General features: G+C 42.4%; 2 protein-coding genes across 7 annotated transcripts; both read right to left on the reverse strand.

The window, feature by feature from the left end:
* Positions 1–31520: 31520 nt before the first annotated feature.
* On the reverse strand, positions 31521–67102 carry klhl4 (kelch-like family member 4). Of its 6 annotated transcripts, none has more exons than XM_028960807.1 (13): positions 67044–67102; positions 66898–66957; positions 55744–56275; positions 43099–43269; positions 41870–42006; positions 41482–41678; positions 38844–39056; positions 38553–38739; positions 38032–38256; positions 35595–35757; positions 34075–34287; positions 33666–33837; positions 31521–33173 (listed from the first exon to the last, which is right to left on the reverse strand). In XM_028960807.1, the coding sequence occupies exons 3-13, from the start codon at positions 56169–56171 to the stop codon at positions 33114–33116; spliced, it is 2166 nt and encodes a 721-aa protein (XP_028816640.1). In that variant the 5' UTR covers positions 56172–56275; positions 66898–66957; positions 67044–67102; the 3' UTR covers positions 31521–33113. The 6 variants fall into 6 exon arrangements, with proteins under 6 accessions (XP_028816640.1, XP_028816638.1, XP_028816639.1 ...); XM_028960805.1 differs by lacking the exons at positions 66898–66957; positions 67044–67102 and adding exons at positions 56582–56890; positions 62735–62789; XM_028960806.1 differs by lacking the exons at positions 66898–66957; positions 67044–67102 and adding an exon at positions 62735–62811.
* A 5209-nt stretch (positions 67103–72311) lies between these two features.
* On the reverse strand, positions 72312–107784 carry ahnak (AHNAK nucleoprotein). The gene is made up of 5 exons (XM_028960803.1): positions 107592–107784; positions 101123–101169; positions 98506–98663; positions 98232–98431; positions 72312–97102 (listed from the first exon to the last, which is right to left on the reverse strand). The coding sequence occupies exons 3-5, from the start codon at positions 98660–98662 to the stop codon at positions 73739–73741; spliced, it is 23721 nt and encodes a 7906-aa protein (XP_028816636.1). The 5' UTR covers position 98663; positions 101123–101169; positions 107592–107784; the 3' UTR covers positions 72312–73738.
* Positions 107785–114681: the final 6897 nt, after the last annotated feature.

The raw sequence follows: 114681 nt of genomic DNA on the forward strand, positions 1-114681 counted from the left end.
GGTGAGTGGGCGGAGCGAGGACGTTGGCGTCGGCAGCAGCGAGTAAGTGACGTGGGCAGCGAGCGCAGAAGATGCGACCCCCACGATCTTCGGCATGTCGAGCCAAGAACTCTGCGCTCTGCTGGCAAGGCTCCCCGTGGACTGGGACGACACGGACGACGACGAGAGCACGGGAGACGAGAGTTGGGCTCCGCCCATCGCGCCAGTCCGCGATCGTCGCAAGGTCCGTGGGGACCCACGTCACTTCCAGGGGGGTGAGAAGCGGCAACAACGGCGGCGTTCCTCCAGCGAGGAGCTGGGCAGCCTCCAGCCCGAATGGCCAGAGTACTGCCCATGGGAGCTTATCGCGCCATGGGTCCAGGATGTCCGCAGGGTGGACGACCCTTGGAGTCACCGGTGGGAGGACACGGATGACGAAAGCGATGATGACGTGGATTTTCGGTGGGCGGTCGGTGCCGGGATGGCTCCGCCCAGCGTGCGCGTCCGAGATCATCGCGGCGTCCGTGATGACCCATGTGACTTCCGGGGGTACGAGGTTGACACGGACGACGACCAGGATGACGCCGTTTGGGCAGTCGGTGCCGGGATGGCTCCGCCCATCGCGCCCATCCAGGATCGTCACGAGGTCCGTGGAGACCCACGTCCCTCCCAGCAGTGTGAGGAAAGCTGGTGGAAGAGGGCGACGGGAGGTCGCCAGCCAGCAACTGCGCTGCCGGGACTGCCTCGCAGGGAATCCTCCATTCCTGCTCCAGTCGCCGACCCGCCTTCCCTCTGCCCGGACGTTCCCCAGCAAAATGGCAGCGCAGCACCAGCGTCCACACCTGCTGGAGAAGACGTCCACCCCCCTCCACACCACACACCTACCACCATCTCCAGCGACGTGCCCAGCCCCGTGTGGGACCGCCCAATTGTCCCGGGACCCTTCAGTGGGGCAGCAGACACAGACGAGATCACTACCATCCTCACGTGTCTGACTGGATCAGCATGGGGCTGGAGCACAACCCTCTGGCAGCAGGGAGAGACAGACAGGAGTTTTCGGGACTTCCAACAGAGACTGAGGGCGGAGTTTGATCGGCCTGAGCCAGGGATCGAACTCTGCCCCTCCACCACATCCAGTGCCAGTCAGGATCCGGGGCAAGAAGACCCAGCACTGGTGGGCGACGAGAAGGTCGCTCCTCCCGAGATCCTGGCTGTGCCCCCTGAGGAGGTCCCGGAGAGCCCAGAGAGGGAGCCAGACGACCCTCTCTTCTGTCTGTCTCTGTCTGTGTGTGTCTGTGTGGCATATGTGTCCGTATGTCGCCCCCACTTCCCCTCTTTGTGTCCACCAGATGGCGACCCAGCCGCGGAGCCGAACCCCAGGGAGGAGGTTCCTGACCCGAATGTGCTGGTCCAAGGCGAGGTGGACAAGCCCCAAGGTACCCCTAAGTCCAGCCGGGGGGGGTGCTCCCCCAAAGAATTTTTTGGGGGGGTGCAGTTCGGGTTGGGGACTCCTCCTGAGGGGAGGGGAGGTGGGGAAGCGATGGAGCTGGGTCCTCCGGTAGCCAGTGAGGAGGGCGGGGCAGGCATGGGCCTGCGTCTGCCTCCAGAGGGGTGGAGCGCCATAGAGCCCCCGGGTAGGCATGAGGACCCAGCTGGGACAGGCAGGAAGAGGGCCTGCTTGTCCCAACGGACGCAGAAGGGGCTAGCCGGATGGTCTGGCAATGCCCCCCCCCTTGGCACCAGGGCCGTGCAGCGAGAGGGGCTGCATAGTCCCAGAAGGCACCAGCCTGGGGTGCCTGGAACAGTCGCCGGAGGCTCTGGGACAATCTCCCTGCGCGGTGCAGGGGGTGACACAAGACGTGTCAGAGGGGACATGTGGAGACAGGGCCCACACGTACCCAGATGGATCGGCCCTGATTATTGTGTGCAGGTACGGGAGTCCGGGGCCGCCATGCGGGACCACGCCGGGGAGCCAGGCCGAGGGTCCGGGGCCGCCATGCGGGACCACGCCGGGGAGGCAGGCCGGGGGGTCCGGGGCCGCCATGCGGGACCACGCCGGGGAGCCAGGCCGAGGGTCTGGGGCCGCCAAGCGGGACCACGCCGGGGAGCCAGGCCGAGGGTCCGGGGCCGCCACGCCTGACCACGCCGGGGAGCCAGCCCGAGGGTCCGGGGCCGCCACGCCTGACCACGCCGGGGAGCCAGCCCGAGGCACCGGGGCCGCCACGCCTGACCACGCCGGGGAGCCAGCCCGAGGCACGGGGCCGCCACGCCTGACCACGCCGGGGAGCCAGCCCGAGGGACCGGGGCCGCCACGCCTGACCACGCCGGGGAGCCAGCCCGAGGGACCGGGGCCGCCACGCCTGACCACGCCGGGGAGCCAGCCCGAGGGACCGGGGCCGCCACGCCTGACCACGCCGGGGAGCCAGCCCGAGGGACCGGGGCCGCCACGCCTGACCACGCCGGGGAGCCAGCCCGAGGGACCGGGGCCGCCACGCCTGACCACGCCGGGGAGCCAGCCCGAGGGACCGGGGCCGCCACGCCTGACCACGCCGGGGAGCCAGCCCGAGGGACCGGGGCCGCCACGCCTGACCACGCCGGGGAGCCAGCCCGAGGGACCGGGGCCGCCACGCCTGACCACGCCGGGGAGCCAGCCCGAGGGACCGGGGCCGCCATGCCTGACCACGCCGGGGAGCCAGCCCGAAGGACCGGGTCCTCCAAGGGGAGGATACAGCAGGGCAGGAGCCCTGTGGTTGCCGCCGTCCGCCCCGCCGCCTCCACTGATGGTACTGTTGGGGCTCCGAGGACGTAGCCCTTGGAGGGGGGGCTCTGTCAGGATTGCCTGCAGCTGGGCTCCACACCGGAATGCAATCCTGACGCCCCATAAATGCCGGAAGTTTTCGCCCGTTCGGGGTCGCTGGCATTTTCGTGAACTCGCTGCACGAACTTGACCTAGTTTTGTTTTCATGGTGTTTTGAGTTCTGGCAATCGCCACACGCCTACGGGTTTGTTTCAGTTCATTATTTACGTTAAATTGTTTTCGGCCATCGCGCCATTGTTTATTTGTATTTCTTTATTGTTTGTTGTAATAAAAACCCCTTCCCAGAATGTCAGACCTCTGCGCTTCCTTCCCCCGTAAGTCCGTAGTCGTGACACTTCCACTTTAGATTTCTCTGTAACATTGGTACCTTTTTACTTACAATATTCACATGTAACTGCTGTAACGAATTAGCTCAAGAGGAAATATCTATAATTAATTATAACTGGTTATAATTAACAATAAACATTTAGATTAGATTTTGGGATAAACTGTAGCAGAATTAATGTTACAATTACTTGATCTGTCCGTCCACGGAGCAGATAATATAATTATTTATCAATTCTGGGAACGATTATCCCCCCTCTTGCCAGGAAAGGTAGCTTTCCCACTAGCAGTAACTTAGCATGTAGCTTAAAAGGTCAAACGTTCAGTGACTCCAGATGTGAGCAGCACACAGAAACAAACGATTGTGAATTTAAGGAATTTAATAAACACGGCTATAGCTAACATACAACAATTAGACAAACATATACATACAGGGTAAAGGAAAGTGATGAAAAGAGAATGGCAGTATTACACATCAATTAACCACAGCCTAATGAGAATCGTCAGAGAATTCTTATGTTCACCTTAAAAAGGGGTTTAGACGTGCATAGTTACTTGCATTGGTCCTTATTTCATGCAAAGAGTCCTGATGCTGTAGGGTCACGATCCTTGATCCGTAGGTCTGGCGTTAGAGGTTCTCCTTGAAGGTAAATATTGCCAAAGAGTAACAAAGTGTTGAAAGAAAAGGTGTCTCGGAAGGAAGAAGAGAAAATCTGAGCCTTCGTGCCTATGTGACGCTCCTTTTTGAATGTTTTCTGGCACGCCCATCATGTGGCCTGAATAGCCAATCACAAGTGTGACATTTTGGCGGGAGAAGTTCCCTTTGTCTGGGTTTACGACTGACCGGAATGTTTATGGCTGGTCCAGAGAGAGACTGTAGTTTGTTGCAGTTACAATTTCTACCTTATAGAAATTGTATGATGTATTTTGTGATCACATGGTATGCATCACTGTTCCAGTAGTAAAGAGAAGTTCCTTCTGACACCAAGAAAGGGACCTTTAGGAGGTAGGAAAGTAGAGATACACTTATACACTTAATTATAGGTAATTAAAGTTTACCTAGTGCACAATAGAAAGTTGTAACTAGTATAATTCATACAAGGGAACGTACACACAACGCGTGCATATACGGGATCCACTTATAATCACATATTCCTAGCACAAGATACAGACAATATGTTTTAAGTGTGTGCGTGATTGTGTATTGCGAAGGTGGGGCCAGACAGGAGGTCTTTGGAATGCTTTGAAGCTTGGAGCCCCGATGAGCAGTTTGCAGACCCCGTCTGCTTCGCATCGTCTTGGTGACAGTGGGGGCAGACGGGACAATCAGGCTGAGGGTCCAGGTTGTAATTTGTATGTAAATGTCAAAGGTTAAAAGGTTCTTTGAAGATCAACCATCTATGATCCTACGCAGACGCTACATTTGTGACAGTGGGGGAAGACGGGGCGATCAGAGTGAGGGTCCAGGGTTGTAATTGGTATGTAAATGTCAAAGGTTAAAAGGTTCTTTGAAGATCAACCATCTGTGATCCTACGCAGACGCTACACTGCAATAATAATTTACTGGTGTTAATAAATTAGAAACTGTTCATCCTCTTAACCTCTATTGTGCCATGCCTCTTTCTGCCAGGTAACATCAAGTTGGAGTGGTTTGAATACAGTAATTTTGTGTATAGAGGTAGAGTTTTGCTCCACTCTCCTCAGTTTTACAATAATTATGCACACCAAACTTTCCAGTTATTTATTTGCAAAAAAAACTTGGAATCATGATTGATTTTCGTTCCACTTCTCATTGGTTGTATTGGTCTTTCCTATGGAATTCTAAGAAAATAGATGAATGTTTGTGGCTGTAAGGTGAAAAAATGTGGAAATGTTCAAGGGGGCTGAATACTTTTGCTGTATATATCGATTTACAATCAGTAGTTACAGGCACAATGGGGGTTTGCTCTTCTAGTTAAGTGACCCACTACACTATTTTTAGACCTATGTTGTTTTTTTCCCTTCAGAAATGTGTGTTGAATGTTGATGTTATTTGCTGGGTCATCATTTATAATATTGCTGGTTATAATCTTGTTGGTTACTGCTTTATTTACATTCTTTATTTACGCTGAATCTGTGTAATTCCTCCTTTGAATGCCTTTTTATAACTATTATGTAAAGAAAGGAATCTTGCATCTTGTATCTTGTATCTCTAAATAATTCTGAATTGATTTAGAATTTATTTGTCCCCCTTTGGCAGTAAAGACAGCGCATTAAAGTCTTTTGTTTCTCATCACTATTTCCATTTCCAAATTGTTGCTTTCTTTCCTCTAGTTCTCACCCATTACAGTGGTATATTAAACCGGCACTCAAATTAGGCAAAAGTTCACCCACGTATTACCATGCTGTCCCTCTTCTGTCTTCCAAACCTCGCATCAACATCCCAAAGGTTGCATTCATTAGAGTAATTTGATTGGTTACATGATGATCAACTGCGACAGCGCTCGCCTTGCAGGCCCCGACTCACAGCTCAATTACCAACAGCAATAAACAGCGTTAGCTTTTATCCTTTATCTGAAGTAAGTCGCAGCTACCCTCGGCTGAACTAATTACATTCATAATCACAAATTTGGCGCGGGTGGCAACGCGTGTTAATTATCTCAACACATGGTGAAAACAAATGACATTTGTTTGTCTATTGATTCATTTTACAGCTTTATCATGGTCGTGTTATTGGTTATGATCACCTATTGGCTAAAGGCGAGCATCTTCTCTGACTGTTCTTTTGAATATCCACGCAACAAGGTAGGATCACCAGGGAACGCAGGTCCTTCATTGTTCTTTTATGGGTGAACAAATGCAATTTCATGTAATATTTAAATGAAAGCAACACTGTGGGATTTAGATAATTGTTTCTCTGGACATTCTCAGGTCCTTTGTTTCTCCCAGGAGATGGTACCCTTAATTTGCCATGCAGACTGAGAGTTCTTAATATAGCCACAGTCTCATTAATATAACTGTTGTTAACAGAACGATTGCTGCTTAGAGATGACATAGCTGTTTTTAATGACTCCCATGTGGAGTGAGCGTGCCTCTTCATTTGTGTTATTGCATTTATTTCAAGTTCTACTCCAGCGTGGCGGTGACCGAATATGAATTTCAGGCTACTTGTTTAACATTCACTTACAATAATCATGTAATTAACTGATTATTCATTTCCACACTTCCAGAAGTAGCTGCTTATGGAGCAATATTTATGATCACTTTCTGTCGGATCATATAATCCAGGCACCAGAGTCCAATTTCTGCCTTTTCTACTTATAAAGAGCCTTTTTAAGATCTACAGACTACAATTAATCTTCTAATAACGGCCCACTCTCCAATAATACACATTTAAAGACCAGTTCCAGAAAATAAACTCCAGTCTCTGGTAAATGCTGCACAGATATAAACGGTTGTTTCATAGCCATGGCTGCAACAAAATTTATGCAATAGCAATTGCACTCTCTATTACAGTTTGCATGCAATGGTTCGCAACATGGTACCAAAAACAGCACATTTGATTACAGCTTACAGTAATTAACCATGCATAGCAGCAGTTGGGAGAGGTGGCGGCACATCATTTCGGAGATGATCCGAAAATGATTAGGAAGCAGAAAAAGGCATTGTCTGTCCTGTCAGAAGCAGTGTGGCATCATGTGATAATAATGTTGCTTATCATTGCTGCCATCCGGTATGCCAGTTTTTATATCAAACAAAGCAAGTGTGCATCTTGAATTTGAGATGTGGCTCCTACAGCTCAAAGTATGTTTATGGACAAGACAAGCATTTTTTTTTTTTTTTTTTTTGGTGTCCTATTTTCATCTTGAAATTATATTTGGACCTGTTCAATCCAACAATTTAGCCACTAAACTGCCTGCTGGAACACAACTACAGCAGAATAGACTAAAAAGAATGGAAGAATAGAATAAAAGGGCCACACACTGATGGGATGAAGCGGATAAAACGATTGACATGTTATCCCATCAGGACGTGTCTGAGAAACAGACCCTATTGACTGTAAAATGGGATAGATTCACACTGGAGATTAATGCCCTGCTCAATAAAGTCAAGAGAGAGAGAGAGAGAAAAGAAAAGCTGATTATTTATAGGGCTGCAAATGATTTCCCCCATAGGGCACACACTGTAAACATAAATCCTTTAGCAATCGACAGGACAGCTGCAGGGGCCTGATCTTATTATCCATGATGGGTAATAACCTGGCCATTGCAAAGGTGACTCTCACGTCCCGCTTTACATCTTTTTTATGAGCACCTTTGTTTTTCTGTGCGAGGTATAATTCAAATTCCAGTTCCAGACTGGCCTTTTGATGACACCCTAACCATGGAGTATAAACAAATACATGCAATGGGTGTCTAGACTCATCCAAAATCTAAAGCTCACCACTGTTCATAGCAAACATTCTAAAAATATTAGCACAATGCCATCACAAATTTATATCATTCCAACTTGCTTATTGTTATAATTTCACAAAACTTTGGAAGCCATTACCTGTAAAGCGTTAATAGGAAGGTTGCCGGTTCAAATCCCCAACCGCCAAGGTGCCAGTGAGGTGCCACTGAGCAAAGCACCGTCCCCACACACTGCTCCCCGGGCGCCTGTCATGGCTGCCCACTGCTCACCCAGGGTGATGGTTTAAAAGCAGAGGACACATTTTGTCGTGTCACTGTGTACTGAGCTGCAGTGTTTCACATGGACAATAACTTCACTGTCAAAAGAATTTGTATTTCATATTATCATCTACTAAGTTGTTGGCCACTGAGCAAAAACTTAACATAAATAAATAGAGCAGATGCTCTTGCATCTATCGCTGTAGGTTCTTGAAGGTCATGTTGAAAGTTTCTGGTTTAGCTGTTGAGAAACGGCCTGAATGCGACGTTGTGTTGTTCTTCAGCGATCCTCAACATCTGCTGAGGATACATCTGACGAGCTGTCGCCGGGCTGTCAACCAACTCCGGTTTGATTTAAAGCTGATTGATTTGTTTGTGTATCACTTATATACAGTAAGTGATGGGAAAGAGATGCTCAAAGTGTTGTTCGTGAGTCACCCTTGGGGGAATGGCTACCTAGCAGGTAAGGAAGCAGACCCGTAATCGGAAGGTTGCCAGTTCAAATCCCGAGCCACCACTGAGATGCGGCTCGTGGTGCCACTGAGGTGCCACTGAGCAAAGCAACGTCCCCACACACTGTACCGGGGTTGTGGGTCAACGTCTTCGTAAATGTTTTGGTACCGGGAGAACCAGTCAGTCCAGAGGGGCGTGCAGTGGAGGCGTCCATGGTCCAACCGGTTGATCGGGAGCATCGGCATTAAACAGGGTAATCCGCAAGGCAGTGTCAAAAAGGCAAAAGGGGTCGATACACAAAAACGTCAGTCCAGGAAAACAGGCAAGAGGCCGGTGAAAGGCTTAGCGGTGAGGGGAAATCTACAATGACCCCAGCCTCGTCTTCTTCCGGGTCGGCGTTCTGGGCCACTTCACTTTCACACATTTTATATAGAAGAAGACCAAAAACAGACAAATGCAAAGTCAAACTATGCAAAAAGTTGTATCCTTTCATGAACTAAAAGCCGCTGTGAGAAACTTGTGCCATTAAAATGAAGCAGATCAGACAAACCCCTAAGATCCAAGATATCACCTCCCCTCCGAGCCAAAACGTACACATGATGGTGTATTATTCTAATGCCGGGTGCTGATTGAGTTCAGGATACAGAGTTGGAGGTGATGGAGATGGAGATGGAGATGCATGACCTAATTAAAAATTAACACAGACTTCTTATTACAGACGTGTCCGGAGTACAAGAAAGGTAAAGAAGGCTTTTGGACAAAGCCATCTTGAGCCTCCCTCCCGCGCCCATTGCCAGCCTTCAGCCTCTATGCACGTCCAGAGGCTTTTCTCCATTCCGTCCCGTTTGGAGGGAGTTGCCTTGTTGCCGACTGAATCAGGGACGAGAAGGCTGCTTAATTAGCTTCATCTGAGGAATTATTAAACGCTAATATAATCGCGTGATTCATCCCTCCTGCCATCTGGTTGAGGAGAGGCACCACTCTGGTGATGAATGCTTATGTCGCGGACCGATTGGTAGTACGGGCCGCTCAAAGCCTGGTCTGCCATGAACAGCTGAACGGTGGGGAGGCGGGGGCTGGGTGTTGGGTGGGGTAGCAGCTGGGTATTGGTCTGTCACCAGCTGCCTGTCACAGGTACAACCCGACTTCACACCATTGCGGTTCAGCCAAGCTGTGGAAGCCCAGAACATTATGGCAGAACAGCTCTGGTCTGGGGAAAATCAGAGACGGGGTGAATTTATCATTAATTCAGCAACATCCCCCCATTTGCGGGTGATTATGTTGTCTTTAATGCATTGTGCACCAACCGTGGAGCTGAGAAAGCAATTATGAATGTTTCTCTTAACTATGAAATGCATCCTCTCATTGTTGAAGAGAGGGGGGCTATGTAGAGACGGATTTATTAAAACTTGCCAAGCCTACACCCAATGATCTGAGACATTCACACAAAGATGTATGGGGATGTTTTAGTTGGTGATTTGATAGCATCATAGCCAAATCCAAACTGTATGGCTGTTTCAATTCTATTCAAATCCAAAAGGGTTGATAAAGCAAGGGAACGTCTTGTAATCTGCAATCATTACGATTCAGACGCTGGACACAAATAAAGCAGCGACCAGTGATGCTTTGTTGATCCACTTGCTCAGCATGTTGTACAATCATACTCCCATTTAGTTAAACATTATTTACAGTGATTTATGCATTCAGTGAGGCGTGATATACTGTCTTTGTTGTTCTGGCAAAAACGTTTTGGTGCTTTTATGGCTGCTCGGGTGAAAGTGAAAGTACTTGGTGACATGGTGTGTCGTCTGCATTTAACACTTTACCCTTAGTGAGCAGCTATAAAAGGCACTCGCAGAGCAGTGTGTGGCTACGGTAGCTTGAGGTTTGGGATCTGAACCCGCAACCCGTTGGTTACAAGTCGACTTTCTTAGCCGCTACACCCCCTCTGCTCCTCAGACGGAATGACTGCAGAAATCTTTTCCCCGTGGCATACGAGTATCTACGAAGTGGCGAGTATCTCCGAGAAGAGGCGAGCTGAGCCGAAGGCAGATGAACTTGGCCAGTCAGTAAACTTGAGCCAGCAGATCACCCAGCAGGAACCTGAGCCGTCCGAACGGGGGCGGGCTGCAGAGCGAGAACACAGTGGGAGAGCACAGCAGGAGGAAACCTCAGGAGAACACACACACGGTGGTGTGCTTCAAACATTTATCTCTTGAGTTGCTCAGGGAGTCTTTTGCATAATTTGGGGCGAGCTTGATAAGTTACGTAGGAGGTCTTTTGTTATACAACGTTTAAATAAAATTTTCACAGTTAAATAAATCAACTAACCTGAAGTCTGCAGTATTTAATTCCTACTTTCTAACAAGCACACATATCATGCAATGACAAGATGAAAGAGGCACCAAACATTAACCAACTTTGTGTTTGCGTTGGGTGCTATTCGCCTATGAACCAGAAGACCCAGGTTCAAATCCCACTTACTTACAACTACCATTGTTTCCCTGAACAAATCACTTAACCCTGAGTTGCTCCAGGGGGGGGACTGTTCCTGTAACTATTTGCTTTGGATAAATGCTGAGAGAGAGAGAGAGAGAGAGAGAGAGAGAGAGAGAGAGAGAAAAGCCATGAGAAAAATGAGAGGATAGAGCAGACTCGAAAACCAGAAAATCTGGTTTTGATGGAAAGGCAGCTGGGAAAGAAAGTGAAGTCCCTTCCCCACATGTGAACAGATCTTTATACCCCTGGCCTACAGGAAGCTGTCACAGACCAATCAGAACCTGTTGTTTCTGATGTCATGCCCCCGGTGCCTCCCATCTGAGGAAGAGTGGCCGGTCCCGACGGCCGACACCTCACACGTTTGGCTCGGGGAAGGACTGGCAAATGTCGCAATGCCGTCCGACAAAAGACATGTAAAATGGAGGTGTTGAATCTTCATGCACAACAAAGGCACAGGAATGTCATGGCTCCGCGACATCTCTTCTTACAGACGGCCGCTATGCAAACAAAAGCGTAGAAAGGCCATGGTCCGGTGACGTCCCATCTTACAATCTTAAACGATATGATATGGCAGTCTTAGAAGAATGAAGTTCTCAGACAGAAGTGCCTTCTTCTTCACGCCTTAAATATAAACTGCAGCAAAAATATTAATGTTATTAATGTTGCAGTGGAAGTTGCAAGGAGCTGCCCACCATCTTGGCATTCCAGTTTGAAGTACCAATTAAAAATGCATGCATTCTTGAAAATTCATTACTTGAGCTCCTGGCAGTTTGCAGACCATTAAGCTGCTACCTGCATTGGTGGTAGTGCTTTAGGGGGGAACATCTGGAGGTTATGAGACAGAGCATGAAATTAAATATCTACATTTCCTTTCATTGGCATTTGTCCTGAGAATCCTGGAATATTACCACACATCGCATTCTGGGCTCTGCCGGCAACACTGAACTGAAAGTGAAATTTGGCAGGCTGTATATTTTATTAAAGCTTTCGGGGAAATCAAGTCCTCTTTTTGTTATTAGGGTGGTAGTAGCCTAGTGGGTAACACACTCGCCTATGAACCAGAAGACCCGGGTTCGAATCCCACTTACTACCATTGTGTCCCTGAGCAAGACACTTAACCCAAAGTTGCTCCAGGGAGACTGTCTCTGTAACAACTGATTGTAAGTCGCTCTGGATAAGGGCGTCTGATAAATGCTGTAAATGTAAATGTAAATGTTCCAGCGCACGTCATCTTCAACTTCAAAAAATACGCATTTTTCTTGCTCAACCCACCACTCTAGATATCTTAATCCTGTTTAGAGAGGCATTCTCCTCGTGTAACATTTGTTACACACAACATCCATTCTGCAGGCAGCGCACTGTTATACTGTTATACACACGACAGATGCAGACTCCCTCGACAGCCGAGACACAATGCATGTGGTCTCGTCACTAAAGACAGAATAGACCCTTTTTTCCCCTCTTCTTTCATCTTGCCGAGAGCTATCACATCCAAATAGCCTTAAACGAAGGCACAGAGGAAAACCCACGCGCAGGACGGCTTGCTCGACGCTCGCAATGTGAAGCGGGAGTGGCGAATTGGGCTTTATGCATCACACTTTCAGGGCAGTTTCTCAATCCGTTCCTGCCATGTGGCCAATCGCCTCCATTTTTCTAAGGAATCCAAGAAGCGCTCCAGTTTTCAGCCCCTTTACGTAAAGGCTTTGAATTTCTTCGCTCCAAGGTCTTTGTAAATGCATTTCTTTAATTCATGTTTGTTTGAATAATTTAAGTACTCATCTATGTTAAATGTCCCCTTCCACTGGTATCTGCATACCCTGTTAAAGCTAGCCCCGGGCTGGAATGCTTAATCGATATTTTTTTAAACACAAGTCCAAATGAAATGTTTTATGAGCTATTAACTCACCACTTTCCACCACTTTCTCGAACATAATTGCATTGTTAATAGTTAGATCCAACATTATCATGTTAAAAATATATACATAATATTATATAAATATTCCCGCCTCAGCAATCCAGAACTGAACAGGTGTGAAGCAGAGCAGTTCACAAATTGATCATATAATTCCGTTTTGAAGCCATATAAAAGTTACCAGGTGGATCAATATCAAATAACAATTATCAGTACAATGTTTTTAAATGACTAATTTATCTTTGGATTGAACATTTTTGTGTATTAAAATGCTTCAGTCTCATTGTACTGCATTGCTATTGCTTTACTTTGGATGGCCTGCGTGACTTTGGTTGGGTATTATTAAATATAAATGTAAATGTAAAAAAAAAAATAAAAAACCCTCAACTGACCTCATCTGGCCAGTCTCATTGTGAATTACAAAATGTAATTTGGCTTATCTGACCGCATGTTATTTAGATACAATAATCTATGACATAATATGCATCCTATAGTACAATTTCAAGCCAAGATGGTCCCAACGGCGGAAAGGTGATTCAATATTGCCATCTTGTGGAAATCTTAATTACAACAGCAGATGTTACAATCTGACTATGACATCATTGAAAAAAATATATATTTATAATAAGAAATCCTTACTTCTTCTGAGCTTATTCCACAGTGACCAAACAACTGAAATGTTCTCTTGACTTGTTCTTTGTTTTGCACTCACTTGAGCCCTAGGGTTGTGGATGGGCTGAAATATATTTCCATAATTTATTCATGTTCAGAGCTCTGTACGTCTAAAGAGCCCCACTAGCTGATAAAACAAAGACAATTGTAATGACTTGATTTAATTTGACCGGTTTGAGTATTCACTGCAAAACACACGACTCAAGTCTGTTTATATATGTATAAGTTGTTATGTAGAAATAAATATGCATAATGCATTATATGTTCACTTACTTCATTATATTTCATATAATATTGAGTACAATCTGTACTTTTGTAAAAAGAAAAAAAAAAAATGTTTCGTGTTCTGATAATGTTTCAATAAAATACGGGCAAAAGCCGCTGCCCAAATGGCGCAATCCCTTTTGTTAGTTTGGATTACAGTGAGAATGCGTAAACCCTCCCCTCATTCCGTTATCGTCGACCAACAGTGTTGAGAATCTCACTGGAGAGTTGGGTGGCGTGTGTTGTACTCGGGGATGATATGTGCTAATCAGCTCCTTTGAGTACCTCCTTCTGAAGCTGGTGTCTTTGTGTTACATCACTCTCCACATGGCACATTATTAGGCTTGGGGGAAACGTCTGGAAGAAAGCCTTGCCTTCAGATTTGTCATTCCGCAGAGTTGCAGTTGTTACGAGAGCAGATGAATCGCTAGCCGGCCGAGCCAGGGCGAGCTGGGGAAATCATTTATGTGCAGTTTTTTTTTTTTTTTTTTTTGGAGCACGGAGCACGTTCTTAGCATTGACTCGGCTCCCAACCCCATGATGTCGTCCCACTGTGCATAATATTAATGATACAAGTTTGTTTTGTAAGAGGCAGGGTTTTTGGAAATAGGACAAAAGGAAAAAAAAATGTAAAAAAACGTATGAAAAATGTCTCCCCGTCCGCCCGCCTCCCTCTTTCTCTCTGCCACTCTCGCATTCTGCTCGCTTTGTAGCTTTTTACAACGTTGCTCATCTGAAATTCCAGCCAGGTGCGGCGGGGTGTCATGGCGATGCTTTGTTATGCGCTGGTATTTACTGTCTGCACTGCGACAGATTATAATTTTCCCAGCGTCGGTGACACTGGGAACACTTTCAGAAGCCGGCCGTCCTACCGGCTCATCCTGCCGGATACGCATGATGTGGGAGACTCTCCTAAGCCTGTTCCAATCCCACCGTGGAAATATTGGAAGGAACCGACGACACGTTTCTGGAAAAACGCTACATCAAAAATACAACTGAGCCGCTGTGAATCTGAATCTGATGGCAGCTGTGATTCTGTAAGGAAGCATTGCCAGGAAATGGCTCTTTGGCAGCCTGATGTTTCCTTTCAATCTGTCCCTTTGTGCAACATTACCCTCGTTAAGTCACTAAAAGCAATGATTATAAACTCGGTCTGCGACTGCACTTTACATGAATGAGCATTTCGTGGGAAAACAGGCAGTAAACTGGAGGAAAGCTTTCTGCTGTTGTTTTCAAATCAAAAGTCACGAGGTGGCCTGCTCTAAGGTTACGTTGTGACTTACGATACTGGGTGAATCTCATCATTTCTGGAAGTGTTCCACGCTCTCCCCTGCAGGAAAGGTCCAGTGGAAAGTGTTAGGCAGTGGCCTAGTGGGGGAGAAAGCAAGCTTGTGACCGGAAAGTCCACTATCCATCAAGGAACCCTTGAGCAAGGTACTGTCCCCAGCTGCTCTTCATGGTTGGATGAAACGCAGAGGACACAGTGACAAATAAAATCACTTTCACTTCGCTGCCAGATCACATGCATCTAGCAAAATCTGATTATTACAAATACTTTACTTTAAGTAATCAGATCTTGAATGGAAAACACTTAAAGTGGAAGGATCAAGTCAGTTAGAACTTTAATGGTTTAGAGTGTGATGTGATATGCCCAGCAGTTTGTGTTGGAATTTGGTTAAATGAAAGATCCTCCCTCTCCCTGTCAGAATGTCACAACCTCCGCAGAAATGGGAAGAAAAGCAGGTATCAGTTTGCAAATGACCCAGCACATCTTCCACTGGAAATCTTTCCACTGGATGGGTGGGCTTTAATATTGCTTAGTCTATGGAACAAGTTCTGCATCTGTGGGGAAGAGAGTTTAGATGCAAAAAAAAAAAGTCCTTTGGATTAGAATAGAATCGAATCTGCAAGTACCTTCTTTGCTGCTGAAGAGAAGATTGTTGTAAATGTATTCTCCATGGCTTCAGGACAGAGCTCCAATGCATGAGCAGGGAGGCAGGGATGTCCTCGCTCACAAAGAAAAGGTCAAGAGGGAACTGGGACATTTTACAAATTTTCATTAACATCATAGAGTTCACGTATAGTGAGCTTGTAAGATGATCCAGTTATTTGAATTTGTCATTATGGTTTTTGTGGATGACGGATAAACTCCTCCATGTCTCCATCTTGCTGTTTGGTATTGGTTAGCATCTTCATTTCTTTTTCAGTTGTACATATTTTTATTGATGGCAATGCAGACACCCTAATTTGATAAAGAACATTTTTTTAGATTATCAAGAATGGCTTTTAAAAAGCACAGTTTTTGCACACGGGCAGTCGTAGCCTAACGGGCAAGGAAATGGATCTGAAGGTTGCCGGTTCGAATCCCAGGCTACCAAGGTGCCACTGAGCAAAGTACTGTCTCCACACACTGCTCCCTGGGTGCCCACTGCTCACCAAGGCTGATGGGTTAAAAGCAGAGGACACATTTTGTTGTGGTGTCCAATGTGGTGGACACCACATTGGACACCAATTTCATCGTGTGCTGTGCGGCTGTGTTTCACAATGACAATCACTTCACTTTCACTTTCAAAGAATTATATGAAGTATAATATAAGAAATACAAGATTTTTTTAAACCAACATAGGTGTGCCATAGAATCCAAAACTAACTCGCTCACTCAGCCACACCCTTTTTATTAGTAATAGCAAGTCTTCAAATCTATCAGCAAGAGCATGTCTTTCAAAGTCAAGTGTATTGGTCCTGACATGTTCAAAAAAAGACATCTGTGTCAAATAAAATTTAGGAAATCCTGAAGCGCTCACATTTGTCTAAAGTGACAAATTACATTTCTCCTGTGACACCAACCTCTTGAACAATAGGCTTGACACAGTTATTCATCAGCAGACCTGTATGGAATGTTCTGACCGCCAGTTCCTTTTGGCACATTTATGACCCACGTCTTCAGTAGGCCATAGTTCTGGGGAACTTTTCGACTGAGGCCTTGCAGCATCACCTTCTTCACATTAGCCTGAGAAGTTTCCTGCCTGGGCTGATTGTGAATGGGTCTCACACAAATTCAATGGCATCCCTGGAAATGGCAAAGTCATCAAATCTGGCAGAGCAATTCTCCACCAGCTGTGTGATGAATTTCTTAATATCCTCTGTGACATTTCTCACACCCACTGTCGTCAGTGTGTTGAAGTGCAGCAGCCTCCCTGATAACAAATCCATGTGGAATAGCTCAAGTTTGTTCCAAGAGGTATTGAGCTTTTCCCCTATATCCGCCATGGATTTTTCTTTCTTCTGTAGTTGCAGATTTAGTGCATTCAAATGGATAAATGGGCCAAAAAAAACACCACATTGGACATGTATTCTTTCACTTGAATTAAGTGTAGATGGTCAGTAGGTCCTCTCCATTTAAAATCAAATATTCCTAGGCTTTGTCCTACACATACATCCCTGCTTCCTTTGGAAGAGAGCATGAGACAGTGGACTACTGGCCCCGTTCCTTGTGCATGTTTCTGATGCTCTGATTGTGTTGTCCTGTTGTCATGTGGCCCTGTTGTTCAGTACTTAAGTTGAGTGGGGGTAAGGAGGGATTCCATTCCATCTCTTATGCTAGTTTATCAATGAATGCATAAGTCTATTTAGGGCCCTATGATTTCCGGGACATGGAATCCAACTAATAAAGTGGAATCCGCTTTAAACCCATTGCAATGTTTTTTTTTTTTTTTTTTGCAATTCTCATGGTTCCAGTTCATTATGTGGGGCAGTGGTGGCCTAGCAGTTAAGGAGGCAACCTCGAAAAAGCAGAGAACACATTTTGTTATGTACACCAAGTGCTGTGCTGCAGTGTTTCACAATGACAATCACTTCACTTTCTGTCACATGATTCCATCCATGTGACCGGGAACAACACCAAGATGAAGTAACGTGACTCTGATAAATTGGCAAGATGGCCACTGCCAGCTGCTCAGTCATTGATTGGCATTCGTCAGTTTGACTTGACTCCTTCTTCACCTCAAACCCATCATAGTTATCCTACTCGTCTTCTCACCTCTCAACTCTTCCCTCTCATCCTGTTCCTTTCCCAATTCAACCTAGAAAGTGAACGACAACATCCGTGTGGTTTTGCGGCTCATGGCAGCTCTCGTTCGCATATTAAACCAGAGGAAACTTTTGTCCAATCGCACCGGGGTTTCTTGTTTATTCAAATGCGTGCACACGGTACTTTACAAAATGCAATAAACAGTACAGGTTACAGTCGTTCAGTGAAGTACTATCATGAGGTAAACGGAATTACCTGTAATAAGACCAAAGCCTGTAAAAGGTGATTTTTTTGTTAGGTACAGTAGGTAAATGTAGAGCAGATGTTTGCTTGTTGTGTGAGTGCTTGGCTTCTTACTCATGTAAATTGGATGTGTTAAATTGAATGTAAAAAGAAAATACTGTTTGAGCATTTATGTTACATTACTTTGTTTAGCAGAAGCTTTTGAAATGAGTGTCCTCAGGTGAGATGATATTTCAGATAATGATGACAGTCTAGCTAACCCTGGATCAGTTTAGGGTGTCTTCCTCAGAGGCGCAGTGGTGGTAATGGTGATGGGGGTGACTTTATGGTCATCTGGCTTAATAGCCTTAATATTACTTAGCAGCCTTCTAGCATCCTACCATCCTAGCACCCTATTATCTGTGATGTAGTCAGTGTGTTCATACCTTCTGATATTAGTCTGACTTCACAGTAAAACGTACATTAGATTATATGGTGCTTTTCAATACTTATTAAGAAACAATAGTTTTTATTGGGTTGTGAGATTATATTTAAATATATTTAAACTGCATTACTTCTGCAGATAGTTAATACAGTCAGTAGCATTTCATACAGGCAAAATAACAACGATGTAAAAATCACACAATCACACATTTCATTTCTTAATCAAACCAAACATTAGTAGAGACTGCTGAAAATGGAATGGAACATTTATTATGTTGTGTGCTTTTATTTTCTCATTACAAACGCACAATATAACCAATAAACACAAAAGTGGACAGTTGTTTACAGCTCACCATAAAAATGCATGCTTTTCAGTGGTCGCTATAATTTCATTATATAGGTTGTGTTCACAGGAAGCATTTATATATTTCATTCTAATTGAGCATTATTGTTGGTGTTTTAAATAATTGAATTTACTACAGCCATCCCAATTTAACTGTTTAAAGATTTAACCCAGGAGGGCTGAACCAGTTTCTCTTGTGCTTGTAGTTGTAGAACGTCCAGCAAAAAACATTTCTCAGAAGATGTTTTCTTATGGTTGAAACATGTGTTTAGGTGCCAGAGGATGCTCTGCCACAGGCTGATGGATTGGAGCGGCTCTAGACAACAGGGGACCTTTTGTTTTGTCCAGAGCCAATATATGGTGCTGAGCGTAGGTAGCCTGCACACGTATGAAATTGACCAATTAAGCTTGCAGTCTGGAAACAAGCAGTTAATGTTTACCTGTGAATTACTAGCAAGCATCCATACATATTGCACAAGACATGACAAGTTTTTCTCCATTCACAGTCTTCAGTTTCTCAAATTCTCTGTTGCCAGCACTTAAGTCACAGCAACCTAATGACTGAATGGGTATTTGTTGCAGGACGGGTGCCAGTCAAACCCCTCAACTGAAATGAATTGCACAGGAAACTCCTGGGTCAGAGAGATGCTGATTGCACCGTCATGATCTATTGTCTGCATTGTATCAGAGCCATTGGCTCAATGGGTGGAAGTTTTCTTTTATAAAATATATTTTACATTGTCACACTGCTAAACACATACAGCATTGCAACTGCACTTTATGTACACTTATGGTATTATTTCTGTAATCTTTGTATTTTCTGTATGTAACAAACTTAGACTATATCATGCGTTGTTGTTGTTTTATACTGTTATGCTTGAGAGACGTCATTGAGAATCAAATCCCTTGTTCATTCACATACTTGGAGAATAAATGCAATTCTGATTTGGCATGTACCTGTACAATTAGCTTGCTTTCTGCCTTCCTATCTTCCCATTTTCTTCAGCGTTTTTTTTCCTTCTTACTTCCAAGTGGTGCTTTGTTATGTCCCTGCGGGGCGGGTCTATTTTGTCTGTCTTCTGTTTGCCTGCAGGACTGTAACGTGCAGAACACGTCCTTCCGGCATTGGTGGAGTTGTGGCCCCGCCTATAGACGTGGTTGGCTGCGTGATCAGCTCGAGCTAGTGCAGTCCAACACTGGCTTGTCACTGAACAGGTTGTGAGGAACTGTATCTTTCTGGCACCCCTGGCCACCAGGTGGCACTATATCTTTGTTTTGTGTGGTTTGACCTAATTGCCCTCATATATTTTCCTTTAAATGTAAATAAAGGAAACCTCTGCTTTCCAACCTCTCATTGTCTCTTGTCTGCTCTTCAATTTCTGGCCATTGTGCCATCTTTCATTGTGCCAAAATCCCCATAACCGTGCACATGTGGCCTATAAAAGAAGCGTGTTGTAACAATGATTTATAGAGAGGGAAACAGAGATGGCTCCCTTCTCCTCATCTCATTGGTGAGTTACAGGCTGCATCGGGGATCATCGGCAAGCACAGCTTGACTGGCCAGACTCGAGTAGGAACTGGAGGATGACGAGGAATGGAGATTGGAGGAAGAAGAGGAAGTGGAAAGACTGAATTACTGACTGTGGCAATCTGCTGACATCTTCTCCGCTATAACAGTGACTCCACCAGCTGCCCCATTACAGCTCTCCACCCACACATCCCAGGCATCTTCCAGCTTCAGGGCAAACAAGTGGAGATGCGATCCTTGTTCCAAGACTACAAACTGGCACTACAACAGTTTGGCACCCGGTGGGCAGTTGGTCAAATATCGCAGCACGCCGATGCTTGCGCATAGTCTCCAGGTCTGACATTCATTGCAGTGTCACTTCTCAAGTCAGTTATCACAAACGTCCTCCAACACTGGGACATTGTCACCTGGCCCCGCCTTTCACTGTAGAGTTGGTTTCAATGCGGTTGCCAAATATATAATGCTGGTTTTCACTATTTAACTCCATTCTTCCATTTCTCCTTTAGCAGAAACTGCAGGGCCATTCCCGATATGGGACAGAGAAGATACGGAAGAACCCTGGTCCACAAGATGAAAGTTAAAGTGAAGTGATTTTCATTGTGAAACACGGTGCATACAACAAAATGTGTCCTCTGCTTTTATATGGCAGTTCAGGATTTGAACAGGCAACCTTTCGATTTTACCACCATTGCATAGCAGGTGAGGAAACTGGCGGCATATCTTTGTTTTGTCTTGTTTGCCCTTTGTGAAAGAGTCACTATGTTGTGCAAGTACAATAAGTTAGGTTACTAATCTGTGGGGCAGTGCTGGTCTAGCAGTTACAGAAAGTGGATCCATAACTGGAATAGTTCAAATATCGAGGCTTCAAGGAACCACGGAGGTCCCCTTGAGAAAGGTACCGTCCCCACACACTGCTCCCCAGGTGCCTTTCATGGCTGCCCGCTGCTCATGGCCAGGAGTTGACAGGATGTCCTCTAGCATCAGCAATCACAAGCATCAGTAAACACTAAGAATGGTCCATTTTAATTTAAAAGTTAAAAATGAAAATGTTCTTATGATCTCTTAGTACATTGTGCAAGGGTCTGGACTGTTAAAAGGGAGGCTCACATGATTAGTCAGTGTAATTCATGACTTCACCTCTATAGTTTTGACAAAGATATAATTCATTCTCAGATCATTGATTTCTGAGCTCATCTTCTGACACATTTTTCAATGATTTTAGAACTTCACAACACAAGTGCACGTTTTGATGTTTTCTTTTTGATCTCACACATGGCACAACATTTTTTCTTGATCTCTCCCCATTGGGGCCATGAGGTTCACTGAACCTCAGGCCCTCAGACACAGGTAAGTATTATATTTATTCCTTCTTCCCGCAGCTTAGCAGTACAGGACAATCAGGGCTGTATAGTATGTGCATTCATAAGCGCCCACATATTACAGCTGCTATTCCCAATATGCCAGAGAAGATGAAACGACAAATCCAAAAATAACGTGCCAATGTAAAGTCGGGATCTTCATAAACCAAAAAAAAAAAAAAAATGGCTGAAAATGCCGGCATGTATGTGCGATTCAAAACCATCTTTAATGTGATACCAGACCAAACAGAACATCCACCATGGGGCATGCAAACAAGTCACAGTCTTGTCGGTTATGGTTTGCTCAAAAATTTCCAAATGAAACCAACATGTAACAAACCTGCCAGCATAGCATAACACACACTGCAAATTTCCCACACCCCTCAAGATGACAGGAAACCGTATTCGTAATATGGTTACATACATATGCATCCTCGCATGTAAAATCTGGTATAAATTGAACATCAATGAGATCAAAACTGATTCTCTGCCTCAGAACCCTGATGCACATGTTCAGGCTGACAATCTGATAAAACCTACAAATAATAATTTCTCCAATCTGCATGCATAATCCTTTTCCTGGAGGAAGATCTATATATTGAAAAACATGCAGAACACATGCAAGGAAACTACCTTTGATGACCCTCCCTCTTCAAAACCATGTATGATAATAGAAAATGCAATTGTAAATATACACAAAGTGTATACAACAAAGAGTTGCATTCATCACAACCGCATGGTACAGTTTATGTGCTGGATTAATTTTCTTGTAGAATATTAAAAGCCAGTGACCATGACAAACTCTAACTCAGAGTACCCCCAGGATTTTAAGACCTTTTTAAGACCACTTTAAATTAAATTTATGACCAATGTTGCACCCTTCCTGGCATATGAAAGAAATCTAGAAATAAAAAATATTGTAGTGCAGTAAACATTAACCAAACATCCTCAAATTTCATATTCAGGTTGATACCCCGGTCACACACATCTAAAAATATTTTGCATGGCATCACCAGTTGTTCGCAGGAAGTGTGAGCATTTAGTTTTCCATATCATGCTCGGATACGGTTCATCAAAACCATGTGAAATATGGGCAGAATAGTGTCAAGAATTTCTTGTGAAGCCCTGAGAAGGACTATCATAAATTGAACAGTGACTTAATGTAGACATTTCATGAATTGGATCAAGGACGTCGGATCGCCAAAAGTGACTATTGGTACCACATGTGAACAAAGTGGCCTAAGGTGTTTCTAAGAGAACACCTTGATGTACTCAAGGTACACACTGACCTTGACTTTTGACATTTGATAACAATTAACTCCAGGTCCCAAACTGGAGCAAATTCAATTCAATTCAAATTCAATTTCCGTTCTGCAAATATGGAATGTATGAGATGGACATTCAATCCAAATTCATGATGCCTCTGGTCAGAGACAGAAATAAAACTGTGCTTAATTTCACCTCTCCTTTTATCCATTTTTACTCTTATCAAATTTCTTTAACTGGTTTTGAGGGGGAGAAAGGAGCTCTTGAAAAGTATTGTGTCTTGTGAAACCTTGACAAACCTCCAGTGTTTTCACTCACCAGGAGCCAGACAGCATTCTTCTTTTATTCCTTTAAAATGCTCCCAGCTTAAGGTTAAAATCAAACTGACAGCCTATTGCAGCCAATAATGAATATAAATGATGTAGTGGCTAAGTTGAGTTTTATTTTGTGGGGAAATGGGCCGTACCTGTGAGCCTGTTCACTGTGATCAGTGAAAGATTTACAATAAAACTAAAAACACTGCTTTTGGCCATAGCCTACAGCATTATTTTTCATTTACACCCCTATGCCGTGTATGGCATCTTTTGTGTAGTAATCAAAAAATAAGGGCCCTTAGAACCCAGAGGTTAAGTCGAGTCTGCAAACTTCTTCAGAATAATCTTTGACCAGACGATTGGCCTTCTTTTTTTTTGGTGGTGGTGGTGGTGGTGGAATGAACTTCCCCTTGAGGTCAGAACAGCTCAGTCACTGAGCACTTTCACGGCAGCTCAAGACCTTCCTCTTCAGAGAATATTTAGATGAACTTCTTATTGTCTGACTTATGTATAGAAACTACAACAGAGTGAATAAAAAGATTGTATTCATAGTTGGGGGTCCTAGTGAACCATAATTGACCACTTCATCGATGGTAACATGGAAGCACGTTGTAAGTCGCTCTGGATAAGGGCTTAAATGTAAATGTAAATGTTTTTGTGTCCACATTCGTAGTCCAGGGTAATCAGAGCTGTTGTGAGGCATGAAGGTAAGGTTCATATCAAACTCATTTCTAGCACCATTCCCTACTCAGTGGGACCTGTAAGGACAGGGACTGTTTGGATTTTCCAGCTGCGGGCAGGCCTTTTGGCAGTAAGAATGGACTCAACGCCCAGCCCACATGCTGTCATTGCTCGAGGTCAAAATAGCAGCAAACTGTGATTAAACGAACACTAAACAGCAGCCGGCAGATCCGTTGGTACCCATGTCAGAGGATTTGCAAACTTTTGTGAGAGAGAATTTAATGGGCTAGTCTGCAGTGTGCCTCTGGAACTGGTATCTCTGCACTAATGAGGACTAACAAAGGCAAATAGACTTCTGAAATCACAATGGCAATTAGGGAAACGTTGTTTACAAGCCCAGTTCAAGCCCAGATATCCAAAAAGGTTTGTTGGGTCAAGCGGTGGTTCGTAATCCATATATAAATCATTTCAAAGGCAAGATCATTCAGACCTATAGAAGGCCATTCACGAGGAAAGAATGGGATGATGAACTGCAGATTGCTGTTGTCATTTATGATTTGAACTAGAAGTAGCAATACATAGATGGTACAGAGCAGCACAATCTGGATCTCCTCCCTAAAGGTCAGAAGGGTCACAGTTCATAACAATACAGCATTCTGTAAAAATGATGTATAAAGATCAGTGATACTAGTTGACTTTACTGTTTCTTGAAATCTCATGCATTCATTTGAAATCTCATGCATTCATATACTAAGAGTTAAACATTTGCATCTCAAATTTTATGATCCTTAGAAATGATCACAGCCTAGATTAAACACTGTAATGAAAAGTGCAAAATCAAAAGTCATTAGTGCTAATCATGTCCCTATTTCCATCATCTACAATGTGCAGTTTTCTGTCCATGTCTGACCAGGTAGAAAGAGACGATGCAAGTAAACTCTCCATTGTCACTATAGCAACTTCAGTCGAGGGGTATCCTTGGTGATAGAGTGAGTATAGTGGGCAGATGATTGTTACATTATGTTTTGTGTCAGAGGACTGGAAAATGGACCAAATGCATCTTTTAAAACAAGACTTGCTTGAGACTATTTCCCTTTTATGTGCTCGTCTTAAGCAATTTGTCAAACCCAAAACACAAATTCATACAAAAAATAGTCACACACCAGCACAATCATAATCTTCATCTTTTCGATAATTTCATAATACTGACATAGATTTTCTAATTTAGCATATACAATAGTATGATAATAGTGTAATGCACATTATAGCATACGTATCGCATCGCAGCACTTCACAACTTCACCGACCCTCCTCTGATCAGACTCATTTCAAATCACACAGACACGGCTGACCCTATTTATAGATAATGATTCGTGATTTATTAAATCGATTCTAGAGGAAGGTGTGTTTTTCCAGTGACGTGGGTTAATCATATTGATCCACAACGTTTGCTGGATGAGCACACTCATAACCTGTGGTCCATTTTCATTCCGTCTTTCGTTTTTCAGCACAGGATTTTAGGAACGGGAGCTTTGGAACACAGTGAGAGGCTCATTCAAATGACTGCAATTACTCAGAGCGTCAGTTCATCTTATTATCATCCTGCCTCATTGCAACCAGTAATGCGTGACTATTTGTTCATGGCAAAGTGCTTGTATTGATTAACCACTGTTCATTCGATGGCCATGAAAATAAAGCAGCCTGCCCCAGCATAGGTCAAAAATTTGCACTTTTATTCTAACCGAGGATTTTTCTTGCTAATATCTGAACGCGATCATTTCACTCCTGAATTGCACCGCTGTGTGAGTGTTATACTGATATAGTGCCTAACATTAGCGGAGCTCAGACCTTTCCTGGGCCTAATGCTGTAATTATTCAAATAAATATAACCCAGGACGCCGCTGGAGACCATTCCAGACAACTGAGAGCAACATGCATAAATATAGGTCTAAAACTGCTAACACAGAAGGTACATGCTAAGCAGATTGTTTAGAAGTATTGATATGACACAATATTTTTGGTGTGGCCACACACAGAAACGGTTGAATACAATAAAACATCACCGCTTGATATTATATTTATATATATTTTTATGCAGGTAAACCATGGAATGAAAGCTGATCCATCTCTGAGATTGGACCTTTTCAGTCCAATCAGCAGCAGTGTATTACATGAATACACAGTTTCCAAATTGCGGCGCGTCTCCTAGGAAAGCTGAAGCCCATTAAAATGATAAATTGCACTGTGCCATGTTTTATACTGAGGGACATTTTACTACCACAAAGCAGTCTAATTGCATTTATTCTGGTGTAGGGGAGAAAAAATCCTGAGCAAATGTAGATTTTTAGACTCTCAGACCTGACAGCAATTGACTGCATTTTCTGGGAATAGAAAGGAAATGTAAATCTTGGCAAAACAAAAAAAAAATGCAAGTGTCCAAATCATCTGTCGCCTGTAGACAGGCCTTCCATGCATAATTTCGTAGCCGGCTACCGCTTGTGCCGGGTGGGCTGCCTTTCATCTGGCTCCCATCTTGTTGATTGTTATCACGTCTGGCCTAAATTTGCATGGTGGTGCATTGTTGAATTTGTATGATGCAATCAGCTGCCACACAGGCCTTAATTCGATCAGATGCACTTCTCCGTCAGCAGAGCGCTGGCGAGGCTAAGATCAGGTTCAAAAGCCTTTTAGGGCTTTTCTATTTTTAAGAATCTATGCAGTGGCAGGCCTTTGATAAAAGCATAAACCAACTTATTTGTTCGTTTTGCCTTCAAATGGTAATAATCTCTTTAGGGATTTGTTGTCTCCTTCGGGCTATTGTTGTATTGCAAACAAATCATCAGGCTATGCTCCTTTTTTTTTCATTGAGGACTACGGGTTAGATTATGTGGTCACATGTAAGCACTGGCCATAGTTATTATTATTTTTTATTATTGAGACTGCTCCTGCTCACCTGCTCCTGCTTTGACTTTTTGCTCATTTTTGTTTTATGTAAATTAAGTGTTTTGAGGAAACTGAAGAAACATCACATGAAGATCATAACTGCAAGAGGTTTTATTCTCACTCTACAGACCCTGACAACTGTTAAAATTTTTCTCTGTTATACCAATGATACAGAAATGGCAGCTCAGTGTTCATGGTGACAGATGTTGTGATGCTTTTGGTTTGTTATGCTATAATTATTAATGTAGCTCTGGTTTGAGACAATAGTGACAAAAATATATTGTTAATATTCTTGTAGTTGTTATTATTATTGCTTTATGACTTTGATAACTTTGTATTTATTAAATTGTACGCTTACAAATAAGAGATATTATAGTAATACACAATATAAAGAAAAGTCAGAAAAAAGTTCAGGCATCTGCTCATTAAACTGATCGTTCCTCTCTGTATACGTAATTATTCACATGAACATTCTAGTGAGGTACTTTATCAAAGCATTGTTCTGTAATTATTAAACAAAAATGTCAAATGCTTTACTTATTATGTGAGTGTTCATCCTAGTGGTAAACTGTGGTGAATAAACTACAGTTTGCATGCGTCTTGAGGATAGGAGTTTCTTCATATTTCATCACCCTCCCTAAATAATCATGCAGGATTATAGACTCAATTATTTGTCCTTGACCCTTATGATACAGTTTGACATTTACTTTGAACAAGAAAGCTAGAAAGTAGGTCTTTGATTCCTTGTTTTGTGTGTTGCAAACTTCAAGCAGGTTGCAATGCAACAGTGCCCTCTGCAGCATTTAATAAACCTTTTAATGGTCCATTTGAAATTAAAAACCCTTCCATGAATCCAATGGTTACCTTTCATCAAAATGCTCATATCTCAGTATCTCTTACCTTTACAATAAAATAATTTGATTTGCAAAGTAGACTGGTCAAACTGTGCAGTGTTTATATATATATATATATACACACTGCTCAAAAAATAATATAAGTAAATCACATTTAAATCACACTTAATTCAAACTATCCACTTAGGACGCAACACTGATTGACAATCAATTTCACTTGCTGTTGTGCAAATGGAATAGAGAACAAGTGGAAATTATAGGCAATTAGCACGAAATCACCAATAAAGGAGTGGTTCCGCAGGTCCTGTGCGTTCTGGCTGATTATTTGGTCACTTTTGAATGCTGGTGGTGCTTTCACTCTAGTGGAGCATGAGACAGAGTCTACAAAGTGACTCAGGTAGGGCAGCTCTTCCAGGATGGCACATCAATGAGAGCTGTGGCAAGAAGGTCCAGAGCATGTAGGTGCTACCAGGAGACAGGCCAGTACATCAGCAGACGTGGAGGAGGCAGGACCACAACTTCTGCGATTGTGCAATGTAGATCAGGAGAAGCACTGCCAGAACCGTGCAAAATGACCTCCAGCAGGTCTGCTGAAACGGTCAGAAACAGACTCCATGAGAGTGGCATGAGGGCCCAACGTCCACAGGAGGGGGTTGTACTTACAGTCCAACACCATACAGCACAATTGCCATTTGCCAGAGAACACCAAGATTGTCAAATTCACCACTGGCACTCTGTGATCTTCACAGATATAAGCAGGTTCACACTGAGCACATGTGACAGAGGTGACAGTGTCTGGAGATGCCGTGGAGAATATTCTGCTGCCTGCAGCCTCCTCCAGCATGACCGGTTTGGCAGTGGGTCAGTAATGGTGTGGAGTGGCATTTCTTTGGGGGGCCGCACAGCCATCCATGTGCTCACCAGAGGTAACCTGACTACTATTAGATACCGAGATGAGCCTCCTTTTGACTTGTTTTAAAGTTGGATCAGCCTGTAGTGTGTTTTTAAATAGTGTAACTCTAAATCCAGACCTCCATGGATTGATATATTTGATTTCCATCAAAAATTCTTGTGTGTTTTTCCATTGTCAGCACATTCAACTATGTAAAGAACAAAGAATTTGTTTTGGAATATTTCATTCATTCATGTCATATTTTTGTGCCCCCTTTCATTTTTGAGTAGTGTGTACACACACATAAACTACTCATTGTTACATTGTATCAATGAAATATGTATTCATGCAGGTTACTACAATATTAGATCTGGATCTATATCTGGACATACTTTTATAATGTCTTTTGAAATGTACTATTCTTTCTTCACAATGTACTGTATGCACAAATATGCTGAAGCCCTTTTCACTCAGTCAATAAATATAATAGAGGTCAGATTTTCTGTTATCTTATTGCTCTGCTGTTTCAGTGATTGGGGTTGCTGTGAAAGTGCTGCAGTAGATCTTAAGGACCAACAGATGGCGGCAGCTGCAAACGCTCAGTCTGACCTTCACTTCCCGTTTACTGAGAAGTGATGCCGGCCACTGATCTGAGACCAGTTTAGCAGTTTTACTTAAACCGAGAATTTAGTTAGATGACTGTTAGTAGTGCGTGTTGTTTTACTTTGTAAAAAAAGATTCCCAAAATTCTAATACAACAGATTACAATGGAGAGTAAAGATGTAGAGTACACAGAACTATTTTTTCAGAATTCGAGGAATGTCACTGGCGAGACAGTCATCATCCCACACAACACAACATGACATTTTTCTGAAGTCATATTTCACCACAGACCAACTAATTCACCAAGTGAATTTTTTCCTCTATGAAGATTTTAGCGAAGGAGCTGGATGCTTGAGATGGTTTTAAACCACACAGAGAATGTCCATGCAAGTCATGGTCTCCTGCTATTTCTACATTACAGATGGAAATTAAGGAATTTGTGCCTAAAGAAACAGATTTAATTTAATTTAGGGTGTGATGTGCTAAAACAGAAAAAGATTACAATGGTGTAAGCGCTCTGCAGATCTCTACATAAAAAATATGTTCTTTTAAAAAATGAATCAAGCATCTTGTCCCATGGAGCCCTCAACTAGATTTATAAAATGTAGTTTGGATCACATTAGCCAACTCAAAACAAGTCTGCAAAGTTTCAAGTGTCTTATTTGTGTCACATGGTGTCGTGCGTGTGTGGACCAACAACCAAGTGAGGAGAACAAAGTGAGTCTTTCCTACAGTCAAGCATGGTGGTATGGGGCTGCATGAGTGCTGAACATGAATGGTGGTAATTATTGGTCTCATCAGACCACAGGACATGGATCCAGTAATCCATATCCTTAGTACGCCTGTCTTCAGCAAACTGTTTGCAGGTTTTTTGTGCAGAAGACGCTTCCTTGTGGGACAACAACCATGCAGACCAATTTGATGCGGACTGGGGCCTGAGTTCTGACAGTCTGACGCCACTTCAACCTCTGTCGCAATACTGGCAGCGCTTATACGTCTGGCTATGATGCTGAGCAGGTGATCTCAACTTCTTTGGTTGACCGTAGCGAGTCTGTTCTGAGTGGAACCTGTCCTGTTCATCCGTCGTATGGTCTTGGCCACCGTGCTGCAGCTCACTTTCAGGGTGCTGGCAATAATCTTATAGCCCAGCCCATCTTTATGTAGAGCAACTGTTCTTATGTTCAGATCCTCAGACAGTTATTTGAGCATTTTTACAAAATCACATTGTTTACTAAAATATCCACTATTACAAGCTGAACACTGACTACTTTACATTCTATCAGTGTCATGTCTTCTATGTTGTCCCAAGGAAAGATACAGTGCATCCGGAAAGTATTCACAGTGCATAACTTTTTACACATTTTGCTATGTTACAGCCTTAGGCCAAAATTAAAAACATGTACATAATCTCATGTACATAACAATCTACAGCCTTTGCTCATTACTTTGTTGATGCACCTTTGGCAGCAATTACAGCCTCAAATCTATTTGAAAATGATGCTACAAGCTTTGCACACTTATCCTTGGCCAGTTTGACCCATTCCTCTTTGCAGAACCTCTCAAGCTCCATTGGGTTGGATGGGAAGTGTTGGTGCACTGACATTTTAAGATCTCTCCATCTCGTTGGGCCACTCAAGGACATTGACAGAGTTGTCCTGAAGCCACTCCTTTGATGTCTTGTCTGTGCACCTAGGCTCGTTGTCCTGCTGAAAGATGAATTGTCAACCCAGTCTGAGTTCAAGAGCAGGATGTCTCTGTACATTGCTGCAGTCATCTTTATTGTGAAGGTATATAGAGGTGGCGGGAGAGAAAGGCAGGGCAAACAATGTCTTTTGGGGATGGAATAGAGGAATGTTATGTGTATGTACGCACACAAGCAAAAATGCCAGTGGTCTTCTGGAATTTAAAACAAATACATTTATGAATTTAGAAACACCCCCCGAATATTTAGCACTAAGTTACACCCTTGCATGTTACCCTTTCCAAATCAGTTATATTTAAATATACGAAGCAAATTATATACCTCAATATTTACTGTCTGTTTTTGTTCAATTGAGATCGCAATCTAATATTTTGTGCAATATTGCATAGCCCTAGATCAGGCTTATTTGAAATAGGGCTGAAAAACTCAAGCTATCATAACTCAACGAATGAATGAGGATTCAAGGTCAGCGTTGATAAAATAGAGTATCATGTGACAGTGTCACAGTGATTACTGAATTTTCCACCCTGTGTTGGCTGTAAGTATGACTGTGTGGGTCAGATGCACTTTTTAATGATCATGAGTGAGTGTGGATAGTTGAAGAAAACACATGAAAAAAGAGAATGAACTTTTATTTCTATCCACATGCTATACAAAATTATGAAAAAAAAGTATTTTGTAAAGCATCTCCTTTATTACAACCATATTACAACCATTTTTGTATTTTTTGTCTTCTGAACAAAGATGTATTGATGTCAATACTTCCCAGGCATAATGACAATCAGGATCTAAAAAGATTAAAACAATTGTTGAAACCATACTTATAAAAACTCTTAACTGTAAAGAACTGACACAATTTTCTTTGGATTTTATGATTTTTGACATCTTTTTCATTTCAGTTTGAATGCTTTGGGTACAAATGATCTGACACTTATTTTAGAACATTGAATGACTAACTCTCTTTTCCTAAAACATGGCCAAAATATGTTATTAATCTAAATATTTAGAAATTGTACAGTAATCGTCAGCACCAAAATGAAATACAGATGCATGACATCATTGACAAGTAGTGTATTTGATGATACAGCGACTTGCTGTCCATATAAAGGTGATGCTAGTGAACTGTGCATTCATGCTGGATTAGGAAGTTCAGAAAATGAATACAGTTTGCTAATAATTTTTTTTTTTATTTTATTTTACATACTGACAAATTGCCAACTCCCTCGGCGCTCATATGAAAATAGAGCGCCATATGTCCAAGCGTTTAAAAGGTATCCAAATATGCATGCCACAAAAGAAAAACTATTATAGCATAGAGAACAATGGCTCAGGAATGGCATTATGTACATGGTTGCAATTATTGGCAAACTGGTAAAGTGAAATATCAATATGATATATTTCTTTATTTGCTTATTCACTTTTTTGTAAATAGTTTTAGACATCAAGACAAAACCTCTAACACATGCTAATGACTTTGGTGTTTTTCAGAAACCTCAAAGAAAACGTCTTTCCTATTAAAAAAGGTCAGTGCAGTAGCTGGGTGCTAAAAAGAACTGTGTGTGTGTGTGTGTGTGTGTGTGTGTGTGTGTGTGTGTGTGTGTGTGTGTGTGTGTGTGTGTCAGTGAGTGTGTGCAGGACTATCCAAAAATGCTTTGGATAACCCAGCTGTGTATTTTAGTTGCAAGCTCACAATATTTTGATTAATATTCACAGTGGTTCTTAAAAAATTCTAAATGGAAATTCATTGTATATAAAGCATTGTAGACAGTCAGACAGTGTATAGCTGGAGTACAGAAGATGTACTATAAGAAAAATAGACCATAAACAGAACACATTCTTGGACTTTCTGGATGTTGTCTAGTGAATCATAGGGGTGGCCTGGGAAATATTGCAATATACAAATAATGTTAGTTCAAAAAATGCACAAAGGCTGCTACAGAATAAAAACATAGAAAATATGTCTTTTAAAAGGTCTAAAATGTCTTCTAAAAGTTCTTAGACTTAATAATAAAACATACTAAATATTAAAATGATTTTGGATGTTTCAACATTTTAACAACTGCACCATTCGTATATGAATATTGTATTTTAACTTTGTTAAATGCATTTATGAATTTAGGCATTTTAAATGTTTTTCGTATTTGTGTATTGTAATGCCTTATAATTAACTTTGCAACTGTCTGCTTGTATTGTACATTTTTGTTGTCTCAGAATAATAGAAGTTAAACAGGTCACAGTAGTTAAAACCTGTTCAACCCTGGATGACAAAATACTGACAATAGATGAGTGACTGTGATGGAAAGAGATCATGATGTCTTGCTGCTTTGTTCATCACTCTCTTGGTTTCCATACTGCTTGGGTCTTCAAGGAAGCTTTACCACCACAACACAGGCACCAGCCCTTCCAATTTTGAGATGGACCTCCTGTAAAAAAAAGATTGTTGATAAATGTAATAAATTACTTGGAATACCCTTCTACAATTCTTCTTTAATTCCTGAAAACACAAAAGGTCAAAGACACTTTATTCAAACTAAGGATAGGTCTAGTCCGCTAGTGTAATGTTAAAGGTGTCCTCAGGATTTAAAGAGAAACATAATCCAAAATTATGTTTGCACATGTGCAGATTTAAATAATACAGAATGAAGTAGCATCCTGTGTGTTTTGGGAGATAAAAATAGGTAGCGAAAAGGGTAGCTTTGCAGGTAACTACAAGGTAGCAGGTAACTAACAAGTGGTTCTTATTTATGCATATTCTCAAGCCACCTTTGACCTTTCACTTTCAAAGAAACTTGGTGCTTAGTGCCAGTTTGAAAATAGTGCCCTTAGAGTTTTCTGTTGCAAACAATGCAAAATTGTAATATATATTATGTAATATATTTTATAATAAAGAAAATCGTATTAATTATGCAAGTTACCTCAGTCCATTCATTGTTCTGTGCATCATACGATTCCACTGTATTTAAGTAGGACTGTCCATCATAGCCTCCCACAGCATAGAGCCTGTCACCCAGAAGGCAAATCCCCACTGCATCACGTGGAACACTAAGAGATGCCACTGTTGTCCACATATCCGTTTTTGGATCATATCTGCAATTCAACATGTAGAGTATAGCAACAAGTATTGATAAAATCTGTTGGAACAAAAAATACAGACAACACGAAAGGAGCAGGGAAATACTCTCATCCTGTCAGCAGGGGGTGCCTAACCCCATGTAATTACGCTATAATGCTGCCTGTAGACATTTATTTAAACAAAGAGGTAATCAGAAGGTTAGGGGTCAGTTTACACAGACAGTAAAGAGACAGACAGCTAGCTGTTTTTACCTCTCCACACAGTCAGACAGACGAGAGCAGTGGTTTGAGGCTGGAGCGTCATGGCCGCCCACTGCATACAGGAAGCTGTTATACGTGGCCACCCCCACTCCTCCTCTTCTTTTTGACATTGGTGCGCACATGCTCCACTTGTTAGTGTGGGGATCAAAACATTCCATGGAGCGAAGGCACGAGCTTCCATCTCGGCCACCTACAGCAAACAACCTGGGCAAATGATTGAGGGTTGATGCTTTTTTGTGAAGGTATCCTCAAGCATGCAACAAATTATTTCCATTATGACAAATATACACTGCTCAAAAACAATAACGGCAACACAAAAATAAGACATCCTAGATCTAAATGAAGGAAATACTTTGTTCTTTACATAGTCCTGACAACAAAAATCACCCAAAATTCAATCAATGGAAATCAAAATGATCAATCCATGGAGGTCTGAATTTTGAGTCACACCCAAAATTAAACCACAAAAACACACTACAGGCTGATCCAACTTTGATGTAAAGTCCTTAATACAAGTCAAAAATGATTCTCAGTAGTGTGTGTGGCACCTGGGTGCTCCTGGTGAGGTGGTGGATGGTCTCTTGAGGGATCTCCTCGCAGACCTGGACTAAAGCATCTGCCAACTCCTGGACAGTCTGTGGTGCAATATGCTGTTGGTGCACGGAGCGAGACATGATGTCCCCGATGGGCTCAATTGGATTCAGGTCTGGGTAACGGGCGGATAAGTCCATACCATCAATGCCTTTGTCTTGCAGGAACTGCTGACACACTGCAGCCACAAGAGTTCTAGCATAGTCTTTCACTAGGAGGAAACCAGGCCCAACTACACCAGCATACCCACCCTCATGGAGTCTGTTTCTAACTGTTTGAGCAGACGCATGCACATTTGTGGCCTGCTGGAGGTCATTTTGCATTTTACACAAAGGCGGAGGTAACAGTCCTGCTGCTGGGTTGTTGCCCTCTTACGGCCTCCTTCACATATCCTGATGTACTTGCCTGTCTCCTGGTAGCACCTCTATGCTCTGGACGCTACGCTGACCGACACAGCAAACCTTCTTGCCTCAGCTCGCATTGACGTGCCATCCTGGATGAGCTGCACTACCTGAGCTACTTGTGTGGGTTGTAGACTCCGTCTCCTGCTACCACTAGAGTGAAAGCATCACCAGCATTCAAAAGTGACCAAAACATCAGCCAGAAAGCATAGGAACTGAGAAGTGGTCTGTGGTCACCACCTAAAGAACCACGCCTTTATTGGGGAGGTCTTGCTAATTGTCTGTAATTTCCACCTGTTGTCTATTGCATTTACTATGTGGACAGTTTGATTTCACAGAAATTGACTTGGCATTATATTGTGTTGTTTAATTATTCCCTTTATTTTTTTGTGCAGTGTATATTACATTCTTGTGTGTGCTCTCCTGACAGTGACAATTGTTAAATAAAAATTAGTTGTTTCATGATGTCATTATGCATCTTGGGTTGATGTAGGAGTTGGTATTTGGCTAATAACCTACTTTCCATTGAGGGCTGTGACTCCCATCGTGCTTCGCGGAGTTGACATACTGGCCACATAATTCCACTGTCGGGCCTGAGGGTCCCACCGTTCCACTGTGTTGAGATAGCTCCATCCATCATGGCCTCCGACCGCATACATGGGCCCTTCCAGCACTGCAACTCCTACTCAGACACAACAGCACCACATGGATGTTTGATTAGCATTAAACTGGATGCCTGGTGCAACCTGAGAAAACATGTAAGCAAAAATCCAATTTTGGATCTTTCAAATGATAGATCTTGTTCGTTTAAATCAGGTCAGTCAGCTTTCAGTACATTTAAAATCAATAGGTTTAATCCTACATCAAGCACAACCCCCTACAGTGAGCATATTTTAATGTGGCAGTTGTCCTTGTGTCTAATACCAATATTTCAAATGAATCAAGGAGTTAGCCCTCAGCAATTTGGAGTTTCAAGAACTCATTAAATCATTGCACTGCTTGTAGACTTTGGGGTAACGCCTCAGGCTAAGGTTCATTAGTCATTGGCCACTTCTTTTAAAACTCCACTATTTTGCCATCTCATTATATCTTATTCATTTTCAAATATTTGACGTTGAAAAGTTGATATAATTACACAAATTGGACGTAATGCTATACTCAACTTTACACTGGGTAACAAGCAAAGCTATTAGCAGCACTTAATTTGACTAGACTGTATTTCTTAAAACTTAAGTACTAAGTACATGGAAACATAACATGTACAAGAACATGAAGAGGCAATGGTGCCTTGTTTTTATGCCTCATCTGCATGAAAGGATATTGGACCAGTGGAGCAGTGGCAGGTTCAGCAAAGAATCACACAAAATGTAAAAAATAAACTAATAAATATTGTTCAGTATTATGTAGCTTCTGCTTGCTGGAGTTTGTGATGTAGACTCATATTAAATATGAACGTGCGTCTGCAGTGGGGTGTTTGGTAAAGACACTGAAGCATTGTGCTGCAGACATATACCCTGCAATAAATAAATAATCAGGACATATTGAGCAGCTGATGCAACCGTGTCTCTTCTTCTCTCTCATGCTAAACCTGCGGGGAAAATTCAGTACGTGGTTCTGAAATGAAATGTATATATATGGATTTATTTTGCCCACCTTTCCATGAAAACACATGAAAATAACATATGACATTATTGTCCAACAGTTTTGAGCTATGGTAGATTGTGAGGATGGTTAGGTCATACACATAATAACGCTAGTTAATGTGATGGGTTTCTTAATGTGTGACCCTTATGATTCAGTTTTAGAAAGGCTATTAGTTTCACAGTTTTAATTAATAAAAAAGAAAATTATTCTTTTGTGTTATCAGAAGGATTATTTTGAGCTCTTTATTTTCAGATTCTATAAGTTGCGTCCTATCTCTATGTATCGGTTTCTGTTTTCTTCTCTTTTTCATTGTATATTCTCTGATCCTGTCTTAATTTGAACTCTACCAGAAATGCCTCCTCACCTCATTGTTAATATTTTTATTTTCTATCTGCAGCTTCCTGCTCTGCTTCCTACTCCTCCCTTGCTTCTGAGTCCAACTGATGGATCATCTCTGTCAGCTGCCTCTCTTTTACCATGAGACTTTTCCTCTAATTTGGAGCAGAACTCCTGCTTCCCCCAATCTTCTGTTCCAAAACTCAGCCTGGATGTGGGGTTGCAGCTCCTTTTTCCACCAGCTCCAGAATCTGCTCTGCTATGGCGAGCGTACACTGCAGGACTTGTGTGTAGAGTACTGAGTATGTCTGAAATTACCTGATCATGTTAACTAGGTTATCAAAGCCAATTCAAAATGTCTTCTAAATTGAAAGACTGTGATATGGGCTAAATAATAATCTGACTACATAATTTACACTGTCTAGATATTTCTAGTTCTAAATGTTGCATGAATCACACCCTTTAAAAATTCACCCTTAATGCTGAAATGCTGTAACAGTAATGCATTACTGTTAAGTAATCACTGTTGATTACTGCTGTTGAGGGTAGTGGTGTAATGTAAATGTAGTGGATCAGGAAGCAGAGGGTTGCGGGTTCAAATCCTGAACTTAGGTCCCCCTGAGCAAGGTACTGCTCCCACACACTGCTCCCTGGGCGGCTTTCAAGGCTGCCCACTGCTCACAAAATGTGATGTGCAATGTGTGCTGTGCTCACTGTGTATTATATAGTGGCTCCAAAAACTGTTGTTTTTTAATCTCCATAAATTCTGTATTCTGTACAAGCAACATGTGCTTATTAGTTTTTTGTAATCTTTTGTCTTTCCCTGTACATTTTAACTGTTCTTTGTCAATTCACAATCCTTTGAAACGCTTTTCAGCAAGTCTTACTTATTGAACAAGTGCATTCTTCTGTGACAAATCTTCTTTATCGACGTGCCACCCAATCTATCAGTCTATCGAGAAGAACGGCAACATACCCAAACCATGTCTGTGGGTTGACATCGGGGGCATTGCAGACCAGACTTTACTGATTGGGTTGTAGCTCTCGACCGTATTGGAAGTCTTGAGGCCATCCCGCCCCCCGACAACATAGAGCTTGTTATCAATCACCGCAACTCCAAACTGCAGACGCCTCCCATTCATAATGCCGACCTGGATCCATGTGTTTGTGCGAAGGTCATACTTTTCGATTGTAGTAGAACCTGAAAGTGGAGACCGATGGAGAGACGCTTCAGAGTAATATAGCAAATCTTGCTTTCTTCCTATCTTACTTTCTTTTTTAGCCACAGTATTTAAGATACCTCTCCAGCTCGGGGACTGCACCTAATGTACTTGTTACAATGGCAATAAAGATAATCTGAGTCTGATTCTGATTCTAATCTGATTTAAAGAATTCATATTCAAGTGTTGAAATTGCCATACATTATATTAAATCTGCAAAAGTGGCATCTAACCACATATCTTATTTATAGTGTATAAATGATAGGATAGCGCTCACCTTTAGTTGCATCCATTCCTCCTACTGCATAAAGGGCTCCAACTGTGGACTTCCTGGGCTTGGTCCTTGGGCTTTGTAACATCGGCCGCCTCTCTGGCAACAGATGGTATTTCATAGCTTCCATGAGCAGCTTTTGGCATTCCAAATCTTCAGAAAACATCTTGTTATTTTCCAAGTCAGCAAGGAGCTAAACACAACACAACAACAGTGGAGATCACCTTAAATCTAGCTCGTGAAACGGATGCTAATGATCGTGCAGCACAGCGACAGGATCTGTTAGCAACTGCAAACCTGTGGCGGCAGCAGAGGCAGCCGTATGTAGGACAGCAGCACGCCCAGGTCCTGCTGCCTGTGCTGGACGTCATGGCGCACCCACATCATCAGTGCCTGGAAAATGGTCTCCTCATCAGGAACGTTGATGTCATCACTGGCCAGGAGTTTCACTATTTCCATAGTAGGAAGCAGCAGGAACTCCTGGTTCTGGATGACTTCGAGGAAGTTTTCCTGAGGAAATCGGGTTGACATTTTTACTTCCCAAAGACATACAGGACAACATAAGAAGAGTATAAAGTTCTGATGTGCTGAAGCTAGATACATTTAATTATATAACAGAAGCTGAACCTCAAGGTTGTGTGGAGAGAAGTAGGTGAGGCTGTTAAATTGCTTATGAAAACGCTGCGGAGGATTGCGAAGTGCATTGTCACAACTGTGTCATATCACATTAGCATTCAGTCCCCCCTCTGCCGTGACTTCCTTGATCACCTATTCAAGGACAGCTGTGCGGGACCTTTGTTTCCTTCGTTGCAGGGAAAATACGCCAGGATGAATCCAAATGCTGCGTGCAGTCAGTGCCAAGAGGGAATGCCCTTCCGAGGAGCGAGCATCTTGGCACTCTTGTCACTATGGCCAGGTGTGCCAAATAATTGATGTAGTCAGGGCAGGCCTTGCTTATTTATTAAAAATGCACAGTCATTAGCAGCATCTCAGAGACATTCAAAAACAAAATATTCACACCCTGACATCTCAAAGCATAAATTCTTATTGGACAGTGTAGTTTAATAGATAATGTACAATTCTGCTTCTTTTTTTAAAACATTTTTAAATTATGTAGTGCATTTCATAATCTACATACGTAGAGATGCAACAACTACGTTAACTAAGGTTAACTTAGGGTAATGTTTAGGTGGTTCTGTGCTCAGACATTCCATGTCCATGAATGGAAAAGTTACCAGTAATATGGGGCATTTTGTTTTAAGCAATCAAATTCATTCATGACATTTTAAAAAATACATGCAGTAAAATGAATTAAGGCTGAACAAGTGTTAATAATTCCATCTTTAATGAAACTTTTATGGATGAGGATGCTAAGGAATTTATCATGAGGACAGGCTGGGGGAAATTGTGCCTCAAGCCACAGGGCATCGGTCCAGGCTAACGCTATTGTTTATCTTCTTTAATGACTAAGGCAGGATGAACTAAGTCCTTCTGATTAATATGGATTCCCATCTTACTTCCAGTAATCCTCGGTTTGCTGCAGTTTGTTTGCTTGCAATTATCGTCACATGCACCCTGCCATTAAGCTGCATCAGCACTGAATATGTTGAAATGCCCCATTTCATTATACCAAGTATGACAGAGACTAGTGTTGACAGGGTCTATTCCATTCCATGAATGTGTTTTAGCTAAAGTGAAGTGAAGTGATTGTCACATGTGATACACAGCAACACAACACACGGTGCACACAGTGAAATTTGTCCTCAGCATTTAACCCATCACCCTGAGTGAGCAGTGCTTTGCTCAGTGGCACCTCAGTGGCACCTTGGCGGATCGGGATTCGAACCAGCAACTTTCTGATTACGGGGGCCGCTTCCTTAACCGCTAGGCCACCACTGCCCCACAAAAAAAAGCTTCATTGTAGATTAAGAACTGATGTACCGGTCTAAAAAAGGTCTGCATTTTATTTAGTTAACTTAAAATGGCCACTGCAACCATAGTGGCTCCTACTGATAAGTGTATTTCATTTTCAAGTATACAGGTTCTTCTTTATTATTATTTGCAGGTGGGCACAAACTGAAATCTGCTATGTTCACTTATCGGGGCTATGGGAGATTTTAATAATGCAGCATGTTTGTGCAGTGAAAGAATAAATGCAACATTTATCTGTATGCCTTTACTCCTGCTCGAATACCCCCAAACACCAAAATTCTCTTTGATATTCCTATGAGAATCCTGCTTGTCAGTCATGTGAGAACTGAGAGCCACAGCATTATCGGGAGTTCTGCACTGCTGGGGCACAGTGATGGGCTCACGGCCGAACAGGATGTCAGGCTCAGCCAGCGAAAAAGGAGTCGGAAAACAAGCTTATCACCAGAGTTTTTTTTTTCCCGTCTGAACCCAGTGGGTAGTGGACCAGGAAGGCCTGCCATCCCAACATTAGCAAAGTGATTGAACAGGAAGTCACCCAGCGTGTGCTCTCTCTCTGATTAGATTAACCTTTCCGTTCTGGAAAGCACTGTGAAAACAGCCAGCGCAGATGTCCTTTAGGAGATAACAGTCGCCTCCCTGAGATGCTTCCGCGCTCGACTAAGGGGTGTCATCCTGCAAGTGTGTGGTGTGGCTCCTGATCCCCCCTAAAGAATACTAAATATGTCGGCTGTATTTCTCTACATGTTCTTTTGAACAGTTCTCACACTAAAACCAGGGGAACCAGTTTTGTGGATTTACTATCCAGGAAAAATAATGAAATAGTGAATGAATAATAATTAAAGGCAATGATTTTGTTCATTAAATCAATATATTGGCAGAAAACACCAGATGATCTGTAAGTAACAATGATAATCAGACATCCATATCGAAGCAACTCGATGTAATTGAAGGTCAAATTGAAGGTAGTATATCAATGCTGAGCAGTTGTAAGACAGGGTCCTACCATGGTGTAGATATGAGCTACATTCAGCAGATCCACGCAGCCCTGGGCATCTGCGAACGATCGAATTCCGAGGCAGTTGGAGGGGTGGAGCTGCTTCATCAGAAAATTGCAGCACACCTCGACGACTTGTGAGAGCTGGAGGAGGCAAGCAGCTGCCAGCAAACTCTCAATGGTCTCTTCCTTCAGCTCCAGGACCCCTGTTTTGAGCAACAGAACTAATGAGAATGCAAAAAAAATAATAAACACTGCAAAATTCTACATTTAAGCACAGCAAATTTGACTTAATCTTTATTAAAAGGTTATAGGGAAAGCACCAAAATTTCTCCAAATGGCCACATTTGAGTGTTTTTTCCAACAATGAGGGAAAAGTGGGAAAAGAGGCTCTCACCAGTGTATGCAAAATGAACCAGAGATTGTAGCGCCTCTGGATCAACACCTTCCATTTTGATCTCTTCCTGTTTGGCCTCCTTAACGTCGTTGGTGAACATTGCCGCAAAATAGTCTGAAACTGCACTTAGGACAAGTCTAAAGAAAAAAAAATGAGAAAAAGAAGAAATCATGTCTTCCCCTAAACTGTAAGAAATAATATTTTCATAAAAGATGTATAAAAGCATACATATGCAGTGTTCAGTAAGGTATACAGAAATATAGGCATATTTTTTTCCTTAATCGTTAATGAGAATTACTGTCCCAAGAACAACGCAAGGCCGCAATGGATCTGTTTCCCCAGAGATCATAGTCTGTTCAATCTACTGCGGATTCAGGCTAAAACAATGATGTTCACAAGTAAATAACGTGGGCCCTCATTCATTCATTCACGTCCTTCTCCAAAGCGCCTTACAATGAGTAGTCACAGGGACAGTCCCCCTGGAGACACACAGGATTAAGTGTCTTACTAAGGGACACAATGGTAGTCATAGGCGAGTCACAGGCGAGTATCTAAGCTACTAGGCCATCACCACTGCCAATATGATAAATCCAGACATACAGTACCAGTAAAAAGTTTGTATACACTAATTCTGTGGCTGTTTTGAAGACTAAGATGGAGCCATTGTGAAGAATTCAATGCAAGAAACATATTCAGTTTTTTGTATCAGTAGAAACTGAAGTATTCTTGATGAATTTGTTTTTTTCCTATATGGATGCTTTTTTTTTTTACATTCATGGCTTTGTTCACTATTGTCGTCATCAAAAGCCATTTCATGAGATGCTCATTAACATGAGTGAATGAAAAGAAAGTATTCAGCACAAAATCTCAGGACATTTGAAAACCATCCCTGTTGTCTAACTTAAGGTGATGGAGAGAAGACAAGAGTGTGAACACTCTTGTGTGAACAGAGTGTGAACAGAGGCTCCCTTCAAATGTTCAACTTATTTCATGGTTGGTGTATCATGTAAGATCATGTAAGGTAAGAAAAAGAGCCATAAATGAAAAGGTGTGGACAAACTTTTGACTGGTAGAGTTTGGCATAATTGTGTGTCACAACTGACTGAAGTGGTCTTTGGCAAATAATTGACCTTCCTTCCACTGATTTGGTAAGAGATAATAATCGAAGCTGTACAGCTGTATTGAACCATTATGTCATGAGAATAAATTATTTTTGGAACCCAACTAACCTGTGAGCAGGGATCTTATGGTCTCCAGCAATCAAAAGCACGTCGCATAGCTGCTTATGCTGAAGGTAGGTCTCCATTTTACGGAAGGTTTGCTCTGCGTGATTTGTCGCCTGGAAAAACTCGTCTGAGCTGCTGTGGGAGCTCATCTTAGAATAGCTGTTCAAGGTCAACCTGTGGACAAGCAAAAAGAAAAGGTCAAAGCCACCAAAAAAACAGTACAGGTAAGTCAGTTTAACACAATACTGCCACTTCAGTGTTAGAAGATGAAGTGTTAAAGCCTGAGGAGGATGTCTTTCCCATTAAAGGCCTTTATTACCTCTATTAAATGAAAGCTGATAGGCTGGCCCCAATAATTTGGAGTTTCTTGTAAGCACATCGCTTCCAAGCTCGGTTATTACTTCCCATGTGCCTCCAGGCACTGTGGCAGGCCATTCTTTCTAATGCTGTATTTCTTGTAGCGGGGGGTCAACACTGGGTGAGGGTATGCATTCCGACACTAAACTCCTGAACACCACTGGATTCTGTCCCACGCACCCATTCCGCAAATCTCCTTCCGCAATTAACATGAATAACACAGAGGAGCTGTCTATGGTGCAGATCCATAAGGGGTCATCAAATATTAGCAAGGACTATGTTATTACATCCGTTGCTTAAAGGGCGATGTTGGGGCAGAGATGGTTTGGCACATCACAGTTTATAAGAATGTAAGACAACACATATTTTGAGGGGGAAATAATATATATATTCAGGCCAATGCTGTGTGTTCAGTCGAAGTGAGGCTTGCGAAGAGACAAATCAACATAGTAAAGCCGTAATTCTGTCCTTTTTTATCATTTTTCTGGGTTAATGCTCCAATAATAAAAACAATATAATCGAGAGACAATAAAGCTTAGTAAGCAGCATATCTTCTTCCTTCACATTTGTCAAGTCTAAAATGAAAACCATTACGGACTAAACTCCATGGAAAAGGGGATTAATAACTAGTTTTTCTCCAAAGGGCCAGTCTGGGAAGCTTCTGTTTACCGAATATTTCCGATTTTTTCCCCCCAGATGTGGACGTTTTTTTTTGGATACCGTTGAGCTGCTCACTCTGAGCTCCTCTCCCTGTAGACTGGTAGATTACAAGTTGTTGTGTGACATCTAAATAATCCTCCAGACTCAAGACAAATAATTCACATGTGTTATTTTGGTGTCCTTCATGGAGAAAATCCACTTTTGAATTATAAGCAGGTCTGAACCGCTATCTGAGCTGCACCAGGGGTCTTGGAAAGGGGGAAGGGAGAGCTTTTATATTTCCTAAATACATGCTAATGTTAGGATAGTGAAAGTTACATTCAGAAGATCTGATGCACAGCACAGTGCAGGAACTTCATGGGCATGTCCAATCCATTTTGCAAATTTGACGGGATATAAGGTTTTTCTCATTTTTAATTATTCAGGGGCGTGTTCTGAGAGAAACATAATAAAATAACTGAAACAGCACCTCATCTCACCCGAACAAGACAGGGGTCCAAAATCAATGGTGTACCACTCTTTTACTTTGGAAATCAGATAACATGCTGGAGCATGAAGTGAAAACGCACGTGACCACTTTTTTTTATTTTAACAGTCACTCATATACAGTATACAATTGTTTATTGCAAATATTTCAAATTTTCATAAATTCATTAAAACCTTCTTTCTTAACCCAACACCAACACAAGTAAATCTAGCATCCCAGGGTTTTATTAGAAAGATAATATCAGTGTTCGGGTATAATAAGGCAGCATTACTAATGGTAGTTAGGAATCGCTACTATAAAACCATTTTTTTAACAGCCACAGATGAGGAGACAAATTAATCTAGAAAACATAGATAACTGCGATTGTAACGGGTTGCGCAATCATATACATTGTACATCCTATAAAATTTACATTATATAGGGATTTAATTTCATGTCCATATCGCCCAGCTCTACAAGTCACCACTATAAATACTGATGCCTCTAAAATAGCCTTTCCCTGCACTGACATGTTGTGGTTTGCAATACCATTAATATTCCTTGAAATTAACCTCCTCAGGAAAAATCACTTAATTTTATGTGCCGGCAGTAAAGTGGTAATTACTGAGTAAATTCCATTCATGGCCTGACTGGGCGATCAATGGCCCTACGACCTCTCACAGATTTTCCGAAGACAGTCCATAAAGTGCAGCTGGGTGAGAAGGAGAATTACATGTGACGCAAGAGGTGGGTTTTTATTCATTGTGTATCTGGTTTTAAACCGGAAATACATTATTTTGCCCTTTTATCATATCCCTGTGTCAACCGCTGCCTTCTGTCTCAAGGAGGTCAGCAAGATGACCCACAAACAGAATGTGTTATGACGTCCTTCAGGTTAGCTGTCAAGTGTGCGGAGATTAAACTGATGTCCAGGAGCAGCGGGGCCAGTGCCAGACAGCGCAGACCTGCGGCGGCTCTGAAGTGATGCCATGAGAAGCGGTGCAATTCGAAGCACCATCTGACCTGATCAAAACGAATATTTCACACCCTCCGACACCAGGCAGATGTTCTCATGGAAACCGCTTCACGTGACTCTGCTTCCTCTTTGCCGTAATTAAAGTTGCATATCAGCCCCGCAAACAGAGCAGGATAAATTGGGCCAGAGAGGGAAATATGTTTGGCCTGGTCTTTTAATCGAATGTTTAACATGTTGCTGATAAGCTCACCGGAGACCGCTAACCACGGGCAAATAACCTGACGGCAGCGGTGTGGTTATCACCACCTCTGGTAATGTTTTACAGCCCCTGTCTCGCTGCGGCCCGTGAAGCTCAAGGCTGCATTTCCTTGGACAGGTGAGGTCTGCGTTTGGATTTCTCGTGCTAAATGGATGGACTCGTTTATTAGAGCTCCCTGCTCTTATTCCCTTCTGACTCAGGCTGCACTCGCCTGAAAATAAAAATAAGGCCGTAAAAATCAAGATTCATTACCTTTCTGGTTTGCTTCGCGGAATGCAATAAGGTTTTTTTTATGTCTGCCCATTTCAGGGGACTTAATTGCTTTTGTATCACAGTTTTAGGAACAGTAAATTTCTTTACAGAGTTTACACCCTGGCAGATGAATGACATTGTGTTTTGTGTATAAGTGATAGATGGAGCACTATAAAATTGTAGCTAAAAAAATATATATCGTATATACAACCTACCAAGCTATGTGAAGATGAGTTAGTGGCTTCTGTTAGTGCCATTTAGAAACTCACGTATAAAACATGCAGAAGCAAATATGATGGAAAAAAATATTAATTATTGTGAGACACCTTGCGAAGGTGACAAAGCCATTTTAGTGCCACCCAATTTAAAAAGTCAGACATCAATTTGTATTGATTCATACATTAAGTACAAGTGATCCTACAGATTTATTTTGCTTACCTGTTAATATCTGGATCAAAAGTTTTTGTAATCTACTTGTATTTTTTTTTACCAGTCAAACGTTTAGACGCACCTACCCTGTGGCACATTATGAAGAAACTGTATTTTCTTTATCAGGAGAAAGTGAAGTATGTTTGATGAATCATTTTTTTTCAGAGTCTCTTTTCACCTCCATGGCCGCTTTGTTCACTATTGTCATCATCAAAAACTTCTTCATGAGATGCTCATTAACATGAGTGAATGATAAAAAAAAAAAGTGTTCAGCATAAATCCTCAAGACAGTTGGAAACGTCCCTGTTGTCCAACTTAAGGCGGTGGAGAGAAGACAAGAACGTGAAATGCTGCCGTCGCAGCAGAAGCTCCCTGATTTTGGAGAGATGCAAATGTTCAACTTGTTTTCTACATAACCTCACATGAGTTATTTTATGGTCCTGTATTTTCAGTTTTGTTAAAATATATATATATATATGCAACACCCATAAATGAGCAGGTGCATTCAAACTTTTGACTGGTCGTGCATACATTTTTCAATAGCTGTTCCATTTTCTCACATTCATATTCCATTTTCTCTAGTTTTACTTTTTTTACACACATACATAAGATATTGTGTGTTCATAACAGCTCTGCAGTCTGCATCTCTACAGAGAACAGTCAGGACTCAGCGTTTCCAAAATCAATACGTTGTAGGAGGTTCAGCGTTTCACACTGCTGATCTGACTCGCGCTGAAAATAAAACTGATGTTTTTTTCCTTGTCTTACTAATACCGACCTTCCAATTACACATGCACTGTGGTGCCCACACACACACACACACACACATACACACGCATGCCCATGAGGGAGGTGCACTCTTCTACAAAACATTCCCTCTCAATTCCCTCTCTCACAAACTCACACTCATGTTCCCAGATTACTAAGCAGCTACACTAAAGGGAGCATTCCAAAAATAATAATAAACTTCAATAAATAATTTTCTTTATCACATATTTGTCAACAAAACTGGCTCATTCCCATTATCTCTTTTGCACTGCCTGGTTCTTCTTTGCTTTTGTATTCTGTGTCAGTAACAGCACGCTACTCTGTATTATTTAAAGCTTTTCCTCACTGCGACCGCAGGCCCTTCCCGATGTGAAATTCCCGACTCGCTCTCTGGAGTTTGACCATGCGCCACTGCGCACATCCTTAGGGTGGGAGCCGACATGCTTGACCTTTACAAATGCAGCCTGCAGCAAGTTCCAATCACCTTCCAATCAAGCCACCAACCACCTCATCTGCTGCAATGTTGCCTTGGCCAACATTTTTATTTTCATTTCGTTCAGCTAAAATTACCTATGGACAGTAGTGGTTTGGAGGCTTTAAAAAGTCAGAAAATCTGCACAGGTATCAACCGTCTGCCAGGTCCTTTTAGAAATGACGTATTCTAGATACATAAAAAAATCTATAAGAAATGAAAAATTATTAATGCATTAACTATCACTAACCTGAGACAAGAGTAAATGAATTAACAATAGTAAAAAATAAAAAAAAATGTTAGTTTGTCCCAATGAGAAAAGAGATGTTTTGCAAATTGTCCCTTAATTCACTATTTCATGATGCAAAACTGAGACGAGGAGTGGAATGGATTTCCCTTTCAAAGAGGATTACTGCACAGAGCTACCGAGGTCCCTTGCGGCAGTTTGTTTCTCAAACATCTTCCTAGAAAAACATTCAGACAACTTAACAAAGCTGTATTTTCATGAGATAATCTTTCTACTGTTCTTTTACACCAAAGGGTGGACTACAGAAAAGTGCTGGCACCCCCATCCATCTTCATTTTAGCACCCAAATTCATGCACGAAGAAATGCTTCCCTTAATCACATTAAGCTCACTCCAATAAATATAGTCAGTTTATGAGATGCGTTATATTTTGCAATGCTGTAGGCATTCACCTTTATTTTCAGGCCTATTCGTTTTTAATATCTGGCAATATTGCACGGTCTAAAATGCCCCTACATGCTGGGTTTCATTTGGACATTAATGCTATTCTGCCTTGCTAATTACGAATCGGTTCATTTAAACTTGTGACAGTAATATAAGGGAAAGTAATAATACCAGAACATAGCCAACAGCATAAATGAAAAAACTAGAACGTGATTCTACACAAAAGAGAATCAATCCATCTACCCATCCATCCATCTACCTATTTATCTATCAGCAGTTTTGAAAATGAACCATGACTCCAGGACTGAGATGAAGCCCGTGGCAAGATTTAGGGCTCTGTTAGTGCCTGGAGAGGACAGAACCATAATTTTCCAAGGCAATTTGGTGAAAATAGAGATATGCTTCAAACTGCTGACTCTGCCTATTTCCCACCACCCCTCATAAATGGGTCCAGGCCTTAATTCATTAGACCTCGCGCCCAAACTGAATACTGACATTAGCCATTTTTTATGGTGGGAGGTGGGGGTGGGTTTTGCAAGGACAGAGGACTGGGCCAGCTGAGCTCTGGCCAAACGTTGCTTTGAACGTGGATGAGTGGGGATGGAGGAGACTTGGTGGAGTAAACTGAAGTGACCTGGTATCTGTGGTGTGTTTGTAATGTATCAGGGGAATTTACTGGAAGTTGCTTTAGTCGCTTAGGTTCTGAAATCATCAAAGGGTGAGTGTACAAATCTGAAATTAAGAGCTGAACGTTCAAAATAAGATCAAAACTACATTGTAAATGTACTGAAGTCCAGTTTCTGCCGCAAGACCACTTTTTCAAGTACATAGTCTTATCTTTAGCACATACATAATCTGTCTTCAGTCCATCCCAAAATAACACCAGCCTTACACTACACGATTTTCAAACGATTTCATAGTCACAACCAAATTTCCCCAAGTCAAAATAAAATCATCAAAGTTCTCGTGGATTCGTGCGACCTTACTCTCAAATATTTATCACAAGGTGCTAATCTAAGTGTGTTAAATCAGCCTTTTCTGGGATTATGACCATTTCAAAGGTCTTGGCTATAGCAAGACCTTATTAGTTAAGCAGCAGTAAAAAAAACAGAAAATTAAAATGATTTTCTGGTTTCAGTCTGTACAGAGGACTGTGGCACTATGACTCAGATTAAACACTTTGAGGTTTTGGGTTAGAACTGGACTCAACACAGACATCATTTTCAATGTCAAACTAATGTCACGTGATGTTTGAAGATGACAGATGAAGACACATTTAGAGACTTTGGCAGCAATTGCCTTCGAAGTGCTCATTGTAAATCCAGAAAGAGAACCTTTATACTTCATAACTATCTTTGTGACTTTAACCCCCACCCCACATCTTGAAAGGGCCCACCAGGGAGCGAAGAACACAAAGACTTACTTTCAGAGAAACAGAAACTGCCATTTATTCCCACCTCACATGTAAAGAAATTCCTGTGTACATCCATCAAACTTATATAAAACTGTCAGCCAGCCAGAATATTCGACTATATACTAGGCAATAACAACCCTCTCAAGAAATCAACATTTCTCAGGACACACATTTATCAATCTATACAATTACACCCAGACACACAGTGTTTCCCGTCTCTTATTATCAGCAGCCATTTCTGCACCAGCTTTGACAGATCCAGGCACCTTCCTTTCAACTCTTGAACATTTTTCACAAAATGCACAAAATCATGTACACTAGATGGAATACCGCCCCGCCCGAGTCCCCATCCTGTGCCCGGTGTCCCTGGATGTGCTTGGAAGCCACAACCCGGATCTGGGTAGGTAACTGAGTGAGCACAGCATGGATGCATGGATTCTATCTGAGGTTCTACGCTAACCGGTCGCCATGTATTATGTCAGTCATTGGTAAAATAATAATGATGCTAGTCGAAAAATGTCTTCCATTTGTTCTGCTGTCAGCGGTGAAGACGGCAAAGTTGCGATAAAAGGAGCGACTTTTCACTGTCTGGCCTGCCAGCTGGGAGAAAACGGATAGCTGAAATTAAAAGAGTTGAGCTAATTCCCAACAAGCAATCTGAGCAGCACTTCATCTTGTAAAAACCTCAGGAATCAGGGCCATCACCCCCTTTATTATTCATTAATTATGCAGTAACTACACGGAACACAGACACGACACAAAGTTTGGATCTATACATGTCCTGCAGTAATGAGAAATGTTAGTGTGCATTGTAGATATTATTTGCAGTTCACAGTATATGAAGTTGCCCTTGTTAACAAATACTGAAAGTACTCATTGAAAGTATGTTATTATCAGGCTTTTTTTGACAGAGATTTAAGTACATTTAATCTATCTGGTGGCTTGGCCAAACACTTCCTTTGAATATGAAGCGACAGATATGTAAACTGAATGTTTACTTTTTTCCCAGATTTTGGCCAAACTGGCCCATCATTCATCCTGCTATGTGTTCTTTGTGAGGGTGACCTTTGTGTGGTTTGTCTGTGTGCCGTACGCTGCGGTGTTGTGAATCGTCTGGCAGCCCAGTGGGCCTGCCTCCTGACAGCCCAGCTCCAAAAAAAAGATGCTAGTGCACATCACAGGCATAAATCGATTGCCCACAGACATGGGGACAAAGATGGAGAATTATCATGAGCGGCGTGCATGAGATCAGTGAGCAGACAGGTCTCTGATCTCTCTGAATTTTTACAGGCTTGATACGGGCCCTGCAGGTATTTCATTCAGCTGCGCCCAACTCACTCTCAAAGCAGAGCAGTTCAAAAAAAGAACCAAATCCCTAAAAACACAATGAACTCCATGTCATGTATGTAAAATTTCGTCAGTAATTTTCCCGGTACGGTTTCAACATCTTTAATCATGTTACTTTATACTGCCATGAAAATATCTGCTTTGTGTTTCATTTGCTATGTTTTGGAGTCGGCTTCTTGGAATTTGCTGTCCTGGGATCTTCTTGGTGCATTTTATGTCAGGCTGCTGCTGAGGCCTGTATGTAATATTTGATTAGCCCCTCCCCCCCATCTGACGAAATCTAATCTTTGATAGCTTGGACACAGCGATCCACTCACACATCCGTGCAGGACATGAGGGAGAATGTCCTCTGGAACAAATGAAGGCATTGCCACGGCACTAACGAAGTCCCTGAAAGATTACTGTGTTGGGCCTGTGTGAGTGAGGGAGTCAGTGCGGCGGGGTCAATCATGACAAACCGCGCGGAGCTCTCCGCCCGTCACAGCGGCACATCGCTGCGGCAGAATAAAAATATTTTTCACTTCTTGCCGCGCCTGAGATGATGACAAATGGTGCATCACTGCATTGTGATGCGCCGCTTAATATGAAAGCCCAGCTGTACGAGCAAATTGGTGTGAATCGCTGTGCCAGGATGACAGATGTTCAGAACCTGGCAACATGCATCCGCAGAGCCAAACCGCACAACAACCCACCCGTCCTTCACTCCTCAAGTTACAGCTTTACTACTGTTTTATGGTTAACTTCACTGCAAGCCCTCAGAAGCTATTCCTAACATTTATGTGAGGATTTACTGTGCGCATTTTTTTTTTGCACTCAAAATCCATTTAAAGGCAGACTGTGTTATAAATATTAATGATAGAGGAAGGCTATGTATAGCACTGTAGCTAATGGGACATGCACATTTTTTTAATGCACCGCAGCAGCCTGAGAAGTAAACCGGTCCTGCTCAATCTGCTCTAAAACGGTCGTAAGTGTGTACACCGTATGATCCATTCTCACCACGAGCCAGCCTATAGATCACCTAGTAATCTTAAATCAATGTGCACTGAAATATAGAGAAGAAGCGTCTAAACAGAATAAGTTCCGTTTGCATGAATACCGCTTTCTTTTAACTGTAGAAACCTTAAATAATATGCCATAACATTTTTTATATGTTAGCCATAATTACACCCATTAATCTAACATTAGAGCGTATTTTGCAGGTAGGTAAAGCTGGACAGATGCACATTTTCACAGTGTATTGAAAATATGATCAGGCAGCGCAATGGAGACAGCAGTGCATGGACTGCAGGCTACGCTGTTAAAAGTGAGTCTAGAGAAGAGCTACAATTAAAGCGTGGAGTGTTGCCCTGCAGGTACAAGAAGAAAAATCACACTTCTCCTCGCAACGATTAACCCTGCCCGGTTTATTTGTTCAGTTAGTCAGAGTCGTTTTAAGAAAAAGACTGAGCCGTGAGCCAAATTGCACAAGTTACACCTCCTCAATCTTCTCTCTCAGTGTTGTGTGTGTGTGTGTGTGCGTGTGTGTGTTTTCAGGGAAATAATACTACCACTCTAAAATTGAAAACAGGGCGCTTAATCAATTCACCCTGAATTATTCATGAAGTAGGAGACAGACACCAAGTCTAAACATAGTGATCAGCATTTTTATCCATTACCATGGTGATGGTGTAACCAAGCGGAATCCAGATTAATTTTTTCCGCAAAATATTTTATTTATTAGAGAGTAGCATCATGGGCTGCCTCTCCCGTTTTCTCACTGCGAGAGGTGTTTTGGCAGGTGATCTCAGTTCTCACCTCAAACCACCACCACCAAAATGATTCCTCCCAACTGAACAGTAAAAAGTGTCTTACAACATGAAAAAAATATATATATTTCAAACGTATTAAATGTGTATTTGATTCGATGTTACTCATGTGACCAAGCCAAAACTCTGTATCTATGTGCTTATGTAATATGCTAATGATTATTTTAGTAAAATATAGAAAATGTTATATTGTAGTAAATAAATTCTCATGTGATAAATTCATAAATGGAAGTATCGAACTCCGAACATTTTACAAATCAATTTTGCATTCTGTTAACAGAACTACACTATAAGATTTACAGCAGCGTTATGCAGTTCACAAAACTGTAATATTGTATTGAGCGTTGTATCTCTGGCCATGTTTCGTCATTTTTTTTATTATTACTTTATAATAAGCAGGTTTTCCAGGCTTGATGCCACTGTTGTCATTCTGCTGTGGTTCCTCCTTCAATTAGCTTTCACCGCGGTGTGACAAACGGCGCGCATGTGCTATAAACGTCATTTCCCTGTCAGCTTATTTCTGGAGAGCCAGAGTGAGTGTTTATTTTCTCCCGGTGGAGAGGAGAGCACCAGAGCGAGAAGAGTAGAACCCCGTGCTTTGATAAAGAAGTGCTCGGTGGAAATCTCCACTGGGGACACCCACTTTGCTGTCACCGGGGATCAATTGCAACATAATTGTGCTTGCAAAGTGACTTTCTACGTTTCCGTTCGCATCAAAACACAAAAAAATGCAATATGCGACGTAGGCTGAAATAAATAAACACATGGCAGACCGGCAAGCCATAGGCATTCCAGTGAGGTGTATCTGAATTAAACCAAGCAGTCTGCGGGGAATGAACAAAGGGCTGCTTACGCTTCTAATTTATTCTACCAACGTTTCAGCAAATGCCACCGACATTTAGAGTCAGCGACTGAATATTTTTTCATCTGATTAATAGAAATTATAGTCCAAACAAAACACCTTCCCGCTTAAAGATTCAAGTCAGGCAACAAAGGATTTCTAGAACATGGCAGCATTCTGTGCATTTGAAAGTTTTTTATTCCTTGATGCATGCAACACATAAATGATTCCGATTTCAGAATGATTCCTGTGACTTAACTCATGAAAAACAACACAATCGATATATCCGATGGTCTGACCTTCCACTCATTTAAAGAAGAATAAGAGTCAATCCCCGAGAGGAAAGTCAATAGACGTTAGAAATCACGTTTGGCCATGCTGCATACTATGAAAACGTGACAGAACTTTTTTATTCGCACTGATTGAGGTCTCAAGATTTCGTATTGAATACAGTACCACAAGGTGTTGTTGCAGCAAGTGCATGGATTGAATGGATGTGGGTGTGTAGATGGAACGGCTGTTGACTGGGTGTGACCTTGCGCTGTTTGTTAATGATTGGTGCTCCAGCTCTCCAAACACATGACCAAAAGCAGCTCTGATCTGCTATGCGGTCTGTCCAGTCCTGTCAGAATAAGAAGTGTGTGATTCCCACTCATTCCCGCATCTCTGTTAAAAGGCTGACTGATGTATTTTAGATTCAGCTTCTGTGGCACCACAGATTCGCTGAATATCATCATGTGAACTTCCCACTCAAAGCGAGCATCAAAAAGTCTGCGTTATTCCAACAAAAGGAAGCCATCTTCAGCCAAACTCTCTTTCAAACTCTCAGCCCTATGAAAAAACTAAAGCCAAGCCGGAGATTAGATTAGCCAGTGCGGTTATTGTTCTTGTCATTAGCGGGCGAGGCTGCAGGTTACGCCCGCTCCTCAATCCATATACCTGTCTGAGTAAATTGTGCGGAGCTCGGGGGGGGGGAGTAGATGGGCTGTACATCACGTTCATGTGACAAGGTCTGGCCCCCAGGACACTTAGCGCAGAGCCTCTGTATGACGGAGCAGAAGAGGAGCATCTCATGGCCTCGTCCCCCCCCCCCCTCCAGTGTTTACTCCCCGCCGCCCTGCCGGACCGAACTGTGCCAGATGTGAGCCACTTAGAATACAAAGCAGCCAGGAAACCGTGATCTCATCCAGCCCTGGCGAGATGCATTTCCAGAGGCCACTTTGGCTATTTTACACAGCTACTACGGATAATTCGTGGCTCGGCCCTTCCCTAATTTTTACAGCGTCTCTGATGTAATGCCGTTACTCCTGTGCAAGAATGCATAAATCTGGACATGCAAAAGCCTGCTACACACTATCAATTTCGTTCATTTATATTTGTTTATTTGGGTTTGTTTTTTTTTTTCATCCATGAAAAAAGCGATCAATAATATAGGCACTCGGCTCTCAAGCTCAAGCTCTTAAATAATACAACCATCTTCACCGCCAGTGTTTGCAAGTGTGATGTGTCCGGGTAATGAATAATTTATGGGCGGAATGTTTTACAGGTCTGCGTTTCAAGTCTGCCCCATGTGGGGCCGAACTGTCCCCAGGTGCGCGGTGGTGGTGGCGGCGGCGACGGCAGCTTTGTAGCTCATTTCAAGCCATGTTTTTTTATTTATTTATTCATTTACTTTTTTCGGGATGAAATACTGGCTCTTCTGATGGAAACGTGCAGGCAACATCAGTGAAACACATACATAATCAGTTATGAAGCAGGTTATGTATATGGAAATTTCCGAAAATACCATTTATTGGTTATAGATCTTGAACAAGGGTTAACTTATTTATACCCGAAGATTATAGTCAGTGGAATTTAGAATCTTTTTAGAGAACAAGAGTGAGTGCTTGTGTTTCCATCATTGTTTTACCTTTCTTTACCTTCCTCTTCTGAGGGCTCCTCAGGGTTGCTCTTCAGGTTCTCCTGGCTTCCCTTGGTGTCCTCCTTCCCAGTGTGGATGGGAGAGCTGGACTTGGCGAGTTCTGCACTGCCATGGTGGAGGTGCGGTAAAATGTTCTGCTGGCTCCACGACTGGCCGCCGGGTCGGACGTAGAGCGGCGTGGGCGCGGGGCTGGGTGCGAGGATGCTGTGCGCCGGACTGTTGTTCTTCCTGAACGCGCCCCTGTCCCGAGAGTGACTCTTTAGTCTGCCCTGTATGGGGGTCCCCCGGTGGTCAAAGCCCTCCTGCTGGAGGAAGCCTCCATTTCCAGCCGAACTCTGCGAGGAGTGACTGAACCACCTCCAGCGGAGCCTCAGGATCTGCTTCACGTCAAACTCCTTCTTCCCAGACACGGACATGGTGCTCGGAACCCCGGTGGTGCCTGCAGCACATGGAACTCGGACCCCAGCGAGGCTGAGATGCCCGTCTTCTCCTCGTCCTCTTTGTCTGGGCTGCCTGTGCTCTGTGTGGATGGAGAGGAACAGGGTCTGGTGCTGCTGTCTTTTTTTTCCCTTCCCTCCAACTCTGTCAGCCACTCCTGACATTCAGCTAATGCACATGACACTCTCTCTCTCTCTCTCTCTCTCGCTCTCTCTCTCTCCTCTATCACCCTCTCTCCTTCACACCGCCCTCTCCCTCTCCTCCGTCTTCTCTTTATATCATACACACACACACACACACACTCATGCAGGCACAGTAGGTAAAGATGATTAAAAACCCGTGGTGCAAGCCCAGAATCTCCAGGCTGCCAGGGTTCTTCAGCTCTTACCGGTTGAGCTGCGGTGTCAGAACGAGGAGGAGGTCACAAGTCAGACGGCCGGAGGAGCGTCAGGAAGCAGCGGAGCCAGCGGTGCTCGCTAGCTATCTCCTCTCTGCTAGGAGCATCCTCCCTCTCGCTCTCTCTCTCTCTGCCACTCCCCTGCTCTTACACACACTCTCTCTCTCTCTCTTTCCCTTTTATCCCCACACACACTCGCACTCACACACACACACACACACTCAGAGGCACATCTTCCTCCAGCCTCAGAACAGGACTCACATCTGACAGAGTCCCAGGGGAAGCAGGCTCCGTCTCCGACTGCAGGAAACCATGCAGAAAAATGAATCCCTGGCCATCACCCCCCCCCCTCCCCCCCCCCCGGGCCCGGTGACAACCTCAAAGAACCCCGGGGTGCTCCCCACCTCCTGCTGCCGTTTACCTCCTGCCTTCTTAATTATTTTGGAGCGTGAATGATGTCTGATTGACGATCATGCCCTGTGCCCATACAAACTTTGAAGCGCAAAATATGTACCGACATATTTTAGTGAATGTGATGAACCAGGAAGTGTCACATTAGCGGGGAAAAAATGTTACATCTGTTTTTGTAGTAACTTAAATCCAAGAAAATCTGTTTTTCGTTCATTCAAACCCAACACACAAACATTGGACTGCATTCAGCTGAGCTGTACTGCCACCATATGCAGAGTTTGGACGAAAAAAAAAAAAAAAAAGAATCACGCTGCCCTTATTCTTTCACCAGAATTCCTCAGTGTTCCCTCCAAGCATCCAGTTGCCTTGTCACAGTTTTTTCTTTTTTTTTTTTTCTTTTTCGCCTTCAGATGCAGAACCACAGAATATATCAGCAGTTTGTTACGTGCTGTGCCCTGCGTTGGGGTTAAAAAAAAAATGAAAAAAGACTATTTTTTTCTGAGCTGAGACGTGACTGCTCGCAGCACTCATATGAATATGCCGCCGCGTGACTCATCATCCCCGGACATGTATAAGGGGATCCTCTGCTGCTCCTGCACCACCGATGCCGTCGGTGATTTATTCATGTGCAGTAGCTTTAGTTGACTTATTTAATTTATTTAATTTTTGTTTTTGCCATTGTTAGTCCTGAAAAAAAGATGAAAACGTTACTCTCTCTCTCTCTCTCTCTGTGTGTGTGTATCCCTCTCTCTCCACATCAGCTTGCTCACTGGCTGATGCTGGAGTCAGGTGGTTGGGTTGGCGTATTTACCTTGGGACGGAGGCTGCTCTGAGCTACAGGCAGAATTCATGCACCAGTCTTCGTCCTTATTCTGGTTTATAAAATGCTCTTTTTCCATCTAGTAGATGTTTCCATGTACAGTAGATACGGAAAATTCTACACACTGTAAATATGCCATTATTGATGACAACGTGAAAAGAATTATGAAGTTATACTGGGAACAAGATCAATGGAGCCACCAATTATTACAAATATTTAAATGTACATATTCATTTAAATTACATATTACATAATATTATTATTATTTAGAAATGCCCCACACACTCCACAGTGACTGACAGTTACTAGAATCCCAATTCTATCCACTGTTACACTTTGTGACAGAAACAATCTACACATATACATGTTGTTGGTTTTCATTCTCTTGTGTGCATGCACAAATATAACATGATGTACACTAACAGTCAAACGTTTGGACACAGCTACTCATCTATGGGTCTAGCATTTTTTACAAAATAGAACAAAACTGGAGGCACAGAACTATGAAATAACACAAAAGAGGTTATAAACCAAAAAATATCATACAAGGCAAAAAGGTCAAACATTTGCAGGGAGCTTTTGCTGTGATGGCAGCATTTCCCTCTCTTGGCTTCTCTCCACCACCTTAAGTTTAACACCGTGGATGGTTTCCAACAGTCCTGAAGGTTTATGCTGAACCCTTTCTTATCAATCATTCATATTAATGAGCATCTTGTGAAGCGACTTTGGATGATGACAATAGTGGACAAAGCACTAATAAAGGTAAAAAGACATAATGCTAAAAAAATCCTTTTATTGCACCGAATTCTTCATCTTAGTCTCCATAATCGCCACAGAGTAGGTGCGTCCAGACTATTCACTGGTACTGTATATATAGTTTTTTTAATTGCACATTGGCAATCATGTTTATTAGCGACAATCCGAAAAGAAGACGTTAATTTGTGTACTTTGAATTTTGATTGAAAATGTTAATTAACTGTCTTATTGCCTTTTGCATAGCTTTTTTTTTGTCCTTTGCAGCACATATCAAAGCTATATTAAATAGGTTTTCGGAATGTGTTTTGGTTCCTTGTTTCAAGGCATATTAAACCACAGACTTTTTTTTCCCAAATATCTCCCAGATTCATAATTCATAAACATAGACCAGGCAACTGCAGGGCTTTCATCTGATTTGTGATGAAAAAATTCCAGTGTTATGGCCTTGTGCTTGGTACCGTAGTCTTGCTGAAAGGTGAATTTTCTTCCATGCATTCAATTTTAGCTGACCATAGCAACTTCCCCTGAGCTGCTCCCAGGGATTTTGCTCCATTTATTTTTCCTCTTGTTTTAATAAAATGCTTCCATGAAATGCATGATTCTGAGTTTTTTTTTTCGTCACAATGAATACTATTGAAACTGTGCCAGCTCTGGGATTTCTGGCTTGAAAATGTTTTTTAAAATTACATTAAAGACAAAATGAAGAAATCCAATAGGGCTGCACACACAAACTAGTTTCACCCTAAGTACATGGCATTTTAGACACATGCCCTTTAACATGCTCATTATTAAAGAAAATCTATGCAAAGAACGGATTGGCTACAAATACATGGCAACTGTGGCCGACAGAGCACTTGCCCTTTGTTCACTTGCATGATAAAACATGGCATTCTGCATAAACCAGATTTATTCACTTTTAATAAAATACATATCTGTTCTAGCAGAGCATTTTATATGATGATCAGTCTTTTAAAGGTTACAAAAAGAAAAATGTAAATGTCAGTAGAAATATGAACAGCCACAATATTGGAGGACATAATATTGTACTTGGCTTGTTGAAAAAAGGCTTGAGTAGATCTAATGGAATACTAATGGAATATGACAGAACTGAAATACTTTCTCCTATCACCTTAATTGTGCTTTTGGTCTACAAGCAAACCATATTTCTGAGAGGAATTTAATTACATTCAAATTAAAATTGCTATCTGACATTAATTTGATCATTTGCTGTACAGCAGATACAACTATCAGTTTGCCCTACCTTGGGAGGCAGATTGCTTTGGTTTTATGAATGCTGGTTTTTAACAGATCCTGGATAAGTGGGTTTAGAAAATGGATGGTTGGAATTCAAATTGTAACCTTTACAGTTTTATTTATTTTATAATCCTACTTGAAAAAAGTCTTTAGCTTCATGAGAACACTGTCCAATCTGAATGTTCGGGTTAAATGACAAATCAATTTTTTTAAATTTATGTTAACACGTTCGGTTCTGTTCTGTTGTACACACATAATTAATTTAAAATAATAATGCCTACACTAAAAAAATTTACATTGATGCATCTTTGCTATGGTAACTCAAATGATTTACTAAATTATAAATTAAATCACTACAAAATAGAAGTAAAAAAAATAATAAACTACTGTATGTTTAGCCAATCATGTGACTAGGAGAAATTATACACACAACAAATAGACTCTGGTAGTCTATTATGCATAATACAGGTTAAACATAAACTGTTACAGCAGAATGTAACAGCACACTGTGTAACAGCAGAATGTTTTTTCAACTTTGGGGTAGCTGCTGAATATGCATATAGACCAGATAATGACTAGTAAAACCTAAAACATCCCACCATTTACAAGTACTGAATTCAAGTAACAGCTACACCATGCACAATTATTCAGATCCAGACCACACCCGTGTGAAAATTTCACACACTTTTAGACACACACACCCTCACACATGTCTGAGACTTTACAGGAATTACAAAAGTAATCTGTCATAAGGCATGATGTTCAGAGTAGTCCTATGTATGAGTGTCTAATTAGCAGATTTGGGGGGAGGGGTCCAACCAATCAGCCTCTCAATTATAATTCATATTCCTATTATCTATTCTGTCATGTGTAATTGATCTTTTTCTCATTAATATGATTGTGTTTCAAAATGAATTAATACTTTTCAAATATGTTACAATAAATGAATTTTATGACAGCTTCAACGCAGGCAATACCTGCTGGAATGTCAAAAGAAATGATCCATGGCTCCGTTTGTGAGATTAATTTTTGCAAAAAAATAAAATAAAATGTCCAGTTCAGTTTAGTGGAACTTGTCTGGATTAAATAACAGGTAGACCTGTGTGCCGCTGTTCATTAGTTTCTAAATCAAGTGTCAGCTAATGGTCTTCTGGCTCTCATCTGTCCACTGGGCCCTCATTAATATTATTAACACAGGAGCCCCCCCAAATTTTAATTAAAATGTTCTGATGTAATACTCCCAGCACCACCTGCAAGGAAACTCTCTGAAGAGTTGCAGTCAAATTAAGGCATTTAAATTAATCTTATATTTAAGTGTCAGGGGTGCAATTCTCAGTGAATATCTTTTCTTTGACCTTCACAGATTTAAGCCCAAAGGATCTAAGGATCTAAAAAAACGCAACCTTGATACAGAGGTAATCGCTCTTACAAAATAACTGTACCTGACCTTGTCTGTGCTGTGAAAAGGTCTAACAATGCCATGTCATTGCAAATCTGCACAACTTTAACCATTTTTTTATCAGAAAATCTTTTAGCAGCATAGTAAACAGTATGATATAAAGGTACAAGGCCATGCCACAACATGATGTACGTTCACTCATTTGTCCTTCAGCCTAATTAACTCACTATTGCCAGGAGACTCATCTATCAGTGACTTAACATAAGGTAACATGCAAATTTGGGCTCACTGTAATTTAAATTAAAGTGGGTGCAGAGGTTGTCAGTGTTGTACAATTATGGTTGAATTCTGTAATGGAATGTCTGAATGGAATTTCTGTCAAAAAACATGGCTAAAATATCACCTGGCTTTACAAAAGTAGATAAAGTGAAATATTCTTCATGTACAGCATGTACACTGAAAGACAGAGGGAGAGAGACTGTGTCTGTGACAGGAAAGAAATATATATTTTAATAATCTAAAACTCCATTCAAAAAATCACTTCACAAAAACTCCCGAAAAATCACAGCATCTTCATCAAGATGCCAACTTTGTTAGATAAAAATGTATGAACACAATATCATGTCATGACCACATTAATGTAATTGTTGCGCTAACAGTGATCTTAACTGTTAAGCCTTAGCAGGTTTCCGGATACTTGGTACTGGGTACCTGAGAAGCCATGCAGAGCATCAGATAATGATTTAAAATGTATCCATACAGCAGGTGCAGTGTAGTTGCGTTAATATTATACATTTACACAGGGTTCAGCCTTCTCTCTGACTGAAATTAATCGTAAGCTTTATTATTCCTTGATTATTATAGCTGGTGACCTTTCTGCATCAGATGGATGGACACATATCTGGATGCCCAATTTTAACATTTCTGCATAAGAACCAAAAAACCTGCGTGCCTTCTATAGCTGCTTAACAATAATCACAAGTTAAATGTTTATTAACGTGGGCTATAAAAATATTTTTTGGACACCGTTGCATTCCATAACCTCTGCTTAATGCAAGAGTCAAGGACACCATCTGCTCCAGCTCCCCATGAAGCATGAGATGTCATTGAACCCACATGCTAATAACATTATCAACCAACATCTGCTGTGGTGGTGCAAGGTTCCATACCTGCTAAATACACAAATACAACAACTTGCAGCCCAATATGCTTTAGCTCCTTTGTGGATAAACACCAGAATAAAAGTAGAACAGATTTCATTCTCATATTCTGTGTAAAGATGCAATAATGGAATATAATAATTGTACTGAAGGGAAATAGGTAATACATCACAATTTGTGCCCTCATGGTGGAATTGCACCTGAAGTACTTTCCTTAACAGCATCAGAGTTTTTGAACGAAACCTAATCTAAATATGAACTTCGGTATTGGTTTTATCAGTTTTTTGCCAAATTGCATTTTAGAATTTAAAAATCATGTCAAAATAGTGTGATATTAAGCCTACCGTTTCAAAGAACCAAGAGAATCAGCCAGTTTTTCCACAGCACATTTCTTTCAATTGATTATTCTAGATGAGTCTCCAAAACAACTGTGGCAGCAAAGTTCCTTTTTGGTCACCAGCATGGCCAAGAATTTGCATACAAGAAAAAAACACATTTCCTTTTGGAAAGGAAATTCTTGCTTGAAGTTCCTTCCTGGACCTAAAGCTGAACAATCATTCTAAAACATGGGGGAATTACAGGGGGAACAGGAAAAAGCCACGTTTCCTGTGTTCCTGGTGTGCTATTCCTCCAGAGAATGGAACTATCTGCTTTCTATCATTTTAAAGAAAGTAATCCTAGAGATACACAGGAGCTATAAGCTATAAAGCTATCAATGCTGTCCTAGATTTTCTGTTTTTACTTTTTATTGTAAATAAGATGGTACATATGACTAAATTACTCTAATTACTCATAACTGGCTAGTTGTCATATCCAACACAAAATCCCAACAAAACTGTTAATTAAATAAAGATCAGAGATTATATGTGCTCTTTTATACATTTTTAGACATCAAGAAGGATTGTAAAAATACCAGACTTTTATATATATAGACACACACACGCGCACACACACACACAGGCTGGAATGACTCGCTACATTCTGTAATGTGATTCAGAGCAGTGCAGCACAGAACATCCTGCTTTTGGATATTGATTTGTCATTCTGATATCCTCACAGCAGATCAATAGCAGATCCAAATCAGCAGATAGACTGATGTGAGCACATCATAGGCAAAATAAAAAATAAAAGTGTTGGATGGCATTCCGGTGAGGATGAATTATGTAAAATGACCTAAAATATCTTAAGGCCTCTTCGGTGTGTTATAGCTTAGCATGCTGTACTTTCTTTTTATCTGCTTGATACATTCCTGAGTAAATGGAATTAATTGCTCCAGATCCGATTCTATTAAGCAAAGTACAGAAAAACAGTACAAATACATGATAAAAAGGTGTCTGGCCAGCCTCTGTCCACAAAGCCCATTTGCAACAAGCTTTTGAGCCCCCTGATGAGCTCGTTGAGCCTGGGCATGTATCAGAACTGGACCTTAGACCAATGGAAGACGGAGGCTTTGTCTGATGAGTTATGTTTTATTTCTATCATCAGGCCAGGAAACCTTGGGTACTGCATTCATGGAGATGTTAGAACACTCAGCCCTTCATTGTAACTGTATTTCCTAATAGTAGTGACACATATTTGACAACCCTCTTACAAGGATACACTATGGGAAGATGGCAAGCTGGTGCAGAAACCTTGGGTCTCACATTGATGTCACCTAAACATAGTTTCTGACCAAGTGCACCTTTTCCTTTAAAACACTAATTCCTGTTGTCAGTGACCTCTTTCAGAAGGATAATGCACCCTGCCGCAATGCAGGAAATGTTCAAGAACGGCTTGAGGAACACAACCGGTTGGAGGTGATCTCCAGATCTCACTCTAATCAAACATCTATAGAATTTATTTTGAAATGTGTGATCCATGAAGGCACAACCTTGCTACCTACAGGACTTAAAGAATCTGCTGCTTAAAGCTTAATGCTAGATACCACGGCATACCTTCAGAGGTCTATTGGAGCCCATTCCTCAGTGGGTCAGGGATGTTTTGGCAACAAAAAGGAGCCTTAGTTAATCTAAGAAGGCAGATAATATTGTTATGGATGGTTGGTGTCTAAGGTTATGATTGCACTGTTAGCTGCATGGTGACACTATCCCACAATCACATGTACTTTTCTTGCAGAATATTGCCAAAATGTGGGAAGAGACCTTGTGGCATGTGCTGTTCCACATGAACCTGAGGCGGCCTCCTTGTGGTGTTTTGATATTGCTGCGTTCTGGTTCCTTTCCATTTTTTGGATGCATGGATATAGTTTTCCTTTCTTCTGGCCCACACGCCTGTTTATTTTTTTATTTATTAAAAATCCTTGTTCTGCTCCTGCGCTTCCTTCCCTGTTCAGCCCCCAGGCGTGACAGAATGCAGCCGCCCAAACAAGAAGCGCAGCAGCCAAATAAAGAAGCAGAGGAGGAGAGAGGCATTGGAAGAAGGGCACCCAAGGTCGTGGCGAGTCTGGGCTCCACAGGGTGTCACGCGGCGAGTCGTGGTGCACCATGGCAAGCCGAGCCATGGCGAAGCAACGGCCCCAGCATGACCCCAGCATTTTCCCCAGAAGGATGGCAGTGCGACAACAGCACCCCAGCCCGCTGCAGAAAACATCCATTCTTTCTGGCAGCCACCGATACCGGCTCCCCGCACACACCCTACACCACCTTTAGTGCCAGAGGAGCAGTCACCTATTCAGCACACCCACCACCGCCTGCAGCAAAGCACCCGTCAAGAGCGTGTCTTGCCACAAGCGTTCTGTTTATCTGTCTGTGTTTGTGTGTGTGTGTGTGTGTGTGTGTGTGTGTGCTATGTGTCTATGTGTCACCCCCACTTCCCCTCTTTCCCATAGGTAGCAGTGATGCAGACGAGAAGACAGGTCACTTGGTGAAGAGGGCAGTTCCTACAAACGCTGCAAGTAGAGTTCCGATCCAAAAAGGCACCGGTTAGGTCGGCTACCGTCGTGACTGCTCTGACCTTGTCTACTTTGTTTTCGACTTTAAAGATTATTTTTAACAACCCTTCACACCCTTGTTTCTATTAGTGTAAAATGCACTCACAATTAGAAGTTTTTAACTCCTCCGGATCCCAGCTGGCCGAGTGAGATCCTGAGGAAGAACAAAGGACTCAAAGCGGAGGCCCCCGGGGCAAAACGAGCCGGCTTCAGGAACGGGCTGAGGGCCCGTGCACACCGCACAACCTCCTCGGCTTCACCGAGACATGGCTGAAGCCAGCGGTGCCGAACCAAGTCATCCAGCCGGCCGAGCTCTTCTCGGTTCACCGCATGGACAGGACAGGGGACTCGGCTGTGCGTGCTTGATGGTGCAACAGCGCGAGCATTGTTCCTCTATAACGCTCCTGCACACCCAACCTGGAACTATGTCGTCCTTTTTATCATCCTCGGGAGTTCACATCGGTCATCATTCCACCGAAAGCGGACACGGACACTGTCCTATGCGAGCTGCATGAGGCACTCACTCGACACCAAACACAACACCGGTACGCTGTGCTTATTGTGGCAGGGGGTTTTAATAATGCCAGCCTCGAACACGCAGCGCCAAACTTCCACCAGTACGTCACCTGCCCCTCCAGGGGCAAAGGGACATTGGACCACTGTTACACAACACTTAAGCATGGGTACGGTGCACAATCTCGTCCACCATTTGGGAAATCCGACCACGCCGCCATCTTCCTCATGCCTAAATAGAAACAAAGGCTCAAACAGAGGGAGGTGGCACGCTGGACGGACCAATCGGTGGCCACTCTTCAAGACACACTGGATGACGCAGACTGGGACATGTTCTGAAACCGGTCCGAGAACATCAACGTGTTTACGGAAGCGATTCTGAGGTAATCATCAGAACGTTTCCCATTCAGAAGCCGTGGGTGGATAAAACCATCCGCGACGCTCCGAAACTCCCGCCCCGCAACATCAGGAAAACGGTGAAGGAGGTCAAGGAGGCGAAGCGGGAAGAAACTAGAGTCACAACTCGAACAGAATGACTCTAGGACCCTGTGGCGGGGACTAAGGACAATAACGGATTATAAAGCACCAACATCCGGAAGGACGAACACGGACATGTCTCTGGCAGACGAACACATTCTATGCTCGCTTCGAGGCTGCAGCTAAAGGCTCTAGCGATGATACGACTAGCAGCTCCAGCAGCTGCAGACAGGAGGACACTGCCAGCACCGAGAACCCGATCGTCATCACCGAGCCTTCAGGAGAGTGAACACCAGGAAGGCAGCAGGACCAGACGGCATCTCGGGGAGAATCCTCAGAGCCTGCGCGGACCAGCTAGCACCTGTGTTTACAGAGATATTCAACCTCTCTCTATCTCAGTCGGTGATCCCCACATGCTTCAAGGAGTCCATCATTGTTCCGGTCCCCAAGAAAACCCATCCTGCCTCCCTCAATGACTACCGCCCTGTAGCCCTCACCTCAGTAGTGATGAAGATCTTTGAACGGCTGGTCAGAGACTTCATCATTTCTTTATTACCGGACACACTCGACCCACTACAGTTTGCTTACCTTCCAAACAGCTGTACAGAAGACGCCATCTCACATCTCCTCCATACAGCACTCACCCACCTGGACACTCGGAAGGGAAATTATGTTAAAATGCTTTTCATCTACTACAGTTCAGCATTTAACACAATAATCCCTTCCACACTCACCACCAAGCTGGAGCACCTGGGACTCAGCTCATCTCTCTGTCAGTGGATCTCCAACGTCCTAACCACAGGCAGTAAGGATGGGCGGACATGTCTCAGCCTCCATCACCCTCAGCACTGGAGCCCCCTGCAGTACTCTCTGTACACCCACGACTGTGCAGCCACTACAAACTCCACCACCATCTTCAGGTTTGCTGACAACACTGTTGTGGTGGGCCTGATCTCTGAGAACGACGACACGGCCTACCTGGAGGAGGTTGGAAATCTGGAGAATTGGTGACAGAGGAATGTCAGCAAGACAAAGGAGTTAATTGTGGACTTTAGTACCAAGCAGGAGAGAAACTACCAGACCCCTGTCATCAACAGGAGCCCAGTGGAGAGAGTAGATTCTGATACCTCGGTGTTAACATCACGCAGGACCTGTCACCATGGTGAAAAAGGCCCAGCAGCGTCTCTACCACATCAGACATCTGAGAGACTTTAGACTGCCCTCCAAGGAGCTCAGGAACTTCTACTCCTGCACCATAGAGAGCATCCTAACAGGAAACATCTCAACCTGGTTCGGGAACAGCACCATGCAGGATAGGCGAGCCCTACAGACCTGTACCAAGCTCCCTGACCTTCAATCGATCTACAGCAAGTGGTACTGGACCAGGGCCAGGAAGATAGAGAAGAACCTCAGCCACCCCAACAATGGACTCTTCTCTCTTCTGTGTTCAGGGAGGCGCTGATCACACGTTTCCCCAAGCATGACAGACTCTCGGCGGCCTACAAAAGCTTCCATGGGGTCGAGAAGATCTGTTACGCTGTTTCCCATCATGCGTATGCGTCCTCCTTCCTCCAGCCATTGTGACAACAAAACTTCAAGGACAGAACACAAATACACTCCAGCACTTTCACTTTCAATCACTCCTGGACTCAACCCCCCCTGAAAAATTGCACAAATTTCTTATTGGTACACACATTTTTTTCTTTTTACTTTCACTTCACTCATTTGGACACCTTCACCCTACCTGTTACACATATTTTATTATTTGGTTATGTTTGCAATACTTGCATATTGGTTCATTGTATACTTGTAATATTTGCAATACTGTGGTCTGTAGCAGTCGCTAAAGCATTTCACAAATAAATTTTGAATTTGAATTTGAGGTTGACAGTCCCTGACCTGACTGTGCCAGTCCAGGGTATGGTGGCCTGTCGTAGGGATGCCTCCTTGTCCAGCCAGGGGGGCTCTCCTCTGTAGTAGGGACACAACACAGCCCCCACATGCAGGGAAGACATGCAGGGAATGGTCCTGCATGTTTCTTGCTCCGAAGGAGGAAGGGATGTGCAGGGGAAATCCTGCACATGCCCAGATGGTACAGCCCTGCGGTAAGGTACACAGTGCGAGATTGCCTCCATGCATGACTCAGGTAGGACAGAATGATCAGTTGCTGGGCAGTCCAGGATCACCTCCCTGTGGGCAGCAGAGAGCAACGTCAGCAGGGACGTGCAGTGACGGGCTGCACATGTCCAGACGGATCCGCCCTGTTACTTGTGTGCAGGTTGCCAGAGCCACTGCCATGCCGGGGGTATACTGAGGGCCAGCCAGAGGTTACGAGTCCAGGGAAGACCAATGCCTGTAGTGGCGGGTCCCTGCGGTTGCCACCGCCGGTGATGGACCTTGTCACCTCAGAGTAGCAAACTTGGGTCGGGGGGGTACTGTGACACCCAGAGGTTATTTGGCGAAAACAGCAGACAATCATGTGCCTGATTAGCAGGACCTCTCAGCTGATACCTCAAAGACTACCACCTTCTTTTAAGCATTGGGTTCTCCGGACAAAGTAGTCATGCACTTTAGGGGTGTTTTCAGTTCCTGTATGGTTTCCTTTGTTCTGGCCCACATGCCTGTTTATGTTTCTTTTTATTAAAAATCCTTGTTTTGACATGTCCCCATTCAGCCCTCAGACGTAACAGACACCTTAAAACCCAAACCCTACCCTAACTCTTTGCAGGAATGGATTAAGAATAAATAAATATTTATTTTGATTTATGCAAGGACCTCATTGCTCTGTATGCTTTTCAAAACAGATATACAACCATGGAGATGGGAATCCTCTTAAAGCCATTTTAGTACACCTAAACATAAAATAATAATACATCTTGTAGTAACATGTATTTATGTCATATAGGCCTGAATGACAACCTTAAGCCATTGCTGCTCGAATAAATCATCCTTTAGGAAAACATCACAAACTTAAGCTGAAAAATCAACACTGCCCAACAACATTCTTAATGATATCTAATGCACATATATTATTTTAATTATAATCATTGTATTCTGTTTATTAAGATGTTATTGTCATGTGAAATGGTAGATGCGGAAGTGCTCACGCCGGTGCTCAGTCATTGTTCAGCTTCTCGCTGAGCGACTCGGCGGCAATTTGGCCCGCCTGATCCTCGTTTGTCTTGGTTTGCTTCCAGTGTTTTCCGTCCTGTTCCTCGTTTTCCCTCTGGTTAATTCTGGGAGCATCAACATCCGTGGGTGTTGCAGCGCAGACCGTCTCAGGCTCTGAGATTAAGCGGAGAAGATTCACCGTACCACAACATTCGCTCTTTCCTCTCGTCCCACTCCGGTGCTGTGACAGTTATGGAGTAGTCACAAATGAAACACAAATGGCTTGTGTTTAGGAGGAATCGATAACAAGGTGTTTTGTATGCCAGCTAATCATACGTTTAGCTGCAAATGATTAAATTATTACTGCAGAAAAACAGCTGTAGGATATGATTTTTGTGATTTATCAAATGTTGATTTGAGTGTACAATACACAAAACTCCACGGCTGCTCTCAGATCGTGTACGTACTTCTTGTCAGTGCTAACCAGTGCCACAGCAGAGGAAATCAAGCTAGGACAGAATAAATTACATCATAGTTCATTTCAATTCATAAATTATGTTAATCAGCCTAGATTTCAGGTGATGTTTGTCTCACAAGGACTGGTTGCTTCGCCCCCTCTGACGTTCCCCTTCTTCTACAGCCCACCACCTTTTGATACATTTATGCTACAATAACCCCAGTATCCTCTCAATGACTTTGCGGCGTGTCTCCTGCCACAGAGCCTGCCCTTGGACTGCTTCGCATCCAATACAGGTTCCGTTGCTACAGATCCATTGACCAAAGGATCTTGAACGCAGTCACAAGAAAAAACGGTGCCCCTGTATTTTTTACGGATTTTGGAAGCAGATCTGGTTCTCTTAAGGGAGAATGGGAGAATCTCAAACAGTCGCACCGGACCAGACCGCGGTGGATCAATGTATCACGCTCTGCACCTGACCCACTGCATATTCATAACAGCTTGAGTTCGGCGTTTTACGTTCACAGCCGCGTTGATCTGCTTCCGATAATCACCCACTTATATTCCGCTTAAGCTGCCAAAGTGCACCATTTTATTCCTCTCTACCGGAATAAATGAACACCTTCATTCTTTTTTGTGCTTTTAGCACAAAGAAATACTAAAAAAAAGCATTCTCCACCTCGGTTGTGATCATATCGATTTTACAGATTTCCACTTTCATAATCCTACTATAAGATAGTCTTACAGTTCATTAATTGTCCTGACAGGAACACTCACATCAAAATTTGATAAATGTGCATAGAAATGATCGTAATAATTGTAAGTCGCTCTGGATAAGGCCGTCGGATAAATGCTGTAAATGTAAATGTAAATGTACACCCGTTCGCCTGCCATATAAACCGTTCATAAAAGAGGCCCAATGAGATAATAGATGTACAGTACAGTGGCAGTGGTGCAGTGGTGGCCTAGCGGTTAAGGAAGCAGTCACCTAATCAGAAGGTTGCCGGTTCGAATCTCGATCTGTCAAGGTGCCACTGAGCAAAGCACCGTCCCCACACACTGCTCCCCTGGCGCCTGTCATGGCTGCCCACTGCTCACTAAGGGTGATGGGTTAAATGCAGAGGCCAAATTTCACTGTGCGCACTGTGTGCTGTGCTGCTGTGTATCACATGTGACAATCACTTCACTTTTTTTCACTTTTAACTTTTACGTTCCAGTGTCAAATACTACAAAAATAATTTCGTATAAAAAAAAAAAGTCAATGTGATATATAAAAGATTTTTGTGTTTTCAGAAATATATTTTTTTATGGCACATCAAACGTCGCCTCTGTGCTGAAAGACAGTAATTAAATGTGTGCAGTTATAAAAGACACGCTGCAGGGAAGCGTGCATGTCTATTTTTACACTGAAGTCACACATGTCCAATTACTTCTGAGAAACAGAAGGCCATATCCCGAAACAGTTGTAAACAGGGCAATACAGGGAAGACAATCAACAAATAAAGTACACTGGAAGTAAACCACTAAAAATTGTCATCCAACGCCCTGCATAATCATGTTCAACACTTCCACCTAACTTATTTCTTTAAGATTGGGCACTAGATGGCGCTGTAACATGAATGTTATTGTGGATCCCAGCCACAATATCTGAAATTACTGCCAAACATTGGAAAAATCTGTTAAAATGGTAAGATAAAAAAGTATTTTGATGAAGCAGCATTATTGAAAAATAGATCTTTAAAATGTATAGGGGGAAAAGCTGATAAGAATTTGACTTGTTGCCTTCAACTTGATTTATTATCACTCCATCTCAATTATGTTTAAATAACTCATATTTCACTCAGTATTTATAAGCGTAAAAATCTACAAAATACCACCCAAAGTAGTATAGTAGATATTGGCTGGTAGTAGCCTTGTGGGATAGACACTCACCTATGAACCAGATGACCAAAGTCCCACTTACTATAGTCTCTGAGCAAGACACTTAACCCAGAGTGTCTCCAGGGGGACTGTCCCTGTAACTACTGATTATAAGTCGCTCTGGATAAGGGCGACTGTTAAATGAGAACAATTTAAATGTAGACGTAAACGAGTAGATCACAGTCTGAGTTCATACAGTGTGGTGAATAATAATTATTTTACAATAATACATATATAAATATTCCCTATTATCTTATACAAGAGTAATGTTATTACAAGTGTAATAACAGATAATGTGTGACCATTTGTTCTTACAAACTCATATCTGAAATTTAATTTAAAAAGCTTAGATTTAGACAGGAATGATGACTGTAACCCTTTAGATAAAAATTGAGATGAATAATTAATAATCATAACCATGAATTGCAGCTGAACAAAATATATATTTATTTGAAATGTATTTACTAATGTGTAAAATGTATTTTCCAGTGGATGAAATTATGACACCAAAGTCTTTGGTAAATTAACTGTTTATTTTATTTGCAAAAAAATAGAAATAAAAAAGGGAAATTGCAGACATTCTCATTAATGGGTGAGTAATTCCTCAAATCACCGCCACTGCTTTATACTGAGAGAGTTACTGAGAGAGGGAGAGGGAAAAACTCTCTTTACAAGGCAAGTTATGGAGTGAAAGGGCAAAATATTGAATTTACTCTGAAGCAGTACCAGTTAACCAATCCAAATGTTGCTATTCCACAGATTCAGTTATGTTAAACTTGTATGAGCAAAACAAATTACCAAACATAAATAAATTTTGGGCCCTATTTTATCATTTCAACCATTGGTAAGAACAACTTTACTACTATATTTACAGTTTGTACAGACATGAAGCAGCATAAAAAGTATTTTTTCCACCACCAACATTTATCACACATCAAGGTGTAATAATTTTCATGAGTAAATGTGATGCATCATTAATTTTAGTTAACCCCCCACGCACACACACAAAAATAATAATAATAATGATAATGAAAAATGTCAAATAGACAATTGCACATATGTTTGCATCTCTGGTGTACAGTAGGGCTGTCAAAGTTATCACGTTATCTTCCAGGCAGTTTTGCTCAATAAAGAACATTGAACTTAAGCAATATTCTTCTGAAATGGTTGTAATGATTTGATGATTTGATTTAAAAAAAAACAATACTTATGTAATAAAAACTTCTGGTCTGCCCTGGGTTTGCTGCATTATTAATATTGGGCCTGAATATATTGCCTGAATATATTTGTTTTTCAGGTAATTAGCATTTGTTAAAAGTGTCATGGATTTAAATGTCTTGGATGACATAATCTGCACAGCCCTCGGTTTGAATGGTAAAAAAAAAACATTGTCAGTATAAAGAATGCTTTGGTGAAATACCAAACTATAACATTAAACTGCTATTGAAAATAAATAATCAATCATAATGTGTAGCATGACAAGTTTTTTTGTTCTGTAAAAATTTTTTGACAGCCCAAGTAAGATGTTGAATCCATTACTTTAACATAGAAGTGTTCTGAAACCAAATATTTCTCATTTTCAGAATATTTGAGATTTCTTTTGATTTTGTTAGCCTCAATAAATTTAACTATGTACAAAAGTAGATTCTATTACATTACAGTTATTCTTTTCATATTTACAGTGTAATAGCACTTTTAAAAATATGGCATGTACCCCAAGGCAAATAAGAAGCTGAATTGCAATACAGAAAATTAAACTTAATGTGTAATATTTGTGTAAAATGTGAATGTGATAAGTGTCAGGATTATGTTTGCAAAAAGTGGAACAAGAAATTAAGATTTTTAAAAACCAGAACGTTAGTCTTATGTTGAGGTACAACACATTAAAGACATCACATTATATTTATGCATATTACAATGCATAATGCATGTTAAAACCCATTATTTCTTAGGAGAGACAGTAAGCTCCACTTTTGGAAGACGGAAGCCAGTCTTTGTTCCACTATCGCTACTGGAGGTGGAAGGCACTCTTGACTTTTTAGAAGAGGCAGCCACACCACCAGCACCCTCTATATTTTCTTCCTCATATGAAACCTCATATGAACCTTTGGATTTAGAGCCAAAACCACCAAATGTGCCAAATTTCAACTTTCCTTTCTTGCCCTTAACTTTGACTCCTCCAACATCAAGAGATGTGTCACCACTCTCTACTTCTAAGCTTCCTGATGGGGAGGAAGGTGAACCAAGTTCAGCTTCATCAGTCATAGAAGAGGATCGATGTCGTGATTTTAGATCAAGAGAGGCAGACTTGCTCTTGGGTGATACACCTAGTGCATAACCGCCTTCTACTGAAATTCTCCCACTCTCCAGCTGTCCAGAACTCATACTATGTTCTTTAGATACTCTGACATCCCTTTCACTGCTAGAAAGTTCAACATCAGCAGCAAGATCAGCAGCACTTCCACCTTTTGTTTTTGATTTGCCAAATAATTTTGGCATCTTAACTTTAACCTTGCCACCTCTACTTTTTAATTCTGGATGATGCAGCTCTGGTCCTTGAAAACTGACATGACCACCTTCAGATGGAGCTTGAAGATTAACATCTCCTCCAGATGTAACATCTAAACCTACTTCTGGTTTTTCTAGCTGAGGCAAAGCAATCCCAAACTTGGGCACTTTAATCTTTGGTAAGGTAATGTTACCCTCTGGGTATTCCATTCCTCCTGACTCAATGTTTGGTGCATTTACATTTATATCAGCAGCTGGAACGGAAACCTTTGAGGTTTTGACTTTCGTTAAAGGTCCTTCATTGGTAAACCCTCCCTGCACATTTGTTGATTTTAAGGTGCCAGATACATCTCCTTTATTAACCTTGGGGGATTTTATGTCAAGCTCAACATCTGGAAAATGAAGCTTCCCAAATAGTGTCTTCTTTGTCTTGGGAACTTTAGCATGAAGTTCAGGTGAATCACTGTCTATTACAGCATCATGAATTTTCAAGTCTACTTCACTGCCAGAACCTTTTGTTGTACCTTTCAATTTTGGTAATTTAAATTTGCCTTTCTTTCCTTTGAGACTCGTGTCAACATCAGGGACTTCAAGATTAGCATCAACATTTGGGATATCTCTTTTGGAGGATTTCACACCACCCATTTGAAATTTTGGTTTCTTTACCTTAGGCATTTTTAATCTTGCTTCGGGTCCTTCAACAGTAGTGTGACTTAAATCAGTTTCTAGTCCTTCTGCTGAGAAATTTGGCATTTTGAATTTAGACCCTTTGAAATTTCCTTCAGGATCCTCAATGTCTACAGACGCACCTTTCAAATCTGGTGCTTGGATGTTAATTTCACCTTTAGTACGGTTTATTTCAGCATCTGGGACTTCTACTTTGGGACCTTTGAATCCAAATGTTGGCATTTTGATTTTGGGTATCTTCAATCCAACTTCAGGACCTTCCAAATCTGGTTCCTTTATGTCAACTTTGGGTACTTTAATGTCTCCCTCAGTCTTTGGAAAAGACACATCCATGTCCCCTTTTACTTTTGGACCTTTAAGATTAACGTCTACAACTGGCGTTGAGATCTTTGGACCAGAGATAGATGGCATCGTAAACTTTGGCCCCTTGATTTTCCCCTCAGGAACTTCAAACTCAGCACCTGAACTTTTTATATCAATTTCTGGTCCTCTAAAGTCAATTTCAGCTGCAGGAAGACTTACATCAACATCAGAACCCTCTACTTTGGGGCCTTTAAATCCGAAAGATGGCATTTTGAATTTTGGCATCTTCAGACCACCTTCAGGACCTTCCACATCAAACTCTTGACCCTTTAAATCAACTTTTGGTGCTTTTATGTCTCCTTCAATCTTTGGAACAGAAACATCCATGTCTCCTTTAACCTTTGGACCTTTTAGATTGAAGTCCATGTCTGGCATTGAGATCTTTGGAGCAGAAATGGAAGGCATTTTGAATTTTGGACCCTTGATATTGCCCTCAGGACCTTCAAACTCAAAATCTGAACTTTTGATATCCATTTCTGGTGCTTTAAGGTCAATTTCAGCCTTAGGCAGTTTTACATCAACATCAGGACCCTCCACTTTGGGGCCCTTCAATCCAAAAGATGGCATTTTGAATTTTGGCATCTTCAGCCCACCTTCAGGACCTTCCACATCAAACTCTGGACCTTTTATGTCGACTTTTGGTGCTTTAATGTCTCCCTCAATCTTTGGAACAGAAACATCCATGTCTCCTTTAACCTTTGGACCTTTTAGATTGAAGTCCACGTCTGGCATTGAAATCTTGGGACCAGAGATGGATGGCATTTTAAATTTAGGCCCCTTGATTTTCCCCTCAGGACCATCAAAATCGACATCTGGACTTTTGATATCAATGTCTGGTGCTTTGACGTCAATTTCAGCTTTAGGGAGCTTTACATCAACATCAGGACCCTCTACTTTGGGGCCCTTCAATCCAAACGATGGCATTTTTAATTTTGGCATCTTCAGCCCAACTTCAGTACCTTCCACATCAAACTCTGGACCTTTTATGTTGACTTTTGGTGCTTTTATGTCTCCCTCAATCTTTGGAACAGAAACATCCATATCTCCCTTAACTTTTGGACCTTTTAGATTGAAGTCCACGTCTGGCATTGAGATCTTTGGACCAGACATGGATGGCATTTTGAATTTAGGCCCCTTGATTTTCCCCTCAGGACCATCAAAATCAACATCTGGACTTTTGATATCAATTTCTGGTGCTTTAAGGTCAATTTCAGCTTTAGGGAGCTTTACATCAACATCAGGACCCTCTACTTTGGGGCCCTTCAATCCAAAAGATGGCATTTTGAATTTTGGCATCTTCAGCCCACCTTCAGGACCTTCCACATCAAACTCTGGACCTTTTACGTCGACTTTTGGTGCTTTAATGTCTCCCTCAATCTTTGGAACACAAACATCCATGTCTCCTTTAACTTTTGGACCTTTTAGATTGAAGTCCAGGTCTGGCATTGAGATCTTTGGACCAGAGATGGATGGCATTTTGAATTTAGGCCCCTTGATTTTCCCCTCAGGACCATCAAAATCGACATCTGGACTTTTGATATCAATGTCTGGTGCTTTGACGTCAATTTCAGCTTTAGGGAGCTTTACATCAACATCAGGACCCTCTACTTTGGGGCCCTTCAATCCAAACGATGGTGTTTTGAATTTTGGCATCTTCAGCCCACCTTCAGGACCTTCCACATCAAACTCTGGACCTTTTATGTTGACTTTTGGTGCTTTTATGTCTCCCTCAATCTTTGGAACAGAAACATCCATATCTCCCTTAACTTTTGGACCTTTTAGATTGAAATCCACGTCTGGCATTGAGATCTTTGGACCAGACATGGATGGCATTTTGAATTTAGGCCCCTTGATTTTCCCCTCAGGACCATCAAAATCAACATCTGGACTTTTAATATCAATTTCTGGTGCTTTCAGGTCAATTTCAGCTTTAGGGAGCTTTACATCAACATCAGGACCCTCTACTTTGGGGCCCTTCAATCCAAAAGATGGCATTTTGAATTTTGGCATCTTCAGCCCACCTTCAGGACCTTCCACATCAAACTCTGGACCTTTTATGTTGACTTTTGGTGCTTTTATGTCTCCCTCAATCTTTGGAACAGAAACATCCATATCTCCCTTAACTTTTGGACCTTTTAGATTGAAGTCCACGTCTGGCATTGAGATCTTTGGACCAGACATGGATGGCATTTTGAATTTAGGCCCCTTGATTTTCCCCTCAGGACCATCAAAATCAACATCTGGACTTTTGATATCAATTTCTGGTGCTTTAAGGTCAATTTCAGCTTTAGGGAGCTTTACATCAACATCAGGACCCTCTACTTTGGGGCCCTTCAATCCAAAAGATGGCATTTTGAATTTTGGCATCTTCAGCCCACCTTCAGGACCTTCCACATCAAACTCTGGACCTTTTACGTCGACTTTTGGTGCTTTAATGTCTCCCTCAATCTTTGGAACACAAACATCCATGTCTCCTTTAACTTTTGGACCTTTTAGATTGAAGTCCAGGTCTGGCATTGAGATCTTTGGACCAGAGATGGATGGCATTTTGAATTTAGGCCCCTTGATTTTCCCCTCAGGACCATCAAAATCGACATCTGGACTTTTGATATCAATGTCTGGTGCTTTGACGTCAATTTCAGCTTTAGGGAGCTTTACATCAACATCAGGACCCTCTACTTTGGGGCCCTTCAATCCAAACGATGGCATTTTGAATTTTGGCATCTTCAGCCCACCTTCAGGACCTTCCACATCAAACTCTGGACCTTTTATGTTGACTTTTGGTGCTTTTATGTCTCCCTCAATCTTTGGAACAGAAACATCCATATCTCCCTTAACTTTTGGACCTTTTAGATTGAAATCCACGTCTGGCATTGAGATCTTTGGACCAGACATGGATGGCATTTTGAATTTAGGCCCCTTGATTTTCCCCTCAGGACCATCAAAATCAACATCTGGACTTTTAATATCAATTTCTGGTGCTTTCAGGTCAATTTCAGCTTTAGGGAGCTTTACATCAACATCAGGACCCTCTACTTTGGGGCCCTTCAATCCAAAAGATGGCATTTTGAATTTTGGCATCTTCAGCCCACCTTCAGGACCTTCCACATCAAACTCTGGACCTTTTACGTCGACTTTTGGTGCTTTAATGTCTCCTTCAATCTTTGGAACAGAAACATCCATGTCTCCTTTAACTTTTGGACCTTTTAGATTGAAGTCCACGTCTGGCATTGAGATCTTTGGACCAGAGATAGATGGCATTTTGAATTTAGGCCCCTTGATTTTCCCCTCAGGACCATCAAAATCGACATCTGGACTTTTGATATCAATGTCTGGTGCTTTGAGGTCAATTTCAGCTTTAGGGAGCTTTACATCAACATCAGGACCCTCTACTTTGGGGCCTTTCAATCCAAACGATGGCATTTTGAATTTTGGCATCTTCAGCCCACCTTCAGGACCTTCCACATCAAACTCTGGACCTTTTATGTTGACTTTTGGTGCTTTTATGTCTCCCTCAATTTTTGGAACAGAAACATCCATATCTCCTTTAACTTTTGGACCTTTTAGATTGAAGTCAACGTCTGGCATTGAGATCTTTGGACCAGACATGGATGGCATTTTGAATTTAGGCCCCTTGATTTTCCCCTCAGGACCATCAAAATTGACATCTGGACTTTTGATATCAATTTCTGCTGCTTTGAGGTCAATTTCAGCTTCAGGGAGCTTTACATCAACATCAGGACCCTCTACTTTGGGGCCCTTCAATCCAAACGATGGCATTTTGAATTTTGGCATCTTCAGCCCACCTTCAGGACCTTCCACATCAAACTCTGGACCTTTTATGTCGACTTTTGGTGCTTTAATGTCTCCCTCAATCTTTGGAACAGAAACATCCATATCTCCCTTAACTTTTGGACCTTTTAGATTGAAGTCCAGGTCTGGCATTGAGATCTTGGGACCAGAGATGGATGGCATTTTGAATTTAGGCCCCTTGATTTTCCCCTCAGGACCATCAAAATCGACATCTGGACTTTTGATATCAATGTCTGGTGCTTTGAGGTCAATTTCAGCTTTAGGGAGCTTTACATCAACATCAGGACCCTCTACTTTGGGGCCCTTCAATCCAAACGATGGCATTTTGAATTTTGGCATCTTCAGACCACCTTCAGGACCTTCCACATCAAACTGTGGACCTTTTATGTCGATGTTTGGTGCTTTAATGTCTCCCTCAATCTTTGGAACAGAAACATCCATGTCTCCTTTAACTTTTGGACCTTTTAGATTGAAGTCCACATCTGGCATTGAGATCTTTGGACCAGAGATGGATGGCATTTTGAATTTAGGACCCTTGATTTTCCCCTCAGGACCTTCAAAATCGACATCTGGACTTTTGATATCAATTTCTGGTGCTTTGAGGTCAATTTCAGCTTTAGGGAGCTTTACATTAACATCAGGACCCTCCACTTTGGGGCCCTTCAATCCAAACGATGGCATTTTGAATTTTGGCATCTTCAGCCCACCTTCAGGACCTTCCACATCAAACTCTGGACCTTTTATGTTGACTTTTGGTGCTTTTATGTCTCCCTCAATCTTTGGAACAGAAACATCCATGTCTCCTTTAACTTTTGGACCTTTTAGATTGAAGTCCACGTCTGGCATTGAGATCTTTGGACCAGACATGGATGGCATTTTGAATTTAGGCCCCTTGATTTTCCCCTCAGGACCATCAAAATCGACATCTGGACTTTTGATATCAATGTCTGGTGCTTTGAGGTCAATTTCAGCTTTAGGGAGCTTTACATCAACATCAGGACCCTCTACTTTGGGGCCCTTCAATCCAAAAGTTGGCATTTTGAATTTTGGCATCTTCAGCCCACCTTCAGGACCTTCCACATCAAACTCTGGACCTTTTATGTCGACGTTTGGTGCTTTAATGTCTCCCTCAATCTTTGGAACAGAAACATCCATGTCTCCTTTAACTTTTGGACCTTTTAGATTGAAGTCCACATCTGGCATTGAGATCTTTGGACCAGAGATGGATGGCATTTTGAATTTAGGACCCTTGATTTTCCCCTCAGGACCTTCAAAATCGACATCTGGACTTTTGATATCAATGTCTGGTGCTTTGAGGTCCATTTCAGCTTTAGGGAGTTTTACATCAAAATCAGGACCCTCTACTTTGGGGCCCTTCAATCCAAAAGATGGCATTTTGAATTTTGGCATCTTCAGCCCACCTTCAGGACCTTCCACGTCAAACTCTGGACCTTTTATGTCGACTTTTGGTGCTTTAATGTCTCCCTCAATCTTTGGAACAGAAACATCCATGTCTCCTTTAACTTTTGGACCTTTTAGATTGAAGTCCACGTCTGGCATTGAGATCTTTGGACCAGAGATGGATGGCATTTTGAATTTAGGCCCCTTGATTTTCCCCTCAGGACCATCAAAATCGACATCTGGACTTTTGATATCAATTTCTGGTGCTTTGAGGTCAATTTCAGCTTTAGGGAGCTTTACATCAACATCAGGACCCTCTACTTTGGGGCCTTTCAATCCAAAAGATGGCATTTTGAATTTTGGCATCTTCAGCCCACCTTCAGGACCTTCCACATCAAACTCTGGACCTTTTATGTCGACTTTTGGTGCTTTTATGCCTCCTTCAATCTTTGGAACAGAAACATCCATGTCTCCTTTAACCTTTGGACCTTTTAGATTAAAGTCCACGTCTGGCATTGAGATCTTTGGACCAGAGATGGATGGCATTTTAAATTTAGGCCCCTTGATTTTTCCCTCAGGACCTTCAAAATCGACATCTGGACTTTTCATATCAATTTCTGGTGCTTTGAGGTCAATTTCAGCTTTAGGGAATTTTACATCAATATCAGGACCCTCTACTTTGGGGCCCTTCAATCCAAAAGATGGCATTTTGAATTTTGGCATCTTCAGCCCACCTTCAGGACCTTCCACGTCAAACTCTGGACCTTTTATGTCGACTTTTGGTGCTTTAATGTCTCCCTCAATCTTTGGAACAGAAACATCCATGTCTCCTTTAACTTTTGGACCTTTTAGATTGAAGTCCACGTCTGGCATTGAGATCTTTGGACCAGAGATGGATGGCATTTTGAATTTAGGCCCCTTGATTTTCCCCTCAGGACCATCAAAATCGACATCTGGACTTTTGATATCAATTTCTGGTGCTTTGAGGTCAATTTCAGCTTTAGGGAATTTTACATCAACATCAGGACCCTCTACTTTGGGGCCCTTCAATCCAAAAGATGGCATTTTGAATTTTGGCATCTTCAGCCCACCTTCAGGACCTTCCACATCAAACTCTGGACCTTTTATGTCAACTTTTGGTGCTTTAATGTCTCCCTCAATCTTTGGAACAGAAACATCCATGTCTCCTTTAACTTTTGGACCTTTTAGATTGAAGTCCATGTCTGGCATTGAGACCTTGGGACCAGAGATGGATGGCATTTTGAATTTTGGCCCCTTGATTTTCCCCTCAGGACCATCAAAATCGACATCTGGACTTTTGATATCAATGTCTGGTGCTTTGAGGTCCATTTCAGCTTTAGGGAGTTTTACATCAAAATCAGGACCCTCTACTTTGGGGCCCTTCAATCCAAAAGATGGCATTTTGAATTTTGGCATCTTCAGCCCACCTTCAGGACCTTCCACGTCAAACTCTGGACCTTTTATGTCGACTTTTGGTGCTTTAATGTCTCCCTCAATCTTTGGAACAGAAACATCCATGTCTCCTTTAACTTTTGGACCTTTTAGATTGAAGTCCACGTCTGGCATTGAGATCTTTGGACCAGAGATGGATGGCATTTTGAATTTAGGCCCCTTGATTTTCCCCTCAGGACCATCAAAATCGACATCTGGACTTTTGATTTCAATTTCTGGTGCTTTGAGGTCAATTTCAGCTTTAGGGAGCTTTACATCAACATCAGGACCCTCTACTTTGGGGCCTTTCAATCCAAAAGATGGCATTTTGAATTTTGGCATCTTCAGCCCACCTTCAGGACCTTCCACATCAAACTCTGGACCTTTTATGTCGACTTTTGGTGCTTTTATGCCTCCTTCAATCTTTGGAACAGAAACATCCATGTCTCCTTTAACCTTTGGACCTTTTAGATTGAAGTCCACATCTGGCATTGAGATTTTTGGACCAGAGATAGATGGCATTTTAAATTTAGGCCCCTTGATTTTTCCCTCAGGACCTTCAAAATCAACATCTGGACTTTTGATATCAATTTCTGGTGCTTTGAGGTCAATTTCAGCTTTAGGGAGCTTTACATCAACATCAGGACCCTCTACTTTGGGACCCTTCAATCCAAAAGATGGCATTTTGAATTTTGGCATCTTCAGACCACCTTCAGGACCTTCCACATCAAACTCTGGACCTTTTATGTCAACTTTTGGTGCTTTAATGTCTCCCTCAATCTTTGGAACAGAAACATCCATGTCTCCTTTAACTTTTGGACCTTTTAGATTGAAGTCCATGTCTGGCATTGAGATCTTGGGACCAGAGATGGATGGCATTTTGAATTTTGGCCCCTTGATTTTCCCCTCAGGACCATCAAAATCGACATCTGGACTTTTGATATCAATGTCTGGTGCTTTGAGGTCCATTTCAGCTTTAGGGAGTTTTACATCAAAATCAGGACCCTCTACTTTGGGGCCCTTCAATCCAAAAGATGGCATTTTGAATTTTGGCATCTTCAGCCCACCTTCAGGACCTTCCACGTCAAACTCTGGACCTTTTATGTCGACTTTTGGTGCTTTAATGTCTCCCTCAATCTTTGGAACAGAAACATCCATGTCTCCTTTAACTTTTGGACCTTTTAGATTGAAGTCCACGTCTGGCATTGAGATCTTTGGACCAGAGATGGATGGCATTTTGAATTTAGGCCCCTTGATTTTCCCCTCAGGACCATCAAAATCGACATCTGGACTTTTGATATCAATTTCTGGTGCTTTGAGGTCAATCTCAGCTTTAGGGAGCTTTACATCAACATCAGGACTCTCTACTTTGGGGCCCTTCAATCCAAAAGATGGCATTTTGAATTTTGGCATCTTCAGCCCACCTTCAGGACCTTCCACATCAAACTCTGGACCTTTTATGTCAACTTTTGGTGCTTTAATGTCTCCCTCAATCTTTGGAACAGAAACATCCACGTCTCCTTTAACTTTTGGACCTTTTAGATTGAAGTCCACGTCTGGCATTGAGATCTTTGGACCAGAAATGGATGGCATTTTGAATTTAGGACCTTTGATTTTCCCCTCAGGACCTTCAAAATCTATATCTACACCTTTTATGTCCATTTCTGGTGTTTTAATATCAACTTCAGTCTTGGGGGATCTTATGTCAAAATCAGGGCTCTCAACTTTTGACCCTTTCAGTCCAAATGTGGGCATTTTGATTTTGGGCATCTTCAATCCACCTTCAGGGCCTTCCACTTCAACATCTGGTGTGCTTATATCAACTTTGGGTGATTTGACATCTCCTTCAATCTTTGGAACAGACACATTTATGTCTCCCTTGACCTTTGTTTTTTTCACATTGAAGTCAACATCTGGCAGTGAAATATTTGGACCAGACATAGATGGCATCTTAAGCTTTGGTCTTTGAATTTTTCCTTCAGCATCCACATTTGCATCAACATCTCCAGATTCAACTGCAATATCACCTGCTGTCAGATCAATGCTAGCATCTGGTGTTTCCACTTTTGGAGATCTAAATCCAAATTTAGGCATCCTGAATTTGGGCAGTTTAAAGCCTCCATCTGGGCTTTTCGGCTGAACATCCGTATTCAAATCTGCTGTAGGACCCTTTAGGTCCATGTCCATTGATGAACCTTTCAACTTAGGTGATTTAAGATTGAGATCCACATCAGGTATTTTGAACTTAGAACCTTTGACTTTAACATTGGGGGAAGAAAAATCTAAATTGGGACTCTCAAGGTTACTTTTAAGACCTTTGGCATCTATTTCACCTTTAACACCTTTGACATCAATATCAAGACTGGCAGACTTTGAACCTTTAAATCCAAATTTAGGTAGCTTGAAACGTGTTTTTTTAGATCCTGCATCAGGTGAACTGACATCAACCTCTGGGATTTCAATTTCAGCATCTGATACTTTAATGTCGGCCTCCATCTTGGAAAGCGATGGATCCAATTCGCCTTCAACCTTTGGTCCCTTTAATCCAAATGAAGGCATTTTTATCTTTGGCATCTTAAATCCACCCTCAGGGCTTTCAACTTCAACATCAACGCCTTCAATTTCAGCCTTTGGTGCTTTAATATGCCCTTCAACCTTAGGAACAGACACGTCCACATCACCTTTGATTTTTGGTCCTTTCAGATTGAAGTCAACATCTGGCATAGATATCTTGGGACCAGAGATAGATGGTATTTTGAACTTAGTACCCTTGATTTTACTTTCTGGACCTTCAATGTCAATCTCTGGAGCTTTCAAATCAATGTCTGCTTTGGGGAGGTTTATGTCAATATCAGGAACTTCAATCTTTGGTCCTTTCAATCCAAAGGAAGGCATTTTCATCTTGGGCATCTTGAATCCTCCGTCAGGGCTTTCAACATCAATGTCAGGACCTTCAACTTTAACCTTAGGTGTTTGAATAACACCTTCAACCTTAGGAACCGACACATCCAAATCCCCTTTGATTTTAGGTCCTTTCAGATTAAAATCAACATCAGGCATGGATATCTTGGGTCCAGAGATGGAAGGCATTTTGAATTTAGGACCCTTGATTTTACCTTCTGGCCCTTCAATGTCAACCTCTGGCCCTTTCAATTCAATGTCTGCTTTGGGAAGGTTCATGTCAACATCAGGACCTTCAATCTTTGGTCCTTTCAATCCAAATGATGGCATTTTAATCTTTGGCATCTTGAATCCTCCCTCAGGGCTCTCAACATCAATGTCAGGACCTTCAAGTTTGACCTTTGGTGATTTAATATCCCCTTCAACCTTAGGAACAGACACATCCACATCACCTTTCACTTTTGGTCCTTTCAGGTTGAAGTCAACTTCTGGCATAGATATCTTGGGTCCAGATAAAGATGGCATTTTGAACTTAGGACCCTTGATTTTACCTTCTGGCCCTTCAATGTCAATCTCTGGAGCATTCATATCAATGTCTGCTTTGGAAAGGTTCATGTCAACATCAGGACCTTCAATTTTTGGTCCTTTCAATCCAAATGAAGGCATTTTAATCTTTGGCATCTTGAATCCTCCATCAGGGCTCTCAACATCAATGTCAGGACCTTCAAGTTTGACCTTTGGTGCTTTAATATCCCCTTCAACCTTAGGAACAGACACATTCACATCACCTTTCAGTTTTGGTCCTTTCAGGTTGAAGTCAACATCTGGCATAGATATCTTGGGTCCAGAGATAGATGGCATTTTGAACTTAGGACCCTTGATTTTACCTTCCGGCCCTTCAATGTCAACATCTGGAGCTTTCACATCAATGTCTACTTTTGGGAAATTCATGTCCATATCAAGACCTTCCATCTTTGGTCCTTTCAATCCAAATGATGGCATTTTCATTTTTGGCATCTTGAATCCTCCCTCAGGACCTTCAACATCAATATCAGGACCTTCAACTTTGACCTTTGGTGCTTTAATATCTCCTTCAACCTTAGGAACAGACACATCCACATCACCTTTCACTTTTGGTCCTTTCAGATTGAAGTCAACATCTGGCATAGATATCTTGGGTCCAGAAATAGATGGCATTTTGAACTTAGGACCCTTGACTTTACCTTCTGGCCCTTCAATCTCAATTTCTGGAGCCTTCACATCAATGTCTGCTTTACGTAAGCTCATGTCAATATCAGGACCTTCAACCTTTGGTCCCTTCAATCCAAATGAAGGCATTTTAAACTTTGGCATTTTAAATCCTCCCTCAGGACCTTCAACATCAATATCAGGACCTTCAACTTTGACATTTGGTGCTTTAATATCCCCTTCAACCTTAGAAACAGACACATCCATATCACCTTTGATTTTTGGTCCTTTCAGATTAAAGTCAACATCTGGCATGGATATCTTGGGTCCAGAGATAGATGGCATTTTAAACGTAGGACCCTTGATTTTACCTTCTGGCCCTTCAATCTCAATCTCTGGAGCTTTCACATCAATGTCTGGTTTGGGGAGATTAGTGTCAACATCAGGACATTCAACCTTCGGTCCCTTGAATCCAAATGAAGGCATTTTCATTTTTGGCATTTTGAATCCTCCATCAGGACCTTCAACATCAATATCAGGAGCGTCAACTTTGACCTTTGGTGCTTTAATATCTCCTTCAACCTTAGGAGCAGACACATCCATATCACCTTTGATTTTTGGTCCTTTCAGATTGAAGTCAACATCTGGCATAGATATCTTGGGTCCAGATAAAGATGGCATTTTGAATTTAGGACCCTTGATTTTACCTTCTGGCCCTTCAATCTCAATCTCTGGAGCTGTCACATCAATGTCTGCTTTGGGAAGGTTCATGTCAAAATTTGGACCTTCAACCTTTGGTCCTTTCAATCCAAATGAAGGCATTTTAAACTTTGGCATTTTAAATCCTCCCTCCGGACCTTCAACATCAATATCAGGACCTTCAACTTTAACCATTGGTGCCTTAATATCCCCTTCAATCTTAGGAACAGACACATCCATATCACCTTTGATTTTTGGTCCTTTCAGATTGAAGTCAACATCTGGCATGGATATCTTGGGTCCAGAGATAGATGGCATTTTGAACTTAGGTCCCTTGATTTTACCTTCTGGCCCTTCAATGTCAACATCTGGAGCTTTCACATCAATGTCTGCTTTGGGGAGGTTCATGTCAATGTCAGGACCTTCAACCTTCGGTCCCTTAGATCCAAATGAAGGCATTTTCATCTTTGGCATTTTGAATCCTCCATCAGGACCTTCAACATCAATATCAGAACCTTCAAGTTTGACCTTTGGTGCTTTAATATCTCCTTCAACCTTAGGAGCAGACAAATCCAAATCACCTTTGACTTTTGGTCCTTTCAGATTGAAGTCAACATCTGGCATAGATATCTTGGGTCCAGATAAAGATGGCATTTTGAATTTAGAACCCTTGATATTACCTTCTGGCCCTTCAATCTCAATCTCTGGAGCTTTCACATCAATTTCTGCTTTAGGAAGGTTCATGTCAACATCAGGACCTTCCATCTTTGGTCCTTTCAATCCAAACGAAGGCATTTTAATCTTTGGCATCTTGAATCCTCCCTCAGGACCTTCAACATCAATATCAGGACCTTCAACTTTGACCTTCGGTGCTTTAATATCCCCTTCAACCTTAGGAACAGACACATCCAAATCACCTTTGATTTTTGGACCTTTCAGATTAAAGTCAACATCTGGCATTGAAATCTTAGGTCCAGAGATAGATGGCATTTTGAACTTAGGTCCCTTGACTTTACCTTCTGGCCCTTCAATGTCAACATCTGGAGCTTTCACATCAATGTCTGCTTTGGGGAGGTTCATGTCAAAATCAGGACCTTCAACCTTTGGTCCCTTGAATCCAAATGAAGGCATTTTCATCTTTGGCATTTTGAATCCTCCCTCAGGACCTTCAACATCAATATCAGGACCCTCAACATTGACCTTTGGTGCTTTAATATCTCCTTCAACCTTAGGAGCAGACATATCCACATCACCTTTGATTTTTGGTCCTTTCAGATTGAAGTCAACATCTGGCATAGATATCTTGGGTCCAGAGATAGATGGCATTTTGAACTTAGGTCCCTTGATTTTACCTTCTGGCCCTTCAATGTCAACATCTGGAGCTTTCACATCAATGTCTGCTTTGGGGAGGTTCATGTCAATGTCAGGACCTTCAACCTTTGGTCCCTTGAATCCAAATGAAGGCATTTTTATCTTTGGCATTTTGAATCCTCCATCAGGACCTTCAACATCAATATCAGGAGCTTCAACTTTGACCTTTGGTGCTTTAATATCTCCTTCAACCTTAGGAGCAGACACATCCACATCACCTTTGACTTTTGGTCCTTTCAGATTAAAGTCAACATCTGGCATTGATATCTTAGGTCCAGAGATAGATGGCATTTTGAACTTAGGTCCCTTGATTTTACCTTCTGGCCCTTCAATGTCAACATCTGGAGCTTTCACATCAATGTCTGCTTTGGGGAGGTTCATGTCAAAATCAGGACCTTCAACCTTTGGTCCCTTGAATCCAAATGAAGGCATTTTCATCTTTGGCATTTTGAATCCTCCATCAGGACCTTCAACATCAATATCAGGACCTTCAACTTTGACCTTTGGTGCTTTAATATCTCCTTCAACCTTAGAAGCAGACACATCCACATCACCTTTGACTTTTGGTCCTTTCAGATTGAAGTCAACATCTGGCATAGATATCTTGGGTCCAGAGATAGATGGCATTTTGAACTTAGGTCCCTTGATTTTACCTTCTGGCCCTTCAATCTCAATATCTGGAGCTTTCACATCAATGTCTGCTTTGGGAAGGTTCATGTCAACATCAGAACCTTCAATCTTTGGTCCTTTCAATCCAAACGAAGGCATTTTAATCTTTGGCATTTTGAAACCTCCTTCAGGGCTCTCAACATCAATGTCAGGACCTTCAAGTTTGACCTTTGGTGCTTTAATATCTCCTTCAACCTTAGGAGATATCTTAGGAACAGACACATCCACATCACTTTTGATTTTTGGTCCTTTCAGATTGAAGTCAACATCTGGCATAGATATCTTGGGTCCAGATAAAGATGGCATTTTGAATTTAGGACCCTTGATTTTCCCTTCTGGCCCTTCAATCTCCATCTCTGGAGCTTTCACATCAATGTCTCCTTTGGGAAGGTTCATGTCAACATCAGGGACTTCCATCTTTGGTCCTTTCAATCCAAACGAAGGCATTTTAATCTTTGGCATCTTGAATCCTCCCTCAAGACCTTCAACATCAATATCAGGACCTTCAACTTTGACCTTTGGTGCTTTAATATCTCCTTCAACCTTAGGAGCAGACACATCCACATCACCTTTGATTTTTGGTCCTTTCAGATTGAAGTCAACATCTGGCATAGATATCTTGGGTCCAGATAAAGATGGCATTTTGAACTTAGGACCCTTGATTTTACCTTCTGGCCCTTCAATCTCAATCTCTGGAGCTTTCACATCAATGTCTGCTTTGGGAAGGTTCATGTCAATATCAGGACCTTCCATCTTTGGTCCTTTCAATCCAAACGACGGCTTTTTAATCTTTGGCATCTTGAATCCTCCCTCAAGACCTTCAACATCAATATCAGGACCTTCAACTTTGACCTTTGGTGCTTTAATATCTCCTTCAACCTTAGGAGCAGACACATCCACATCACCTTTGATTTTTGGTCCTTTCAGATTGAAGTCAACATCTGGCATAGATATCTTGGGTCCAGATAAAGATGGCATTTTGAACTTAGGACCCTTGATTTTACCTTCTGGCCCTTCAATCTCAATCTCTGGAGCTTTCACATCAATGTCTGCTTTGGGAAGGTTCATGTCAATATCAGGACCTTCCATCTTTGGTCCTTTCAATCCAAATGAAGGCATTTTAATCTTTGGCATCTTGAATCCTCCCTCAGGACCTTCAACATCAATATCAGAACCTTCAATTTTGACCTTTGGTGCTTTAATATCCCCTTCAACCTTAGGAACAGACACATCCACATCACCTTTGATTTTTGGTCCTTTCAGATTAAAGTCAACATCTGGCATAGACATCTTGGGTCCAGATAAAGATGGCATTTTGAATTTAGGTCCCTTGATTTTACCTTCTGGCCCTTCAATGTCAACATCTGGAGCTGTCACATCAATGTCTGCTTTAGGGAAGTTTATGTCAAAATCCGGACCTTCAACCTTTGGTCCTTTCGATCCAAACGAAGGCATTTGAATCTTTGGCATCTTGAAACCTCCCTCAGGACCTTCAACATCAATATCAGGACCTTCAATTTTGACCTTTGGTGCTTTAATATCCCCTTCAACCTTAGGAACAGACACATCCACATCACCTTTGATTTTTGGTCCTTTCAGATTGAAGTCAACATCTGGCATGGATATCTTGGGTCCAGAGATAGATGGCATTTTGAATTTAGGACTCTTGATTTTACCTTCTGGCCCTTCAATCTCAACATCTGGAGCTTTCACATCAATGTCTGCTTTAGGTAAGTTCATGTCAATATCAGGACCTTCAACCTTCGGTCCCTTGAACCCAAATGAAGGCATTTTCATCTTTGGCATTTTGAATCCTCCCTCAGGACCTTCAACATCTATATCAGGACCTTCAAGTTTGACCTTTGGTGCTTTAATATCTCCTTCAACCTTAGGAACAGACACATCCACATCACTTTTCACTTTTGGTCCTTTCAGGTTGAAGTCAACTTCTGGCATAGATATCTTGGGTCCAGATAAAGATGGCATTTTGAACTTAGGTCCCTTGATTTTACCTTCTGGCCCTTCAATGTCAACATCTGGAGCTTTCACATCAATGTCTGCTTTGGGGAGGTTCATGTCAAAATCAGGACCTTCAACCTTTGGTCCCTTGAATCCAAATGAAGGCATTTTCATCTTTGGCATTTTGAATCCTCCATCAGGACCTTCAACATCAATATCAGGACCTTCAACTTTGACCTTTGGTGCTTTAATATCTCCTTCAACCTTAGAAGCAGACACATCCACATCACCTTTGACTTTTGGTCCTTTCAGATTGAAGTCAACATCTGGCATAGATATCTTGGGTCCAGAGATAGATGGCATTTTGAACTTAGGTCCCTTGATTTTACCTTCTGGCCCTTCAATCTCAATATCTGGAGCTTTCACATCAATGTCTGCTTTGGGAAGGTTCATGTCAACATCAGAACCTTCAATCTTTGGTCCTTTCAATCCAAACGAAGGCATTTTAATCTTTGGCATTTTGAAACCTCCTTCAGGGCTCTCAACATCAATGTCAGGACCTTCAAGTTTGACCTTTGGTGCTTTAATATCTCCTTCAACCTTAGGAGATATCTTAGGAACAGACACATCCACATCACTTTTGATTTTTGGTCCTTTCAGATTGAAGTCAACATCTGGCATAGATATCTTGGGTCCAGATAAAGATGGCATTTTGAATTTAGGACCCTTGATTTTCCCTTCTGGCCCTTCAATCTCCATCTCTGGAGCTTTCACATCAATGTCTCCTTTGGGAAGGTTCATGTCAACATCAGGGACTTCCATCTTTGGTCCTTTCAATCCAAACGAAGGCATTTTAATCTTTGGCATCTTGAATCCTCCCTCAAGACCTTCAACATCAATATCAGGACCTTCAACTTTGACCTTTGGTGCTTTAATATCTCCTTCAACCTTAGGAGCAGACACATCCACATCACCTTTGATTTTTGGTCCTTTCAGATTGAAGTCAACATCTGGCATAGATATCTTGGGTCCAGATAAAGATGGCATTTTGAACTTAGGACTCTTGATTTTACCTTCTGGCCCTTCAATCTCAATCTCTGGAGCTTTCACATCAATGTCTGCTTTGGGAAGGTTCATGTCAATATCAGGACCTTCCATCTTTGGTCCTTTCAATCCAAACGACGGCATTTTAATCTTTGGCATCTTGAATCCTCCCTCAAGACCTTCAACATCAATATCAGGACCTTCAACTTTGACCTTTGGTGCTTTAATATCTCCTTCAACCTTAGGAGCAGACACATCCACATCACCTTTGATTTTTGGTCCTTTCAGATTGAAGTCAACATCTGGCATAGATATCTTGGGTCCAGATAAAGATGGCATTTTGAACTTAGGACCCTTGATTTTACCTTCTGGCCCTTCAATCTCAATCTCTGGAGCTTTCACATCAATGTCTGCTTTGGGAAGGTTCATGTCAATATCAGGACCTTCCATCTTTGGTCCTTTCAATCCAAATGAAGGCATTTTAATCTTTGGCATCTTGAATCCTCCCTCAGGACCTTCAACATCAATATCAGAACCTTCAATTTTGACCTTTGGTGCTTTAATATCCCCTTCAACCTTAGGAACAGACACATCCACATCACCTTTGATTTTTGGTCCTTTCAGATTAAAGTCAACATCTGGCATAGACATCTTGGGTCCAGATAAAGATGGCATTTTGAATTTAGGTCCCTTGATTTTACCTTCTGGCCCTTCAATGTCAACATCTGGAGCTGTCACATCAATGTCTGCTTTAGGGAAGTTTATGTCAAAATCCGGACCTTCAACCTTTGGTCCTTTCGATCCAAACGAAGGCATTTGAATCTTTGGCATCTTGAAACCTCCCTCAGGACCTTCAACATCAATATCAGGACCTTCAATTTTGACCTTTGGTGCTTTAATATCCCCTTCAACCTTAGGAACAGACACATCCACATCACCTTTGATTTTTGGTCCTTTCAGATTGAAGTCAACATCTGGCATGGATATCTTGGGTCCAGAGATAGATGGCATTTTGAATTTAGGACTCTTGATTTTACCTTCTGGCCCTTCAATCTCAACATCTGGAGCTTTCACATCAATGTCTGCTTTAGGTAAGTTCATGTCAATATCAGGACCTTCAACCTTCGGTCCCTTGAACCCAAATGAAGGCATTTTCATCTTTGGCATTTTGAATCCTCCCTCAGGACCTTCAACATCTATATCAGGACCTTCAAGTTTGACCTTTGGTGCTTTAATATCTCCTTCAACCTTAGGAACAGACACATCCACATCACTTTTCACTTTTGGTCCTTTCAGGTTGAAGTCAACTTCTGGCATAGATATCTTGGGTCCAGATAAAGAAGGCATTTTGAACTTAGGTCCCTTGATTTTACCTTCTGGCCCTTCAATGTCAACATCTAGAGCTTTCGCATCAATGTCTGCTTTAGGTAAGTTCATGTCAATATCAGGACCTTCAACCTTCGGTCCCTTGAATCCAAATGAAGGCATTTTCATCTTTGGCATTTTGAATCCTCCATCAAGACCTTCAACATCAATATCAGGACCTTCAACTTTGACCTTTGGTGCTTTAATATCTCCTTCAACCTTAGGAGCAGACACATCCATATCACCTTTAATTTTTGGTGCTTTTAGATTGAAGTCAACATCTGGCATAGATATCTTGGGTCCAGATAAAGATGGCATTTTGAATTTAGGACCCTTGATTTTACCTTCTGGCCCTTCAATCTCAATCTTTGGAGCATTCATATCAATGTCTGCTTTGGGGAGGTTCATGTCAACATCAGGACCTTCAACCTTCGGTCCCATTAATCCAAATGAAGGCATTTTAATCTTTGGCATCTTGAATCCTCCCTCAGGACCTTCAACATCTATATCAGGACCTTCAAGTTTGACCTTTGGTGCTTTAATATCTCCTTCAACCTTAGGAACAGACACATCCACATCACTTTTCACTTTTGGTCCTTTCAGGTTGAAGTCAACTTCTGGCATAGATATCTTGGGTCCAGATAAAGAAGGCATTTTGAACTTAGGTCCCTTGATTTTACCTTCTGGCCCTTCAATGTCAACATCTAGAGCTTTCACATCAATGTCTGCTTTAGGGAGGTTCATGTCAACATCAGGACCTTCAACCTCCGGTCCCTTGAATCCAAATGAAGGCATTTTAATCTTTGGCATCTTGAATTCTCCCTCAGGACCTTCAACATCAATATCAGGACCTTCAACTTTGACCTTTGGTGCTTTAATATCCCCTTCAACCTTAGAAACAGACACATCCACATCACCTTTGATTTTTGACCCTTTCAGATTGAAGTCAACATCTGGCATGGATATCTTGGGTCCAGAGATAGATGGCATTTTGAACTTAGGACCCTTGATTTTACCTTCTGGCCCTTCAATCTCAATCTGTGGAGCTTTCACGTTAATGTCTGCTTTGGCAAGGTTCATGTCAACATCAGGACCTTCCATCTTTGGTCCTCTTAATCCAAATGACGGCATTTTCATCTTTGGCATCTTGAATCCTCCCTCAGTACCTTCAACATCAATGTCAGGACCTTCAACTTTGACCTTTGAAGCTCTCATATCTCCTTCAACCTTAGGAACAGACACATCCACATCACTTTTCACTTTTGGCCCTTTCAGGTTTAAGTCAACATCTGGCATAGATATCTTGGGTCCAGAGATAGATGGCATTTTGATCTTAGGTCCCTTGATTTTACCTTCTGGCCCTTCAATGTCAACATCTGGAGCTTTCACATCAACGTCTGCTTTAGGGAAGTTGATGTCAACATCAGAACCTTCAACCTTTGGTCCCTTCAATCCAAATGATGGCATTTTCATCTTTGGCATTTTGAATCCTCCCTCAGGACCTTCAACATCAACGTCAGGACCTTCAACTTTGACCTTTGGTGCTTTAATATCACCTTCGATCTTAGGAACAGACACATCAACATCAGCTTTCACTTTTGGTCCTTTCAGATTGAAGTCAACATCTGGCATGGATATCTTGGGTCCAGATATGGAAGGCATTTTGATCTTGAGACCTTTGATGTTGCCTCCTGGCCCTTCAATGTCAACATCTGGACCTTTGACATCAATGTCGGCTTTAGATAAGTTTGCATGAACATCAGGACCTTCAACCTTTGGTCCTTTCAATCCAAATGAAGGCATTTTCATCTTTGGCATCTTGAAGCCTCCATCTGGACCTTCAATATCAACTTCAGGACCTTCAACTTTGACCTTTGGTGCTTTAATATCCCCTTCAACCTTAGGAACAGACACATCCACATCACTTTTGATTTTTGGTCCTTTCAGATTGAAGTCAACATCTGGCATGGATATTTTGGGCCCAGAGACAGATGGCATTTTGAATTCAGGACCCTTGATTTTACTTTCCGGCCCTTCAATGTCCACCTCTGGACCTTTCAAAGTCATGTCTGCTTTAGAGAGGTTCATGTCCACATCAGGACTTTCGACATTTGTTCCCTTCAATCCAAATGAAGGCATTTTAATCTTTGGCATCTTGAAACCTCCTTCTGGACCTTCAACATCAATGTCAAGACCTTTAACTTTAACCTTTGGTGATTTAATATCCCCTTCAATTCTATGAACAGACACATCCGTATCACCTTTAATTTTTTGTCCTTTCAGATTGAAGTCAACATCTGACATGGATATCTTGGGTCCAGAGATAGTTGGAATTTTAAACTTAGAACCATTGATTTTGCCTTGTGGTCCTTCAGTGTCAGCCTCTGGACCTTTCACACTAATGTCTGCTTTAGGGAGGTTCATGTCAAAATCCGAACTTTCAACCTTTTGTCCCTTCAATCCAAATGAAGGCATTTCCATCTTTGGCATCTTGAATCCTCCTTCATCTGGCATGGATATATTGGGTCCAGAAATTGAGGATATATTGACCTTAGATTTATTGCTGTTCATTTTTTCAGTGTCAACATTTTGCCCTTTAATATCTAATTCTGGACCTTTCTTGTCAGTCACAGTTTTAATCTCAACCTCAGAACCTTTAGCTGTTGGACCTTTCATTACAGATGAAGGTATTCCAGTTTTATGTGTTCCATGATGTTCTTCAGTGTTAATTCCTTTTCCTTTCAAATTAACACCAGCATTAGACATGGAAATGGTTGTACCAGAGCTGAATGGAATTTTCATGTGAGTCCCGTCAACACCTTCAACATTTATACCTGGACATGTAATGGCTACACTAGTCTGAGTGTTATTCACATTTTGCATGCTCTCAGGTCTCGTTATACCAGATGCTGCATCTTTAATGTGTACATGTGGCGCAGTAATATCTCCCTCATTCTTGTTCAGAGACACATCTCCATCATGTTTAACAGCAATTTCATTCCAGCTAGACAACTTGGATGTTCTGATTTCTCCCTCTTGGCCACTGATGTTAATTTTAGAGACATCGTTGCTTTTTTGAGAGACATTAATGGTGGCATTTGTATCGGACACTGTAGGTCCTTTCAATTGCCCTTTTACAAAAAATCCAGCTCTGGAAATCGAATAACCAGAATCTTTTACATCAGGAGCAGTTACTGACTGACCTGTTGAAACCGGTAAATTCACATTTGCATTTGTTACCGTGATGTCTGTGGCTGATGTCTTATCACTGATGTGAACAGGGATGCTAATCTGAGGTCCACTGTTTATTGCTTTCCCATACTGATCCCTGACACTCACTTCAGTGTCCCTGTTTCCTCTATTTATGTCTAATCTTGTGCCTATATTTCCCAAGTCTCCATATTGAGTCTGTCCCTTTCCACCAGTGCCAGTAATTGTAAATGTGAGCTCTTTTCCACCCCCCTCAATTTCTCTTGTAACAGTTGTTCTAGCATGTCCTGAACTAAATTGTTTTTCAGAGGAGCCAGTGGCAAGTGAGCCTTTAGCCAAGACCCCAAAATCACCTTCATCAGCAACTATCCTGCTTACAAGACCACCGTGGGGTAATCTTATTTGTGTAGGGCTTTCCCCTGATAGTTCACTTTGCGGAATCTGAATCTTTAACTCTGGGCTAGATGAGTCTAACTGTTGTTCTCCATGGCCACCTGGTATGTCCACAGTGTATGTAGTAATTCGACGTGTGATGGTGGTAATAGTGTTCCCATCGCTGCTGGTGCTGCTGTGACGTTCTGTGCGCACGTCTACACCTTCTGCAAGATCCTCTGACTTGAGTCTGGGCTTGATCTTTTTAGTGTAAATTCTCATGTAGTCTTCATCATCTCCACTCTAAAAGCAAAAAAAAAATACACAATGAGAAAAAGCTGCAGCATATAGTACAATAAAGATAACCAAAATTAATAAAAACAAAATAATATTTATCACAGGTGTTACCACAATACAGTTGCATTCAAATCCAAAAGATGAAGTAACAATGGGTAATTGATACTGATGAGCAATCAGGCTAGTATGCTACATTATACTTATCAATTAGTTTAAAGGGTACGTCGTTCAAGTCTCTATCTCTCCCACATGATCTGTATTGATTGATTGATCAATTTAGATGTTTTACTGCTATAGCTTTTTAACACTCAAAACAATGCACTAAACTACTGCTCTCAGACTGCAGAACCCTTCGTAACATTTAAGACAAACCTATGGAGGTAATTTGTTCACCAGATCCACATAAAATCAGATGGCATGTAAGGCACTTATACTTAACTATACAGCACTGTTGCTATCACAGTGATTGCAAAATAATTTAGACCTATATTCATCTGGAGCAATGACATTTTGGAATAACATTCAAATGTAGTTTTAATAGATTTGCAAGTACATGGGCTGTTGTTAACAGGTGTGTTCTATACACACACATTATTATTTCGTAAATTATAATCCCTATTAAGCATATTCACAATTCACATAGCAGCAGGTAATAAAAGGCAATCTGTATGGATTACTTCTTCCAACATTTCCTAAATACAGAGCTAATCCTAGTTACCATGGTAACAGGGTCTGCAAGTTATAAAGTGTCTGTCATTTGGCATCTGACTGTAATTATCAAATGTCCAAATAGGGGAATCATTATTTTTCATTTTGCCTAAAAAATTCTGTATCATCACTGTCTGTTTGGTGATGCAAAGAGAGGGGGTGGGGCGATGCCTTGCAGTTTCCATAGATTTCTTACTGAGAAGTCAAAAAACATTCTTCTACTTTGAATAAAAAAATGACAGAGTGAAGTATGAATAACTGAGGACAAATTGCTCCTTCAAATCCCACTATAGTGTTTAGAAATTGAATTTAGTTTATACTAACTCCAAACATGGGAAACACTTATATATTTATCAACTAATTATGAAATCATGTGGCGAGTGTTGTACATTTATACAAATTATACAACTTTTTAAAGCTTTCTTACCAGGATCATTTCAGGACTGGAACCTCCAAATCTGCTTCTTCCTTCCCAAGACAAAGTGCCCATGGGGGAGCGACATGGTGATTTGTCTCCCTTCTGTAATTTAAGTCCAACTTTGTGTCGATTTAGCGTCTGTAGTAACTCAGCTGTTTCTTCTGAGCTCATGTTGTCAAAGTAAATGGTTGCACCCACAACTTGATCACCTTGACAAGAAGAGAAGCCATTGAATACATGCAAAACTTTTTTAACTTAATTTTTCCTGTAAAAAAAATATTACCTTGATAAACTTTTCCAGTGTGTGCAGCCGGGGACTCGTCTTTCACCTCTTTGACGAAGATCTCACCCCCACCACTTTGCTCAAATTTCAAACCATGTTTGTCTGCACCCATCCACTGTGGGAAGAGCACTTCCCTGGTTTCCTCTTCTTCAGCCATCCTGTAAGGAAATCAACAGTGAGAAACTCAGTTCTGCACATTAGTAAATGTTTCATCTCATTTCTGTTTTTAATGTGGCCTGCACACCTCATTGAAAAATTATGCTATAATAAATTATGAAAGTGATTGTTTTCGTGATTTTGAATCACTGCATTTAACCCATTGGGAAGGGCACCTTTATGGTTCAGGATTTGAGTCCGCAACCCTTCCGTTACGAGTCCACTTCCTTACCCACTGCACCACCAGTACATGATATAAAGTTTTTTTTTTCATGACGTACTTATACATGCTCAGGTTGCAGACTGTGAAGGCTGAATTGGCCAACTAACAGCACAGACAGATTCACCACAAAAACAGGGTTAGTATCCTGGGTCGGCCTGCTATAGCCAAACCTTTACCACCAATGTCAAACACGGAACAGTCTTTTCCACACATGGGAGTCTCTTGTGCCACCCATGTGATTCACCCGGGGCTGATTGCCATCTAGTGGTGCTTACAGATATGAAGATAAGGAGTGGCTATGAGGAAGATGAGAGAGATTAGATTGTGTTGAATTTATGGCCAGACTTGTAGGTGATGATGAACTTGATTTGATTGAATGATTCTTTATAGAAGGCTTTTCCAGGGATTGGATACTGAAACTACAATCAGGATCAACGTTCACATGGGTGGCTCAGTGACAATCTGGGTTGCAATGCAGGGACATTGCCTAAGCCCATTTGTTCTAGACCAGGATGTGATTGCCAGGGCCTACAGACCCATTCTGGAGGACCATGTGCCATTGGAAGACTAATGGTTGTCGTGCTGTACATCATGATGGTAAAGTTGAAGATCTTCAACCCTCTGCACACTCCCCAGAGCTGAATAAAATTGAACCCCTTTAGCATGCTTTAGAGAACAAGCCACTGTATAGGACTTGCCTGACTTTTATACAGTTTAGCTTATCCTACAACATTGATCCTGATTGTAGTTTCAGTATCCAATCCCTGAAAAAGCCTTCTATAAAGAATTTTAATGTGTTTTATGAAGTTCCTCATCACCTACAAGTCTGGCCATAATTTCAACCCAATCTAATCTCTCTCATCTTCCTCATAGCCACTCCTTATCTTCATATCATAACACCACTAGATGGCAATCTGCCCTTAAGGAGAAAAAGACAAGCCGAAATGAAAGTGCCTTCTCCCTCTGTGAAAAGGTAGATAGTGGGTCACACCTTCACCAAAAGAACAAATACATTCACAAGCTGGAAAATGTTTAAAGTTTGTTTTTTTATGATTATATAATTTTTTTTGACATTTGATTACATTTTGCACTTTAAATATATTAGTGTTTGTGCAACTTTCAACCATAAAACTACCAAATGCATAAAAATGTATTTCTTTTGTAAGAATGTATTTCGCTCCAAAATGTGATATATGGTATATATGATGTGTCTGATACAGGTCCAAGTGTTTTTTAGGCATGGCCTGATCTGGTCAATAATTAGAAAAGTTCATATGTAAGAACAAAATGTTCTACCCAGCACACCCAGTAACTAGACAGAACAAGATTTGCAGTATTACTCTGTCCATAATGAATCAGCAGCTTACAATAATGAATGATCCATTTTACTGTCTGATCCATACTAATCCATAAAATATTCTTCTTTTTTTTCCAAAAAACACAAAGATTTATCATCAATGAAAACCATTCATGCCGAGTACCAGATAGGAACCTGAGTGAATGAGATGGTCCCTGCTGTCATTGCACTACATTCTAATGTACACAATAAGGTTAGAAAATTGGCCCGTCTCCTTTTCTATTCCCACAGATTTTTACCATTTACAGCCAGTCAGAGTAACAAAAGCCCTAACTTCTGAACTCTAGCTCTGTGCCCATGCAAGCCCAGACTAGGCACTCCAACTCATGGAGGCATCTTTATTATTGCTGGCCGGGGCGGCTGTTTACAAAAGCGATGGCTGAGGAGGAATGGTTACATTTACGTGTTCTGGACAACTCCCAGACGAAAGAAGAGGAACTAAACATTGCTCTTCTCCCATTTTCATTTCTCTGCAGGCTTTTTTCTCTCCATGCCCGCTTTCAAAATCATACATCCATTCACACGCTCATATCACGCAGCTGGACAACCGTGCTGGATAAAAGGCAAGATGTAGGTCCTTCACCTACACCTACATTACATTAAGTTCATTAGGGTTTTAAAACAGCTTCAGAAACATTAATAAATTATGTAGTATGTACTGTGCTAGAAACACCCAAAGGACCCTCCCACCCTCCCAAATGATAGCTCTGGGTGGGTAAAATCAGACATATATTGCTGCGACTGTATCTGAGCCATCGCCACACCCTCTTTTTCGAAAATGACATGTTCAGTCAGGTATATTTAAAAGTGGCGGTCTGACACTGAACATTTCCGTTTGCACACACACACAACAAAGAGACGGTTAAAAAAAAAAAACATACCTTTGGATTGCCCAAGGCTTAGGCTATCTTCTGTTGTCTGTTATTCACTGAAAAAGAAGAAAGAAGAACGATAAAATTTAAGTCGTTTTTTTTTTAATAAAGACTAATACTAATAGCTTAACAAAGTTTCAATTTCTTTCTTTGAAGTTTGATCGTAATTAATTGCGAATGGTGAGTCATGCTAAATGCCGTTTGTCTTGTGTTCCATAACACAGCCACGCCCTTTCAGACCTCTGCCTTTTCTTATTTGCCCTAAGCGAACATCACAGCTTACAACAATGGCATGATTCTTCTGAGCATGCATAATATAAAGCAGCATATGCACAAAACAGTTCATGTTCGCACAAAACAGCTCATATTAGCAGGCCATTGAATGCTACTGAATATGATCCAACACATGCAAGGTAAGGCATTTGATAATTAATGGGAGTTCACGAAGCGATTATGGTCAACCTCCCACTAGGCAAATAAATTGATCAGCTGCTTTGAACCACTGGTATATTTATTTCCCATTAAGTGACAGGCTTAAAACGTTTATCATTATTAATGTGATATTTAAGTGTGTACGTGGTTATTGAACCTTCTCTACAGTAAAATAATCAGTAAAGCATGATAGTATAGAGTGTCAATGAACAAAGTAAACACGTATGTAAATAGCCACGTATGAGGGTGGGAGGGGGGACGTTTAAAACAAGTTAAAGCATGCTAGATATGTGCCAGCCATTCCACGGCTGCAATCCGATCACTGGCAGACCACGAGAGGTATCTGACACGGCGCGAAACTGAGGTGACCCCGTCATGTCCTCTCCTCCACAGCAGTGACAAATGCACTCAAAACTACTAAACCGATCGAGAAAGACAACCAAGCTGCTCCAAAGTAAAAAAGATTCACACTGCGTAATGATAATTCCTTCAGATATTTTAAATCCAAAACAAATTTACCCGCCAGGCCTTTTCAACCAGCCTCTGTCTGCAAAAACTGTGGTTATTACTCAGCAACCAGTTGACATTTCATAAAGGGAACTGCAATTGTTATTTATTTAAAGTTGCTGTCCTAATGAGACATTTATTCACCAAATGAACCCCAATAGCTTCAGTCATATCCATGTTGCTCCAAGGATATGACTAACTTTCAAGATCGAACTACCTTTGTGAACTAAATCCATTATCTTTGTGATGCTTTTTATGAATTGAATGTTCTTTTTTTTTTTAACCCGACACATAACTTAAGCCATTCCTGTCCCATCTGAAGAAGTGCAAGAGCCCTCAAAGGTTGAGACACATTCCAGCAGACAAAGGGAAGTCTGTTTTATGGCTGTCAGTCAGGGGTGAAGACATCCATGAGATGAGATGAGGCATTCCTGCCTCTACACGCAGTAAAGCAATGCAGAACACAAGACTTTTACCGCAAAGGAGCTAGAGAAAGTGAGGATAATTATAAGCCAGGGCGAGGTCCTTTAATCATCGTAATTGACAAGAATTTCTTAACCCAAAACCTTATTAAACACATTTGATAAAAAATAAATAAATAAATCAAGCTTCTGGTTGATCTTTATGGTTAGGGTGAGGGTTACTTGGTTGTTCTCTTAGTCACAGGGTGGCATGCAGTGTGAACCCACCCCTTCTCACACAGCCTTTCAACACGTTCTTATTCTCCGTCACAAAGTGATCCCTGCTCTGAAGAGTAACATTAGTGAGGGGGGAAAAAATTGCTGTAATTGCTGAGACATGTATCTGCCGGTGGGAACCTGCCCACGAGAAATGTCTGCCGGCGGCTGCAAACTCCTCCATGGGCCCCTTCACCCAAGCAGTACGAAAAATAACTTTGATCCGATCGGCTATTTTGGTGGGGTTTTTTTTGTTTTTTTTTTCGCCATCGTAAAACGTGCGACTGGTTCAGAACCCCTCGGCAGTCATTTGACCGCATTTATATTGAGGGAGGTATGTACTCGTCCTCACCGCAGCCCACCCCACTGGATGCAGGAGATAATGCCACACCAGGGATCTAACAATAGCGACTGCAATTGTCGAGTTGAAATCAGACGAGTGCCGACCATGCACACGCAGAAAAGATGCCCCCAACCTCAACTTCACACCCACTTTTTCATGTAGAAATACGGCCGGACTGTGTGCGGTCGCCCTCGTGTTTGCAGAGAGTGACGGAACCGGCAACAGCTGTGTACACGCAAAGACGCATCACCCGTTCCTCACCGCGGTACTCCATGGTAAAATCGGAAACTGTACATCGCTCAGGCAGGCAACAGAATTTTGGAAATATGCACATAGTCATAGCGACAGGTCAAAACTTTGGTACTGCATGCTAAATATACTACTATATGCGTCACTAGACAGAAAATGAGACTCACAAAAAAAAAACCCACTCAAAATGTCCCCAAAGACGACGACAGAGTCTTTCACACGAGCGTAAATGATGAGAACTTCTAAAAAAAGGCTCGGAGAGCAGTAACTGCGGCCCACAGAGACCGTGAGGCCGCACCACATCATCGCAAATCACCAAGTACGAGCCGGGGACACGCCCTATTGTCAAACAGGAGAGGCAGGGCAGGCGCGCGATCTCCCCAACCGCCCCGCCCTGGCCTCCAGTCAAATACATTCCTTGATAGAGCCGGAGGGCCAGCTGGACGCCCGCCCGGCCTCTCCCCCCGGTGACTAACGCCGCAGAAATGTCCCCCACCGCACACTGTAGCGTGCACAGCCGAGGGTAGCAGCTTTTCTCGGCAACTTTACGGCTTCGTGACGGCGCAAATTGGCAAAAACAGGAAGAACAAATAAAAAAAAAGTTAAAAGTGGCGGAGCCCCCCGTGCTCGAGCTCAGGGTGCGACATTTCCAGAATACTTCACATTTGTGCAACGGCGTGTAAAATTATCCCAAAGTATGTGGAACACAGACATGTGTTACCCAACGAATTGGGTCAAAGGTCTGGCAAAAAAACCCTACGACGAATCCGGAAGATTCGGCGCACGCGGCCGCCAAGATTTAGACATCGGTTAGAATTAGCCTGGCTTCGCCACGGCCCCGCCCCTCGGCTGTCACAGCCAGCGCTCAGACAAAGGCCACAGGCAGCGGGGCGCGAGGCGGGGAAGCCGTGGTGGTCTTCTTAATTTGAGAGCACGTTGGCGAAAACGACACCATCCAGCGACGCCCTGCAATAGCTTTTATTCCGTAATCTCCCGGTGTTTACTCGTCTGCCGTATAGAGCTGGTGACTCCGTTCAACCCCTTGCACAGAGGCAAAAAAATATCTGATACAAAAATAATTATGGGATCTGGTATTTTCTGTAATATTAGAGAAATGTCACTATTAGTAGTAGTAGTATTGGCTAATTAAGTTGATTAACACTGCAGACGTACACCAGACCGGAACTGGAAGGGAATAGTTGAGCACCGGCGGGGCGGGGCGGGGAGAACGTTTAGGCCCGGTGGACATGCATGCAAACAGGAGGAGGGATCAGAGAGAAAGCCCTTCCAACGGGGTTGGGTGCATGGGAACCGGAGAGAAGGAGAGGAACAAGCTCCGCCCTCCATCCACCCCAGGCACCTCAGGCATTAAGTATCATGGCAAAATGTTCGCAGTGTTCCTAATGAATCATCATTTGCTTTGTTTGTTTGTTTTTTTGTTCTGAACTTCATTTTTGGTAGCAATTTACGGGAATAATGTGGTTTTTTTCCCCCTCAGGGCACTGATATTAAACATCTCTTCTTAGTTCCAGTGTGGTTTAAGAAGATATTCTTTCAAGCTGCAGCGCGTTTTTACGATGCGGAACACCTTCGATTCATCTCCAGTTCATCACCACCCTCAAACCAAAGGATGTTTTTGCGTGATGGAAGAAGGAACGGCAGCTGAGGGCGGTCCAAAAGCACTCTGGGCAGAGAGCAATTGTTCAAATTACTTACGTGACTGATGACATCCTGATAAATGAAGGCAATTATCAGCCCCTAGGCCACTTTAACGCACCCTGAATTGCCCGTTACCTGGCTAATTATACACATTAGCAGATGACCGTCACCTGATTATCACGTTCAGCCCCAGGCCACGTGACGTTAAACGTGCCATCCCAATATTTCCTTTAAAACCGCGTTTGCTCCGCCATTTCGTCCCCTGAATGTGGCCTTTTGTGCGGAATTCTTACGAAGGAAAATGTTCGGCGACTTCAGAGTGATCGCGGCGCAACCACAAGACAATTTAATAACCTCGTTAATTCTTCCTGTTTTATCAATATGGCATGTCACCCACATTCTGATTTCCAGTCATACAACAGGCCGTCATAAGACTCAGGGTCACATGTCCCCCATCGTGATCACGCTGTGGAAACTTCCCACTCAAACCTTCCAAACCTGCACACAAATGGCGAGACTGAAGGCGTCCGGAAAGCGAGCAACTGTGCGCTCGCTACAAAAGCGCTAGATAGTGGCAGCGCAATAACTGGCATGGGGGCTGGAAAACTGGGAAGGATGGGATGTGACTCATTTGGGATGTCGGTGGGGCTGCTTCAACCAGGCCTCCAGGGCGTACTGTGGACAAGCTGAAACAACCCCAGATAAGAGGGCAGCAGGAGCGGGTTGTGAAACACAGAACGCATTTCCCCCCCCCCCACACGATGTACTGGAAACGTTGCCCAGACGTTGCCCAAACGCTGCTCTGCCAGGGCAGACCGATGGCAGATCCGTACAAGTTGGCCGCACCGCATCGCACAACTACCAATCTGGAGGATCAGCCCTGATCTCTGCCCTGCCCCGTCCAGTCATCTCCGAATAATTATGCAGACAAAAAGTAGCGTTGCAATTATTCCAGACATTGGATCATCAAGGGACCAATCACGGGCAGGACTGTCCCAAACAGTCAGGGGGCCGGGAGAGCTAAAACGAAACTCGGACGTGGCAGGCGCTTGCTAGAAAGCTCTCCCTCCTGCTCTCTCTTCCCCTGTGTAGTTTTCTCTCTCTCTCTCTCTCTCTCTCTCTCTCTCTCTCTCTCTCTTTTTTTTAATGTAAGGAAATGACAGAGGAAGCGTGCGGGAGCGCAAGCCCTTTCCGCTTCACACTTGCGCACCAAAGCCCCACTCCACTCCTATCAAGCCCCTTCAGAAGGAGACCCGACTTCCGCCCGAGGCCCACTGGAGGGGTCCGTCTGAGGAAAGGAGCTTGTACAGTATTACGTTCCTGAATCGCTCCATAATCAGGGCAAAAAAAGGGAGTTACTTTCTTTTAATGCATCGTAATAAAGATGGAAAAGTCGTCACATTACAAGATGTCCGGAATAATCTATCTGATGCCTGCTGCATTTGTTCTTTTCAACACACCCCAAAAAAAAAAAAAAAAGAACTTGCCTCGCCAACTAGCTGACGCACACGCCCATCTGGCTCTAAAGTAACATGTGACCTCTCACATCTCGCCGATTAAAATTTCGGTGTTGTTCATTGCAGACACAAGTGCGCAACTTCACAAACGACCCTTTATTGGGGACTCTGTCGGTTCTTGCATTGCCGGGCCTGTGGGAAGCACAATGGTTCTGCAGAAACGCACAAAAAACGTTTTTTTTTTTTTAATTGCGACCGACCTGTGAGTCAGTATTACTTTATTTTTAATATCATTATCGTTCAGATGTATTTTGGCCCGGTCACGAGCTGAAGGGGACTGCCAGTACACAGCCCAGACAGAACTTCACAGTCCTGCAAAATAGGGTGTGGCAGGAGAGGGGGGGGGGGCGCCCTTCCCTCGAATCTTCACACCCAGAACTGTTCCTCTGCCCCGGTACCAGAGGGTACAGTCAGATCAGGGCGTAGTCATATATATTTTGGAGGTGCGTTCTGCATTCTGGAGCTGGGGACAAGCGGATCGGCCCAGATACCATGATAAAAAAAAAAAATAATAATAATAATAAAAAAACACAGATTCTTACCGAGACCCCCCCCCCACCACACACAAAGTCTCGCTTCACCCCGACTCCGCGCACCGAACCTGGTTTCAATTAGTAAGTCTTTCCAAACCACCACATTCCATTACCCTCCTCTCCACCCACCGCCACCCTTCCCCCTCTCTCTCCCCCTCTCTCCCTCTCCTGCTCCACCCTGGCCGCGGTCCCAGGTTAAGAAAATCAAGGCAAATTTCTGCCTGTTGCCGAACTCCACCCACTTACCAAAAAAAAAAAAAAAAAAAAAAAAGGGGGGGGGGGGGGACTCGGGCGTTCCGCACAAGTGCTGACGTCGTGCAAAAAGTTTCGGGGCTCGGCCGCGCGTGGCGACCCGGACCCGCAGGACCCGGACCCGCAGGAGCGCGTTTCGTGCGCGTTTATAACCTCGTTATAAAGAAATAAGTCCGGAGGTGCGCGTCGCGGGAAAAAAAAAAGAAGTTTGGAAGAACACACCCACCTCCCCACGCGTACCCAGGTCCCGCCACCCGAGACCCCCCCCGACACCCACGACCCCGACTAGAAGAGCTCTCTCTCTCTCACCTGCAAGCAGCAGCCAGTCTCACCACCGCGGCCCGACCATGCTGCTCCCCACGCAGCCCCTCGAGTTTCTTCCCACGGGACTCTCTCTCTCTCTCTCTCTCGGTAGCGCCGGGCCGCTTCGCCACGTCGCGTGGCTGCCTGCTGTAGTTTATGAAGTTATTAGTATTAATATTTGCTGCGCGCTGCGTGTTGGTACTCCGGGCTGTGGAGAATGGCTGGGCGCGGGGCAGGGCAGGGATCTTCAGGGAGGAGGGAGGTAACGGTGAGGCAGGGAGTGGTCGCGGGGACGGCCCACCCAGAGCCGCGGCGGCGCGCATCCGCCCCGTGCGCGCTCCCGCCGCCAGCGGGCGTTTAAAACGCTTTAAAGGGCTCGGTCGGCGTCAAATTCGTCTTTCTTCAAATGTAAGCGTCCATGAACAAGACGGCATGACGTCAGATGAAACTCTAGATCTGAAATCGGAAAAGCATGTAAGCTCTGTAATGTGGCCATGAACCAGAAGACCCAGGTTCAAATCCCACTTACTACCATTGTGTCCCTGAGCAAGACACTTAACCCTTTAGTGTCTCCTGGGGGGGACTGTCCCTGTAACTACTGATTGTAAGTCGCTCTGGATAAGGGCGTCTGGTAAATAATGTAAATGTAATGTAGGAGTACAATTGAAGAGATACAGACAGACAGCAGGCTGTTTTATTTTATTGCACAGTACATCAGTTAGACCCCCGAACATCAGGCCATGGAACATTTGGATATATATAAAAAAAGAAATTGTCATATTTATTTATTTATTTATTTATTTATTTGTTTGTTTATTTATTTTGGGGGGTGGGGGTGGAAGAAGCCCACAAGCTGAAACCCCGGCTGAAATGAGTGGAATGCGAATGTCTCTAGAGATCTTATAGTTATTCTGTGTTATGGTGAGTTGTATTATGGGTAAACGTTAAAAACGGGCATCTTAACAATTGTGATGCGACAAAGGTCACGATACGTTGCCATCTTAGCTGTCCCCATCTTCTGGCCCACACAGCTACACGTTTTTGGCCATATACCTTATTCATAACAACGTGAGATTAGTGTGACACACACAGCTTTCCTCCTCATCTTCCACGGGTTTGATTACTTTTGTTGAAGAAGACAAGGTCTTCGCAGTTCTTCTCCTCTAGGTTGCTGGACCTCATTGTGGCTTTTAGAAAACCCCAGGCAGCACTTGTGTGGGTCAAGATTTTGGTCACTTAGATATTAACCTTTGTCGTTACTGACTATTGATTACATTTTCTGGATTTTCTGGGTCGATATATCTGCAACACAAAAAATGTCTTTCAGCATCGGAATAGGTTCTGCTCCGGAAGACCAGACACTGCGAGGAATAGCTATTACATGATTATCTTTGAAATTGTGCACTTTTACCTCATTTATTAGGTCAGTTTATTCTTCAGCAGAGTTTTAGGTTTCTAACTTCCTTAAATCCCTTAACTTCATTCTAAGTTTAAGGCACTTTGTTTAAAGATCCTTCTGCCTGAAGGGTAAATGTTGAAGGTGCAATATATGCAAAAATACTTTCTGCAACCCCTGTCAGTTCTTGAATTTGTGTAATTCGTGGATATTGATCCATACATGTTCACAGGACCACTGCAGTACGAATTTGACCCGGGGGGATCACTGCATTCGTGAGTTACGTAATTAGCGGGTTATTTACTCTTCAGCATGTGGTAAAAGAGTCATCTCACTTTTTAAGGCATCCATCAGAGTTAAGCCCTTTGCATCCATCCCATGGCCCTCTCCCACTGCAACATTCATCCAAAGAGAGCATGACCCAGAAGGCGCGGTGTGGAAAAGTAGGTCCTCCGCCGCGCCTTTTTTTCCTGATTCGTCTGCTTTGAAGTCAAAATTCGTCCCCTGGCTCTCTCCCCAACCCCAGGTTACACTTTTAAGAATTTTCCTCAGCAAGGGAAGGCTGTCACGTGCTCCGCAGCCTTTTCTTCGTTTCTCGGAGTCCGGGCTGAAGCGCTACTGCTTGGAGGCACTTTTCTTTTCTTTTCTTTTTTTATGCAACAATGTCCTCAGATTACATGCAAGGAAATCTGCTACAGCGGTTCTCATTCTAGAAGAAACTTCAACATCGAATCTCCAGCAGAAAAGTTGCTGCTTCTTTGGACACAGACGAGGAGATAATTGTTTAGGTGGACTGTTTTTGTAATGGGCTGAGGTGTAGGTGTGTGTGTTTGTGTGTTTGTTTGTGTGTGTGTGTGTGTGCACGTCTGTGTGAGTAGGTGTGCGGGCGTGTCCGTCTAATCTATCCCCGGAGCTTGCACAAATTCATGTCGCACCCATGTTCAACTATTTCAATAGCAAACAGAATATCCATTCAAGGGCCGAAGGGGAGCTGCTGCAGAGCGGGAGAGGAAAAAAAAGAAGAGTTTTCTTTCTGGGTTTACTTCAGAGCAAACAAAAGCATGGAACACTGAGCAAAAGAAGCAAAAAAAAAAAGTAATAAAAGTTTCCATTCTTCTGAAATCCAAGCCAGCGACAGTAAACAACACAGGAACAAGCAGGAAAGTGCTTTTTGCAAACTGTTGGATAAAAACATTTTTGTAAAGTAGAAGAAGTGACAAAAGAGAAAAGGAAAAGGAGTAAAAGTTGCTTTTGTTGTCTCGCACTGTGGAATGCGCACGGAGCTTTTTAGACGCGTGCGGTGAACTGGCTGTAAAAGAAACCCACATTTGTGCATATTTGCCTGATTAATCATCGCCGCGCCGCGTTCCCGGCCGCCTGCAGGCCCGACGGGTGCCGCGGACGTAAGGTGAAGTTGCGAAATGTGTCGCAATTCAATGGTAGGATATGTGGGAACAGGAGTGTTTCCTAATGAACACAACATAGGTGTGTCCTCCTGTGCGAAAAAAAAGCCCGCACGAACAGTGCGGCCGGGGTGGCGTGTCACAGTGAGTCATGGCTCATGACTACAATGCCTGCAGAGCGACTCATGCACAGGATCTGGTTGGAGGGGGCGGAGGAGAAGAAGGGGGGGAGACGTGGGAGAGGCAAGAAGCTTAAGCCAGTTGGGCGTGTCACTCGCGAGCAAGCAACGGGGACGCTGGGGGACAGGGCTGCTTTATTCGTGCTTTGATTCGTGGTTTTTTAACAGAGGCCACTAGTAGCCTAGTGGGTAACACACTCGCCTATGAACCAGAAGACCCGGGTTCGAATCCCGCTTACTACCATTGTGTCCCTGAGCAAGACACTTAACCCTGAGTGTCTCCAGGGGGGGACTGTCCCCGTAACTACTGATTGTAAGTCGCTCTGGATAAGGGCGTCTGGTAAATGCTGTAAATGTAAATGCCACGCAGCACGGAGGAAGTTAAGGAAATAGACTGGAGGAGGACAGGGGTTTCCGAAGGTGGCCCGGAGCGGCCCAGGTTTCATCCCGGATAGGGCAGTTTGTTAGCCTGGCGAGATCGCCGGACGGATCACAGGGCGTTGTGTGCTCTGGCCTACCGCCGGCACCGCGCCAGCAGTGCCAACCAAGAAAACAGCATTAGCGCAGCTCTTGTTGTACAGTCAGATGTGTGCTTAGCGAGATTATAGGAGGGTCAAGCTGTCGGGGCAACAAACTTCAAGCGTCTGGATGTGTCATACATGCTGCTTGTTCCAACCTGATGATAGTTGGATAGTTAGATAGAATGCAAAATATTGCAAAATGAATAAGAATGAGTTATTGACGGTTTTCAGCTCCACTAAGATTCTAGACAGATTGTTGATGATAAAGTTCTACATGTATGCATATATTCCATCATCAACAGACATTTCCAGCGACCAGCGTCACATACAACATGAACAGTGTTTGGACTGGAGGTTTGATCGTGTTAGAAATAAGTTAATTGACTGCTAGTCATTTCATTTAAGTGAAAGTGAAGTGATTGTCATCGTGAAACACTGCAGCACAGCGCACGGTGACGCAACGAAATGTGTCCTCTGCTTTTAACCATCACCGTTAGTGAGCAGTGGGCAGCCATGACAGGCGCCCGGGGGAGCGTTGCACGGGGACGGTGCTCAGTGGCACCTCAGTGGCAGCAGCCTTCTGATTACGGGGCCGCTTCCTTAACCGCTAGGGCCGTGACAGTTAACACAACACTCGTCCTGTGCTCCCAGCTTACTTATGAACTTATTTCACACAGCGTGTGTTCACTTTATTTATTTATTTTTTTGCATGGTGCGAGCTCATTAAACAAATGCAAGAGTGTCACAAGATCTGTTTAGTTGCTATGGTTGCCACTCATGAGTTTATTGTTTTGGGGGATGCCCACTCCCATGATTCAGCGTGGCTACACTCCCCTGGCCCTGGAGAAAAAGGGGAATCGGAGACAGATTGCTTTGCGGTTTGCCCTGCAGATTGTGAGTCACGAACACGAGGGAGGGACGGTCGCTGAAAAAGGACTATTCTGGGATGGCCGCTTAGCAACATAATCAGCGAGGGGGGCCGGTTATTGCGAGCGTGTTGCTATAGCAATGCCCTGTGTGCATGTAAATACGGAATGCCAGAACTTTGAGTGTAGTAACAAGTAGCGGCTTTTGTTTATGGACTGTAGTACTAGTGTAAACACTCAGTTAAAGTTGAAAAAGAGCTGTGGCGAGGACGTTATAAAAATACTCTTGAACCTCTGCTTATAGCTTAACGCAATTTTCCTCTCTTGTCCAGCTCTCACATTTGCAATTTTCTCTCGCCGGCCTTGAACAATCGAGAGATTCTCTAAAGGTAATTGAGTTAAATAAGGTCTCGGCCCGAGGCAGAATAAAGGACACAGTCATGCCCCAAGTCCGTATCTGTCTAATAAAGGACGTAGTGAGAGGGAGGGGAACTCAGCGCGAAGTAAAGGCAGATCTACATCAGTGAACAGATGTTCCTCGGCTATTTTATGTTTCTTGCTCTGACAGCGATGTTCCTGTGAGCAACACATTCCGGTCATAGCTTTGAAGAAGCTTTGGACCCGGGGCTCGTGCCCACCAGAGGTCTAATCGTAAACAGCAATCCGCACGCATCATTAGAACCATTCAGCAGTGAATCTGTTGGGTGGAGGCTGGATTTCATAATCAAGTCATATGAATGCCTGGAAGAGTCACAGCTTAGTGTGTAGTATTGAGTATCCAGGACACTCTCTGGTGATTGTCTGAGTAGATCACTGGAAATCACTGAGATCAATTTTCTGTGTTAAAGGACTCTGACCTTTTTGTATTTGAGGAATTTGACACGTTACTTGCTCACATTGACTGTCTTACTGATAGGGCTGATGTGCTGGCATTTACATTTACATTTGTCTCACTTATCAGATGCCCTTATCCCGAACTACTTACAAGCAGTAGTTACAGGGACAGTCCCCCTGGAGACACTCAGGGTTAAGTGTCTGGCTCAGGGACATAATGGTAGTAAGTGGGGTTTGAACCTAGGTCTTCAGATTCCTAGGCAAGTGAGTTACCCACTAGGCTACTTCACTTCATAGTTCTTTTTTTAAGAACTGCTATTTAAAATAAAACATTGTTTGAAGTCTTTAATCTTGGCAGCAATTTATTTTGACCAGTGGCTCAACTGGTTACTCTCTGTGCTGCAACTGGTTAGCGTAACTCGGCTGTTAAATGAAATGTTGGTGCTTTGCGTCCACCAGATGACAGCTTTGTATAGAAACTAAGGTAAGTTTGATAGCTGTCCCCACATACTGCTCCTGCTCATGGCTGTCCACTGATCATGATGGGTGGAGTACAGAGGACATTTTTTGTGCTGTGTATCACAATGACAATTAATCCCTAAATGCCTTAAAGTAAAAAGAATCTTGCTATTTGTTGCTATATAATTACATTTTACCTGAATAGCCATTGATTTTATGTATGATGCTTACATCATAGTATCTGAACTTGGTCGGACCCTGCACAGAGCAACATTGGTCCACAGAGCAACATTGGTCCACAATAGCGGTCCTTAATCCTGATTCTTAATCCTTCCATTATCACTTCCATGTGGGACCAATACCCCGTGCTCTGACTCACCATCACTCGGTCCAGCCAAGCATTGTACTAAATGTCCGTAATCAAATGACCAATAACCTCAGTGATGTTCAGGAAATACTAAATGCAAAATACAAATAAGATGTAAGCCATTTTTTCCCCCAAAAATACACTAATCAAATATTGCTTTACCTAATCCGATTATTGCTGTTTTTCTCCAATTTTTATCAAAAAGCAAACTGAAAAAATCCATCACAATAGATACAGTGAATCCAAAATGGATTCATACATTTCTTTCCTCAAACTTCTACTCCATAATGACAAAGTGAAAAAAGTTTACTTGAGGTTTTGGCAAATTTATTACAAATAAAAAACTGAGAAACCGATTATTTGCTGTTTTGCAGTTTCTGAACTGAAGATTCTGAACTGAAAAACCTTACTGTTTGGAGGATTGAAAACTTTTTCACAACTGCACAAGACTTTTGCACAGTGCTGTGTTTTGAATGGCCTTGACCAGTAATAATATCACTAAACAACGTTACAATGCAGCCGATTTGCAAAGGCCTAACAGTCCAGTTTAGCCATAACAAATGCTACAAAAATATCATGGAGGTTGCAAAAATTTCTCATATGCATTTAACCCAAATAAAATAAAATCACTTTAATTGTCATATTACATGACACCAATACACAGGTACAGTGCACGATAAACATATATGTATATAAATAAATTGTATATGCATGTGTAGAAACATTTACAATAGACATACAGTACAGGCCAAACGTTACAGGCCACACACCTTCTCATTCAATGTGTTTTCTTTATTTTCATGACTATTTACATTAGTAGATTCTCACTGAAGGCATCAAAACTATGAATGAACACATGTGGAGTTATGTACTTAACAAAAAGTGGAGACCTGGACTCCACAGTCACCGGACCTGAACCCAATCCAGATGGTTTGGGGTGAGCTGGACCGCAGAGTGAAGGCAAAGGGGCCAACAAGTGCTAAACACCTCTGGGAATGGCAAGAGTGTGCAAAGCAGTAATTAGAGCAAAGAAACTAGAATATAAAACATGTTTTCAGTTATTTCACCTTT

This window comes from Denticeps clupeoides, chromosome 18 (genome assembly GCF_900700375.1).
Source record: "Denticeps clupeoides chromosome 18, fDenClu1.1, whole genome shotgun sequence".
Classification (NCBI taxonomy): domain Eukaryota; kingdom Metazoa; phylum Chordata; class Actinopteri; order Clupeiformes; family Denticipitidae; genus Denticeps; species Denticeps clupeoides.

Bases quoted from the DNA above. Each gene is read 5' to 3' on its own strand.
- klhl4 (XM_028960807.1), bottom strand. From the start codon at position 56,171: ATGTCCGTGTCTGGGAAGAAGGAGTTTGACGTGAAGCAGATCCTGAGG. The intron at 41,679-41,869 runs GTGAGAGCCTCT...TGCTCAAAACAG, and splicing joins GGTTCATTTTGCATACACTG to GGGTCCTGGAGCTGAAGGAA. The intron at 34,288-35,594 runs GTAGGTTATTAG...TCATTTGCCCAG, and splicing joins GTCACAGCCCTCAATGGAAA to GTTGTTTGCTGTAGGTGGCC.
- ahnak (XM_028960803.1), bottom strand. From the start codon at position 98,662: ATGGCTGAAGAAGAGGAAACCAGGGAAGTGCTCTTCCCACAGTGGATG. The intron at 98,432-98,505 runs GTAATATTTTTT...CTTCTTGTCAAG, and splicing joins CACTGGAAAAGTTTATCAAG to GTGATCAAGTTGTGGGTGCA. The intron at 97,103-98,231 runs GTAAGAAAGCTT...TTTTGCTTTTAG, and splicing joins CCAGTCCTGAAATGATCCTG to AGTGGAGATGATGAAGACTA.